The 121,896-nt window shown below is 47.5% G+C and overlaps 4 protein-coding genes across 10 annotated transcripts; 1 reads left to right on the top strand and 3 right to left on the bottom strand.

Annotated features, from left to right (window-relative positions):
* Positions 1–888: 888 nt before the first annotated feature.
* Positions 889–8,052, bottom strand: BLOC1S2 (biogenesis of lysosomal organelles complex 1 subunit 2). 5 transcript variants are annotated; one of them, XR_008467043.1, is made up of 7 exons: positions 7,930–8,049; positions 6,963–7,079; positions 6,000–6,119; positions 5,407–5,511; positions 4,763–4,870; positions 3,164–4,256; positions 889–974 (listed from the first exon to the last, which is right to left on the bottom strand). XR_008467043.1 is itself a non-coding variant. In XM_054205841.1 (5 exons), the coding sequence occupies exons 1-5, from the start codon at positions 7,979–7,981 to the stop codon at positions 4,839–4,841; spliced, it is 426 nt and encodes a 141-aa protein (XP_054061816.1). In that variant the 5' UTR covers positions 7,982–8,052; the 3' UTR covers positions 4,323–4,838. The 5 variants fall into 5 exon arrangements, 3 of the variants coding, with proteins under 3 accessions (XP_054061816.1, XP_054061817.1, XP_054061818.1); XR_008467042.1 differs by lacking the exon at positions 3,164–4,256; XM_054205841.1 differs by lacking the exons at positions 889–974; positions 3,164–4,256 and having other exon boundaries at positions 4,323–4,870; positions 7,930–8,052.
* Positions 8,053–8,317: 265 nt separating this feature from the next.
* On the bottom strand, positions 8,318–28,664 carry LOC128911643 (broad substrate specificity ATP-binding cassette transporter ABCG2-like). Of its 3 annotated transcripts, XM_054206858.1 has the most exons (17): positions 28,183–28,664; positions 26,439–26,476; positions 25,613–25,896; positions 24,994–25,053; positions 23,587–23,701; positions 21,133–21,285; positions 20,210–20,367; positions 18,954–19,105; positions 17,412–17,528; positions 16,395–16,660; positions 15,776–15,858; positions 15,306–15,395; positions 13,862–13,986; positions 13,345–13,499; positions 11,876–11,965; positions 10,543–10,655; positions 8,318–9,628 (listed from the first exon to the last, which is right to left on the bottom strand). In XM_054206858.1, exons 2-17 carry the CDS (start codon positions 26,439–26,441, stop codon positions 9,481–9,483), a joined length of 2,112 nt encoding a protein of 703 aa, XP_054062833.1. In that variant the 5' UTR covers positions 26,442–26,476; positions 28,183–28,664; the 3' UTR covers positions 8,318–9,480. The 3 variants fall into 3 exon arrangements, with proteins under 3 accessions (XP_054062833.1, XP_054062834.1, XP_054062835.1); XM_054206859.1 differs by lacking the exon at positions 26,439–26,476 and having other exon boundaries at positions 28,183–28,663; XM_054206860.1 differs by lacking the exons at positions 26,439–26,476; positions 28,183–28,664 and having other exon boundaries at positions 24,994–25,133; positions 25,613–25,749.
* Positions 28,665–40,189: 11,525 nt separating this feature from the next.
* PKD2L1 (polycystin 2 like 1, transient receptor potential cation channel) lies at positions 40,190–62,038 on the bottom strand. Its single transcript, XM_054206197.1, is given in 17 exon segments — positions 40,190–40,405; positions 41,428–41,575; positions 42,364–42,500; positions 42,749–42,866; positions 43,194–43,315; positions 44,097–44,195; positions 44,881–45,001; positions 47,213–47,394; positions 48,074–48,244; positions 48,611–48,839; positions 49,206–49,430; positions 50,323–50,579; positions 51,742–51,869; positions 53,337–53,450; positions 57,293–57,455; positions 61,989–62,017; positions 62,020–62,038. Coding segments are annotated over 17 exon segments (2,478 nt in total).
* Positions 62,039–80,563: 18,525 nt separating this feature from the next.
* SCD (stearoyl-CoA desaturase) lies at positions 80,564–102,652 on the top strand. Its single transcript, XM_054207146.1, has 6 exons — positions 80,564–80,865; positions 84,654–84,939; positions 92,528–92,658; positions 96,096–96,301; positions 97,589–97,821; positions 99,040–102,652. The coding sequence occupies exons 1-6, from the start codon at positions 80,839–80,841 to the stop codon at positions 99,237–99,239; spliced, it is 1,083 nt and encodes a 360-aa protein (XP_054063121.1). The 5' UTR covers positions 80,564–80,838; the 3' UTR covers positions 99,240–102,652.
* Positions 102,653–121,896: the final 19,244 nt, after the last annotated feature.

The raw sequence follows: 121,896 nt of genomic DNA, 5'->3' as shown, positions 1-121,896 counted from the left end.
CTGAGCACCTGTCTTGAGGTGCTGGGGAAAAAAATACTCCTCTGGAACTGAATTCTTCTGTTTCTGGTTAAAGAGCTGTACTTGCTAGGCTGATTCACTCCCTGATTTATTTCAGCCCAAGTCCTCAAGAACTGCTTCAACTCTGAAGCAGCTGCATAGACTGCTTTGATGAGGTACTTTGCCCCTTGACGCTCATCTGTCAGCCCACCCTTTCCTCTGTTCTGTTCCACGTTCTTCCCTGCAAGCACCCGTTACTTTCTTATTATCTTTTCCACCAGGAGATGCTGCAGAAGAGAAGAGATAGAGATTTAGTCTCCCCCCTGTACCTCCTCTGACACTTCTCATTCCAGGAGAAATGTTTGAGCAGCAACCAAGTTGTGCCTCCATTGTTGGACTACACATTTCCCTGGTACAATGCTGTTCACACACACCTAGCTATGTCTCTTCTGTGGTGCTGCTCTCTAAGGACCTGCCATCCTTGCTGTGATTTGGATTCTACCAGTCACACAGAGGGCCCTCAGGTGGAGAAGGGAATGGTTATTCAGAGACAGAACTGAGAAAACAGCTGTCAGCTCTTGGCCTAATTGGGATGCCACCATCGCTCAATCATCCATCCATCCAGGTAATCAGTCTCTAAAATTCCTTCCAATAAAGAGTCACTTATGGGACAAGCTCCTTTTCCCATTTCTGCTTCCTGGAGGTGGGATATTCAAGAATTTATGAAAGAATTTGCTATTTCTTAGCTTTCTTACCAGAAAACACCAAGCACTTGCTGGCAATGCATGGCTAGATAGATTTCCATCTTCAGAGTTCCTGGAGGTTTTAATCTTTGTAGTTTTAAAATAGCATTGTATTTTCTTTATGTAGGAAAGCATTTTTTTCAACAAGAACAAGATCTGGCCACTTTGCCTTTACTTCATCTTGTGGAAGTTTTCTCTGCTGACACATCGCCCTCTCGTGGCCCTCCTGAAATCCTGTCAAGGAAAGACAATGAGCAGAGAAATGCCATATTTTTCTTTGAAATTTTCTATGCGTCGATCACAAAGATTCCTAAACCTTCCAACAGCATGCTGGGTTGCATGTGGTGAGTAGATCTCTTCATCAAGACAACTATCAAATGCACCACTGTTCTACAAAACTGAATCCAAATAGGAGCATCACTGGAGTATATTTAAACCTGTTCTTGAGCCTGCTCTTTGCCTTGCTGTAAAGATACAAACAAGAAGACACCAGGCCTCGGACTATGAAGAGGTGGGATGGGGCAGGCCAGGAAGCTCCATGAAGACTGAGCCTTCCCCAGATGAGGTAAGTAGAAGGAACATGATACAACAGTTTTATTTGCGTGTGACCGTATTTACCCATCCACTGTCACTCAGGCCCCTTGATCCCCTTCACCTTGAGTGGTGAGGAGCAATACCTGTTAACACCAGCTGCACGGATGCTGTCTTAGAGAGCACCATTCCAGTTTTAGTCCTGACACTGACAGCATCCTCTGCTTTCAGACACGTCTTTGCAGATCTGAGAAGTGCTGACTAGGGCTTACAGCTAGTATGTGTGTACTGCAGAGTGGTTTTTTTTACAGTCACAAACTGCTTAATCACAAATTTCCAGTTCTCTGCTGAGCAGAAGACAAACTCTAGCCCTCGTACTACTAAGACTTTGTTCTTGCTTAGCTAGCACTGGCCTATTCTTGAATGCAACCCTTTCTGCCCAAACACTCTGACAATCCTTATATCTAACTCCTGTGTTAACTTCCTTCTGGGGTGCCATCACGTCCATAGCTGCCTTTGGCAACACAGCATGCTTCAGGCACACATGATGGAGGGAAAATCTTGCTGCTCAGGATGAACTCGGTACCTTAACCCACCCTTAAGAAGGGTTAGGTACCTAACTGTCTCCTCTTTTCTATTAAGACGAGCAGCCCTGAAACATCCTCACTATTGTGTGCCTCCCCATGGCCTCAAGGTGAAAAGCTGCCCTACTGTGTCCAAGGCAGCCCCCTCTGGAGGTGCTAGAGCATGTAAACACAGAGAGGAGCGCCATGCCGCTGTTCTTGGCCACTTCAGGAACTTACTCAGCAAGGCTGCTGTTATGATCCCTGTGACAGTGAATCCTTCTTAGTACAGAACTATGAGTTTTGGCATCCCAACTGGAAGGTGGACAGTATCTATTAAGGCAGATGGTGACTGGGATGCATCCTTAAGACAGAGCAGGATTGTCATGCATACAGTTCCACACCTAGTTTGGATCTGTGGACTCTGTCTCCCCTTGAGGGTCTGAGCATACAGTCCATGTCCAATAACTTGCAACTACATTGACAGTGTGCTACCATTAGAGCACGGAGCATGTCCGGGCCATGCTCCATTCTATGTTCAATACTTGATCTGCAGGCTATCTGCCATGAGGAGAACTTATTTGGCTTGCTGCCATGCAATAGGACAAGTCACTGGCACTCAGGGCTTAATATTGTCCTTATCACATGGAGATGATCACAAGTCTCTAGACAGCAGATGGCCAGCATCTCCTTAAGGTGCAACTCTGTCACCCCTTCATCTTGGCCTCTGCACCTAGCTGAAGTGCAGAGTCAGCTGCATCCCTGCAGTGGAGAAACAGCACCCGCTCTTGTGCCTCTAGCACCATCTTCCCAGAAAAAGCTGGGAATTAGAGACCACTAGTACAGGAAGGGAACTGGTCTTGTTTCAATCCTGAAACAACCAGTCCTGGTAAGCATTTCAGTGGCTGTTCAGCTCTAGGTGATGTTCACGTATCCAGAACCATTTCCAACCTGATACAACTGAATAACTTTTCTGTTCTTAGGCATGGGTAGAGGCCAGGCAGGGGGCTTACAGGGGATTAGGGAGTAAGCTCCCAGCCACATGCAAGTGCTATATGGAATCACAGAATGGTTTCAGTTAGAAGGGACCTTAAAGATTATCTAGTTCCAAGCCCCCTGCCATGGTTGTAATGAAAATCTGCATTCTTCCAGGGAACAGAGGAGCTCTGAGCAGCACCCTCAAGCTTTTACATTTGCAGCCAAATACCTGTGATTCTCTTCCATAATGGCAAAGAGAAAGGATGGTACTATGAAAACCACTGGTGAGTCTGGCTGAATCATATCTAGCATGAAGCACTAGAGAAGCAGGACTTTTAGATTGTCTACAACCTTGTCTTTTTGCTCTTGATGTACTACACTTCCCATCATCAGAGGTCACCAAGCAGGCCACCGTCCAGGCTGTCATTCAAATGCCAGTCTCTAGGCATGAAGATTTTAGATCTGGCTGGCTAGATTCTCTTATCCAGCAGAACTGCAAACACACCACGAATCCTGAGATGATGATGATCTGTCAGATTTTAAAACAGGCTGCTGTTCTACATCGTGTAATTTCCTGCAACACAAAAATGGTAACTCATCTGTCGGTACCTCTTCCTGTTGGGTTGCAGCATGTTGCTTCGGTAACGATACTAAATGTCTGATTTGCTTTCACAGATGTAAAAGTCATCAGCAATTAACTATAGATAAAAGTAATACAGATGCAAATGGCTGGATACCTCTGAGTGACTTAACCCTGTTCTTTGGAGATGCTCATTCCAAAAAGGCCTTTCTTCATAGTGAACTCAACTCTCCCTCTTAAATCCTACACCAAGGCCATATAATACAGTATTTTTCATTTTAAACAGAGGATTTTTAAAGCGATGTTGAAGGCTCTCTAAGGTCAACTGCTTCACTGCTTTTAAATAGCACCAGGGAATTGTGTCAATCTAGACTATTTACAGTGGCTGTACCCTGACTGACAGCACTACCACCTTTACCACATTGACACCTGACTAGACATTCTTCTAAACAGCCTGTAGGAAGTTTGAACTACTTCTTTCCTACATCAGCACTTGTACTATCCTCAACTGCAGCTCACTCAAAATCCAGCTTGAACTAGTCAGGGTCAACAGGTACAGGGAAAAAAAACCAAACTTGGAATAGAAGTACCTGTTCAGTGAGAAGGCCTCTGCTAAATTAGCAATTTGGAACACTGTTAATCTAGTAAAGAAGCAGCTTTTTGCGCTGGGCATGCCTCTTCAAAAACTACTAGGATCAAAATGTGTTGGTAAAGTAGAGAAAGAATCTGCTAAGTTAACTGAGCGTGTGATAAAGCAATACATCTTGCAGTTTCACCTGAGGTCCAGATAGTCAAAGAATATAATTGCATGTTCTCTTCTATGATCTCCAGTAGTAGGAATGACTTTGTCTTTATTAACAGACCCTTCGAAAAAATAAAGACAACTTATACAATCTTTCCAACAGGAATTTGAGATTCCAGAAAGACAAATGCAGCAACTTGTTTTATTGTAAATTTGTAATGACTAGTCTCTCTATTTCAAACAGATGAAGACAGATACCAAACTGAAGTGTTTTCAGTACCATGGTCATAACTCCAAAGGTCTGGGTATCTTCTCAATGCAGAGCTCCATGAAGGAAAAAATGATGTTTAGGTCCTGCTGCTACTAAGCTAAGACATCCTTACAGGTTACGGAGGGCTTTTCCTAGAGTATTTCATGTGGGACATAGGACTAACACACAGATAGTCAGTATCAACGTATGGGTTAGGGACAAGTTTCAACCTTTCATTGCAGAACAACTGAGGCAACAGAACCATTTGAGAAGAGGAAAGTATCATTCAGTCTTAAAGCCTGAATACAGCCTACTGTATTCAATAGATAGAAGTTACCAGTCTTGATGTTAGCTGTAACCAAAGCCTTGTCAACATACAGAATATCTGTTGTGCAACTGAAGCAGAGATCAGTCTGACTCATAGCCCAACTTCAACTTAAAGACTGTTGTAATTTCATCGTTTTTCCAGTTTTTTGTACTTGGCTTCTGCAGAAGGAAAAATAACAATATTTTAGGACTGGATAGGTAAAAACTTTGAATCCTGTAAGCTGCTATACATCTTAAAACTCATGTTAATTTAGAGGATGATTATTTTTTTCTAAAGTATTTAGGCAAATATAACTGTACAATAATATTTTTAAGAACCACTAATATTACTTTAAGTCAGGGGGAGTTAGGTGTCTGGTGGAACTTTGTGAATCCCTCTATTTGCAGGATTAAACATCTGTCTTTAAAATTTGGGTCAGTGCACATTGTAAAAGAGAAATCAAGCCTCACTAATAATCTGTAGTTCAGTAATACCTGGTACTAGTCCATCTCCCTATAACTTGATAAATTTATCTTTTCCCAACACTTGCCGCTTCACATAAAATGTTTGTTGTTCAAAAGCAGGGCAACACTATTCTGCATAGGCAACTCTGCAGCTCAGACTTCTTAAATAAAGGAGTTGTTTACTTCACCTTTTTAAATCCCCTTGCAAGGGACTATGCTTCTAGGTAGTAACAGTAGAGGATAATAGTTACCAAGTTTTTTGGAATATGCATCCAATTTATAAGCTGCCTGCTCGAGAGCTGCAACTTGCTCCTCAATTAGGTTGATTTGTTCCAGATATGGCTGAAGAGCAGCATCTTAAAAAAGCAGAAAAATCGTATCTGTCAGTTCTTAGTAATTCACTTCCAAGAAACAGTTCACATTTGAAACAAGAATTTCTCATTACATTCTTCAGATAAAACACTTTAAAAGCTCATTCCTTCCCCTGCTCCAAAACCAAGCATTGATGCTGATACTCATGTTCCAGAAAAGTATGAATACAGGCTAAACTCAACACAAGTAACAATACAACGTGAATCAAAACAAGTCCTATTTCATTCCTATCAGATCCAAAATTTGGGGTAAAACAACACATAAACTCAGATGTGTTTTCTCTTATGCTAGTCTATGTAGTCTATAGCTGTAAAGAAATATACAAGATTGGCATTGTATAGCAGCACGTATATTTCAGTGAGTTTTCTTTCCTTCAGCACCTAATGGAGTGTGAAACATCCAACTCTTAAGTGCTTCATTTCCCAAACAAGTGTACCATTCATTATGCCCCTACCCAATTTGATTTACTTACATTTTTGATTTAAATCCTTCAGATTTCTACTGATGTTTATAGCAATATCTTTCATTTCTAGGTACTTCAAGCTAGTCAGCTTATTCATGTTTTCCAAGAGTTTGTAGTCTTCACTGGTGGCTTAAAAAGAATAGAGTTTATTTTAATTAACGGGTGATGTGGTTTGAATTGGATGCACACAAGAGGACAAGCGATTTCAAACCAATAGGCAAAAAATGTAACAAGAATAGTTTAGATGGCAATTCAGGTATTAGTATAGTGCTCTACAAAAAGAGATGATGTTTTTTGAACTGTAAAAATCAACCAGACTGATGAATACTTATTCACTTGCAATTTTTTTGAGAGAAAAAATGACTAATTCCTCATATTTCTACTCTTACTCTGTCAGTTAACCACTTCTGTTTACAAAATTGATAGCACAAATCCTGACAGCAATCTGTACCATACGCCCTTCAAGCCCGTGCAAATCAGTAGTGCTGTGGGGTGTTTTCAAAATTAGAGCCTATGGTATCCACTAACTTGTTGAGGAGCTTACTTTGCTCCAGTTAATGTTGCACAGCAGTTTATTGTAAAGCACAAACATTGGAAAACATGTGTATGATCATTGCTCTCACTCAGAAACAAAACAGCTGCACATGTTCCACTCTCAGTTGTGCTTCTCTTCCAGGCCTTCTTAACCTAGACCCCTTTGTTTGTTTGTTTTTCCATGTGCAAGCTTCTGCAAGACTAAAAAGATATTTTTTTTAAGTTGCTGATATCAGACTGAATTCTTTTGGAATGTATTTGTGCTCATCTGGGACTTCATTAACATGACTGTGTTGCTAGTAGTCAAACAACAAGTCAGACTTGAACTGCCAGTCTTGCTAGATATGCTCTAAATAGGTATAGTTTAGACAAGCTACACAACAGATTTCTTTAGAAGAAACAAAAAGTTACTTGCAGGTCAGTATTGCGGTGTCTTACCTGTCAGTTCACCCGTTAAATAAATGGCCATTTTGTTGAACATGTCTTTACAGAGTTCATTGATGTCTGCCTCTGCTGGTTCTTTAGCTTCCTCCGCTGTTTCAACAGCAGGCTCCTCTGATCAGGGTACAGACATTACAGGGTTAGGGGGAAGTTGGCAGGTACAGAAACACACCACAAAAATGTAATGGTCCCATTTTTTTCAAATCGACTGCAAAATTTCCATATAACTTGCCTACTTTACACTAAGGGCTAACAAACTTAGGCAGTTGCCTTAAAGCGGCATCAAGATTATTTCAAAATAATGCTTTAGGGAACCTTTAAGGGACAGACACCTGGCCTGACCACACTTGCAAACACCAGCCCCCTCCTGTGCTTAGAAAAGAGAAGAGGAATTCGAGCAGAAATTTTGAGTGACTTTGTGCACAACGCTCCTGATGTTTATTTCTAGTCACTGATTCAGAATAGAACAGTTCCCCCAGCCATTTCACGAGGGGCTACAACAGATTTCCACCTGTGGAAAGCGATAATCACAGCTTTTCTCCTCCAAACCCGTTTCTACGACAACCTGCCCTCGCTCTGCTCCCCGCAGCAGCAGTTCAGCACCTCATCCTCTGCTCCTCTGCCCGACAGGCTGTTTTTCGCTCTGTCGGCACCATTTGCCGGCTCGAACTCAAAGGCCGGGCCGAGGCCCGCAGCTCCTACCGGCGAAGCGGCGGCGCAGCGGGGGTGACAGGCACGCGGGGGTAAGCCCCGGGGAGCCGCCGGCCGGCCGGCAAACATGGAGGCCCGGGCCCGCCCCGCAGCCGGCCTCCACCCCACCGCCAGAGCCCTTCCCGCCGTGGGGCGGCGGCTGCCCCGCCGGGAGCAGGCCCCGGCCACCGCCACGCCGCCAAGGGGGGCGAACCCGGAGCGGGCGAACCCGGAGACAACCCCCGCGGCCCCGGCCCCGGCCGCGGCCCCTTACGCTTGGCGGGCTGCGCGCCGGCCTCGGGCAGCCCCTCCGCCGCGGTCGCCATGGCGACAGGCCCCCTCCCGCGGCGCCCGCTTCCGCCTGCGACCCTACGCAAGGCCGTGGCCCTGCCCCTCGCCGTCGCGGCGCATGCGCGGCTGCCGGCGGGCCGGGGAGGGTGGCGGCGGGGCCGGGGTAGGGGCAGGCCGGGGTCCGCTGGGCTGGGCCCGCGGCCGGCGGGGTTGGCAGCGCCCTGGCAGCCCCGGGGGTCTGTCCCCCCGCGTCGTGAGGGGCGGCCTCCCCTGCCGCGTCGAGCAGGTGGCTGATGGGCGGCAGCTTCGGCTGGGGGAAGAAGCAAGAGCAAACAGCCTCCCTCAGGGCAGAGGGAGAAAGACAAACACCGTAGATGTAAAACGTGGCACGAGTTTACTTGTCAGCAGCTGTAAAAGGCAGCGGAGCGGCACAGAAAGAGCAGATCATTTCCCCTCTTTCTAACACCACGACTGAACCATTTATTGCAAGAGCACCGGAAGCCCTTTCACGCTGCAGGCGGCTGCTGCCAGGCCGGCCCTCAGAAACAATCTCCCTTGTGTTTGATGATGTTTTCCTGTGGCTGAGCTGCACCAGCTTAAAAGCAACTCTGCTTTTGCTAATGATGTGGTGAGGAGATAACTGCTAGCACGCTGCCTTCTGCCCTGTGGTGACTGCAGTAAGCGTTGCTATAGTTTCCACAGCAGTATCTCCACGGTCTTTTTCAGTCCATGGTGTAGTGGTGCAGCTAAGCATTAAGTCTGTCAAAAAGATCTATTACTGAGTATACAAACTTTTATTTAAAAAAAAAAAAAGGAATTTCTTCCCTTCTCTTAAGTAGTAAATGTATTCTTTGCAGTTGGTGGGCGTGGATTTTTTTTGTTTGGGTTTTTTTTTTTACAGTACAACAGCCTCTATTTCTCACTCTTCTTAGATGAGATGTCTTACACCACTACTGTTTAGGTTTTAATCATCAAAAGTTGTTTCTGCAAGTATCTTCCACTGAGAAACTACTAGAAGTATAACTGCTCTTTTTCGGTAAGGAGTACTCGGTCCCTGTACTTAACTCCAACTCAAATGCATCTCCAACATGCTGTGAATGGTCTCTGTCTCTCCTCAGATGTGACGAGCACTAACAAGGGGCAACATATTGATGCATAAATGCCATCATCACCTTATACCATTTGTGATGGAGAAGTTTACATGTTCAAAGGAAAAGGTTTCCCTATGGACATTTACTGTATAAGTTGGCCAAAGAAGAATAATGCTTGCCAAGACATAGTTTGATATGTACCTAAAGAATTACAAAAATTATATTCTTACAAAAAATGATGTATGCAATGTACATTAATGCATTTCTTCTTAAAAACCAAAATCATACAATCACATGGAGATCATGCCCCAGAAACAAGGGGACAGAGTTCCCATCTGAAGTCCAGTAAAGTGAGTTGAAATCTTTTGGCAAACTCCAGGAGGCCCTAGCAAGCTTTGCAGTTTTAAGACCGGAGAAGCTGCAGAGCAAGGCAACGCAGGAGTCTATGTGAACTTTCTCATAAACCGAAGTTTTGCGTAGGCAATGATAAGGAAGATAACAGTCATGCAGAAGAGAGCCACTATGTTTTCCCACATTGCCCAGTCAGTAGGTGCGATTCCTTGGCTGCACAGATATGCTTCACCAGAACACCTGCAGAAAAGCATGGGGGAGAAGTTTGCATTACTATGTGGTGCAAGTCTTCAGGTTGTTACTTTTATTCCTGCTCCACAAAGATTCTTCTACCCTCAACTCTGCAAAACAGGTGATGAAAATAGAGTAACTTCATAACCTATCACTAAAAAAGCTTAAGGGACAAATCTAGAGCTCTAATTCTCATCTTTTTTCAGTACTATCCTAACTGTTATTTATAGATAACTGACAATTTATGAGTAAACCTGAGAACCACATTAAACCGTGGTGAGTGCAAAAGCATTAGTTTCACACAGCAATCATTGGAGGTCCATAGCAGGGGTTTGGGGTCCAAAAGCTGCAGAAACAATGCTCTAGCACGGTTCCCTGCAATGACCTCAGTTTGCCAGCCCTTTAGCACATGTCATGAAATACTTGCATTGCTACAACCTAAGGTATCAGTAGTCAAGATTTTAGATAGGGCAGTAGCACTGGCAGATAGCTACCTTGGCACTCTGCTCTATCTGCAGGGAGCTTAATATTTACAAACAAGCTCTGAAGGGCAGGTGTGTTTCTGATCGTGGGTCTGCTGCATCCCAACAACTTTGTAGCTGTCCACACATTGCATTTCCATTGCTAAGTGACCCTGGGTTTTTTTTAAGAAAACTGATAAGCCAGGGCTAGGTTACCCAAAACAAAATTTAATTTAGCTCCTCTGCCTATTTTTAGGAGTAAAGTTCCATCCCTATTTCACTCTTGGATAATTGTGAAGTTTTACTATATAATCCTAAAATACGTTATTTTGGGATATATTATTGAGACTGGCCTGTGGGGGGTTATTCTGTGAATAATACACAGATTTGAAACAGTCAGACTTCTCTTTAAGCAACCCACTACAATTCAGGCCCAAGAACCACCATGAGTTAGAGACTTACATTTCTCCTGAAGTATCGGGGGGACAACTGCCTGCATCTCCCACAGATGCTGTAACATTTGGATTCATCTCACCACAGAAGTAGAGATCTCTGTACTCATTCACTTGAAGAGCCTAGGGAAAGAGGCAGACACCAGATTTTTACAGAGTTAGCGATTTGGGGTGCTTAAAGGAACTTGATTATTAGAATACACATATCAATATTCTTGGAATCGTTATGTTCAAGAGCTTTTTCTTTTGAAGCTCTTAAATCACTGCCTTTCTGAGGAACCGCTACAAGTTCTACATGCAGGATGGTTTGGTGTCTGAGTCTTTAGTTTCAAAGTTCGTTTCAATGATTCAGGCATGGGTTTCTGGCTTGCCAGCTACAAGTTCCTGTTCATCCACTGTCATCTGGGTCAGTCTACTGAGCCAGAAACCACGTGGCTGCATGCAGATACCCCAGCACCAGCACACGAAGGCAGCTGGCACAGTCAGCTAAGGCAAGAAGGGAAGGGTTCCCTTGCACTCGCAACTCAGGGGTCACCTCCACGTTCAGCAACACTGATAAAATATCTCAGTGATACCCAAACAGGGGAGGTCTCACATCTCCCCCTCCCTGATCCTACCTTTCTCTTCCACTGCCGGTCAACATGGTCCTGCCCACACTATCCTTCATCAGCTCCAGCATTCATTTCACTCATTTTTACTCAAAAGGTAGGAAACTGTTCCTCCCAAATAGGCTTGGCCAGGATGAAGACAGGAGATGGAAGCACAACTCCCACCTTCGACGAGTGGGTGACCTGCTATGTCGAATTACTGTGTTTCAAGCAGCTGCACCCTTAGCTTTCTGGTATCCCAGCTTCTTATTATTCATAAATGGCAGTAAGTCATACTTCACTTCAGAGGAAGCCACACTGAAGACTGAGACCATCAGGCATTACGGTAAATCCTTTAACCAGTTGGACAGTCATTAACCTCAGACCGGTCACCCAAACAGCAGCCTCTGGAGAGGCCATGCAATATTTGACTTTATCCTAAACAATAGGGGTCAGCTATTCAGGCTAGGAATTAGTGCCTCACTGGACAGCTTGCTCCACTGCTGTCCAAGCAGCACTAATTTTGTGGCACAAAGGATTTGTTCAGTCTCTGAGACTTCTATCTCTCACACAGAGATTAACTTTTGCTTCCTTTTTGGGGTCGGCTGGTTTGTTCTTCTTTTACCATGTTCGCACAAGAAAAGAAAAAAAACACAATATGACTTTTAAGAGAACTTAATTTATACTCAAAACCTCTCCAGGGAGCAGCGGTGTGGCTACATTACTCACAGGAGAGCAACGCTACTTTCTACTCACAGTGAGGCCGTATCTGGGGATGCTGAAGTACTTGAGCCAGTTGAGCCAGCCCATTACGGAAGGGAGGTTTACTAAGAGGCCTGAAAAGATCTGAAATAAAACAGAATAGATTAATGAGTCACAGACTGTTTACTGCAAACAGTGCCATTCCTGCACAGATATCGGAGTTGCCCAGCAGAGGTGCACTGGGATAGACTGACCTCCTGCTGCTGTTATGCCTGTGCCTACAGGCATGAGATTCAAACCTTGCAGCAGTCCCAGGCAGCTGGCCCAACAGCACACCCAAATATTCTAGTAGATAAAAAGCTACATCCACATGTGAGCTAAGAAGCATGCGTGCTAACAACCTCTCACTCTGGAGGACTGTCCTATGGTGGAGCTAGCCGGAGGCTAAAGAAGGATGACTGGGAGTTGAGGAAGTAGAGAAACAAGAAGGAAACCATGGGGAGCCTTAAGGGCTGTTATTGTTTTGGCTCTCTCCTCTGACCTACATCTTTTAACTATGCTCACTCCTGCCTGGAACAAGGTTTGCTCTTTTACTCCTTAGAACAACTGGACTTCATAGCTAACCATGATGCTTCAGGCTGTGCTTCATCACAAGTTTTTATGTGCTTATCCTGCTGTTTTTCAGGATGTGCACGTGCTGTTCCTTACACACTGTGACTTACATCAACATACATCAGCTGGCCATCATTACGCATGCCCACTTCTCACCCACAGCAAGCACTTGAAGCGATACACTCTCTTAGCTTATTGCAAATTGAAGCGTTAGGGATGTGCAGTGGGCTCAGAATATGTACGCAGACAGATACACCTGACAGAAGGTACTTTTTACTCTAAGGTAACCTGATAGGTCTCACAGTCAAGAAGTTTCATCACTAACATTATCTCTTTGAAAAAGAATTCACATCCTTCATCTATGAGTAGTCAAAATTCCTTTCTCTCTCACTTGCTATCTTCCCTAGAAGTCCTTGAAGAACAGTATGGAAGTAATTTCTGGAACCCAAAGGCAATAATAAATTGAAATAAAGAAAGAGTATGCTCCTACTAATCCCACTGGGCAATAAAATCAATTGATACAGGTTTATTTCAAGATCTTTTTCCTTTTAAATGATCTAGTTGATCACTTAGATTTCTATTACTGGAAATGCGAGATTTTTTTTTAAATCAATTTTTGTGAGGACAATTTACAAAAAACCACCCCACTTTTTTGGGGCACACTGTTTGCAAAGCTCTGGTGGCATCACACCTACTGAATCGCACCTGAGCAATGATCTGACCCTTAGATTACAAGTTGACAGAAGTATATCATTGACTATAGTGACAATAAAATCACAGGCTTGGGGCTGACATGCTACTGGACTGTGGCTTCTCAGCCTGCTTAGGGCTGGCTCAAGCCAGTCCTCTCAGCTTGTCTCAGCTGCTTCCTCACCTCCACCAAAGGAGCCCACACATCCTGCTATACTTACAAGCATCAGGACAAAACAAATAGTGATGAGCAGATTGGCTACAGCCACCACATCCATCCCAGCACTGATAGCTAGAGACATGGCCGTGGCAGTGTAGGACACCAGTACTAGGGTCAGCATGAAGAAGAAGAATCGGCCTGCAACAGCTTGGTACCCTGTCAAAAAACAGGAAGGAAAGAGTCTAGTAAGCAACCACATTATGAATCCCAGAGAGGTACCCTTGGACTCCTATACAAGACAGGGAAAGCAGGAAGAAAGACCAAGTTTGGAGTGGGCAGGAACTATGCATGCTCCAAAGGCCCAAAGAGCCCACTGAAAGATATGCTCAAGCAGGTCCCTGTCTTTGCTGGTGTCTCTGCCCCTGCCCCAGAGTCCTCCTAAGTCATGATGCCAAGCACTTAAATCAGTCGAAGGTTCAACTAGCTTCATGTTATAGGTATAGGAATTAAACTGAGGCTAAGTCAGAAATCAAATGTGTTGGAAGATGACAGGTTCAATGAAAGCATCAATTCTTTACCAATCATCCAGTAACTGATGCATGAGAATATGATGGCTGGAGCAGTTCTCATGGGCAGCAGATCTCCTATCATCAAGGCCAGGAAGTAGGCAGACACACGGTAATATCCACTGGTGTACTGATGGCTGTGAGGACAGGAAGGAGGGGAGTTGTACAGGTTTAGAGGTTATCTAGGAAGCAGGCTCAGCTTCTGTGTCTGGTTTATCCTGATTCGGTTTCTGTTCTCTCTACCACTGACTCCTTCTCTATATGCAAGTTGCTTATTTTCCTCTGTGTTATCACTTCCCACTCTGTAAAGTAAGGGCTGATCTATCTCACAGGCCCTGCAGTCATACTGAGAGCCCTTTGAGGAAAGTTGAGTGAAAGGCTACATGACTGCCAAGTAACATATTGGAAAAGAGCTCCTAAATCTCTTTTCAAAGAGAACGATCCTTAACACAAGAGCAGACTGCTGTTAACCGGAGGAACACTTCATCCACAGCTAACTCATGCAGCTGCTTCCGGGGAGGAGGAATGATACCCAACAATGGGAAAACACCTTTAGGACATCAACTCATCTCCAGTTCAGAGGGCAATTAACTGTCATTACAATTGTTTTGCTGCTTAATGGAGCCCATGAAAAGATGCTTTAATTGGTGAGGTGCCAGAAGGCCCATCGACACAGCTAGTGAGCAGAGCAGACTGGCAAGAAGTGTCAGTGTTAGGGAAATTCATTCCTGAGCAGCTGTTAGGGGCAATATTAAGCTGCTCTGAACAACCCGTGGGTGGACATGTGCAGTCCAGGTACAAATCTTCAGTTTCTTCTTTACTGCACAGGATCTGTCTTCTTGCCCTTTCACCCCCATGAGCTGGAGGCTATTCCAAACCACATTTTCAACATATATGTATATATACATGCGTGTATATAATATATACACACACATTTACATACATATGCACACATACAAACACATATACATATAGACAGAGAGATGCGCTTGATTATTAGGGAGCTCTTTTAAGCCAGCCAGCAGGCCTCTTCATCTGAGTATCCCATGCGAAGCTTTTCCAAGAACTCTCCCTTCATCTTTGCACAGTCTTACCACTTTAGGACCATTGCAAGACGGTGTTTCAACCCTGTCAGCAAGAGGGCAGGCAGGGTTCAGTTTGTGCAGGATTCACATGCAGACTTCAAAAACAGCTTTTACCAAAAGTAGGTAGGAAAAGCACTTCGCAATAAACTGTGTCACAGCAAGCAAGTAAAAGCATTTTATTTCTCCCCTCCTTCTGCCACCTCTTAGCATTACAGCTCCCTGCTCTACAGACCAATTTAGCATTACTATTACAATCTGATGTTGCAAGGGAGCAATCAAGTCTTTGTTGGAAAACATTTTGTTTAGCCTCTAAGATACTCCCACCACCTCACTCCAGGGTATGAGACACCATTAAGTGCCTCACTACTTACACAAATAGTTTCTTGTCTCTGATGAACAGCTCAATTGCAGAGACGCTGGAAAAACACTGATTTGTGGTGACAAAAAACAAGGATCCAACCCTAGAAGGCAAAATAGAACAGTCAAAAAGAACGAAAAGGGAAAACAGCCTAGATCAACACTGGCAGCCTCAGACATCATCATACCATCAAGTCAGTGATTTTCTATCTCTGTCCACAGAATGGAAGTATTTAATTGTGCTATTGTAATCTTAGCTGTAAAATCAGGTTTATTGCTTTATCTTCCCTTTCACATCTCCTTTGCACATATGTGCAAGCCCGACAGAACTTAAAAGAACTCCAGCAACACCATGCTGCAGCGCACTGAGGCTTCTGAACCCAACCCTCCTTTGTGGCCCAAGTGGATCCCAAGGCCTTCCCTGTAGCTGAAACCTGTCTGCTACAGACAGAAAAATAAGCAAAGCTGTGGCTTTCCAACTTACCGATTCTGAATGCCACTTCGATCCAATTTTACACCAAAAAAGATAGCGCCCACAACCAAGGCTAGAATTATGGTCACTGCAATCTAGAATTGGAAAGAAGAAAGGGAAAAGGGAGTCCTTCAAATAAGTAAATAGAGACAAACTTCATATTAAGGCATATGCGGGGTTTAAGACTTACACCTGCCTAAAACTCTGCTTTGTGAGCCAAAGTATACCTATGACACACACAATTAAAAGCCTTATGGCAAATATTCCAGGTTTATCCTGTTCACTTTTCTCCTTCCTCTGATCTTCTTTGGCTGAGGAAGGTTAGTAGAGACACAGTCAAAGAATAACCCAGCTTAAAATTTCAAGTGAAGGTCACCCTAGAAGCTCCCCATGTCAGCCACAGAATGAAGCATTTTTCTCCCCACTCTCCAAGTGTAGTAGTCCTTGTGCTACGAAGGAGACTTTTTTCAAAGGCAAGAAAGTTAGCTGGGCATCTCACTCCACGTAAGTGGTAGTGGCACAGGACTTCTATTTCCTGAGCTGCCTTTGAAAACAGAAGTCTGTCCTACAAACTGCAGATTCTGGAACTGAGAGCAGAGGGAGTCTGAGACTTTTAGGAATTGTTACCTACTTGTGCAATGGAGGCTTGTGGGCTCCTGATGAGGTTTTTGAGGGAACGCTTGGACACCCAGTACAGCTGTGTGAGGAATCCATTTGCGTAGGTAATCTCATGCCCCTGCTTGGATAGTCTCTGCCTGCTTCCCCGTCCAAGCTCCACTTTCCGCAGTGCTTCCTTTGTGCTCTGATACAGGCTGGAGTTAAGATATTTCTGGTGCAGCACATCTACCACGCTGCTGTCCATGTTATCTTCTGTCACTCCATTTTCACTGCTCACCTCTGAGTAAGAAAGACAATATATGGCTTGTAATTTCCCATGAACCTTACCTTCAGACATGACCCATAAACATGCTCAGCCACTTTGGAGGCTGAAAAAAAATAAACAAAACAAAAATGCCAGGAGAATTTGAATTGTTCAAGCCTTGGCTCTGAGCTTAAGAGGCTAGCTTGAGTGAGTGGGTTTCCTCACAGTTTCCTAGCTAATCTGCCTGTTCTCTGTGGCACAAAAATGGCCAAATTCTTAGTCATCAATGTTGAGGGAAATCAATGTCTGCTCTGATCCACTTCCCCATCTCCAAAAAGCACCATTCCCTTATAATCCTTGTTAGAGAGTTTGTTATCTTATCTAGTTCCAGTCTTTCTCACTGCCCTGTAAATCCATTACTTCTTAGCCTATCTACCCTGTCTTCTCTGCAGCAGACTCTTATGTGACTGAAAACTTCTGTCTTCTGTCAGCTGTCTCTTGAGACTAAGCAAGTCTAGTTTTTCAGTCTTTCCCACATAGGTTTTGTAAATTACTGACATTTATCACTGCTCTTCTGTATTACTGAAGGAAGAAAAAAAATCCCTTTTACAAGTTTTCCGAGCTCTCTAAAGAAGCCCAAAGCAAAGTGTATCTATTAGTAGGAAAAATAAAAAGATAATGAAGTGCCCTTAGACTGAAGGAAACTCAGAGAACAACAGCTTGCCATCACCACATACAACTTCCCTTCTACACCAGCCAACGGTGGATTTCTCCTTCACAAATTACCTTTTCCTGTGTCCACAGGTCTGTGATCTTCCTTGCTTGCTGCCACAGCAGTTGAATCACCATTTATGATATCAAGGAAGAAGTCAGCTGGATTATTGAAGGGTTCACATTCATATCCTAAAAAAAAGAAAACCACACACCAAAAAAAACCAAAAACCACACATGCAACATGTTTGTACTGCACAGAGCACAGCTTGGAAGGTCACTCACTCTCCTACAACCCTATTATAAAAAAAAACTTCACCGCTTTCCATGAGCATTAGTTTACAGCAGTAGAATGGCACAAACTTGAACATAGAAATTCCATCTAAATAAGGAGGAACTTCTTTACTTTGAGGGTGGCAGAGCACTGGAACAGGCTGCCCAGAGAGGTGGTGGAGTCTCCATCTCTGGAGACATTCAAAACCCACCTGGATGCATTCCTGTGCAACCTGCTCTAGGTGACCCTGCTCTGGGAGGAGAGGTTGGACTAGATGATCTCCAGAGGTCCCTTCCAACCCCGACCATTCTATGATTTTGTGTAATAGACAGGATTTAGGAGACAGTGAATCTGAGGTATCTATACAGAGCTTCAAAGTTGCTTATTCTCTGTTGATTTCAGGTGAGGAGAAATCCTTAATTCGCTTTTACACAGCTCAGCATGGACAACTCTGGCCTCCTCAGTACTGTTTAACCACATCCCACTCTGAAAGACACACAGTTCCTCAACAGGGGTTGCTGGATGTCCGCCCTACAGCCTCAGATGCTTGCTCTAGAAGCACAGGTCTTGCTTGTGTTTCCTGGGTCACCAGGAAGAGGAAGGGCTGTCCAAGAGCAGCTTCTTATAATATGGTCCTAGCTATGGGATGAGGAGGCCAAAAATAAAAAAAATTTTAAAAATGCTTATTCTATAGCATTCCTGCGAGAAAGGAAGTGAGGTGGGATACTAGGAGGAGGAGGAGGAGTGAGATTGGTTAAAGCATCTCCCTTAAAGCCAGGGAAAGCTTACAATCCAACATGTCCACAGCTGCATCTAGACTAGACTGGGAATTCACTCCGCATTCTCTGTCCATTATAGCCATAAACCCTCACCCTGCTTTCTTGGAGCAGGGGCAGCCACCCAAGAGTGCAATTATTAACCCATCTTAAGACACACCATGATTTTGTCCTCTCAGTCACCCACCTGCTTTCAGACTACAGCAGGATTCTTCGATTGGCCCCTACGGATGGCTGCCAGTCTGCAGGCTGTGGTTCAAAACCCACTGGGTCTGCCACCTAGGCCTGGTAGAACTACAAGCATCATCTTGTCTATTGCACATCATGCTGCTAGATATCCAAGCAGTTTTTGTCCTGATGCAAGGCAAAACAAAGGCAGCAGAGCGCCATACCCTGTGTTGTCTGAAAAACTTCATTTTTATCATTTTGATTTTTTTCCTGTTCTAACATGACACTGTTCAGACTGTTTGCGTACAGCCTCTAGTAGTCTAGAGATAAAACAGCCCAGGACTGTTATCCAGTGCTAGGGTAAACTCATTAGCCAGACTCTTGGCACAGAAGACTTACCAATAGAACTAAAGTATTCCAGGGCCTGCTTTGCAGGACCATGGTACAGGACTTTTCCCAAAGCTAGTAATGTCAGACTGTCAAACAGCTTGAATATGGAATAGCGGGGCTGATGGATGGAAAATATGATGGTTCGCCCTCTTCTTGAGAGCCTGAAATAGAAACAAACATCTCTCAAATACACAGCACTTCGCATTTCAGAAAGGTCATGTTAACCCAAGCAAAAAATAAATATCCAAATCGAAGACAATTACTTGTTAACTTCTCAGGGTCTCAACCCAGAAAAACTTTCGTTCCCTCTTCCCTATCACTGTCAGATCCTGGCTGCAAGATCTTCAAGACAGCACCCATCATTACAAGAGACCATCACTGCAGTCTGGCCAGACAAAGTATGATGTTGCCTGTAGCTAGCAAAGGTTGAGGCCACAGCTGTGTATAAGCCTTCCTTACATGTTTTCTATGCCAGGCTCCAACTTGACTAACTGGAATGGTCCCACTGCACTCAATGGCAGTCCCAGGCCTTACATAGCAGGCTGTGGAAGCCTGGCCAGCTAAGATTTCTCTCAGCTCTTCTGCTGAAGATTTACTCTCTAGAAAAGTCAAAACTAGTTTTCCTTCAGGTTTGTCAGATACCATTTCAAGTACTTTAGCGCTGATGCCCAACAAGAATCCTTGCCGATCAAAGGCCTCTATCCACAAACAGCAGAGCACAATGTGCCCCCAAGCAGAACCAGACAACATGCTACAAACCCAGGAGGAGGGTTAGGAACTCATTCTCATTAAACAAGCTTTCTTTGGTCCTCTTTGTACCAGAAGACAGTTCATCTCCAAAATACAGAAGATGAATGTAAACACTGAGGGTAAACCTGCAGGTGAAGTCTGATCTGAGTTCAAGGCTGTTGCCAGAGCAGAGGAAAAGACTTTGTAATAGACTCAGCTGGAAGGCCAAGAAATTATGATTACAGGCCTGACCTCCCAGTCCACCACTCTCTGTGGCAAAGGGAAACTGTCCAAGCTACATCTGCTTTTTGGGCTCCAATCCAATGCTTGCTGTGGAAGGACTCCCATCAACTTCAAAAAGCTTTGGACAAGGCCCAGAGAAATAATTTCAGTACCACTTCTGAGTCTATTTGTCTAGACTTTTTTTTAATTTTATTTTCCAGAGCACTGTAGCTACTCAGTTATAACAGCATTCCTTTTTTTACTAATGAGCTGACCACAAAATTGCAGCAGAGCCCTGAAGAACTGACTCTTACTTCTTCAAGAGGATGAGGACCGCATTGGCTGTGCTGGCGTCAAGGCCAGTTGTTGGCTCATCCAGAAAAAGGACTGGTGGCTCTGTGATGAGCTCCATCCCAATGTTGGTTCTCTTCCGTTCCCCTCCAGACACTCCCCGGATCAATTCGGTTCCTACCTACAAGCAGAAGAAATCAGGTATTTGCAACAAGACCTAGTCAGTGCATGCTCTGGAGTTCAGGGCTCTCCACACCCAGCAGCCCTTTTCATTTTCAGAGTCACATTAGCGAACCCCAGGGCCAGCAGCAGATGATGGGTCTGACTCGGTGAAAGGGACTACGTAGCAGTAAGCAGAGCCTGATTTTCAGAGGTACCAGGCACCTTATGACTTCAGGGAACAAGGATGACACTGACAAGGAAGAGCCAGAATGAGGCCATAGCAGCCAGAGGTGGCACTGGCATTCATGGATGTCTTGTTGGTCAGCTCGCCTGCTGCTCAAGTAAGAGTGGGGTAAGTAAAGTAAAAGTAGAGTAAAAATGCTGCTGAGAGGAACAAGCTCTGCACAGAATTTCTCCATCACAGCCCAGCTTTCTACCCCTCACAGCTTTCAGCACTCTAAAAACAATTTCCCTGTCTTGTCCCACAAAGCCAGGAAGCAACTGAACAGCTTTCCAAGGTGCAATGGCTAGGCGACTTTTTCCCCTCTGAACTTACACAACATGCTGGACATGGTCCAAAATCTTCCCCTTTTAATATCAAATACACATACCTCTTTACAAGCTATCTCCTGAGCTGGAGACTGATTTCTTGTGTGCAGTATGGTTAACTCAGGTTCCCGCTTAGCTTAGCATAGCTGCTCTACATACGCCATACTGCCCAGAGCTGAGCAGTTCAGTTTCCAGAGGTGGTATGATTTCTGAGAAAGGCGTTCTCACTGCTCACCTTAGCATCAGCCACTTTGTTTAATCCCAGCTCGCTGATTATCTGGGTGACTCGCTCTTCCTTCTCTTGAACGCTGATGGAGCTGGGCAGTCGCAGGGCAGCAGAGAAGTGCAGGTTCTCCCTCACCGTCATTGTGCCCATGACAACATCATCCTGAAAGGAGTACAAACGGACAGTTGGAAAGCCTCCTTCTCAGCTACCTGGCCAAGCACCAGAGTCCCTGTAGTGGCAGTTTTGATAAGCTATTTGTGGACTATCGGGGAAACTGGACTGAGGGACAACCTCTTCTTCAAGACTTACAGGACATGAAGTTCAAGGTCACTCAGTAGCAGTCAAGGGGAGAATGCAGCTCTGCAGGCTCCCAGCTTACACCAAGCATCACCTCAGCCTGCTTTCAGGCTCAGGAGTCGAAGTGCAGACGGTAGCGTTCCGTACTGCACATGCACTTTCCTTACCAGCCAAAGGGAGGCAGAGCAGGAGGCTGGTTTTGTAAACTTCTGCCAGTCCACCTGAAGCCAAGGGACATTGCTAGTACTCAGTGTTCAAGATAGAGACACTCAGGGAGTCAGCAGCTGGCAGCAGCTGCTCAGAGAAACAAGAGTATTGCACCAAGATGCTCCTGATTTTTTCCATATTTCAACTATCTATAACTCTTGGGCACAAAACCTTATTCTAAGGGCTACCCCTTTAGAAAAGCTTCAACAGTTACGTGCATTTTGAGTAAGAATCAAATCTATCCAGTTGACAAACATCTGGGCAGCCTACACCAACCTGTAACAACCATGAGCCAAACAGAGTTGAGGCCGGGTCCATCCAGAGCTCCATGCCTCTCCAGCACCCCTGCTTTGATATTCAAGCCAATTTTGCATCCTACCATATGACAACAGAAGGGCTGCAATACTGGGCAGCTGCTGGGGAACATGGATGTTAATCAGGCATCTTACAAATCTAGTGCCCTTTTAGAAGAAGACACAGCCCCTAAGCTGCCGGGCAGCAGATTCTTGCCTGCTCTGGGACTCCTTCCACATCAGAGGTAGTTGATCAGCAGGACAAAGGATGTGCCAGCCAACCGTGTTTGGCACTGGAAGTAACAGAGGAAGACTGAACATGCTGCTGTGCTAGAACTGTGTGACAGATTACTCAGGGTGTAGTGTTATGATAAACTGGCTTTGCTGCCAAAGCTGGTTTAGGAATTTCCTGCCATCACTTCCCTCCCCACACACCCTCAGTCTCTCACGCTAGCCTCCCATTGCCCATCCTCAGATCCACCAATACAACTGTTGGGTCACCACATTGGAAGCTAAACTGTGAATTTAAGCTACTTTAATACCAAACGTAGCAAGTGAGGGTGTCATGCCACAATTTGTAAGGCATGAGTGGAGAGACCAGTAGCAGCTTTACAAGAATAACACATGACTTAGCAAGTCTGTATGCTCATCTGCAAAAAATTGACCCTATAAGTATGTATGTATTTATGTATTTAGACCTTGAGTGTTGTTTGTAGTCTTTCAGACATCTTTATTGATCTAGGGAGTACTGCACAGGGGTGAGAGGGCAAAAAGTCCATTTAATGTCTCGCCTAGTTGCCTATCATTTTGAGGTTTTGTTGCTTTGGACACTTGAGATACAAATGTCTCAAACCAGGACCACCTGCAAGAAACTTCCTGGCCATTCATGAAACACTGAGTATTTGGGGATCTTTGACCTGCAGGATCAAGACTCAGCATCAGTCTCGTCACATGCATCCTCCCAGAGCCCCCCAGCTGGCAGCTTTCAGAAGAGCTGCCTATTTCACATCTGCCTGCAGTCAGAAGCCTGGATGGTTTCCAGATTTGGCTGCTCATATGGCTGCCAGGAATCCCCTTCTCCTCAGCTCCCCCAGGGCTTTGAGGGTCTATTATTGGTCCGGGCCTCCACCCACTTCCGCAGATTCAGCTGGCTTTTCCTGTCTCTGAGTGGAACGAAGCTCTGTCCCAGCCAGCCAGAATCAGAGGAAGAACAGCAGGGATCTATTTACTTCCTAGAATTATTGTCTGATAGTTTGAAGGTACTTCTGCCAGCTAGAACTGCTTTTGAGTTTTACAACAAGAGATTTTGGGTGTTGTGGGTTTTTTCCTCACCTTTTTTTTTTTTTTTTTTAAACTCTTGCTAGTACTTCAGGGCAGAGCCCAAAGAACAAGCCACAGTAGCTCTGTGGTTTGGGCATCCGTGTGGCTTTGGGAAGACAAACACCTCCGTGCTTGTCTTGGTTGGAGTAATAGTTTGATCCTCTTGTCTTCCATATCCCAGAAAAATACTAAATACTGTAACATCTGAGTTATCACATTATATTGTTATCACTCTGTAGCCATCATTGAAGATTACCTAACTTAGTAGTTTGTGCTTTGCTCATTTTATGCAGTTTTCCCTCCCAAGGGCTCCCAGGCTTCCAGGCTCATGAAGGCAGTTACTCACCTGCACAACATATCCTGAGATGCACTTGAAATTCGGAGGTTGTGGGATGCCGTCTATAAGCACTTCTCCAGACAGGCCTGCTGGGTCCTTTCTGGCAGCCAGCACATCTAGGAGACTTCAGACAAACACCAGGCATTAGGTTTTGCCATAACAGCTGCTTTTACCTTTAACTGGGGCAGTGCCACCAGTCAGGACTGCAGTCACAGCCTGCTCACGGCATGCTGCAAACCAAAGGGCACAGAAAGGGGCAGCCTCTACTCTGGGAGCTTTGTACAGAAAGCCTGGTGTAAATAGAGGATTTTCCAGCAGCAGGTGTGCCCCAGGAGTATGGTAGTATACAGACCCCCACAATTCACCGCAGTCAACCCCCTGCAGACATAAACTCAGTCTCCGTATTAACGGCTAACCTCCAATGCACATAGACAAAAGCACCCTGCCGAGTAGCTGCAGTCTGCTCTCCAGCCAGGGGAGCGCAGAAGTAACTACTTTGATCTCAAGGAAATTAATCCAAATGGGCATAAACAAGACTAGAGTTAAGGTTAATTTTATAAAGTAATTTTGTTTTAACATATCACTGGATTCTCCTTGCTGCCAAAGCAGAGGCCAGCCTGTCTGCTAGGTAAGTAAACACCACCCTGATGAAGTGCTGCTCTTGAAAACATCCTGATTAGCCAAGAGTCTCCTTAGAGAGGAATACCAAGCGTCACCACAAAGATACACCTGTGTGAACTCTGGCCACACTTGCCCAGTCTCTGACATTCTCAAAGGCAGAGAGTGACAAAGAGCTCTCTTACCATGGTTATACGGGAGAGAAAACAGCATCAGTACTGGCTGGAGATAGTCTGCATGGTATTTTTCTGTGTTTTCATCCAAAGAACTCAAGCACATGTGCACACCCACCACCAGGCCACAGCCAAGTTGGGGTAAGGATCCAGAACATCCTACAGACTGACGTTACACCGTGTTCCTGTCAGTTGTTAGAGTGGGGTTTGGCCTAGCATATTCAAGGAAGTCTCGCTGCAGTGACTTCACAGGGGATGACATCTCTTCTGCCCCGAAGGAGCTTACACCCCCTCCCTAACCCATTACAGGTCTAGGACGGAGCCTACATCTGAGCTCCAGTCACCCCAGTTCAGCCTGGTATCTTAACTCAGGCCACCGCCAAAGGTGACTGCAGTAATATGGACCATCAGCTGGAGCAGATGAGGGGTGTGACACTGCTGCAGGGCAAGAACTCCAGCAAAGCCAACAGCAGCAGGCCACGAGGTCAGACTGCATCACCAGATTTCTCATGGGTGTGAAAAGGTCTGAGCCTGCATATCCCTCACATCTCCCCCAACCCTCAGAACCCCAAATCCTCTTTGACCAGCTGACTGTCCATTCAAAGGAGCAGAAAAAAGTACTCACGAAGATTTACCGCTCCCTGTTGGCCCCAGGATAGCATTCAAGCCTGGCTTCATAATGCCACTGGAAGAAGGAAAGAGTTATTTCCAAATGGAGGACTGTTCACATGCAGCTCATAGTAGAGGTAAGGTGTGAACAAAATGCTGTTGAAAGGAAAACTTGGAGATTATTAAAAACTCCTCCTTAAATCTGAAATCAATAAGCATTTTTCCTTTCTTGTCCCAGACTGCCAGAACTGGACATAAAAAGCAATCTACAAAAGACAAAAATTGTCTTCCCTGCTGAGCTGAGTCTTGAAAAGAAGACACAACTGCTCTCTGCTGCTCATTTCCTCTGACTACAGCTTGAACCATAGTTAAGGGAACCCTCAGATCTTCTGGCAGAAGAGTTCATGCAAGTGTAGTCCTAATTTGCTCAGATCAATAACTGAAGCTGCTCCAGCTACATCCCGGTTATTTTGCCTAAAAGCAAATTAGAAAGTGCTCACATGAACTGTGGACTGGCAGGAGGGTAGTCATTTCTTTACCAGCACAGCTGGATCTGGAAGGTGACACTGAGGTCACTGATTCACAGCAGCAGATTAATTCCTACCCTCCGTTATTTTATTTAAGCAAGAACTTACTAGACATTATGAAGGATCTTCTTTTCCACAGTTTTCCGTTTACATAGGAATCCACTGGACTGCTTAACGGAGTACTGGATGTTATGGAAACTCACAACAGAACCCCGAGGAGATCGGAGAGACTCTCGTGTTGGAAGAGAACGTTGGAAATTGCCCACTCCTTCCTCTTCTCCAACAGAAATAATGCTGTGATCAAATGTGTCTGCCATCATGTCCTTGTTACACAAGTCAAGCTCCACTGCATGGAGTATTTTGAGGTCACTGTTGTTTTGAGCGGTTCCCATCTGTTGAGACAAAGAACACAAAAACATGCAGGGAAGGAGACACGTGAGCAACAATTTCTGCAGAAAGTGTCTTGGAAAAGCAAGTTCATGCACACCACACCAATCCTTACACATGCCAAGTTTCCAAAAGGATGGACATCCGCACTGGAAGACATCCAGTAGTCCCCAAAGGCATGGAAACCCACAGATGTAGAACAATACACATCGCCTTTAGGAACGAGACATGTATGTTCTTGAAGTGATGCTAGCTCAAAGAGCATCTAATGACATACAAACCAAGCCCATCTGTGATGGGGGACTACAAATGCAAGCTGCTACCACTTAAGCTAAAGAGACTCAAGCTCCCCTCCTTCAGGCGTAACATGCTAACCCCCACAAAGCCAGCAGAGAAAACCTATTAATGAATCTGTATGAAGAACCACAGGAAGAAAAATGGTTGTGCTGATGAAAATGAAAGCCAGTCACATGCATCTTGTTCACTGGCACAAGTTTGTTTCAGAGACACCAATGTGATTAAAATGACAGTTACACATGTTGCTTACCATGTTTCAGTCACACCAGTTATCAAGATGCTTCACAACTACAAATAGGAAGAGAGAAATGTCTGTAGGCACCATTTACGCTGAAGAACAGCAAGAGATCCCCCTCCCATAGGGAGGAATCTTGGGACATGCCACACTAAGAAAAACATGGTATAAACTGGTACATAAGGAAAATTAAATATGGTATCTATTTGTAATCCCAAAGTTATAAAGCATTCTGGTTCAAGCAGACAGGCTGCCTCTGTAGCTCAGGATGGGAGCACCTGAAAGGGAAGACACGCCAACAGCAAAGGGAAGGAACTGTTCTCCCTGCCCATGCATCAGAGCCTACATCACAGGAAATATATCGATATGGGTATAACCATTAATATTGATTCACTTATTAATCACAGCAGCAGAGCTCATTTGTCAAGAGGCTGCTTTGCTTTCTGTTGCTGTAAGTGATGGAGACCAAGTTTGGATCCCTTCGCCCACTTAAAAAAAAAAAAAAAGGAAAAAGTTTAAAGTTCCTGCCTTGATGTTACATGTGAAGAACTTGGAAACCCTGCAGTCCCCAAGTTCTGCAGCCTATGCAAGGCCTGGGCTGTACCCTGCCTTTTAGCCTGGTGCCCTCACAGCTGTAAACCTTCCCATCCCCTTTCCAGGTAACTCCAACAAGGAAGAGAGGAATTACTACATGCCCCTTCCAGAAATCAAACATGACAGGTTAGACTAACACAAGTTAGTCTAATCATTTACTTTCCTTCTAGCTGCTGGCATGAATGTGTTTGTTGGGAAGCTAAAAATTTACTGTGATGTTGCAGAAAGCCAAGGCGGTCACCAGGCTAACCAAGAGAGCAAGGAGAGAGAACTGCCCACAAAGACATCCACAGCTGGTTACTCAGGTTTTGTGAGAAGGCAGATATATCCCACCATCATCTTTTAGCCCACTCTCTGCACTTTTTTCCTCCCAGGACTGATAACCAGTAGGACCAACAACATCCATCACTGCAGTAGAAGTGGATTTCTCAGCGAGAGAGACAATCGTCCTTTTAAGAAACTGGAACTACAAGAGACCAATTTAAAGAAACAAGAATTACCCTTTCCTCTCCACTTAAAGCTCAAGAAGTTGCAGTAGTTGTTTCCTGTATAAGTAAAATAAAAGTGGGGAGTGGGAAGGGTTGTTTAGCTTGGACACATCCTGAACTCTAAGGCTAGTCACCCCTGGGAAAACCTTGCTATGGGAAACAAAAAAGGATATGCTGGTTACATCAGCAAGAGAAGGCTTATATGCTTGAAAGGTTGCACAACAGATCAGAAGAAAAAAAAAAACGTCAGGATGACAGTGACACCGGGGGCAAAGACCCGGTTAGACTTTTGAACACTGAGCTGTCTTGTATACCTCACATCTGTTCTGGGTGGGTTCTGTAGTTTATTACACCAAAAACGCTGTTATACCGGTTTTTGCAAAGTTACTAATTAGCACGGCAAGCTAAACCGCTGCTGCGGGTATGTGCAAGGATGACAGGAGGATGAGAAAAGCTTAGCAGAGGCTACAGGTGGGACTAGGCGGCAGCAGCACCTCCCAGGCGGTGTCCCCTACCCTCGCCCCCACGGGCCGGTTCCGCTACTGAGCCGCGAACCGACCCGGCCCAACCGAGCCCCGCGTTCCCCCCCCGAGCCCGAGCCCCCGCCCGCAGCGGGGCAGCCCCGCGCCCCGCCCGACGAAGGGCTCCGCTACCGGCTCCGCTCCCCGCGCCGTTACCTCCGGGCTGCCGCGGCGCTCCAGGCGGCGGCGACGATGCTCTAGCGGCGGCTCTGCCTTGGCGGGCGTTTTATAACCGGGTCCGGGCGACGGGTTACATAAACCGGCGGCGGGGAGTGCCCGGCGCTGTCACGCAAACCCCGCCGGGACGCGGGCAGGGGCAGCGGGGATGGAGCCCCGCTTCCCCGGGCACTGCGGCCCGGCCCGGCCCGCGGCTGCGAGACCCCCGGGGCGGGGCCGCCCCCGAAGTTGAGCAGCCCTCTGCTGCGTGGGCTGTGACAGGGGCGCCGGTCGCGATAGGGGCGCCTGTTCCGCCGGCCGGCGGCGTGGCGGAGCCCCCCGTGCCCCGGGATGGCGAGGGCAGCCCCACGCCGTCAGCCCGCCCTCCCGGGGCGGGGAGAGGAGGAGGAGGAGTACGGGGGAGAAGCAACGTGGTTCTCTCGTTGGAAACCACCGAAGAGCGGGGAACGGGCCGTCGGACATGCCCGGTGAATTTTCCGCCGCTCCCGCGCATTCCCGGTACGGCTCGGGGGTGGGAAGCAGCACCCGCTCTCTTCTCCTGTCCTCCCACCTTCGGGGAAGGTCATCGCGCCCAGGGGATGGTTCCAGTCCACCTGGGTCACCTGAGGCCACAGGCGGGCCTGGGAGCCCCTCCAAGGGTGGCACTGCCCCACCGATCTCAGGCCGTCAGAGGCAGTGTGCTTCTCTTGCCCCTGCTGGGCCCAAGGCGCTCACAGCAGCCCACTGGGGTCACCCGTTGTCCCGTTGGACAGCCTCTCTGTGCTGCCATGTGTTCCCAGCTAGGAGAATGTGTGAAAGCAGGAAGATCAGATTTCCTTCCATTTGTTGTCAAGGCTTCTCGTCGGCCTCCTGTTCCCAAGCACTGTCGTCTTTATAAATAAACTCACTCTCCCCAGACTCCTTGGTGTTGTGAACGCAGGAAAAGCCCGCTTTTATGGTTTATAAGTATGATTTATAGCAGAGCTGTCAAGTCACCATGTTAATTGCCTCCGGCTTGACTACCCTCTGCAGTTCCATACAGCATTGTTTTTTTTCCCTAACACCAGCTCTCGCTATATCAATTTAAGGCTCAGCTAAGCCAAAGCATACCTCCAGCTACCCAATCAATACCAATAATAAAAACTCCAAAGGTTCACCTACGTGCTTTCCAATGCCTGCTTCCCTCCAGGCATGTTGATGCACTCAATGCCGTTGATGCACTCAATGCCGTTGATGCAGTAGGCAGAAGACTCTCACATCTTAGGCGGATGTATTGCTCTATGGGGCTAACAGGGGTCCAGAGCAGGTGGCATTATGGCAGTATTGAAATAGCCTTGGAGATCTGTCAGGAGAGCAAGTTTTGCCAGAGGTACAGCCAAGGATCAGACTTGCTGAATAAGAATGTTATCTTCAGTCACTCTACGGGTCAGAAGCGGACTTGAGTTCATGTTTCCTTTGTGATTTAACTTCCTCTTTCGAGGAAAATCTGCCTACATTGAAGACTTTTACCCTAGTGTTTGACCAAGCACACACACGTCTCTGTCTCCAAGCATATTTCAACCCTAAATGCTCACTTGCCCTCAATGTGCTGCACTGACAATCCTCTTGTCATGTGCCTGGGACAGTGAGAAAAATAATCCTGTGTGCTTGGGAGCAGCGGGGAGCAATTTCTGAGTCATGAACTTGCTGCTCCACATAGCGCCTGCACAGTGGTGCAGGAGAACCACTCGCTGAAGGAGCACAATTAAAGGTTCAGACTACTCTTGACAGTTTCAGTTGCTCAGCTGCTCCTCAGACAGAGGTGATGGATGCCTTCATGCTGGCAATTTCAGGGAGCAGCATTGCTCCTCCCACACTTCATGGAACGGAAAAAACACTTCTGCCCCCTGCGCCCCCTGTGCACATGCCTATGGCATAGAAATAGACAGAGACCCAAGGTATGGGGAGGAATCAGATCTGCCAAATACAGCATCTGGCTGGAGGCTCTGGCTTTCCTCCAGCCCATTCTTCAAGCAACAGTCTTCTGGGCTTCTTCAAGGGCATTTTTATCCTCAGTCTGTTCCATCTCCCACCTGACCTGGAAGTATTTTTCAACTGTATCATTTTACTGATCCGGTTGACCTAGCTCATACGGTTGCTGAGGAAGGTTTCTGCCAGTACGAAGGTAGAAAACAGTGGCCTAGGGTGTGGTTTTTTAACCTGAATACTCATAACAAGCCTGAGGAGAGCCTGATGTTACGCACGGTATTTTTCTCTCACTGCACCACTCTGTAGGTCAGTGGGTGCCATCACTGCTTTCTGCTGCTCATCCGCAGAGAGGGACATCGGCCTTGTAAACTGTCACCCTTTGCTTCTGATTAAAGGATGTGGCCTTTACAGAAAGACAACAAAGGCATTAGCCCAAGCTCTAGCAAGCACCAAGCTACAAAGCCCTGTTGCCTTTACTGACTGACGTTAAACAAATAATGCTCCAGACCTTGCCTTGATACACTGTGATAGCAAGGCAAGGGCATCCTGGGTCATGTTTCAGATCTCATGCAGGTTTTAGCACAGGTTTGGGATCTTTGCTCTTGCTGCTTAACCCCTGCTGCCTTGAGCCTCTGATCTGTCTGCCACTACAGACAGTCCCTTCATCCCGTCTTCCTACAGCCTGAGCCACAGCATCACAAAAACACCTGTTTGAAGGGGGCACTGAGGGTTCCCTCTAGTCAGTCTTTCCACATGGGCCAAGACTTGCCACCACTTTATCAAGTCAGACATGGCTTTGTCTAGCGGAATCGCCAGACACCGAATTTTCAGATCTGTTTCTCCACTGCTTTCTTTAGGATGCTGCTTTCATTGCCCTAAGATTCAGGTTGTTTTTTAATCCTGCCTAATGCTGAATTTCATAAAGCTCGTAAAATATTTCAGGGACTTGAGCCAGCAAGAGAGTGCATGAGAAAAATGGGCAGTAGGAACTGTGTGCTGGTAAATAATATTGCCTTCTCTACCAAATGCAGCAAAAAGCAGATCAGATCCCAGTGCTCTCTGTACAAAAGCAGTTCTGAGATCAGTGCAGAAGACAGCAATATCAGACATGGTGCGTAAGGGATAGAGATTTCCTAGCTCTTCTTTTTCCAAAAGCTTCAGTAAACCATTCTAAAAGACACACCCTGTACAGATGTGTGTACACGTGCTGAATCTGCTACATCTACAAATTCACCACCACCCTAGGCACAAAAAAATCTCGTCTTGCCTTTTCCACCCTGATTGCTCATCATGTCAAAGCTAGTGCTGACTGGCCTCCCTTACTTGGCTAAAGTGCTGCTTGCCTTGGGGAAGCTGGCTTTTGCAAGACTTGCAGATTATGTAGAAGAAATCCTTGTCAAGTTTTGTTAATCATTTAGTCCATTATCTGAATTCATAGTAGCACTAAATCCTTAATTGTTTGAAGATAAGAAAGGATTCAAGCAAATCTAAGAGTAAAGGAAATCAATATTTAACTAATGTGCTATACTGAGGTATCATGGGCTTGACTGACAGAAAACACGAATAGCTAAACTATAGGATCAATAGAACTACACATGGGTGTTATCTGGGTAAAGCAAGTAATCAGACGAGGATATAATACCAGTATCATGAAGTATTGTGCACATCTAAACCACCATTGCAGTTTTTCAGTAGTTAAAAAGCTAACATCATAAATGTGCTCAGATATTTACAGCTCCAACTCGCTGTTCTTAGTAACATTACAGAGAACCTAGGACTACCATAAGATGTGCAATAAAAATACAGTGAGACACTCCCTCACAGCCTAGATAGATGAAAAGAGAGATAACACGGGCAGAGGGAGCAGAAATGGTGAGGTGTGATGAGAAAGCTGGGAATAAGAGACCTAGACCAGGGATACATCTTAGCCACTGTAACAGCATCTTAGCTACTGTACAGCATCTTAGCCACTGTACAGCAGCTACTAGGGAGACAAGCTTTGGGAGCCTGCTAAGAAGAAAGGAAGCTCCCATGTCCTCTCCAAGAAACCAGCTCTGGAGAGACAACAGTCATGACTGCCCCGTGTTCTTACATCTTTAGGACAAAGCCTGGGGCTGCAGCCAAAGAAGTGTCGCCAAGCTAAGCTGTGGCAGCAGCACAAGTTCCCCAGTGCAAGATTCTGCCTCTCAGCCCAAGCTGCTGGGGCAGGACTCCCTCCAGTCCAGTTTGCATTGCTATTTGCAAGTCAGGAATTGGCACTCCATCCTTCTGCTTCCCTTTCAAGGGCCTCAGTGCCCGCAGGAGGTTAACAGGATTAAAGTGTGTTTTATCTATCCTAACTCAGCTCTCCAGAGGTCAGCTCCCTCCCTAGACATGAATGTTGACATACACAATGTTACGTAGATATTTCACCTCCTTCCTCAGGATCAAAGTCCAGGCTGCCCCACCAGCCATTCCTAAAAACTGTTTAACTTTTATCTGCTCCCAAGGCCTGAGCTGCTGCCATTCGCATTTGTTGTAGCAGCCCCCAACAGATGCAGACTTGTTTGCAGTAAGCACTGTATACCCAGAGTCGCAGAGCGTCCTTCCCCAAAGGGACACTGCACAGAACATGACGTAGTGTGACAGTAAACAGCTTGTATTCTGGAGACAGAGAGATAAGAGACTAGCTTTGTCTCGTCCATAACTTCCACCTTCCTTTGTGCCTTCCCAGATGCCTAACAGTGCTATGTGGCCTTGACAGAGAACTACCGTGCCACATCCTTCCGATACAGGGCAGACCATCAAGTTAGGTGAAAGAAAAAGGCAAAGCGCAAAGGCCCGTAAATCTCAGCTGTCCCCTACTTTGATGCAGACTGTAGGAAAATCACATTCACCAATAGGGAAACAGAGGCAAAAAGGACTGGTAATCACCGGGTGGCAAGTGTTATCAAAGAGAACCCAAAGCAGTAGGCCAGACTAGATGTTTGACTTAGGGATGAAGGCAGTAACTTAGATGAAGGGGAGAACAAAAACAAGCAAGAACTTGGGTGCACATCTCACCCAGTAATACCACAGGAAGAAGCTCCACACTCCTAAGCTACTTATGCCAGAGCTCTTTGTACTCACCTTCCTATATGGAACTGGTTGTGTTCCACAGGTCTCAGGTGCATCTCAACACTTAGCTATTTCTTTCAGTAGAGCCGCTGCCTGGTTTGTCTTGGTCAGGGGGTCTCAAGGTTTTTGACAGTGCTGATCTGCTCCTCCCCAGACCTAATTTTTCTCTCCCAGTCTGAAAACTGCTGTGTAAGTGGAGGTGACTAGTTCATGCAAAAGGGGCAGAGGTTGTCCAGAGCCACAGAGGAACCACTAAAGGGCAGCTGGGTGTCCTAGGGCAGGAGACAGTTGGCAGTAATTTGGGAGAGGCAGGGGGAGTAGAAGAATCATAATAGAAAAGCTAAGATAAGTCTGAATGGAGAGTAAATGAAAGCCTGGGTGTGGAACACCAGGAGTGGCAGGTGTTGGTGGCACTATGCTTAGCAGCTCACCAGGACATCAACACATTTAGGGGTAGCTCCTCCAGGCGCTCAGACTGGGAAAGAAAGGCAAATAAGTAAATCTTAGTGGCTCACAGATGAAGGACACAATAAGAAACTGAACACTGTCATCTCCTAAAGGGTATGAAAAGGCACATTCAAAAACAAGCCATGGTCACCAGGCTAAGAATGCAGAAGACATGAGAACTCCATAACTGGTGTTCCTTGTTCTGTGTCATCACCAGGACCCCTGACCACAGCACCTAGACACAGACCTTGGTGCCCAAATTCTGAACGGTCCATTTGGACATACCTCTCGGTGCTTATGAGTATGCAGGTACGAGAACAGAAGTGAGTGCAATTGGTTCTGGTTTAAAATGAAGTAACCATTGAGCTTTGCTGCACTTTCTTTTTTCCTGCTCCTGGTGCCTGCATTCTCACCTCTGCACTGATCTCCATCCAATTCAGCCTTCTCTTCTGCTCTACTTTCAGCAACTCCTCAGGAACAGCCTTACCAAGGCCACCTATGCCTCACATCAGAGCTAAAGACCTCGGTAGCCTGGTTCTGTGGCCAGAGCATGGACTACAGACCACTCCCTTCTGTCAAAGTACCAGGGCCCTGCGGGTCTATTCACCTGATTGGGGCATTCCCATTAGAAGGCCTTCCTTCTCCCTAGTGCAAGAAACAGGCAAGCATTCAACTTAGTCCCTGAGGTTTTCCTTCCGGAGAGATCTCCCAGCCCTCTTCCACGAATCCAGCAAAACCTAAGAAGGCTGGTGAAATCAGAGCTGGAAAGGCCTTTAACAAAGCGTGTCCAGCATACAGAGGAGGTGATCAAGGAGGCTTTTTCAGTGCTGTGCTGTGTACTTCCCCTCCACCTTGCTCTTGGAAAGTCTAGACATGGGATGGATGTCACAAGTCTCCTCCACCACTGTTCGCCTCTTTTGAAAGCAAATTCTGTCACACATCTCAACACGATCCATAAGCAGCTCAAGGACCAAACCCTGGTGCTGCAGGACTTCAGATGGTCCACTGCTCTTGTCTCCATACATACATGGTGGAGAACGCAGGCTGGTGGCATGGCCTCTTCTGGGCTTGTACAGGATGAAGCCCTTTGAGGCAGAAGAGCCTGGATTCCTGAAAGGATGCAGAAAGACTAACTCTCATTGCCATAACAGTCGTCTATTCTGTAGGAAACTGAGGAAAAGCTCTGCCCTTTTGTTTGTCCCTGAAATCTTTGTATGTGATTTCAAAGCTTGCTTTGCTTTGTGGACTCCAAATATGTCTGAACAACCTGGGTGGTTTGACACATTACCAATGTGTTAAATGTGTGTGTGTGCATGCATGTATGTGAGGTTTTTGCATGTCTGAGCTAGCCATTTGCTGGTATTTCTGATGCTTTTTGCAGAAGGGGACCCTGTAGGTAGTCACAGTCACCAGAAATGATGGGATGGCTCTTCAGCCCTTTCTCAGGCAACACAAGCACAGCCGCCTTCAAGCTCCTGCCTTGAACGTTGCTCTGATGGGCTGTTTCTTAGGCTGCTGCTGTGCCTTCTGGCACCTAGAGGTGAGTATGCCAGCAGAGAAACGACTGGTATCTCCTGGGGGTGGCAGTGGTCAGGATACCGCACCATCCAGAGCTGGTCTGGGACATGCTGTGCTGTAGAGCCCTGTCGCTTCCAGGAGCAGCGGCTCCCTCGGTAACTTGCTGTGGCATGCCTCAGCGGAGCCTGGCGTGACCTCAGGCTGGAGACCCGTCACCGAACACCCGCATTGTTTTGTCAGCTGAGCATTCGCATTCCTTCTTCAGCTCTCCTGGGTCAGGGCTGGGCCTTAACGGGCCGCACCCCGGGGGCTGGCACCCTTCTGCCACCCGCTTGGGTGCCTGGCATGTGCACAGCATGGCTGACTGGCAATGAGCTACGTCTGACTTTTGCCACCTCTGAAACTGGGCCATGAGCAAGGCTTCTTAGCCAGTTCCTCAAGTGTTGAATTCTGCCACCTCTCTCCAAAACCTGGCATATTCTTTCTAATGTATCCCTCGGCCTTCGAGCTCAGGAAAGGGGCTGGACCTGGCACGCACTGAAATTCCTCCTACTTCTGCTGCTTTCCCAGCACTGGGCTCCTTGCTTTCAGGCTTGGAGGCCCTGAATTAGGGCTTTTGTGACCAGCAAAAGGGTGGCATGGCACTTCATCTGGGTTTGTAATCAGCTGGCTCAGTAGCTGATGCCTTCCCTTCTCCCTAGTTGCTGATAAGCTCTATGAATACTGATAGTTGTTCCCTGATGTTGGTCTTTTCTTTTTAAGAGACTCCTGCTATGTGTTTGTAAAACGGGCAGGGGCAGGGCAGTCTCCAGTCAACAACCTCCTGTGCGAGAGCTGAGCAGTCAGCAGCAGCTGTAGGCTAATACTACCACTTAGTAAGGACTTTTCAAAAGGCTGCAAAAAATGAGCGAAACCTGTACTAACCCTATTTTAAGGTTGGAGAGAGAGCAACTGTAACCTGCCAGAGATGGTCAAAGTGCAGCAAATACTCAGGTGGGAAGGACCTGGTATCACAAAGTGTGCTTTGGAAACCCTAGATTCTGCTTCTATCTCTTTGCCACTGAGAAAGTAATTTTTCTGTGGCTCAGTTTCTCTCAGTAAAACAAATGGGAGATTTGCTACCCAAAAAGGGAAGAAAGAAGGGGTTGTAGGTCCACAGGGCTGTGAGTGGTGCCGACTGACATCTGCTGGTAAACTAAATGCAGTTGATAAGGTAACTCCAGAAGCTGGGTTGTATTTGTGGGGGAGGGTGTCTGGGAATTTATGTGGGAATAGGGAAATATTCCTTTTCAACATGAAAAAAAATTATGAAAAAAAGCACCATGCTCATTGTTGAGACAAATGCATCATGCTCTTGGAGAGACACAAAGAAGAGTTGCTGCCCGGAGATTTCCATGTTCATGGCCACGGCTGGTTGGGGCTGCCCCTTGCCAGATCCCTGAGCCTGCGTTCAGACATCTCTGCTGTGCTTTTCCCTAGGCACATCAGTGAATCCCTCCATGCCTCACTGGTGCTTTGGCACCATGGTTAGGACTCCGCTCTCTTCCCCCTTGGCTGGATCCAAGAGTGCCTTACGGCAGCCTCTCCAGAGCACCCGCAGCACCTACCACAACGCGGCTCAGACCCCAGCCACTGCAGCTGCCAACACAAATAACTGTGGTGGTGGTATCTCTTCAGAGCACCTCGTACTTTTCCAAACCCCCTCCTGAAGATTTTATCTACCTCAAAGCACAGCTGGGACACTGCAGTCCGGAAGGCTACCCTCTGCACCTTGAAACAAAACACAGCCGTGCACCCGCTGTTGAGGAAAAAATACTTTACTTTCCCCATGAGTCGTATATCATCTAAATAATACCAGCTCTTGGTGGGAGGCCTGACAACACACATTTGAAAAGAGGAGCTGTGTGAACTTACCATACAGTGTATTTATGTTAGTTCTCAACCAGCTTGAACACACAATTGACAATTACACACAAGCGATTGCTGGGGACAAGTAATTGCCTTGCCCTACTCTAGGACACATCATATACATGACAGCATGTTGACAAGGAACAGACAAGACACAGTTGCATTGAGATGTGCAAGTAAAAGAGAAGACATTAATGCAGGAACAGGCATATACCAGTGACAGAACTTGTTTTACGCTGGGCAGCGCTGGCACCACAAAAATCACAGCACGGGGTGAAGGGAGTGATCTTTCTGCGAGAAAGGGGGAAAGGAGCTCCCTGACCAGGCTGTTGACGGACCCAGGAGACCACTGCAGCCTTCTGATCTGAAGCAGTTCTTCTCTGATCCCAGCCAGAGCTGGTTCAGGGCTCCTGAACAGGGCAGCCCAAAACAGAACAAACTCTGCAGCACAAACACAACCGTTTTGCTCCTCCTGCTGCCCTAAAGAGTAGCCCACAGTGCCTGAGTCCTGGTTGCCTGAAGCTGATGGTCCCTGTCCTGTGGATCTGAGCCCAGCTGCCACGCCATTTTCCTCTTGCCTCACCTGCCTTCCCCGGCATTTACGGTGGTCTCTGTGCAGAAGGGAGCGGTGAAGGTCGCCTCCTGGTGCGTGGTGACGGTGGGGCTCTTGTGCTGCACTGCAGAGGCTGCAGCATCCCTGCCTCCGTGGGCGAGTTATCCATGGGGCTGGTCCTGCAGGTGTTTGGCACAGCTCGGGAGGGGAACGGAAACACTGGACAGTACAAAGAGGGAGGTCTTGTGCCGCCTTTTCTGTTGAACAGAACAATGAAGCCTAAGGACTTAGAAAGCCAGGCTTCACAGTTAATCACTTTCACCTTCGTTTTCCCAGCAGGACCCTATTTCAGGATCCTGTTGTCCTCGCAGCAGTTGTTGCTATGTTAAGGACCTGAGCCTCAGCCAGCAATGTATCTTCCACTGACTCTACCAGCACAGGATCAACCCCCTGAAGCAGACAGTTGCTGCTTGGATCTATTCCATGGTGCTAAGCTTAGTTCTTCACAGATCAGTATCCCAAGTATGATATTTATGCAGTAATGCAGACTCAGGACCTTGCCCGGTATTCTGAGTCTCTGGAAAAGGCAGGCCGCCCCTTCAGAGATTTCAAAAGAACATATTTCTGATTTTGCAATTAGGCCTCAGCAGCCATAGTCGGCTATTGAGCCAGGATCTAAAACAGGGTCTTGTAAATTAATTGAAGGAAAAGCCTTCGTCTGTGCTTTTCAACACACAGAGCACCCAATTCATTAACCATAAGGAGCTATGTGCACTCTTCAAACCCATTAGAGGGCACGTAGTTCCTCTGTTCAATTAAAATTTAGCATATGGATTTTTTGTTCAATTAAAATTTGCAAATAAAAGGGTTCTCCTGACATAGGCCATTTTCTTCTGAATAAGACAATAGCTTCAATGCTGAGAGGAAGAAATAAGCAACACCATTGTTCCGAGTTCAGCTGGAATAGCTGAAGGCAAGAAGCTCTTGCTCAGTTCTGAATTCAGTGGAACTGAAGGCAATGTCTCACAGATAAGTCTTGCACCCAGTGGCAGGACCAGCTGCTGGGGAGTGAGTTGTGAGACCCTGCAGATCCTGCCTCCACAGCTCCTGGCTGAAATCTAAGCTCCCTGTGGGCCGGGTGACAAGGTCTCACAGCTCCTGCTAGGCTCTCGCAGCTGAAGGACCCTCTGCTTCAGTTTGTCATTGGTATCTTGTAGCTGTGACAGCCCCGGAGCCTGGGCCATCTGGGGACAGAGCTGATCCTGAGGTCCTTCAAGCATTCTCGGGGAGGCTTTCCCACAGAACACAATGACACATCCATCTTAAAAAGGTGGCTATACAAAATGCCACTACGCAACGTCCCCACTAAAGCTATCACTGTATTGCGTAGCTACACTAAACAGTGAAGCATTAATATCTGAGGTGTTAGCAGTGGTCTCGTACAACTCACACTTCCATTGGCTTTAAGCCTAGAGAGCCTATTTGAGGTTAACTGTTGCCAGAATACCAGTGATTAAGATATTTCAAATACCTTCGTGGTGGTCCTGTAATAGCTGCAATAGTCTGCACCAACTACAAGGAAACAGAAGTCTCAGCAAAGTCAAAAAGGCGTGGAAAACAAGTATTTTGCCTGTGGTTGAAAAACTGACATTCATCTCATTTTCACAATATTCTTCAACTGAAATGGTGTCAGCACCCACAACTGCAAGCAAAATTGCTTCCTTGACAAAAAAAGAGAAGTGCCACAACTTTGTAAATATGGTGCTAATTTTGTGAAGTATAAAATGCAATTTAAGGAGTGCGAAAATAGACAATGAGATTTCTTAGTGTCAACAGCTGTGTTAGGAACCGTATAACCAGAAGTCTGTTCCCTAACACTCAGACCTCGGACTCTAACAATAACAACGACTTTTCCAGGAGATATTTCAGATCTCCTCCCAACTACACTGGAAGTCAACTCTCATTTTATTGATCCTGCGCTAGTATCCTCTTTCCACAAAGTCTGAATCTAAGGTACAGAGAGGGTTACCAAAGTGTTCTGGAAACAAACTACAACAGAACAAAACTGCTGGTAACTATCTAGACACAAATAACTAAATTTCTCCTTTCCATCTCACACTAGTGATTGTATTCAGCTTTGTTTACATGATTAACACGTCTTTGTCCTGAAGACAATTGTGTGTGTTGGGAACAAGTTGCAATGTGCCATTCTGGACCCAAGTGTTCAAAGAGTCCTGGGGTCTTTGCATCTTGGGAAAGGATAGATAAAAGACTGCATGGGCCTGTTCAGAGGCAGAAACCTAATACAACACCTAGGCCAGAGGTATGGGCGGCAGAAGTTCTAGCTCTGATATTATGCATCATTATGCTGGAAAAGAGCATCCCTGATTTTTCACATGACCAGTTTCTGGCAACAGTGGTGTCTCCGTCCGGCTGTCCAGATTACTCTAAGAGTGGGGAAACAACTGACAGTGACTTAGTACCCTGGGAGCCAAACTGGGAGCACTGGGGTCTTTGCTAGAAGCACACATCAGACTGTGGCTGGATGTTCTTGGACACCTGAGACGCCGGCACGCTTGACCTGGGCAAGATGGGGCAGACCCCATTTTGGGAAGAGTTGCCACTCAGGTTGTTTCCCCGTACACGTTCCATCCCCCAGCTTTCTGCTTCTTCTTTCCCCAGCTGGTCTAGGCTCTGGGGGAGCAGCAGCTCTTCCTGACTGGGTTCTTCCTCCTGTTAACCAGAAAAGAGAGTGACCTGCGTTGTTAGCAAGCTACCAAGAAGTCTAGCAACACTCTAGGAGAGAGACAAGGTGTGCACGATACCTAAATATTTTCCTGCATTCTTCCAGAAATTAGTACAACCTGCCTGTCTATTAAAGATCCAATATGGTGTTTGCTGCAATGCACCGGTGAATGTACATTCAAGCATTAGACAGATGAGGAGTCATCCCTTTTCGCCCTCTACAAGAACATTCACAGAAATCCTGGGGCAAAGCAAATCTGTGAATGAACACTTGAATAATCTTTCAGGCATGTTTACATGAGAAGTAGGACCTTCCAAACTACTCTTTCAGATGGGAAGGGATCACAAAACTCTGCAAAAGAAAGAGACTCCTTTCTGACTCAGCTAGGTCACTGTGTGCTGTTGGACTACTCTCGTTATGGGAGCCACAAAATCATGAAGTAATGACATGGCTCCCACATGCCTTGCTGCCTTTGACTTTAAAGCTGAAGATACAAAATATGCTGGTTGATTAAATACAGGCAGTCTTTGGCAAAAGTTGCAAGTCTGCATTGAGACGCTATGGGCACACCGCTAACAGCCTTCCACCTCATGTGCGATAAGTAATCCACAGACAAGATGTTAATACCACAGTCCACAACGCTGTCATGAGCTGCTCTTGCTGGGAAGGACAATATGATCTTTTTTGACATCTGCAGATATGCAGGTGCAAAGAAACTGAAGACAAGTGAATTGCATCCACTGCCACAGGAATAAGCTTGTCCTCAGGGGAGCTGGAAGGTGTGTTTAAGGGTACCATGGTTAACCGAGGGGACATGAAAGCAAGGAGCTTTTTGTCACTGTGCTTGAACAGAAGAGGCTTGATCACACAAAATGCTGACCCTGCCCAACCCTTTTGGTCCTATGTCAATGGGGACTGTCAAAGCAAAGATGATATCAGGTCCGTTCACATAACAGGGCTGGTCACCTACCCTGAAGCTGGTTCAAATGCATGGTGGAACGCTACCAACCTTGCTAACATTATCCAGTGGCTTGCCCAACAGGTCCTTCCTCTTCAGATTATTTCTTTCCAGCACATCTAGCTTGTTCACCACTGCATCAATCTTGGAGCCAATGCTGTTTATGGACTGTTCCAGCTGCAGCACACGTTGCAGGAGGCTGGGGGAAACATGGAGAGCATTTGCAAGCTTTTTGTTGTGATGAACTGCAGCATTTGCAGCAGACATCTTATGGACAATGAGACCTCAAACAGGTGTGAATGTTTCACATCAGAGAACTGATTCATACCCACTGAAGACGTAAATCCCTGCTACGCTCTATTTTCACCTGTAATCAGTGATTCTGCTTAGGATGAGTCCCAACGAGTTTGGATCACAGTCCAGCCACAATATAATCCTATTATTAAATATTGCACCTGCCTCTCCTTTCATATGGCCCTATGTGGATTTCTCAGTATTTCTCAGTAGCAGAATCAGGGTCTCCTGATTCTCTGTGCTGTGTTTATCCCATGCTCCTCCTGTGGGAGAAACAGCCAAGTGTTATTCTCAGACCTGGAGGATGAAGGCCAACTAGGCTATAAACCAAGGATATTTATTCCCACAGGACCTTCTGTGAAGGTATCGACTTCCCTTGGCCCAGTTATTTGGGCTACCTTCTGACCTGAAACACGACAGCATGTTGCCTGTGGCCAGCTGACAGCTGCAGAGGTTATTCAAGAGTCAGAAAGCAAAATTTCTTAACCCAATCTTTTACAGGAACAAGCAAACTACAAGAACCATCCCAGTTCTCTCTTGACCTGCTCATTTTCACGTGGGCAAGATAAAAAGGAACAAGATCTTACTGAAACTGCTCAGCACCAGTGTAAACAGTTATATCAGGGAAGGAAGGAGCAGGGAATCAGACCCCTCGTTTGCAGAGGAATTAAACTATTGCCAGCACAAACATACACTTGGAACTCTTCTTTGGAGACCCAGATGGCCTTATTGGCATGGTTATTCTTTGCTTCCACGTAGGTCAGATTCTCATCCAGGTTGTTGTCACTATAGGATTTCCCCAAATTTTCAATCTCTGTATTCAGAGCAACCTAGAAGGTAGATAAAGAAATTCCTGCAAAACTGACTACTAACTCTGTGTCAGTTTCACTGCAAATAACACACAGCTTCACAGGCACTCATATACCCAGCTGCTCTCCAGGCAGATTTGGAGCTGTATTTGAGTTGCCTGCTTAATTTATACCACAAACCCAAAGATTCCTGAGGCCACTTTGGAGTGATCTCTAACAAATGGAGGGCTTCTTTCCTTGACCCCTTTTTATTTTATTTTTTTTTTTACCCTTTTTGCCTCTAGATCATGCTTCATCTGCTGCTGCTCCTCTTCATCCAGGATGTGGTTGCCATCTCTGTCGAACTTGGAGAAGGCTGCTGTGATCTCATGGTCTGCATGGCCCAGTCTGCAAAACAGTAGACAGAGAAAGCTCAAGCCACTGAATTACACTGTTAGGCTCTAACAGAGCAGGAGCACCCCTTTTGAAATCAGTGTATTGTTTCCTCCTGCCAGTGACAAACCTAAACATCCCAAATGGGAAAGAGATAGTAACACAAACCCATTTAGAACAGGAGATTAAACATGCGAGGAAAGGTGATAACTATTTTTTTGCGTCTTACATCGCCCGGATCTGAGCTTACTGCTCTCCTGGTCTTGAAAATCAGATAATTTAAATTACCTGTATGACCAAGAGAAAGGGACAAGTGGGCATCCCTCAAGCTGGCTCACTTACTCCTTCAAGCTGTTCTTGAAGTCTTCAAAGTCCAGTTCTTTCGTTCCATTCTGTAGTGCTTTCTGCACATCGGAAATCCGCTCCTTCTTCAGCTTCAGCCTCATGAGCGTCCGGTTGTAGCTCTGTTACCGAAGGTGCAAACATACACACAGTCATGCGGGCAGAGCAGTGAAAACTAGGGCAGAGTGGACAATGCAATATGGGCAAGCAGATGCTGACTAATACAGGAAGATTTTGAGCTTTCCAGAAGCAAAAATACAACACTGCTGAATGGGCCCAATCTCTAAACTGGGATCACTCCTTCAAAGCGACACCAACATAGTAGCCAGAGTCTCCCTGACAAAGTTTGCCCTCTGCTTTTCTCCTCCCGACTCTCCCTTTATCTGAGGTCCCAGTCATCATCTGCTTAAGATAATGTTTCAAATACCATTCTTTGCAGAATATTGGTCCCACAGCACAGCGAGCTGTGAACTTCCAGGATCTTATCTGGAATTTGACCATTGCAAATCCACATGTAACCCACCAGATTTGCATCACTGTAACACGCTCAGCTCAGCAGAGTCGAACCTGCCGCTTTATTGATCAAAGTACACTATATCAAAGACTGAAAGATCTTTGTCTAGAGACTGTCCTGGAAAGTAAAGTCTCTGAGAAACACTACTAGCATGATCAAGCAACAGGATTCTCCCAACTCCTGCTTTCTCATCTCCCTTCCCAAAGGATCTGTGAGCTTGATCTATCCCAGAAGGAAACTGTGACTCCTGTTGCTACTGTGTGCACGAAGGTGGTGGATCTTGAGTTGGAAACCACTTTTTTTCCTCTAGTGAATTCCACATAAGTCAGGGTCTTCCAGAAGATGTTTCTGGATTTATCTAAAAAGTATCAGCTTTCGCTATTCATCACCTGCTTCAAGATGTCTGAGAGCTGCAGCTCATCCTTCTGGCTTGAAAGTTCTTCCTTGACTTCTGAGTAGGTATCATTGATGATGGCCAGAAACATGTTCTAGAAAAAGGAGAAGAAAATAGATGAATTAGCCTGAGATATCTTGCCTGCTTCAACAGCTGAGGCAGCAAGAGACTGGCATAGATGTGCAGGGTGCAGTTAAAAAAGGAGCTCTTTCCACATGGGGTATCTCCCAGGCAAATGAAAGTGGGTGAAGGGAAAGCCAACTTCAGCCACACAGTGCTTTCCCACCAGGGAGGAGGTCCTTGCAGCTAAAGGTGGATGAAGGTACATTTGTTCCCAGCTCAAACACCATCTCTGGTAGCCTCTCTTGCAAGATCTTTGGTTGGATTTGGATTCCTGGCACTAGGTGTTTAACCTGGTCATTATGCATCCCTCTGCATTCAATGCCTAGCAAGCCAGAGACTGCCCCCTGTGCTCTGTTGCCTGCCTACTACAGAGCAGCTGAACGGACCCCCTTGAATTCAGCTACATCAGTGGTATTCCCAGTCAGTCTTAGTCTTCACCTGAAATGATGCGACTATGGCCCTCAATCGCCCTGATGACCAAATCCGCAATTGCAGTGTATTCTTTGTCTTCTTTGGTCTATTTGCACTGCAAAGCTATTGTAACAGAAACTTCCTATCTCTCTAGGGGTTTGCACTGCACCTGATCCCCATGTTATCAGGAGGGGTCTCTCAAACACTGCTGTCAATATAGAGGCAAGGAAGGCTTTCTTGCTTACCAGGAGCACAAAGAAAACAAAAAACACATAGGTGACGAAGTAAATAGGCCCAAGGACCCTGTTGGCATTGTCAATGGAATTGTAGTCAAAATCACCAAGAATGATCCGAAACTGGGTGAAGCTGGAAGAGAGGAAGAGCACAAGGTCACACAACAGCACATACATTTATCCTACCTCCTCAGACAGTCCTGAGGTGAACCCTGAACCTGCCTGCAGCCCAGATGGTCACAGGCACAAGCCAGAGCAGGGTCTAAGTCACTTAGTCTGACTGGTGAGCTAAATGTATCCATAGTATTCCAGGGGTGAATGGAGCTGATCTGGTTGGAGCAAGAGCTGGCTGGAAAGTAAAACACGGTTTCCACACAAATTTCTGGTTCTAAGTGTGGTTTGGTCTAAACAGGAGTTAAAAACATAAACAAAAGAAAAACTGAATTCTCCCTTATAAAAGCATTTGACTCACTGAAGGCTTCTCTTGCAAGAGTTCATGAGACTGGAGCGGATGTTAGTACTGGCGGGTGCTCTTTAACCTTTTGCAATCCGTAGCCCCGATAATGAAGCAAGTTTAAGTCTATTGATCAGAAGTTTGCTTATCTCAGTTACCTCTTATAGACACCTCGAAGACAGGACCTGGATGCCAGAGGCCTGTGGAACACAGGCTGAAAACCCCTGCTGTAGCAGGTACCTCCCTTAACATCGCGCGTTGCCCGAGCAGGCCTGTGGACTGAAGGATTGTCTGAGATTGGGTATCTTAACTCACTTCCCCAGCACCCCCTTCTGTGGGTGATCATCCACCCACTGGTCATCCCCCATCTCAGGTATCTTGATACATTATCAGTGGGACTTCTCTGGAAATTTAATCCATGAAATGACCCTTGTAAAAAAAAAAAAAATCTTCCAAATAAAAAATGAAAGAAATAAAGGAGAAAAAAACCAAAAACAAACCAGACAGAAAGAGACTGTGAAGCCATGTACAGGGAAAAGGACCTTGAGAGCCCAGAGCCTGAAAATCCTGTCTGAGAAATACAAAGCTCCATTTCAGGTTCTTTACATTTGGAGTATTTAGGGAGCTGGGAATGTTTTCTCGGCCTAAGGAAGAGGGATATGTCATTGCTTCCTCTTCTTTGTTTAAATGGTCCTAATTCAGTGATATTGAAATATCTCCTTCCAGTAAGAAATTATTTTTACCTCATTTGCTTTGAAAATGTCTACTTAATCTTATTTCGACTATTATACAGCATATTTTAGAAAACTTCATGCTGAATTTGTACTAACATATTATATGACTACCAACTTTCAGAAATGAAGTACAGCTGCTATCTTATCAAAATCAGATATATTTATAAAAAATATAAATATCAACTTTCTGCTTTTTCATTTCAGTGTTTAAAGCTATCGTCTTGATAAGACAAACGCATTACTTCTGCTTTTCCCTGTGAAAACCCTGTAGCAGCAAACAGTATTCCTTCCAAATCTTTGTTTGAATTAAAGTGCACTATCTGATGAAAAACAGAAACGTTTTCATGCAGCTGTTGTGCAGACACTGAAATGATGTGATCAGCAAGTGTATTTGAAAGCCAGAGAATTTCAAAACTCCGAAGCTTCAATTATTAAAAAAATTCCTCTTCCTTATTAAAAAAAAAACCAAACCCAACTACCAACACACTCAGCCTACCTCATAACACTTGTCTTGAGCTATTTAGTTCTTACCACCAGAATTACAGCAAAGTTTAACCTAACTAGGCCTAAAGCCATCTGCTGGTGTATGAAAAACACAAATTTGCCAAGGTCTCAGTGACCATCAGACAGCACCATTCTACAACCCTTATAGACCCACAGCAGGTGAGAAGGTAACAGAAGGTCCTGCAGAACAGAAACTGCATTATTGGCTGAGATATGATTCTTTTCTGCAGAAAGGCGTTAAGCCACTCTGCATATTGAGTACCCTTGGTGTGCCTGACAACCTCACAAGCAAAAGATGTCTACACTCCAGCAAACGGAAACTTCTCACTAAATGCTCCCATGAAAGGCTGTGATTTCCATTGAATTGTAGGGCTGCAAGGAGTCTCAAAGTCTGGTAGGATCAGCTATTCACGTCCTTACTGATAAACACTGACAACCAGAAATCTCCCTGTAACCCTCAATTTTCTTACTGCATTCTTTTGTCCATGAAGATGTCACAGCTGGAGCAACTTATTAACCGTTATGGTTTTATTACAATGACATACAACAGGTGTCTGATTGACATTCAGATTTGCAGTTGGGGAGAGATTGGAAAGTAGTTAAAATTCTTTTGATGAAATGATGAAAACATGGTTCTGACTTATACACTTACATGCATTTAACAAAGGTACTGAAGTTTTCCACTTGTGTCCCAAAAAGAAGGTAACCCAGCTGGGCATAGGCAAAGAAGACAATGAAGAACATAATGGCAAAGCCCAGGATATCCTTGGCACAACGTGCCAGTGTGGAGGAGAGCTGGGTCATTGTTTTGTTAAAGCTAATGTACTTGAATATCTGCAAGAAGAAAGAACAGAGACAAAGTTAGGTCAAACCATCAGCTAGGTCAGTCTCTCATATATACGGGTATGCTTACTAAGACAAAAGGTTCACTATAGTACCAAAGCACTGAGAAGACAGCCAGGCTAGGGGAACGGTGGCTTAGCATTGAGGATATTTGTCATAGGTGCCCCACCATCTTCCTGTGGGATCATAAACATCATCATAAGGATGAATTTCTTGAGGCTAATGAGGACCCCCAAGTACAGCATGGCTTTCTGCCATGCCAAGACGCTTTGGTTGAAATGCGAAGGCCATGCCAACAGATGAGTTATTTCCAGTTGCTGGGTGGCCATCAGGAAAGAAAAGCATTGGTTTGCCAGATTATCCTCCAAAACACTAAAATAGTACGGGATGGACAAAGTTACATTGTACTCAGCATTTTCTAAAACCACTTTTACAACACGTCTGAGCTCATCTCCCTGTGTGTTATCTCCAAATAACTGGCCTCAGAATGCAGGGTGAAAAGTTGTCTGGATCTACTGCAAAACAGAGCATACGACTTCGAGGAAAATCCTTCTCTGTTATATAGCTGTTACCCTCATTCACTCAGAGGGATGGAAGAGTCACCCCCGAGCTATCTAGAGGAAGAGGTCTGAGACTGGAGGCCTGGCACCTCCCAGACCTCCTACAATACCTTGATCCAAGCAAAGAATAAGTTGACTGCATTCATATTGTTGTACTGTGTCTGCCAGAATGCCAGGAACTCAAAGTCTGCGTAGGTGTCGGGGTGTTTCAGCAACTCTCCCAACAGTCTGTTCACCTCAATGGTGCGAAAGATGTGAAACCCAATAGCGACGATGGAGAGCTGTGAAGAGGAAGAGTCTGATGTGACCGCTGTGCCTATGCTTTCCACAGATATTTAAGTGTCACAGTTCCTTGGTATCACGCTTCACTACTGCAGTCTACTGGTGGGGGATGGAAATAAGGTCTTAATGCACTGAACCATGCCCTGACTTCACAGTCTCTCAGGCATCTCTAAGAAAAGAAATTTCTCCTAACAGCTGATGAAAGACCATGTGTCCATTTACTCTGCTAGTTCACTTTTCTATTGTAGCAAAAGGCGTGCCAGCTCTTGCCTTATGTAGACCAGTTTCCCCATTCCTCCATTTATTTTTGTTCTTATACCTCTCTGCCATTGCTCCCTCAAAAAAAAGAGTGCAAGGATCCTCACCAGGATGACAACCACATCCAAGATGTTCCAGATGCTGGTGAAGTACTGAAGCTTGTGGATACGCAGCTCCAAAATCTCCTCCACCACATAGTAGAAAATGAAGACACAGAAGACAATTTCACAGGCAACAATGAAGAAGTCCCATGTGCTAACATATCGTATAAGCTTGACTGTCCGGATTTGCCAGGAGGGAATGGCACCACCAGTGGCTGGAAACTCAACCACTAACCTTGAAGAGGACAAGAAAACTCTGATAATTACAAATAAGGGGATTAACTCTTAGATAATTTTGAGAGGCATCAAACCTGAGCATGAGCTACACACCGAACCATAAGTGGAAGAGGTGTGTGTGTGTTTATTTACACAGCTTTATCTCTGCTGCTTCATTGCCCACAACAGGAAAGGGTGAAAGGTGAAGAGCAGTGCGATTGGTTATATCAAGAAGACCAAGTCTTCTTACTCATCTATGTAACGTCTACTGACACCACTCAGTCTTAACCCCCTGGTGGGCCATATTAAAATATTATATTTTAAGAAACTGTGGCATTGAGGAAGAAGCAAGAGGCAGAAGAACTTTCAGTGGGACTTCGCTTACCTCAGGACACAGAACAGATTGATATTTGCATTATACACAGAGAAATCAATGAAGACAACTCGTGTCCCCCGATCCAGCCACAACTTCTCCTTCAAGACTTGCAGGGCTTCAGCACTCTCTTCTCTGGTCAAATTGAGGTCTATGAAGTATCCTCCCCCACTGTAACTGGTTAGCCTTCCCCAGTGAGATGAGCCACCCAGCTCCTCCTCAGAATGGTACCTCCACCTGAAACGGACAGGCCACAAGCAAAGGCATCACCATCCCAGACTTAGATATGACCTTGTAGCCAGGAGAAATTAGACTAGATCTTCAAGGGACAGAGCAGTTTTTAATTAAAGAGTTAGCACTTAGTTCCTATTCCAGATCTGAGCCTTCATTATTGACAGATTTCTGATCAGACAGAGTTCTTCATTATTGACAGATTTCTGATCCGGTGCTTCCCAGCAGTGACACAGCATGACCTGCAAGACTGTGGAGGGAAAATTCTGCAGGTTCATTGGCTATGCCACAGTCTTGTTTGTGTGGAGGTTACTGCCAGGATCTGCTGGATTGCCTTCTACCACGTTGCACAAAACCCTCTGCTTGGAAAACACTTGCACTTATATTTCCTTATGAACAATAGCTTCTCATTGACAGACCAAGACTCGTGCGACAAGCAAAGAGTTATTAAACTGCAGCTGTCTCACATTATTGTAGAGAAATATGTTTTCAAGATGAAAGAGATGCACTCCCTTCTCACTGGCTCCTCAAATCCAGGAGGGAAGCAGATAGCATCCTCCATTAGATAGATCTGGTCCCAGAGGTCTCTATTTATCCTCACTCTCTTACAAATAAACAACAATCTCTACCTAATTTCCCACTCATTTCTCATAGCTTTCCCAACAGGTCCCACTCTGCCACTCATTCTGTTGTGCTTTTCCTCGAAGAGACACTTGGCCTTATTGAGAGACAAAAGGACTTGCTGCTGGTGACTGCATGGGGAATTCCAGCCTTATGTGAAAAACTCAATCCTGGCATCCTGTGTCTCAGCAGATTTTATTTTAACTAGAAGAGCGCAATTAAAAAAAAAAAAAAAATCACAGATTTTCTAATCCTGAACAGCAAAAGATATACTTACGCCGTTCCATTGATGAGTCCAAAGGATACCTTTTCCTCCTTGTCTTCTGAGTATACATCATAGCAGCCTGAGATTTCCTCCTTGAAATCATCATGGACCACACAGGAATTGTTCTTCACCTTCAGCTGTCGCATGCGTGGGACACCCAGCAGCAGGTTCTCATAATAGATGTATGACTGGGTGCCGTGTGCTGCTAGGGAATCATTGTTGTACCACTTTGTCCAGTAAAGATTATCCAGAAGGGGGCCTTGTGCATACTGCAAGAGAGGGAGAGCAGAACAATTTCTTTATAGCCCACACCTCAGAGGAATTCTCTTAACCTGGGCTTGAGATAGTAAGACCTGACCCACCCCTCTCTACTCCCCAAGATGGAAATCAGTAGAGGCTTGTGTTGGATATATGCTAAGGACAGGAAAGACCTGGGCTGGTGGAGCCACACAGTGGAATAGGGATGCTGGGCAGCAGGGGGTTCTTGGCTCCTCACAGGTCTGTAATACGGTTGCTGCACCCCGTTGTGCTAATGAAGAGACAAGGGCTCTGCAAGCCTCTTTGCCCCTTCTGCTTCAGTGAACACAAGTCTCAAGGAATTGTCCTGGCTTGAGGTGTGAATTATGAAAAGGGGGTGTGCCCGTGGCCTGGAAACAGTGGGGGAAAAACAATAGTGCCATAGTTCATTTTACTTTTTTAATACGGCAGCAAAAGACAAAGCTAACTGACGGACAATTTCTGGCTGACTGTCAGAGATAAGCGGTAGCAATATCTCAACAACGTTCACCGTGGCTCATATTACTCCTTCACCAGTTCTTTGACAGAAATGTGTTAGACCCTAGACATCTTTTCCTCTCTTTGTTCTCTTTGATAAAAGTCAGTGCAAATTTTCATCCAGCTTCTTCATGAAGAATCTATAGATCAGCCCAGCGCAGGCATGAATTACAGGCAGGTTAAGTATGCTGTTCCCGCAACTGCCTGTGAAAATGGACGTAAGCTTATTACCAACACACCAGCATGAAGACATTGGACTGTAGGATTCAAAGCCATTTCTACCATCAGGAAACCTGTAGTAAGTCACTTGGCTGGTATTTCCTATCTATGCACTGAGCATCAATATCATAGCAATTTCTTTTTGTTATGTCCTGCCTGTCTAGCTGGCAAGTTTCTGGGGCATGGACTCTTCTGGGCAGACACACCATTTAGCCTTGCCAGTATTCTGGCCACAATGCTCAGAGGGAAAAATTACATCTTAAATCTGTGGATATTTCACACGCAAGCGATATTGTAACTATTGCTAGTAGCTGGCGAAAGCCTGTGGCAGCAAAATGCCTTGCTGAAAGCACTAGGTAACACATTCAGAGGGAACTTAATATCCCAGTCTAGATGAGATTTCCAGGGCTCCCCATGCCAGGCCAGACTTGTACTCACCACCCAGAAGTCAGCCATGCTGCCGATGGACTGGAAGGAGACACGGCCGTCCGAAGAGGTTTGCAGGAAGAGCTCAGACATCACTTTGGTGTAGTAATAGGCATTGGAACTTGTCATTCCGTATGTCACTAAGAGAAGAGACAAGAGGAGGATCCTGCCTTATAACTGAATATTGGAGACTGATATAAATATACATACATATATATATTTAAAAAATATATATTATATATAATATATATAAATAAATATACATATTTTATATAATATATAAATATATATATTTTATATATATATAAAAAAATATATTTTTTTTCATTTTCTGTGTAGTTTATACTATCACAGATAAGCTGAGCAAAGCACAAGACAAGAAACCTTGGGAATTCTAATCATATTACTTTCTGCTTTCTTAGGGATTTACAAACTTATCTGTCGCATGTTCCAGAATTTCAACTGTCAGACTGACAGACTATACAAGTTTAAAAGCCAGAGAAGACCGTTGGATGATGCAACTGAACATCCTAAGTAACAATTATTTCCTCACACAAAATTTCTGAAAGAAGTTTTCTTTCTCAGAATGAAGTCCATGATCTGTATTTTGAAGTTCTGATTCAAATCCATAAAGGTATAGAGACCACCCCATTTTCCCAAGTGGAAAGCTCCAGTTAAGTTCCCATTTATCAATAAACTCAAACAGGAGCAGGCTCTAACTTCCCTGAACATGTTGTTTCAACTTCCCAGTGCTCCTTCCTGCAGAAAAGCATCCATCATGGTGATCACTGAGAACACGTCCTGCTGTTGAAAGGGTACCATGAAAATAAAGCAGCTGACATTCAAGACACCCCACCACCACCACTTCTGGATGAGTCAGTGTGTGACCACACGTACGTCTGTGTGCGTGTCTTGGTTCTTTAGGAACAGTGGCTGAAGTGCTGTCTCCCTGGGCCAGTGTGATAGTACCTCAGGTTGGTATTGTCTGTCTATCTCTCCTGCCATAGGATCCATGAAATATAATCCTCTTCACTGTCCCATGCCACAGGTGCTCATTTGTGATAATGAATGAACCTTCCCAAAAAACAAACAGCCATTGTTCTACCCACACAAAGTCCATTAGCATTCAGCACAGGGACGCATTAAATCCACCCAAGAACAACAGTGTGAGCTGCCATCTGCTTTATCACCTCAGCCACCCCTCCAGTCCCCGAGGGGAAAAATCTCTCTGAATCCTTTGTCTTTGATCCCAGGAAGTTTCTAGAGCTGCTCTCTGGGTCTTGAATATTTGCTGTGAAACCAAGAAAAGGCCCTCAGCAGATTCATGCAGGACTGTGGAATCAATGTTGAGAATTGATAACGTGGATCAAAAAATACCACTTAAACCTAACGAATATAAATTAGGTCTAGAGCAATAGTTAGTTATTTTATTTCTGTGTGCAGCAGCTGTTCTGTATGTTAATGACACACCTGGCTTGCTGCAGTGAGTGCACATACAATAAATTTAACATCTACAAAAGAGTGAGAAAGTCTAATAATAAAACTTCACATTATTCCTCTGATGCTGCACACAGAAAAGACACCTGAGACATACGACAGCCACTTACGTAGACAGATGTCCACCAAGAACACAATATAGACTAGCAGCTCTCGCAGTGTGGTCTTCACATAAAGCTCTCTGTTCTCAGCTGTGTTCTCAGTCAGTGTAGTGCCCCACAGACCTGTTGGGTGTAGAGAAGAAATTGGAGAGTTTTGATGGCCATTCTCAAAGGCCATGTGAGGAGTTGAAATCCCATTCCCAAAGAACACTGTTGGGAGTTGGATTTTTGCCATTTTTCAAAGCAAAACCACTTTTCAATTCAAAACTTGACTAAGAGTTGTAAAAATGTGTTAAATAACCCCTAAAAAGAACCACTCCCGCATGTACAAAAGATTTGGGGCTGACCAAAACTGAAATATGCTGGCTTTCTTATTTCGCTAAATCACTTCGTTTTCTGTTTGAGTTCAGTATGGACTGATCTTTTCCTGTCTGTTTTTCAGCTTACTCTTGACAGAAATTCAGTCTTTGTCAAAAGTACTTTCGAAACCACAAAATTTCATCTCAGTCATCCGTGTGCCAGCAGCTGACCTTCTGATAGGACTTCTGTAGCAGAACTGCATCTGATGTTAGCTTTACAACTATTCGTTCTTTAGTGTAGGTTGAACCACCAGGCCCCAAATATTTGTCCCTTGCTTACCTAAAAACTCTTGCAGATTTCTTGTAGATCACGAGACTCAATCAAATAACCCAACTCAATATTTTCAGCGTAAAATTTAGAGCCACATTATCTTCAAGATGTCTATCAATGGAGCTCTGCTGACTTCAATACAGTTATGCCAATCGCACCAGCTAGTGATCTGATTTCTTCACGCAGTGAAAGCAACTCATTAAGCATCACCAGGTTTGATCAAAAAGAGAGAAACACTTCCTTTTAAAGCAGCCTTGATATTTTGGGTTTGATGAACCGCCTGATACCATTAATGTATTTATTTGTTCTTTTTGTAATGGCTTTCTGCTGTGATTTCCGAAATGCTCCTGAAGTTGAAAGGCATAAGTACTTCCACTTGAAAGCCTAGTGATGGAAGCCATGTCAATAATACCCATAGTCTTGCTACTTTCTGCAGCTCCTACGGAGCTCAGTCCTGATGCCCATCCCAGTAATACACAACAATCATCTTCCTGCGAGCCAGGATCAAAGCTGATCAAAGGCCACACATTTGAAGTCATCTCTGGCAGAGGACAAAGCACTTTTTTCGTTGGAGCAAGCAAAAGTGGTATAGTGGTCTGTGCACGTTTACTCCTGTCCTTTCGATAGCTCTTTGGCATCTCAACAGATTAGAGAGCTTTCTGCACCATAGTGACTGTTGCAGCATCCACCCTCACTCCTGGACAGACAAACCAGTAGCCTGTTTTGGATATGCCAGACCAGCAATAGAAATGAGAGCCTGGAAAAGTTCTGGCATGTGGTCTATACAGGAATCTCCACAGTGGAGAAAAACAAGGGGAAACAACCCAACCATCTGTTCAGGTCACTTTTAAATTACCCCCTTCATCTCTAGATATGACTACATCACAATCTTTTAAGAGGTTTATTTGTTTTTCCACAAGGCAGGGAGTCCCTAATATCCACATGTTGGGAACAGAAGCACAGACTTTCTTTGCTTTGGAATAGAAGTGCACTTAGGAACATCTAAATTCAGGGACACTCAAATACCCTTGAAAACTTGGTTTGGAGACTTGCCCAAAATTATACCTGAAGGACCATGAGGCTAGTTCAGTACCCTTTCAGATTGCATCCAGTAATTGTAAAACTATATCAGTTGAAGTTTGGTTTCAGCTGTTTCCTTAGGAAACATGCCATGTAAATATACCACTTCATACATGAAGCATGTCCCCATCTGTGTCTCCTTTGGCACCACCTACCCCCTTGAGGATGGAGATGTTTTGGACATGACATTTGGAGTAGAAGGATACTCAAGACTAGAAGCCATACAGGCTTCCATATGGCATCTTGCTACTCACAAGGCAGAGCAAAGAAAAAAATCTCAGAATCTAGAAAACAGGCAATCAATGCAATTCACTTGTAATTCTTACCTTCCTGCTAGTAACAAGTTCCTGGTAAGAATTAATGGCAACATCTACATTATCTTCCAAGGCTGCTTTTAAACCAGACTTGTGACCCCGGTGAGTGACTAGCTCACGGTCTCAGCTACAGCTGCAGATCCTCTTCCAAAGCTGAGTGTCCCTCACTGGCCACCGTGCCACTCAGATACCCAGCAAAGTTTGTCTGTAGGCTGGCCATGAAACAGCTGAGGTGGCAGGAGGCAGGCAGGAACAAGGACACAGAGTTGCTTGGACACAGTTTGGAGAGGACCAGTCCTGAGCAGTGGCACTGGGAGCAGTAGCTACTCACTGGTAGTGCAGCCTGGTGGCTGGTGAGGACAAGAATAGAACTCAATAAGCCAACTTTGACCAATATCCCCGAAGACCTAAGGACATGTAATCCCAAAGAATAGTTTTTAAGAAAAAAATCCCACAAACTCTCCTTGGGTAAGTGGCTTATCTTTATTACCTCCATTTTCCATGTGAGACCCTAAGGTGATTAAACGGAAGGGGAGGGGGAGAACCAGCAATATTTGGAGAGGCAATGAAAAATAATGACCACCTATTAAAGACGCAAAGGAAGGATGCAAATTCTTCAAGGAAAAAGTCCCCACCTCTGTGAGGCTGATAGAGGCCTTTCTTCTGGCTGCACTGGCCTTTGGATATCATCTTCCCAGCTCTGGTCTGTCCTACAGCCCTATTTACCACCCTTGCTGGCAGGACACACTGCTGGAACAGCCATAGAAGAAGGGAATGCTGTAGCATCCTGACAGGCATTTTCATTTGCATCCTCCATTTTCAACCCTGGCATCTCACAAATGGAATTTTGATGTTAAAGTATAGATTTGTTTTTCCTTCTTAAGTTTCAAACAACGTCTAGAAGAAAGGATATCAGAATAAAACAGGTAAATGATACAGTCTGACTGAGCAATCTGCAGTTACCCACCAAGCCCACCCAGCACTGCTCCTTGGCCAGGAGAAACCTCTAATGCCTCAGCTCTGGCTTCCATGCGAATTAATAGTGTTAGACTATTGTCTAACTGCAATGAGAAGTAAGAAAGATTTGATCATAGAGGGGCTGTGCAATTCAGGACCAGGCTATGCTGTTATTCACTCACGCGCACTGTTAGAGGGTACAGCTCAGAAAGATTCTTGCCTTCCAAGTCAGGAAGAAAAGACACACTGGCAAGAAAATAATAATTTCCACAAGAAATACAGTTTCTTGCTTTGTCTTCCCTGTTTTTACAGTATTAGGACTTTATGCCTTCTATAAGAAACTGTTCAACAAATGCTCTTGCCCAGGGCTGTATCATTAGAGGAGACCCCACTTGCTCCCAGGTTTTTGATTGCCTCTGAATAAGCCTACATAATATTTCATTCCCCTTTGCCTTTTAAACTGGAAACTAGCACCTTTTTCTTTCAGTTGTCTCCAAGCAAAGTCTTGTTTGATATATTCCTGTTATCCTCTGCATTTTAGTCCTGACAGAGATAAATTTTCTCTCATGGATATCAGTTCTTAAGTTATGGTAACACAGTGGCCACAAAGGCACACAAAGGCAGAATAGTCTCATCACCAGAGTGGTGGCTACTGTGGACCCAGGACACCTAATCTCTGCCAACAGATTCACTGCATGACCCTGAGAACACCACTAAATCTCCCTGTATGTCCCGCCTTGTGGTGGGACATAGGTAACAGGACAGACCCTGGAGCTACAGCAAGGCACACAGAATGAGGATGCTCCCTCCAGATCAGCCAAAGATGATCTCTGGAGTAATGCTAGTCTATGTTGAGCGGGTTCCTGGACTACACAGATATTACGGGGTTTCTACCTTCTGCATCCCCATCCTCACACCCTCCCAATACCATTGTTCTTTCCCAAGGGCTAGTAAACCCTTTCTAGTGAGATATCAGAGCTTTACCTCGGATGCCTCTGAAGATGTAGAAACAGCACTTGAGGAAAGGACTTGTCTTCCCATCCACAGCTTTGCTGTGCTCTTCCTGGTAGGACAGAGGATCCCCCACCTCTTCAAAGTTCTCATAGGGATTCTCCAGGATGGACTTGGGGTTGTAGATGGCTCGAATCTTCAAGGAAGTAGAGGGAGAGCCATTGTAAACAGGATTATCCCAAGCCTTCTTCCCCACTGCCTTCAGTTCATGCTCCTCTGAGGCTCGAAAGTGGCTCTCGGCTCTGTTGTTTACGTGAGACGAGCTCATGGCTAGCCACTGCCAGCAGAAGTACTTTTAAATTGGAATTGTGAAGATTGCCTGCCCAGGCTGGAGTTGTGAGCTAGCAGAGAGGGAATCGGGCAATGCCAAACAGCTTATCTGCCTCAGCGATGCAGAAGAGGGTGCACCACCAGCTTCCCACAGATAGCGCACATCCTCTCTCTCCTTTATACCAGCTCAGCTGGTGACACCTATCAGAGGGGTGGCACTACCCGTTGTTAGGAGCCACCGTCAGCCCTATTATTCCAGCGGTCCTGGGAACACCGACAAGTCCAGGAGACTTTCTTTGCTTTCTAAGGGAGGTAACAGACCCAGATACCATGGTGGGAAGGGGAGGCTGCTAGGAGACGGCCCCTGAGTTGAGGGGGGAGGCAAGAGGAGGAGGCGGCTGGTGAAGCTGCTTCAGCTCCAGGTGAAGCTCCGGCGGGGCGCAGCCGGGGCTGGGAGCCGTGGCGGGACCCGGGCAAGCGCCGCCGGGGAGCGGGGCCGGACGGGGAGCCTTCGCTCCAGGGGTCGGGGAAGTTTCGAGTTTCAAATAGAAGCAGCGAAGAGCGGAGCCGGCAGCAGCGCAGCACCGGCGTCACCAGGTGGCGCCGGCAGCTCGCCACGGGCGAGTGCCTGCACTCGGGCTCGGAGGCACTGCGATTCCTTAGCCCAGCATTGCGGGTGCTTCAGGAAGAAGCTGGGTTTTGGCCTAAAACGTGATCCCGGTCAGCGTTTCCAGAGCATCCTCTTTGCTGTCTCATTGTTAAAAGCAGGAGCGAAGAACAGGGGTAAACTTCTGGTGTTGGCTTTGGAAACCAGGGGCTGGACTCCTCTGCTTTTGCAGAATTTCCATAAGCCCTGCAGCACCGGCTAGCCCTGAGGCAAACCTGAGAAAACACAGAGTTATACCAGGCAAAACTGGAAATAATAATACCTAGGGGTTGCCAGAATCCCCCCTACTCCCCAGCCAGCAGGAAGAAGTATCCCCAGGCCCCAGAGGTGCTGGAGGCCTGAGTGCACCCCTGGAGAGGAGGATCAGGTGGTGCCTTAGCCCTGGGATAATAGGCTTCTGTCTTGGGGATGAGATGACAAACGAGCGTATAGCCTGAGCCTGGTCCTTGCTCAGGTCTGAATACATAAGTTGGAAGAGATGCTTCTCCACAGGTACTGGTAGCTATTTTTCCTGACATTACCCAGAGATACAACATGACTCTTGCACCTGTAGGACCACAGGGCAAGAGCGGTTTTTCTGGACTATAATGTTCATATAGGTGATGCCAGACACCGAGTAGCTGCTTGAACAGTGAGGCAAGACCTAATACTCATAGGGCATTAAGAAGGCAACAGCTTGCAATTTCAGTAGCAGGCTGGAGATCTGGGCTGGATCCTGGAGTAAATTTGGTATTATTAGTGCATGTCGTTTTTTATTGCTCCCCAGCAAAACGAGAGTGATGGAGGGGAGTCATGGGGTGGATGGACGGAAAGCATTTGCAGAGCTCTCTTGCAGCTGAAACGCAGAGGGATGAGACCTCAGTGAAGGGTCACATGCCAGAGCTGGGCCTCCAGTCACACCCCTGGGGCCGTACAGCAGATATCCCTGCCCATGCACAAGCAGCACGGCTTATGGCGCAGAGCTGCTGCTTTTGGGGAGCATGCGGGTTTTTCCGCAGTGCCTCTCTCACTGCCTGTGGCACAGCACCATGTCACACCACATGGCATCCTTCAGGGCCCAGGTGCATTGCAGACCGGCCTTCTCGTTGGCTCAGCCACAGAGCAGGTGGTGAGAGGGGAGACCTTGACTTTCTGTGTCAAAAGACTTGCCGGGGGAAAAAGGGTGAGACTGGCCAGTTTGTAGTTCCCCGGGTCTTCCTTTTTTCCCCCCTTTTTAAAAATGGGAGTTAAGTTTCCCCTTTTCCAGTCAGTAGGAACTTCACCAGACTGCCACAACTTCTCAGATATGATGGAGAATGGCTTAGCAACTTCACCACCGGTTCCCTAAGGACCTGTGAATATACCTCATTAGTTTCCATGGCACCTTCAGGTTCCTCAGATGGTCTTGAGCCTGGTCTTCTCCTACAGTGGGTGGTTCTTCATTCTCCCCATCCCTCCCTGCCTTTGCCTTCTGCAACTTGGCTGGTGTGGCTAGAGCACTTGCTGGTGAAGACTGAGTTAAAAATATCATTGAGTACCTCAGCCTTCTCCATATCCCGGGTAACTGGGTGTCCCATTTCCTTCCAGAGAGGGCCCATTTTCCTTAGTCTTCCTTTTATCACTGGTGTACCTGTAGAAGCTTTTCTTGTTGCCCTTGTCCTCCCTGGCCAGATTTAATTCTATCTGTGCTTTAGCTTTTCTAACCTGATCCCTGGCTGCTCAGACAATTTCTCTGTGCTCCTCCCAGGCTACCTGTCCTTGCTTACACCCTCTGTAGGCTTCCTTTTTGTGTTTGAGTTTGTCCAGGAGCTTCTTGTTGAAGCATTTGGGTTTTTTTTGTTTTGTTCAAACATGTCTGTGTCACCTGATTTTGAACAGCCTAACACAAGACAGAACAAAGAGCATCCTATAATTAAAGAAATGCACGTAGTGCTTTGCAGGCAGGCTGGGCTGACTCATTCATTTACGCAGGTCTGTTAAGGTCCTTTTCAGCCAATAAACTGGAACCATACTGTTAGTGCCCGCTTCGGTTTCGGAGGGTGCTCTGGGTGGGGCTCGAGTTGTCTATCTGGCTTGCAAAATGGTACAAGGATCTCCTTGCTAGGAGGCAGGATATGTATTTGCATAGGAAGCTGCCTTGTTTTACACTAGATGGTGCAGGGAGAATATGACTCAAGCCTTAGGACCCCATAAATCACCATGCTATGTGTTGCCCTCTGTGGTGTTTGCTGTAAAACCCTGTGGAGCACCAGTATTTGCTGGCTGAGGAGCCACACATGTCTGATGGCACCTTTCAGCACTTACTTCACATACTTATTCCTTCCAGTGCCTTGGGCCTTATTCACAACCTTTCATTCTTGTGAAAACCAGCCAACAGAATTTCTCTTCTCCATTCTCTTCCCCCCCCACCCCCTGCCCCCCCCACGATGAGGTCCGTTTTTCAGCAGGCCTAGAAGAAACCTTTCAGAGATACCCAGGGAGGGCTGGTTCTAAAATCAGAAGCCACCATCACAGTGGGATTCAGCATGTTAGGATAAGACAAAGGAGCGCAGCCCCAGAAGTTTTCCTGTCAAGAAATTCCTTAAAATATGATATGTATCAGAGCGGTTCCCGGACCGATCGCTCATTCACTGCACAGAGAGGTTCCCCAGGGAGAAGGGCTGTCAGCAGAACTGCTCACACACAGCCACAGATGAACAAGAAATAAGCATATGCATTCACGGTACAGGAACTCTGGGGTTGCTGCTCTTTTTTTTTTACTGGCTTCTTTCTAGAAGTCAGTACTGATGCTCTGAGGGAAGCCTGGAAATTTGTCCTGAGGCAGAAGCAAGGACCAGGAAAGAGCACAGTAAGTGTTCTGTGGTATAAAAAGCCACCACGAGGAAGAGATAATTTGTTCATTGTGACCACAGGGAAGGAGATTTAATTTAGACACTGACGGAAGCCACTGAGCAGGTGAGAGGAAGAAAGCTGTGGAAGAGTACACCCAGGGAGAGGATACATTCCCTGCTGCTGCAGAACATTGTTATGAATAGGCTAGGTGAAAGTCTCTTCGATAAGGAGAGAGAGGGGAGGGTGACAGGAAGGAATTTTAAAGTTAATGACAAGATTTCATCTATTGGAAATCATGTGATAAGAGGAGAAAGGGAGAAGAGTTACATTTTAAAAAGCCAACAAGTAACCTTAATCACTGTATATTGTTTGTATAGTATTGTCAGTGCTCTGACTTCATTTAAATTGCTGATTCAAATGGCTAATTGAAACAGTGTTTAACATCAAGAAAAATATCCAATTTATCTTGAGGTACGCACACACACACAAACACCCCCCCTACAATTTTCCATCAAGATCCCCACAAACTAAGAGCTGTAGAGCCACTACTAATGAGCAGCACTAAGTAGGACAAAATATAAAGATACCGTCTACTAAGTAACACTGCTATCACCAAAAAGACAGTCTGTAAGATCAAGGACTACCCTTCATTATACTGCCATAGTTCAGAAACAACAGGCCTGCTTCTGAGTGCATAAACCCTCCTTCAGGCTCCTGGAAATCTTCTGACCAAAAAAATTAAAATAAAAAAAAAAAAGGCTTGCATTTCTAAAAATATGTTTTTCCCCAATGATGTCTTCTCACCTAATAAAATCTATTGCCTTTCCCCACACCCCATGTCTTTTTTATAGCAATAACTCAGCTCACCAATAGCTATAACGACTCCGCTGCTGTAACATGGTTAAATCCAACAGCACTTGCCCATAGTTCAGCAGCAGCTGGGCAGGTGTGCAACTCTGGACGCTCTGCATCCTTCAGAAATAGTTCTCCAATTATCCTGTGCAAAGACCTCCAGAAACAGGACAATGTGGCAGTGGGAGAAGGAACACACGTGCCAGGTATACGCCCAGTGCTCGTGGCTGTTTTAGCAATCGCTATGTGAATTTGCAAACACTCAGCGTGCATTGCCATGAGCCTGTAACCAGTCTCTTCACCTGATCCAAATCTGCCCTTTTTCACCAGCTCGGCACAGGGTTGCGAGCTGATCTGACTGGGGTAACATCGATGTTTCCTCCCAGTGGCATCATAGAGTTTGGCTTACTTATGTTTGCAATTATGGGTATTGCCCCTCAAAGGCTCTCAGGGAAATGGACATCACAGCACTTGAAGGGTAGGCACGCAGGAGCTTTTGCAGGTTTTCTGTGATTTGTTTGTTTGTTTTTAACTGTTCTTCTATATAGCTAATCTATAGTGCTTATATGGTATGAATAAATCTACCCTGCTTCTTCACAGGAGTCACCAATTTTGCTTTACAGTGATTGAATCTCCTATAAAAAAAAAGGGCCAACAACCTTCTGCATAGCAAAGGATAAAAGAAAGCATCTAAATAATCCAAATAACAATTAAAAACATATTAGCAGTAGGTTCCTTCAAATATTCACTATGAAGTTAGTTGTGGCATGACCATTATATTTGTAACTGTTTTACAGGAGAAATATGAGGCACAGCTAATTTTGCCATTAATGCGTAACACGATGATCACACGATACATGGGTGCTGAACTCAGGTAGAAGGCCCTTGTGAAGGAATATGAGGCTGCCTATGCAGAGCCAAAATAAAAATCCTTTTCAAACAATCCAAATTTTTAAAAAAGCTACAAGTACTATAAAGCAGAGAAAAGAGGAGTAAATGTATATATGACACAATTAGACAGTTCTTTAGTTTCATGACATGCTCTTTTCCTAAAAAAAAAAGAAAAAAAGAAAAAATAAACAAACAAAAACCCCAAGTGTCTGATGGAGTAGATATCCTAGATAGCAAGCAAGTTATGCAGCAAGTATGGTCCCTGTTAAGTGTCAACATTAGATTCATCCACTTTAGTGGCAAGTGTAAGGCCTTACTATACATAGTACACTGGGAGGGAATTAATCACAGTAAAACACTCAAAGGCAACAACATGGTAGATTTGATTTAATGTTCATTAAAAGGACACATGCCTGTTGCCTCTCTTCCAGTTTAGCTAGGACAAGCTTGAATACCTCTATTAATTCTAATTAAAATAATGTGATATGAATTAAATGGAGAAAAAAAAACTTTATTTTGACACTGTGCAATACAGTTTAAAACATAATTTAGGAAACAGACAAAGTGGCACATTTAACTCAATCTTCCTGGAGAACTCACCATCCCTGCGTGAGACGTTATTGCCCACCTTGGCACACTTTCTCTGGAATGTGTGGAGGTTCAAGCTTGCCACGGGTCACTCCAGTGGTAACACTGCGGCCGTGCACAGTGACCCTCAGCACAGCCAGGGAGCAGGAAAACATCTACAGCTGCTAGCTGGATCTTGAGTTTTAGGGTCGCTTGCAAAAGCCATTAGCTGTCATTAGCTGTCCGCACCAATCCAACTGCACCACACAGGCAAAGTTAATTCTGCCCTCTACCCTACACCTCACTTGTACCTGTCCAACCAACAGCTTTCCAAGATCTACCTTCAAACCATCCATATTTCACCCTTTCACACTAAATTTCTCTCCTGCTCTCTCTACACCATCTCATAGATAAGCCTTCACAAACTAATCCATTCGTTCTGCAATAATACTCTGACATCAACAAATGCCTACAAGAAGGCTTCCATGATAACACTCCAACGTCAACAAGCTCTAGCATGAGAAATTTTACTTTCTCCTTAAGTTTCTACCTTACACTAACCACTGACAAACACACACTGTCCTCACCAAAGCCAAACGCCGCAACAGCTAGTGCCAAATTAAAATCGCATGTGCAGTGCAATGTTGTAGGTGTGAGTTAATGCAGAGCTGGACTTGGAAGTTGCAGAGCATACACCCTATAGTTTAATACGGCATTTTACTGGGGAATCTGTGTTCTCCCTGGGATTAGTGTATCAGCAGAAGATGTTCAAAGGCAAGACAGGAATGGCTTTCCAGGTCTCTGAAGCTGAGAGCAATAAATTTTACCTGTGTTGTGGCACAGGATCTTCTTGTCCACTTGCTTCTCTATCCAAACAGGTGCTGCAGGAGATAGACAGATAAAAATATTTAGGACAGGATTAACAACATCAACATCCCTGTCCCCAAGCTTGCAGACATCCTAGGATGCCTTCCACACTACCGGTTAAGGTAGTCTAAAGGACAAGATGGTCACAGATGCTGAAATAGTTACAATAGGGAAGACGTGAGATGAAACCTACCACAAATCACGTAACTAGCAAAAAGGGTCCCATTTACTGGTTGCTGTGGCAAGCATACATACCTGGAGACAACATCCCACTCAAATCCTTAGCGTAAGCAGAAGAGAGCACCAAAGAGTTCATGAATTCCCCAAAACAGCAGTATCAAACCGTGAATTAGAACTACAAAGCATTTGGATTTCATGGTTAGAAAATAAAAGTTCAATCAGTTAATAAAGGGCAGACACTTGTTGAGATACTGAAGGCAAATCTATTTGCCAGACCTAAGAGGACAGCCTCTCCAGGAGCTCACCAGCCACTGCTGAAGCACCCCCAAGGGGAAATTTTTTCTCCAATAGAGATGATGCTGGGACACCAGTTACAGACTAACTAACCCTCTGTGCTGAGCAGGACTGGAAGCTCAGCTCTGAAGGTCCTCACTTCCCCACTCCTACACCCTTGCTGGAGCACCAAGACTGAAGTGTTCATCTCTATAACCAGCTCCTATCTGGATTTTGACCATTCCATTTAGTTTTATTCCTGGAGCATAATAATCATCGCAGGGGTTTAAGGTTTCCCAGACGTCTCATTCTTGAGAAGCCTCGTACAACAAAGTTATAGCACTACACAATATATTATAGTCACTCTTTGCTGCAACTGAAACAAAAAATACACAGCCATGGATAAGTAATTCTACTCCAGAGTCCCCATTTTGTTATTTATGGTGCTATGTTCATTCTATTGGTCATAATCCATTTTCAGCAAGCTCCCATGCAGCTTATACACAAGCATTTGGTTCCCATTCCCAGACAACGTGAGCTGAGCTAGAGCTGGTGGTTATCCCCAGGGAGCGCATCAGGGTGAGAGGAGGGGAAAATAGTGGTGGCATTACTAATCAACTGCTAAATATCAGAAGAAAAAAACCTGACTTCCAGGCAGAATACTTTGGTGACAATTAAGCTGTTTATACTACATTTGGAAATTTTTCACAGCACAGTGTATTAACATGTCTTTACTTTTCATTTAAACCAAGTCTTTTTTGACTATCTCCATTTTAGCATCAAATGAGTGGATTTACTCTGTGTTTGAATCACTTGATACCATTTTCATTTTAAGAACACGCAGAAGCTAAGACAGACAACCCTCTCATGAGGGACCTGTTGAAGAACTGACACAAAAGGTGAAAGCTGCCATCTGCCAACCAAGAGGTAGAAACACCCTCGGTCAGTAAGCAGCCTTATGTGTCTCCAATCCATAAAGACAAATCTACCTGAAGAGGAGGAGAAGGTGGAGAAGGATCGGAGTGCATCTTAGACAAGCACAGGTTGAAATTGAGCTTGTTAGAAGAAACTTGCTACTGTATTGTACAACTTAGCAAGAAGTCTCCATAAACGTTTGTATGTGTATAAATATATATTTACTAACACATATTTCCTAACACACTGGAGAGCTCTCTTGCATTCATGTACCCATGCAGTGGCCCTCAATGAGGATTTCACTGGCTGGCTGAAAACTCACAGGGAATGGCATGTGCAACTCCAGCTGAGTGGAAAGAAGCAGGTGTAGGAGGACATTACAAGGTCCTTTCCAAGACAATGGCCATTTTGCCTCTTTTCAGAATATAACAACTAAATGTTCTTGGTCTGTTAGTCTTACTTTGATGATGAATAACCTGTACTACTGCTCTGCAGGGTGTTGTTTTCTTAAACCTCCATTGCAATACATCCAGATGTCCACATGGGTCTGTGTGTGCATGTACACACGCCCACACCCACTACAGACTTTTCTGTTGAGTTCCACATCAGCTAAAAAGCATTAAAGCTTGCACTTCCAATCACCATGCCCTGTCTAAACTTGAGGCCTTGCAGGCACCTTTCCCCCTAGTTTTACCCAGAACATTCAGAATGATGGTCTCAGTATGCTGAATTGAATGGGGTCTAGGAAGGGAGCCCCCACACCCCATGGCTCCCACTGGCTGCTCAGGGCCTTGAGCACTCCTGCACCAGTGACTCTCCAGCAGCCACCCAGCTCTTGTAGCCCCAATTCCAGTAGGGCCAGTCCAGCCTTGGTGAGCCCTGACATGACATGATGTCAGTGAAAGAATAACCAGAAGCTGGCTAACAGCTCTGGTGCAGCATCTCTGTAGCAAGCGTGCTCTGTGCTTGGAGCTGTCTGGGCCAACCTTGTATTGGCATTACCAAGAGGAAAGTCCATCTTTGAAACACTGTGGGCAGGGATGAACGCCCAGGTGGACACCACACCTAAAGAAGCACAAGTGCCCTAAGGGGCCTGGCTTGAAAGCAAAAGATACTTCCTTCTGTGCAATGCCACTGGCTCTGGGGTGGCAACCAAGCAGCAGTTCACTCCCAGAGGTGACCCATGCTTAGAGAGTCAGCAGCTTCCTTCAAGGTCCTCAAAGAGCAGCTTCCAACAGGCTGGGCTGCTGTCAGTGCCAGTGTCTTTGGTTATAGGCTGCTTTAGCACAGCCAGCAGAGAGAAGGACACACACCCCCTGTGTCCCATGGCATATCACAAGCAAACACCTGCCAGTGTTCCCTGAAAAGACAAAGCAGGATTCAGAGATCAAAGATTTCTTCCCCAACCCAGCTATCTGCCAGATGAAGGTCAGTCCCTGCATAATACCCCTGAGAATACAGCAGGCTGCAAGCTCATGTTGAACAAGCATGATGAGAGGAAGGGATGCTGATCACTCATCCTTGATTTGCTCCTGAAAGGGCATAGGCTGGCTTTTAAACACCTGTGTGGAAGGCCTGTTCCTCTGCACCCTTCACCCTTGCCACCGACTCTTCAGGCAGATCACTTGCTGCTTTCCCTCAATATCTCTGTGCACAAGGTGAAGAACCAGCTACTAAGTGGTGTGTTATACAACTAGAGAAAGTCATTATACCATAAAGGCCTTCCCAGTAATCAGGAATCCTCGGGCTCTGCATAGCCTATTCCCTTGGAGAACTTACAGGTTACATGAATAGGAAAGAAAATAAAGGCTGGCACAGATGTGAAGAAACTGGCTGGACCGTTTATGGCAGAGAGAGTTGAGCGAGAAAGACCTCCAGACTCCTGTCCCACCAGGTTCCTGGCAGATGAAGCCTGCCTTTCTATAGCTCAACACCAACAGGGAGAGGTCCACATCCAAGAATTCAGTACCTTGTCTGTTTAGTCCTGAAAAGGCCTTCCCTTTAGCAGTCAGTATGCTTCTATGATAAGGTAACATAAGGAGCAGTTTAAATCTACAGAAGTAGGAAGAGCTAGTTGAAGAGGAGAAGCAACTTATGAGACAGTACAGGCCTAAACTGGTGAAAGCTGCACTACAGAGTAGGCAAATGTACAGGAAAAAAATAACAGGAAGCATCAGAAGGGAAGTCCCAACTCATCCCTCACATCAGCTTTGTTAACAGAAGCAAGAACGATGGAAAACAGCATCACTACATCCACCTTCCTGACGGAGTACCATAATTCGTATAATGGGAGACTAGTAAAAGAAGGTTTCTGTTGTGACATTGTTCCCCTCTTACTGAAATGGTGTCCCTGCTGATGTTTCCACTTTTAGATGCACCAGAACTTTTTTTAAGCATTTCATCTCTGAAGCATAAGAGAGGTCTATGCTCTTTTCAGTTTATTCACGGTAAATCTTGCATCAATATATTCTGTGGTTTCATTAACTATTATTTGTACTTCACTGCTTTTCATCCACTCACCAATTACTTACAAGTAATACTTAGAAGTTAACTTATGAGTTTAATAAAGCTCTGGAACTCATTATTGTGACCACCTAGATTTGCTGGGCAGCTCCCAGGTATTTTACAGCATGTGGCTCTTGGCTACCAACTGGCACAGGGCCGCCCTGTTTGGGAAAGCTCACTGGGAGCATCATTGACCTTTTCTGACTTTCTGGACACTTCCTATGAGGATGGTGTTCAAACCCCTCAGTAATCTGGGTCCAGCCTACCTCAGACGCTTGCTGCCCTGCCTGAGATGCAATTCCTCACCCGAGATCTGTGGGATGCTCGGAGGGCTGCAGCCCTATACTTCCAGTTTTTGCTGGACTTCGGCAACCTTGCAGGAGTCAACAGACCAGATCTCTCTCTCAGCTTCTCCCCTTCCCCCTGTAAACAGCCAAAAACGTAAAATTCTCAGTGAACATGTGACCCGTGGTCCGCGGGGCAGCACAGGACTGCACTGAACGGGAGAGTGGCAGCTTGACGGGAAGGACAAGGGCAACCACCAGAGTGCTCGTCCTCGCCCTCTCCCGTCCCCGCCTGTGGGGCCGGTGGCCCCGCTCTGCGGGAGGGGGAGGCTCCCACCGCTCCCGGCCTCTCTGTGCCGGTACCTCGGAGGTGCCTCCCGGGCCCCGGCCACCGGGTGGCAGCAGCGCTCCGTCCTGCCGCCGCGGCGGGTGGCGCAGCCCTCCCAGCCCCACGCCCGAGGTGCCCGGCTGCGGCAGGGCCCGCGCCCAGAATCCGCTTGTGACCCGTGGGTGTCGTGTGCTCCTCACCCCGGCCGGGTGACGCCATTCTCCCGCCACGACCATCTCTTCAGGTGGTCCTTCCATAGGAGCGGAGGTGGCCCAGACCTCCCACGCACGCACAGCAACGCCCCTGTGTGAGGGCAAGCCTCTACTGCTGTCCCAGGAGCCCTCCAGCAACACGGCTTTGGGGCTGCTGCCTTTTCCACAAGGGCCCCCCCAGCCCCAGGCAGGTTATGGGCGGAGGGGGCCGTGGCCTTCTGGGTGACAGCAAACCATCTCATCCGCTGACTTCCCTAGACACCTGCCCGTGTCAGGCCACAGGATACCAGGGGAGAGTACAGCCTGGACCACTGTCCCAACAGGCTGGGCACGACTTGTGAGCCAGAGTTAGGCCTGATATAAACCTCATTGACTGCAACATAACCCCGTTCAACAACCCTCTTGTTCAACACAGAGAGGAAGCAGATTGCCTTCTTCCAGCCTCATCCTTGCCTCCCTTCGCTTCTCCTGTGGCCACCACCAATCGGCTCCTTCATGCCGAGCGCACACCTTGCATTCCTTCCTATTTTCCTCACTCCCTCCTGAATCGTCCCCAAATTCGCTCCCTCTTTGAGGGCGTGGTGCCCACTGCTGAGCACATTTCTCCAGCTGGTGCCTTCCCAGTGTCGGGATGACTTCACATAGTGACCTCTGCTGCTCCTGCTGCCACAGCCCCAGCTTTGTTAGCTTATATAGCAACCCCCTGGCACTGCTGACTTGGGTTCAGCTGCAGCTCCACAAAGGCCTCCTGGGCCAGGCAGCACAGGATGGCTGCCTGGGCACCCGCTGCCTTGTCCCCTTTGTGCAGCTCATCCTGCTTGCATGGTCCCCTCCTCAGTTGGCTCCTACCGCCTGGGACCACATCCCCCGGCAGCCACGAGCACTGGGAATCCCAGTCCCACCAGCACTCACCTCCCACAGCAGATTGGTGGTGTCCTCTGCCAAATTTAGTCAATTACTGCTGGCTCTGTCACCTTTGTTAATAAAGACAAGATGGGCAGAGCCATTACAGCCCCAACAAGACCCATCCTGTCACTGCCAAGACAGAGCTACAGAGGCCCCTGCCAGCTAGATGAGAAGAAGGACATCTTCTTCAGGGACTAGGTAGAGCACTCAGCTATAAATCCCGTCTGAGTGCAGGTGTTTGGGATGAAGGGAGTGCAATTTATTCCACCTGGGAAAGCTTTTTCTGGCAGGTTGCTGCTTCCCGCACATCACCCACGTGCTGCAGCATAAGGGGCAGACACCTTCCATGGAGGGCAGTATCACAGTCCCCACCAGCAGGCACCTGCCCAAAGTTGCCAGGCTCTTTGCAGTTAAATCACTGCATGTTGAGAGGGGCTGGGTGACAGACCTTGGGAACACTCCCACCTCTCAGGGCCTTCTGGCAGGGGCAGACAATGCAGATATCCCATGCAGATAATTCAGGGAAAGTCCAAGGGGTGGGGCTGGGGGGATAAAACTGGATTAGCAGTTCAAATTTACATTCTCAGCACTGGTTAACTGTCATGTAGCTGATACCTGGCCGGGGGAACTCACCCTGCCTGCTCCTGTCACGCCTGGGGCAAACTTTAGAGATGAGACACAATGAGATCAGGGACCTCCAGAGCAAAACCTGGAGCATCTCTGACACTTGCTGCAGGAGTATCCCTCTCCCTCAGGTGTCAACTGCTGACATTTTGATACTGTTTTTTCCCTTAGTCCCTGGCTGAGACTCACGTTAGCACCCACGTGCTGAAGAGGAGAGACCCTGTCCCCAAGGGTGAAAGAAACATCCGTGATAGATCCAGCAGCACCAGGGGAAGAGCTGGGTCCCTGCACCCGAGGGCCTGGCACATCCTGAAATCCAGCTGTGAGGCCCAGGGAGGAAATGCAGAACAAGGAGTCCTGACATCTTCAGAAACCAAGGCAGGGACCTTCTGGGCACCAAAGAGCTGCCCTAGTCCTACCCCAGCATGTCCTGAGCTCACTCCGTTGATTTTGGGGGGATGGTGCTGGCCAAACCCTGGCTAGAGAGCAGAGGGGCAGATTCCTCAGGAGCTGCTCGTGATTCACCACCCTTCTGCCTTTGTCCACTGGTTTTCCCTAACCAAACTGTTGTTTAGATGAAGATCATTTGTCCGCAGTGCAATTATATCAAGTCGACCTGCACAGCCATATGCTGCACAATACTTGTTTTCCTCTACTCACTCCTAACCGTGTCATTCCAAATAATCCATGACGGTCCCATTTTATAGGTAGGACAACAAGAGAAGAAAGGCACGGGTGGCCATTTGAAAAGCCAGAGGCTGGCATTGGTTTGAGGATTAGATGCTACATGTGCCTGACATTCACGGGTGAGCCAATCACCTGGTTGGGCCAGCTTTTTAAGGATAAACTTGACTGATTGAGAAAGAGGAGGTGAAGGAGGAGTCTGGGACCTACCAGTCACTGGCAAGGTTGCGTGTTTGTGCACCAGTTATCTGTTATCTGTGTTCCAGCACTTTCCAGACTCATTCTACCTCAGCGTCCAGGCGTGTCAGCTCTGGGGGGGTGTCACTGCGGGGTGGTCTCGGCATATTACAGAAGTTGTGATAAGGTGGGGACATCCTTGGAGGGATGACATTGCAGTCCTTTGCTAGTGGTTTGAGAGGTGCCACCCTGACAGGCATCCATCCCGCAGTGCTGCACAGCCCGGTGTCACGCATGCAACCGAAGCTTTGCCGGTGCAGGACAGGGTAAGTTGGCCTGGATTCTCCCTGTGCGTTATTTTTTCTGTTCAGGGAGGCCCTTCAAATTTTAGGGTTGCTAATCTTTATACATAACTCCTTTTGCAGAGTCGTTATTCCCAAGGCACGACACAGAGCCAACGGACTATTTAAAAAGCAGAATGGCACAATGGACAAACAAGGCAAAACCTCAGCGCTAAGGTGTCCCCAGTGCCAAGCAGAATCAGACGGTTTCTCCACGTGTCTTCCCTGTGCTACTATTTCTACATCTATAGTTTGCTCTGCTCGCAGTAGCATGACATTGTGAGCACATGCTCCACTGTTGCCCTCAGACTTTTATCTGCAGAACTGATCTCTCACCAATTTACTCTCCCGACGTAGGTTTGGACAGTTGACTCTTCCCCTCAAACCAGAACTTTGTACTTGTCTAGTGAATTACATCCTATTTATTTCAGTCCATGTTCCCCATTTGCCAAGATCTTATTGGAAATCTAAGCAGGGTGACCTCCAACACATTTTCCACTCTTCCTAGCCTAATGCCGTCTGCAGAAGTAGGAAGCTTGATCTGCCTTCCATCATATATATCAGCAGGGAAATTCAGAGTAGCTGCGCTGCAGGTATGGATCCCAGAGCCCTTCCAGCAACCCTCAGACTGAAAGTGGGTGCTCTCAGCCCAGTTTCCCAAAACCTCCACCACCATCCTCATCTAGGTAAAATCAGGAGGGTAAGAACAGTTGTCATAATGTCATGTAACTCTATACCAAAAGCCACACAGTTCTGCTATTTTGCCCTCACCTCACTTTCTTTTCTCAAAGACTCGGGGATAAAACCACCTGGCATTATCAACTAGAGAAAGCTGAAGTCATTTCTGTGCCAACATGGGTTGTTCTTGAAGTTTATACCTGCAAACATGATGCCCTCAACACACATCTCGGATGAAGCAAAACGCATCCCTTCCAGAACACGCCGACTGCCCGCTGTGTGAATGCGTGAATATATGAATGCATGTGGTGGCCCATCATCTGCTGCAGCTTTCCAGTGCCACGAGGACCAGGCTTTGTAAGAGGCCTTTGTAGATTAACTTTTTGAATGAGACTTCTATGTTAGCACTCTCACAAGACTTAAAAGACAAAACAAGGAAACTTTAAAAAGGTAATCAGAAATAGCTGAGAGCAGATATTGGGCTGCAGGGCCCTTTCAGTGTTACCTGCCCAGGATTTCTTTCACACTCTCCCCCTGTTATCACTCCAAACACAAACACCAGCTTAACATGGGGCATTTTGGCCACCAAAACTAACATGAACCCAGATGTCTGCAGCCCTTCTCTTTAACTATGGAAGTAGATGTGGAGAGGGGAGAGTGTGTTTCCAGCTCCATTCTTTAAAGGAGACAGGGTAGACAGGTTCTTTAAAGACCTGGAAAGGCAGCAAAACCAGGCAGGCAGGTAAGGGCTTCATTCCCAGCAAAGAGACCTAAAAATGTTCCCAGCCAGAAACATAACAGCTTGTAGCACCTCTCTTCTTCAGGACTCTGAATGTCCTTTCCTTGGCCAGCCATACGCACTGCCACAGCCTGTCACACGTCATGGTGGGGAGACAGTCTGCTTAGGTGAGAATCCTGAAGGATTTTCAGTTCTGAATGGACTTGGACAAAGGACACATGCACCACCCCCATTTTACAGACACAAAAAAAGAGATACAGCTCTTCACTGAGACAAGCAAAGAGGGAAAGGAGGAAAAGCAAGGCTGGATTCTGGAGGAATACAAAAGACAACTCTCTGCTCTAGTGCTGTGGCCCAAGAGGAAAGAAAGCATTCACTTTAAAGGAGACTGAGTATGGACGTAGGCAAAGTTGGGGGTGGCAGACAGGGAGAGACACGCCCCATCTTTGAGGTTTTCCTTTGTGTGCCACTGCTAAGCCTGCAGTAGGGAAGGCTGGGAAGAGGGTCCAGCAAGTTTCCCCTTTATCCTTCCTGCTTCTTCTACCAGCAGCAGGTATGCCTTCTCAGGGCAGCCCCACCAGTTTCTCCCTGCCATGCTACGCCCACTTTCCCTAACAGGAGTCTATCAGAAATCTCTCCAGAAGGAGAAGAAATACCTGAGATTCAGCCAGCAGATCGGAAGGGAGATGTTTCCCTGATCTCTAGACCCCAGGTTATTTTAACTTCGGAAACCATGTGTTCCTAAGTGTTGGGCAGCCTCCAAATGCCCAGGCTGCTATTGCAGCAAGGAAACGGTAGAAAGCAATGATGCAGAGCACACACACTAAGAGGATACACACTGGCATGGGACACCATGCTCTCCCCAGCAGGAGGAGCCGCAAACTGACCTTGGATGTGCCCTGATCCTTCCCTGATGCTGCAATTTGCCCCTGTGCTGACCATGTGGCAATCCGTCCCCAGGGCTCACGCGTACAGCCCCGCAGCATCACCTTTCTCCCCACACAGATGGAGATGCGCTCTTAGATGCAGCTGGCATCATAGATGTGTTAGCTGCATCTAAACCTGGGTGGCACCGTGGAGCAGGAGACAGCGTGGCATTGCCCGCGCCACCTCAGCTGGGTCAGAAGATCTGCCACTAGGAGGTGGCATTTCCCCAGGTCCCTGCTTGGCACTTACAGGGTGCTGGCAGCAGGGGATGCTTGAGAGGATGGTCTCGGCCTGAAGAGAAGGGGCAGGAGGTGTGGGCTGTAGGTGTGGGAAGGAAGGCACAGAAGGCCTGGAGAAGGAGAAAGGACAGCTGAGATGATGGAAGCAAACCACATCCCGAAAAAGGGAGGCTGCAGAGGGTGTCGCTGCCCAGCCAAGGCAGTCCGGGCAGGGTGGGGAAGGGCGGTCAGCATGCCGACTCCTTGGCACCTGGCCTGCCATGTCTGATGTGGGTAGAAAGGCACCAGAGAGCACCAGTGCTGAAGAGAGGGTGGCAACACAAAGACCGCTGTGTTCCTCTGCTCCCCATCCCTTTCTCCCCCTCCTCTCCCAATTTATTTACCCGAGTTCAAAAGACAGCCTCACAGTCCCGAGGGGCTGGCTGAAGTGGCCAAGGGGTGGGCTGTGAGGTCATCTTTAATGAGGGCAAAAATCCAGTGTCAACAATGCTGCCCATTGTATGGCCCTGGTTAGACAATACCGGCTGGGTTCTTGCTGCTGGCAGCCCCAGGACGAGGAGCAAAGCCTGTTTGGGGTAACAGGAGGGGAGGAGGATGGGCAGGGGGTCTGGCACTGCGTCAGGCAGCAGGGGATGGGGCAAAGTGCAGAGATAAGCACCCTATTCCAGTCATGGCATGTTATCAGCCTAATTCTCGGTGCTGATAAGATTACTGTACCAATGGCAGAGAATTTAGCCATCCTGGTCACAGCCTGGAGGCATGGCCCGTCACCTCACCCTGGCAATGAGACACCAGCGATTTCTGCTACCTTATCGCCTCCACCCTGGCAATGAGACACCAGCGATTTCTGCTACCTTATCGCCTCCCTCTAACCCCACATTTCCCACTCAGCAGCTGTGGGGTGGCAAAGTGAGCACCAGCTTCTCCTTTCTTCTTTGTGGGAAGGTAGCTGGGGGTTTGGCCACTGCTGGTCTTCTGGGAGCTCCCAACAGCAGCTGTTAACTGAAGAGCCCAGGTAACCCGTACTGAATTTAGGCATGCTTTAAGGGTGCGGATGGAGCAGGGGATCTTCAGGAGTTTGTGGGATCCACTGAATTTATGGAGCGACAGATGACGTTCTAAGGAGGGAGGGAAACATGATAGAAAGCAACTAAGCGAGCAAGATGATGCCAGTTCTTGTAAATATAAATCTCACTTTTGGTAAATGCCATGATATCAGACTCCTCAAGCAACAGTTTCTGGAGCCAGGTGACTACACAAGAGTCTTAGCTTTGCATTTCAAAAAGGAGAGCCATTTGCTACCTCTCCTGGCTGAGGAAGAGTGTGTGAAAACATAACACAGGGTCACTAGATTCCAAAAGAGAGCACGTGGGAGAAAGCAACATTAAACAAGGGGGGGCAACCCCACGAGCTGGCATCTGATCCCCTGGCATCTGAACTCCCGTGACTGACAATCCTGGAAGACCTGCAGCTGCCATCACCTTTCAAGCAGGCATTAACTCCGAACTCCTGTAGTCTGAGCCAGGTCTTCTCCCAACTCATTCTGTAGCCGTGGGCCCCCACCTCATTCCTCTGCAACACATCACTGTGCCCAGAAGTCGACCTGTCAAAACTAGAGGGACCATCAACCTCTGGAACTGCTGGCAGCACTGGTGAACCACACTGGTGTTCATCTGCTCTGCAGAGAGGGTCTGATGCCTTTGAAGAGCAGATTCTTTATGAGGGGAAGGAAGAGAAAGAAAGGAGGATTGGAATGACAGAAAACCACGCCTGCACTTCTCCTTGGATGAAAGGTCCATGGCATGATTCTCCTATCCCTAGAAAAAAGCTCTAAAGCTGGAATTGCTTCATAATTCTTCAGGAAAACAATGCAAGAGATGAAGAAAATAATCCTATGAGAATTTTTGTAAACCTTTATTTTTGGCAGAGGGGAAGGGGTAGGGGTCAGCTCTTTCCCCAGTTTTCAGCTTATTCCCTCTTTATTTGAGTCTCCTTTTTTTTCAACTTCTACTTGTGAAATAGAAGAAAAAGGGGAAAACAGGGAATGCTGTTAAAGAAGACAAACAAACAACACGAAACAAACCTTGCAAAGCTCTTGCGGCAAGATTTTGTGTGTGTGTGGCTTTTTCAACATTTTTGGAGGGGGTAACTGAGGAGATTCACTAAAATTTCCAAGATGTCGACACCAGATGAAATCGCCTTGCAAAACGTACTGCTAAATGGAAAATGGAAATGCAGTACTTGTTCTTTTTTTTTTTTTTTTTTGAGGGGAGAGTAGGAAGGAAAATGTTTTGGTGAAATGTCCTTAGCTTAGCCTGGATGCTGTTCTTCTGCATTCTGTCACTGTGGTAGCAAATCCAGGCTGGTTAGTGCATCCCAGGAGAGGAATGCAACCATTCTTTCTCATATGGGCTCTGCTCACAGACAGTGTCTTGGGATAAACCCCGCTCCTGGTTTGTGCCTCTCTTTTCCCCCACCTTGATAAAAAACTGTGAGACCCTCTGACGAAAAGTGCTCTGCAAGAGCTTTTCATGACCCAGATTCATGACCCAGCACAGGGCCTCAGCGGGGTCATGAATCTGGGGGGGGGACTTCTCCAGAAGGTGGAAATAGCCTTACGTTAGACCATGCATTTCTAAAGAAGCCCCATGCTGAAATTCATGGCCTTTGCTGCCCGTGGCATGGCTCTGCTCATCACTGCCCCGTGCCACGGCCCTGGCATTGCATCAGCTCCTTTATGAAAGACCGCGACCTCAGGCAAGAGTCACCAGATGCAGAAGAACTGAATCAGTTTCCTGAGGACGATGGCTGAAGCCGAATCGTTGGTAAGCAGTGCTGCTGAACTCCACCAGCGTCGTACTTCTGCTGAAGGCTCAGCTGCGCAGCTCTTCCTGGAAGGAGGTAAAAGCCTGTCCAGAGAGAAATGGGGAAAAGCCCATTTGCAGCTGTATTGCTGTGTCTATACTAGGCATTTCTGATTTCCCACCTGGGCTGCCCAGTGATCATAGAATCATAGAATCATAGAATGGTCGAGCCGGAAGGGACCTTAAAGGCCACGTAGTTCCAACCCCCCTGCCCTGGGCAGGGACACCTCCCACCAGACCAGGTTGCTCCAAGCCCCATCCAGCCTGGCCTTGAACACCTCCAGGGATGGGGCATCCACAGCTTCCCTGGGCAACCTGTTCCACTGTCTCACCGCCCTCACAGTAAAGAATTTCTTCCTAATATCTAATCTAAATCTACCCTCTTTCAGTTTAAAACCCTTACCCCTTGTCCTATCATTACACCCCCTGATAGAGAGTCCCTCCCCATCTTTCCTGTAGGCCCCCTTTAGGTACTGGCAGGCTGCTATAAGGTCTCCCCTTGAGACCTTATCTTATCTCAAGCCTTGAGCAGCAGAGCTGAGACAGGGGTGTGCAGCAGAGAGTCAGACAGGCAGGTGGTAGGGGCCAGGGGTGCGCAGGGTGCTGGCCATCGCCCCGGCCAGCAGCTCTCCATGGGAGGGAGCCTGGCTGGCACGGCGTGGCCAAGCTTCCAGCCGGCAAAGGGCCAAAAAGCTTTTTGACAAGCAAGGCTGGAGCTGCCGCAATTTAAACATTGGGAAAGCAAACTACCCTGCGCAGCTTGCCAAGATGTCAATGCCTGAACCTCATGGCTACATTTAGGAGCATTAACCTGTTTCAAAAGTGACCAAAATGCCAGCTGCAGAAGCTGGCCGTGCTGCGAAGGGCCTTCCTCAAGGCTGTCCTTAGCACATAAACCTGGGGATCTTCAGGAGTTTGTGGGATCCGCTGAACTTATGGAGCGACAGATGATGTTCTAAGGAGGGAGGGAAACATGATAGAAAGCAACTAAGTGAGCAAGATGATGCCAGTTCTTGTAAATATAAATCTCACTTTTGGTAAATGCCATGATATCAGACTCCTCAAGCAACAGTTTCTGGAGCCAGGTGACTACACAAGAGTCTTAGCTTTGCATTTCAAAAAGGAGTGCCATTTGCTACCTCTCCTGGCTGAGGAAGAGTGTGTGAAAACATAACACAGGGTCACCAGATTCCAAAAGAGAGCACGTGGGAGAAAGCAACATTAAACAAGGGGGGCAACCCTGCATAAACCTGCCAGGTGAGCAACAGCCCCAACAATGGTCAAGATCGATCTCTCCCTCTGTGCAAGAAAAAAATGTGATGGTCACCTCCCAGGATAACTTGGCAGGGAAATATTCAGAAAACTCGTTCCTGTTGTGTGGGAGCAGCCAGACACGGTGTTAATTCCAGAGAATGACAAAGTCTAACTGCCCTGTACATTCCCTCTTAGCCGCGCTCCACGTCTGAGGAAAGAAACTGGTCAAAAAGGAAAGGGCTCTGGTGGGTCTGAGTATCTGCAGAACTGCAAACCTTGAATCCCCAAAAACTTCATTGTCACCCACCAGTAGCACTTCCAGTTCTCCCCCTGGTTTGTGGCATTGAGATTATTTTCCCCATGTGGCATAAACTGCAGATTATTTTTTAAAAACAAGTACCGCCTTCTTTTTTTATTTACTTCCTTTCTGTTTTTCTTTTGGAAATAGCAGGAGTCAGATTTCCTTAGGGTAGTTTTTAGCACACTTTATAGTTCTTCCAACACTCACATAGAAAGTAGGTAGAATCTTTAATTAAAACATCATTTCTCCCCAGTGTTCAGTAACCCTCATTGTTGTTAACCAAACATTTAAAGGAAAGTCTTAAAAGAGACAGTTAAAAGTCCCTCTCTGACTCATGTCAGCTTTCACCATCTAGGAACATCTTCTGACGTGGGCTCTCTGTTTTAATACTGTGTCTCAGAAAGTAAGCAAGACTTCCATTCCTACTGTAAAATTAAAACACAGGCCACTCTCAGATCTCTTCATCCCTCACAGTGAAATGCAAAAGGAGAGACGTATTTTTCCCCCTTTTGCTGGACACCTCTAAATCCAGAGGACAACTGGGCTACTGTTATTTTCCATTGCCACATTTCCCTCCCAGTGATGACAACGCAGCTCACTTTTGACAGCTGCCACCGAATCAGCCCCACTACATCTGAGCAGGATCAGCCCAGGGACGGACTCTGCAAGATCTCGGTTGTCCGTCTGCACCTCATGCGGTCAGTTCCATTGCTGCGGGACAGCTGCCAGGACAGGATATGCGTGAGGGGATATGGGCACACTTCAAAATGGCTTTTGACATCCCTGTTCCACTCCCAGAATGACTCATGTGTCAGCCGGAGGCTGAGATTGAACCCCGGACACACCAGCAGTAGGAGAAAGAGCTGAAACGGGTCCTGGCCAGGGTGATGGCACTAGGGCACCTCAAGCCTTGGTGCTAAGCAGCTGAGGGTGCCTGGCACAGTGACCACACGGTGGGGATTAGGAGAGCTGCCTCCAGGCTCTGCCACCGGCAAGGTTTTATTTGAGGGCCCCCTTTTTCCACTTTTAATGGTGAAGGTCTCCTTGGGATAGAGCTTGGATTTTCCTGTTGCTGGCATTACTGGCTGGTGAAAAGGTTGTTATGGAAAATAGCTGATAGCAAACCGAGCTGCTGCTTTTTCCTTCCGCCCTCCGCCAAAAGGGAGTGTTTTCTGGTGGAAAATGGCCAGGATTCATTTTAAAACGTTGCAGCCAACATTTTCCAGACTGTTTTTGCCTACGGAGATAAAACACCTATGCAGATATACATGCTTATCCGGATGTACAGTTATGGGCGTGCTTCTCTTTGCGGAGATGCATGATTTATATATACATACATAAATATATAAAGCTCCCCACACAGAGCCCCTATACCGAGCAGATGTTTTACGCTGAAGCCCCTTCTTTCCCCGCCGCCAGCTGGGGAGGGGGCGCGGGGCTCCATCGCTGCTCCCCGACACCCCCTGTTCCACTCGGGACAGCCCCCGCGGCGGAGGTGGGGGGGTGCGGACACCCCCCCCATCCCCCGCCCAGCGCAGGGCCGGCGGCCGTGCGCGCTGCCGGCGGCGTGCGCGGAGCGGAGCGGGGCGCTGCGCGGGGCCGTGCGCGCAGGGTGCGCGCAGGGGTGCGCGCCGCGGGGAGCGAACAGCAGATTGCGGGCAGCCAATGGCGAGGGCAGGCCGAGGTGGCACCAAATTTCCCGCAGCCAATCGGCGGGCGAGGGGGAGGAAGGGGAAAAAAAAAAAAAAAGAAAAAAAGAAAAAAAAAAGAGGAAAGAAAAAAAAAAAAAGGCAGCCAGGCATGATGAGAGAGCCTGGCCCTCGCCATCCTCCTCTTCCTCAGCATCCTTCCTCCCGCCCCCCGCCCCGCCCCGCCCCGCCTCCCCTCCCGGGCACGCCGAGAGCCGGGCCCCCGCCGCGACTCGCCGCCCGCCGCGCTGACCCCGCGCATCCCAACCGCGGGCAGGGGGTCACCGGGAGGCCGGGGCGCCCAGAGCCCGGCCCCGCCAGCCGCCGAGCGAGCAGCCCCGCTTAAATACCTCCGCGCCGCCTCCCCGAGCCGCACAGCTCGCCGGGCGAGGGGCCGACAAGAGCCAGCCGAGCGCCGCCGGAGACCTGCGCGCCCGCGTACCGCCGCCGAGGAGCAGAGAGAGAGGCCGCCCCCATGCCTGCGCACTTGCTCCAGGAGGAGGTAAGCGGGGGGCTGCGCGGGGGTGCGGGCGCTTTGTCTTCCCATCGCCCCTTCCTCCTTCATCCCCGCGGCTCCGGCGGTGCCGCGCTGCCGCTGGCTGGGGTGGGGGGGGGGGGGGGGGGGTGAGTGGTGGAAAAGGTCTGGGCATCCACGCGTGTCCGTGCACACGCACGCACGCACACACACGCATACACACACACACGCACACGTACATGTGTGTCCTGTCGGTGCCGCTTGATGAGGCGAAGTCATTCGGTGCTAACTTAAGGCATCACCCCAAGCCTCGTGGGGCGACGGCGAACGCAGCGGGGATCGCCGCCGCCCGGATTATCCCCCCCCGGAGCCTGTGCCCTCAGATAGACTGAGCATAAAATACAGGTTTATCTTAAAAATGTCCATCTACGTATGTTGGCAAGAGCTGTTCAGGAAGGTCTTTTGTGCCAAGAAGACGTGGGTTTTTTTGGTAGTGCTCAGGCTGCGATTTTTTATTTATTTTCTTAATTATTTTTTTATAAGAAAGGGCTTTTACTTACAGCGTTTTTAAGGCAAATGTTGCAGCAGGGAGCGTCTCTAGGACAGACGCAAGGTGAAAGCAGCCAGCTGCCCAGATGAAGTGAATGACTGTGTCTGCGTTGCCTGAGCCAAGCAAACATACAATGGGGAGACTGCCCATTTTTGGCATAAGAAGGTCTGAATAACAACCCAGCACCAGGAAGATACGTAGAGTTGTTGGATCTTTACAGATCTTTATTTTTGCCCCTCCTGGCAGCCACCCTTCGCCTGAGGGGAGGCAGGGGCTGATTCTGGTATTCCTGCTCTCGCCTTCTCATCTTTCGCCCATCTGCCTGTGCTGAGAAGCACAGATAAATCAGAGCCCCGCTCTCTTGCCTGTCGCCAGCACGCAGGGTCTCGCCCGGTCCTTTTTGTGCAGGTGCCGTGACCTTCCAGGGATGCTGTGATGTAAAGAACTTTACTCCTCTCCCCACCCGAAACGGATGCCAAGGGCAGTGTGCTCAGACCATGCTTCATGGTCTTGGCATGTATTTTTTGGGGCATATCCTGCAGGCTGGAGAGAATCCTGTCCCTGGGTTACGTTGGGCATATTCAAATATACTGGACCCGAGACTGAGTGCCCTGGGGCCCCGGGGCTGAACCCAGCGCAGGATCCTTTGAGCTGCAGTTGGTTGTATAAGCTGGCTGGGTGCCAGGATCACCTATGGCGTGTTCGATGCTGGTGGTGGCAGTGGGGTGGGTGTTGGAGATGGGGGAACACATCTGTTCTGCAGATGAGAGCTGCAAAGTCATTCAGAAATGAGGGAGACCTCATGAAAATGATTTAGTTGGCCTCCTCCCCCTCTGAGCTCTAGACCCCAGATCAATCCCTATTCCATTTTGTTCAGAAAGAGCTGCAGGAGCCGCTGTGGCCATAAGGGGGTAAGAGTCCTCTTCCTTTCCGACTCATTTCCCTGGTCTCCAGCTAAATAGCTGCCCACTCTCCCTCCTTCTTCCCCCTATGCTCCCCCACCAAGTCTGTAATGGTGGAGTTGTGTTTCACAGCTGCTTTGTAGCCCTTTTGGTTTAAGGTTAGTTTACATGTGAGAAATGACCGGTTCGATTACATCAGTGTAATTCCAGCAGCATAGGTCTGCTGGTAAAATTCCTCATGTGGCTACTACGACTCTGGAAGAAGAGGTTTTTTTCTTCTCTGCTGTTTTCTTTGTGCTCCCCCTCCTCCTCTTCTGCCCCCGTGTAACTTTGACAGTGACATAAGCTATCGCCGAGGAGAAAAATGCAACTCCAACCCCACATTCTTACTCTGGAAGCAGCATGTCCATATGGGGAGCGTTACCCGTCTAATTATACCACCAGATCTCTGCTGGGAATTTTTCCTGCATAGACAAGTCTTAGGTCTTTTTGGTAGATTGTCATCCAGCCAAGGAAATAAATTGTGCCTTCCTGCCAAAATGCCAGATGAGAATATCTGACACTTTGAAATGGGCAGGACTTTTCCTTGCCTGATCGCTGGATTAGAAGACGTTTCTCACAGCTCCTTTTGGGGGGGGGATTGCCTCTAAATTTTCCAGCAGCTCAGAGTATCATACCCTCAAAACATTAATTATGAAAGCAGGCAGAGACAGCCTATAGCCAGGATGTGGAGGGAGCCGGTCCCGAGCCCAGCAGCTGCCTGGGTTCAGAGAAAGCAGCAGGATACTTCGTGTCCATTTTTTTTTCCTTTCTAACCTTTGATTCCAGTAGGAAAAACTTAGAGGCCTCCTTCCGTAGAGATCATTTTACTTCCCAAAAGTGGGGAATCTGTCAGCTTTGCCAGCTCCTCCCCGTAGGAAGGTATGTCTGTAGCCCTCTAGTTTCTACCCTTGGGAAAGGGAGGAGTTGGGGTGGCCACGTAAGCTGCCTGGCCTGATTTTAATGCCTCCCTCAGGAAACTAGGCCATGGCAGGATGGTGGTCTTTTAGGAATTCTGGGTGCCTGGGTGGGAATCTGCTGTTAATTCGGGAGAGGTTTCTGTTGGGAAAGGAACTTTCCCGTGGTCCCGTTCCTGCCGGCTGACCTTTACTGCCCCTTTGCACATGGAGGTGGGTGGCAGAGGGACGTGTCCCTTGGGCAGGTTCGCGGGAGGCGAGGGCATGGGGGCGGCGTGCCCTCCCACCACTCACGTCCCACGTGCTTGGCACCCCCGGGGTCCAGCCCCGTCGGGCGCTTGGGCTTCAGGCCTGACAAAGGTCTGCGAGCACCGGCAAGCACGCGGCTGTCATGATGGAGATGGAAATCGGTGATTCAGGGTTCAGTGACCTGTCTCATTAGGGTCAGTCCTGCCTGCTCCTTTCGTCATGCATGCCTGATCGGGCGGGCTGTCACTCAGCCAGGGCAAACAAGCGTGTGCAGAGGCGATGTTGTGTCACGGTTACAGGAGGGAGCTGGGAGCCAGGCTGAGCCAACTTGCTGCTTAAAACTTCCTCTCTGCCTGCTGGTGGCCTTGGCTCAGAGGGTTGTCTTCCCGTGCCTCAGTTTGCCTGTGGGTGGGAAGCGGGAGAGGGATAAAAGGCTTAGCAGCAGCCATGGGATAGGATGTCTAACTGGAAGCACGTCGCTCAACTGCTTCCATCCACTGTCTCCAGGTGTGTTGGTCTTGCCACATCCCAACCTGGAAGGTGAGGAAGGGGGAGATGAGGAGGCACCCCAGAGGAATCCCCCCATGGATCTTCCTGATGTTCCTCCAGTGATCCCTAGTGGGCTGACATAAAGGGGCAGGATATCAGGAGCAGCCCAATGATTTATAATAACACCGTGTTTCAGACCATATTTCTCTCCCACCTCTTTGTTCATTCACAAGATTTCCTTTATTGTTGTCTGCCTATGCACAAGCCCAGACCACAAGCCCACCTAAAAATGCCCACTAATAAAACTGAAGGAAAATGAAAACCCTTGCAGCCTGCAAATGATAGCACCAAAGCCACTGCTGGGAAAAAAGACTGCCTTTCAAGTCTTTTTCTTTACTTTCTGCACCCTGTCCACCATTCACCTCTTCTCCCCAGAAAGATCAGTCTCCATCCCTGTCAGGCCATGACTCCATGGAGCCAGAGCAGGCTCTTCTTGGTGCCAAGGGCTCAGCTGAAAGAATGGAGCCTGCCAGGGCAACTGCAGGCTGCGAGTCTTGGTACTGCCAGCCTAGCTGCTCGTGTTCCTATTCCCTGCATTTGTAACCACCAACTTCTTGTTTTGTTTTCCCTTTTTCCTTTCTTGAAAATATCCGTTGCCGCCTCTCCAAGGAGTTCTCCTCCGCTTCCGCCACAACCACTGTCGGCACCGTCACCTCCCGGGTGACCAGGAATGGGGATGCCGTCATGGAGAAGGACTTAATCAATCACGAGGACTTGGCAGGAGACCGGGGCATGATAGACGATATCTTTGATGAGACCTACCGGGAGAAAGAGGGCCCCAAGCCCCCCATGCGATACGTCTGGAGGAATATCATCCTCATGAGCCTGCTGCATCTAGGGGCCGTATTCGGGTTGACGCTGATACCTTCTGCAAAGATCCAGACGTTGGCATGGGGTAAGCATGTTCCTCCATTTGTTTCTTGGCATTTGCAAACCCCGAATCTGTTGGGTGGTATGTTTTTTTTCCTCCAGGCCCACAGACTCAGGGAGGAGAAAGAAGGAAGTGGAGGTCTTCTGTTAGAAAAAGCTACTCGGCCAGATTTGTGGCAAGCTGCAGGAGGGCTTGCTGGTGTCTTTTGTAAGGTCATGCATGAGAGGGAAGGATTTGGCAAGGGACTGCTTGGCTGCTTTAAGAACAAAGCCGCTTCTGGGGTGAAGCACAGAAAATACTTGATGGAGTACTGTGACAGTCCCAGAAGGTTAGGAAAAAAGATGCTAGCAAGAGCACTTTAGTGGGTGGCTGCAGAGGCAAGGTACAAGGCGTTATTTGGCATGAGGCTGCTGCCCAAAGACAAGAACCATTCCTGTCCTTACCGAGGGAGGGTGAATCCCTCAGAGCCTCCACGCAGAGACAAAATACAGTTGTGCTGAAGGTAAAAGTCAAGAGTTAAGTCTGAAGCTCAGGTCTTTTATCATTCTTACAAAAGCACAGATTAGCCCCCGTCATCCCGGAACTAAGCCTGACAACTTTCAAAAAATAAACAAGCATCTCTCCAGGCAGCGAATTCCAGTGGAAAGCACAACCCAGCAGAAGCTCCCCTTTCTCAGGGACCTTGCCCTGGGTAGGAATCAAACTTCTCCTTTGACTGCTTGAAAGGCAGCTGGGCCCAGGGCCCAAGCTGCAGGGGAGCCTTGCTTTCCATGAGCCTTTGTGTGGACCCCTGGAGGAGTCAAGAAGCCAAACGGCTCCCAGTTGAGAGGTTGCGTCCAGCCCCTGCCTTCCTGTGGAACGGAGCATCCTGAAACGAAAAGCAGCAGTCTAATTTGAGACCTGCTGGCATGGCTTTTGGTTTCAGCGGTGCCCCTGCAAAGGGCTCAGCCGGGAGCAGCTTCCTGGCCAGCCGGGCTGTGGACAGACCCTGCAGTGATCCACCTGGTCTGTCATGCTCTCAAAGTCTGTCTTCCCAATGGCTGTGAGCAACAAGCATCACAGTTGGACTGGGAAAGGCATGGCTCCCTGGACACTCAGACTGACCCTTTTCCTCCTGGACCATCTCAGCTTCTCAGAGGCAGAGGTCTGGGGGATGAGCATCACTGGAGGCCACAGGACTCTGTCAGAGGCTGGCTACAGCATCTGCAAAACCAGAGTCACCACCGTGTTCCCTGTGCAGGCAGCAGGGCCTTTTGGGGGGCTGTTACGAAAGAAGACTTTGCTGGGCCTTTCCCTTGTGAAAACCTGACAGGCTGTGCTTTTCCTGGGGGCTGGCCGGGCTGGGCAGAACATGCAGCCTCAGCACGACCTTGGAGGGGCGTTTCAGGGCTCTCGGCCCTGCTCTGTGTGTCCCATCTCTGGGCTCTTAGCTGGAGGCTAGGCAGGGGCTGCTGGCTTCTCTCACTGACCTGACAGCCTGGGTCCGCCAACCCCAGCCAGATATCCTCAGGGCATTGGGGCAAGGAGGAGGGAAAAGGTGAGACGGGTTTACTGGTTTCATTTCAAGCTGCTGAGATGCACTGTGATCTCCAAATCCATCCAGCCCTTCTCCATTGAGCCTCCCCTGAGATACAGACGTGGCCACGAGCATCTTGATCCAGAAGGTTAATAGTGCTTTGCTTTCTGCTAAGCCCCACCTTACCCCAAAATGGTCTCTGAGGCAGCGTCTTTGCAACTGCGTACCTGTTTGGGACATCTGTATGGCATCCCATGGCATTTCGTGGGAATCTGCCTTGCTTTTTACCTGATGCCCATCCCTACTGCTCCCCTCCCTCAGTCAACTCTGATGTGAAGTGCCAGTTGCTCTCCTGCCACTGTGAGGCACTGTGAGATTCCTTGGTGGCTTCTGGAGTGACAGACGCTCTGGGAATGGGAGGACATGGCGTTTGGGGGAACTGCATTGTTCTGGACTGGCTGAAGATCCGTCCTGCTTTACCAAAGCTGGAGTAGCCTCACAGAGCTCCCTGTCCTGCATCCCTGGCACTTGTTCTGGGAAAGGACCACCCTTCCCTGCACCCTACAGCCAAGTCAGAGCTTTCCCCTACAGTCCATTCTCGCCCAGTGATGACTGGAGCTGGATACTTTGATACTCCACAGGTCTGGCTTGTCAGCAAGTCTCCTAGCTCCTTCTTGCACTGCCCTAGAAAAGGGCAGTTCATACCTTTCTTTAGCACATACAAGGCATCTGTGGTTGTCATCTCACTGAGTTGCTGTTATTTTCCCAGCATCCCCTGGTAGGAAGGAGAGGGCTACGGTTCCCGTTTTGCACAGAGGGATATTGCAGCAGAGGCTTATGTTGCTCCCAGCAATACACCACGGGCTCATGGCACAGCGGCTCTCCCAGTGGTAGTTCTGGAAGAGCTGGGGGTTTTGCTTCTTTCTTTCTTTGTTTTTCAGATCATTCCTTCCTTAGGCTGTGTACATATAATATAAAATTAACATGGCCCCAGACATTCTCTGCTGTGATGCTACAGGCAGCTGTGGTGCCTGGTAGCTGATCTACCTTCTATATTTTATTATCAGGAGCAATCCCCTGCTTATACCCTCTTCATCCAGGCCACCGTCTCCTTGATGTTCCTGTCCCTCTGAAACCAGTTATATTGGTGACTGTGTCCTCTTTTGTTTTCATTTCTCTGTGTGCTAATTCCTCTTTGTCTCTCAAGCTCTCCAGCCCTGCCTTCATCATTGTTTGCTGTTCTGCGTTGCTGTGTGCATTGTATCCCCTGATCTCTTTCTGGTACAGAGCTGCCCAGAACGAGCTGGGGTTGTTGATCAGGTGAGAGCTCACCATAACGAGAGCTCTCCAAGACCTTCCAGCACTATGGCTTTCTAGCCAGCTGCCCTTTTATTTACTGTCTTCTCCACTGCCCTTGATAAAGTCTTGCGCAGTCTTTTCAGGGATCACAGGGCAGATTTCACGGCATTTGCCAAACGGCATAGAGACTGAGTTCTGGAAGGGCAGGATGCAAAGGTGTCTGGCAGCTTCTTCACTAACTGCTCTGAGCCTCCCTGGTAACACGATTTGCAGGTTGTCTTCCTCATCCTTGGGTGCAGCAGACCAATGATATTTGTATTAAACCCTGTTGGCTTGGCCAACAATGTCTATAAAACAGTGACGGTTCCTCTTGACGCGGTGCTCTAACAACACCCCAGCTCCCTGCAATGCCAGTGGTGGCAGAAACATGGGTTAATACTGGTTTTTGTTGCTGCTGCATCATCTTTGGATCAAGGAGCATCTTGCTGGATAATTTAGGCATCTCTGACAGCCTGAAAACCTCGGACAGTACTACCCCCAAGGGTTGTGTCCAGCAAAACACTTAGAGAAGTTTTTTGTCCTTTCCCATCAAGACTACTGCTGGCAACACCACTCTACTTAGTGTCCTCTCCAGGCTTAACTAGCAGGTGGCATGCTTCTCCTCCAAGCATGGAGGGGAAGTTCTGATTTTGCCAGGTAGGGAAGTTAGGCTTTAGCAACAGCAGCTCCTGCCGCTCCTCTTAAACAATGTTCCCCTTATGCAGCCTACATGTTTTCTTGCTCTTGGTATCCTTCTCCTGAGAGTAGCACAACCCACTTGGCTAGCAGGACTGGGAGGCAAGAAGGGAGCAGTCCAGAGCTGTAGTTTTCCCTCGCACTGAGCAGAAGCCCAAGGATGCCTGCTGGCACAAGGACACCTCTTCATGTAAACATCCTTGGTGTTGACTGGAGGTGACAATGCCTATAGCACATTCCTGGCTTCCCATTACAACTTGAGGTCTGAACCTGGGCCCTAAAGAGGTGAGGGATAGTTAGTCATATAGACATGACTGAATCTGGAATGTTTTGGGCTTCATTTTTGGAGCATTGAGTGCATATTACTGCCCGTGGTCATAATTCTTTGTATTCCAGTTGAATGGGTCATTGGGAAAATCACCTGTGAGTTGCCAGTTTTTTGAATCTTGAATACTTCAAAGCATGGTGTGGAAGATGACTTTGAAACCTCAGTTGATGGGGTCCCTAAGTCCTTCAGTTTGGGGCAGCATCACAGGACAACTGTGGAAACCTGTGCTACTTTATTTCACCTTCTCTGTTCTCTTTCCAAGTTCATTCCTAGTGGATGATCTTGGAGGAGCTTCTCTTCTCCCTTGTGAGATGCTGATTCCCTGGCTACGCAATGATCATCATTGTACCTGATTGCAGGGATTAACCTTCTGAATCATTAGGGTGCTGGATTCTTCTGTTTTCCACCAGGCTTTTCAATCTTATTGTCTATATCCTGTCACTGTCACAACAACTCTTAGGTACGGCTGATGGAGCTAATAGTCCCCAAGTAGGGTTTGGGTTTCTGTGGGGCCGGGTATGCATAGACTGAGAATCAGCTCCTTTCCCACAGAAAGTGTCTGCTCCTTAGATAAACTACAGCTGCTAAATACGAGTAAGAGGCAAGACAAGGCAAGGGATTATAGTTAGAGAGTTGTGGCTGTTGTAGTGATCTGGGATGCAGCTCCAAGAGAAGTCAACGCTACCTGCTGAGGTTCATGGGCTTTGGATGAAGGCTGTGACTGTTCTGTGCCAGGGAACCCGAAAGCAGTGGGTACTCTTCCAAATTTTTAACAAAAACTTTCAGGCAAGGCTACCCAAAAGCAAGTACTGGGTTGTTTGGTTTCTGGGTCCGTTGGTGTCCCCACCATGTCTCTTTTGTGATTCCTTGTGCTTGCTGATAAATCTTTTACCAAGGGGGATGTCCACAGGCAAATTCTGAGAATTGCTTGTATAAAAGATGAGCTTCCTTCTTGCAAAGCTTAAACACTACAGTCCTCAGCCAGAGTCATTTTCCTGGAGGTCTCTTTTACCAAAAAATTCCCAATCAGCACGTGAGGATTCACCAGAGAAGGAGGCCTGAGCTCAGGGCTATAAATAGGGCCTGTACTCACCTAACCTGGCATTTATTTCCTAGTGCTATTGAAGATCATGAAAGATTGCACTTCTGTCCCCAGTACACCATTAACTTATGCTTACTTGTCCCACAGTGGAGAGCAAGTTGCCCCACGCCTCCATTGCGAGCTGCTGTAGTTTATCATGGACTCCCTGTTTGGTGTTTTTCATAGAGTCTGTGTAGGTTGGAGGTTAAAACCAGACTCCTGGATGCTGCTTTCAGCTCTGCCATAAACTGCTTGTCGCCCTTGGAAATCTACCTCAGCTACTGAGGTGTGCACCGTTAGTATAAAGTTGCCCAGAGGTTTTATGAAATGCGGTTTGCAGAGTATAGTTTTAGGAGAGAATGGTGGTGAGTCACACTTTGGCCGCTGGTAGGAAGTGTCCGAAACATCCAGGAGCAGGTTTCATTGTTATTGCAGTGTCAGAGGCCAGAGAGGTTCTGCAAATCAGAATCATATGTTAGGTGCTTTTTCAAGGTTTGCTCTTCTGTATGAATCTGTGAAGATAGTGACTGATTTAAAATGAGTCTTAAAATCTAAAACCAATGGCTAACTGGTCATGAGCTGGTTCATAACTTTCAAGTCAGCATCATGGGGCTGCGCGTTACCTTAAGGGTGTCCAGCATAAGTACCTTGCTGTCAGTGAGGCCAAAGGGACACCTGAACCAAACACCATGCTCCAGCATCCTTCTTTCTCCCCTTCCGGGTTTGGCCAGCTTTGTGAGCTTTGCTCAGCTCCATCACCTCTTGCAAAGGCCGGATCCCGCTGCATTTGCGTGCGTTTTCATCCCGCTTCATGCCCTATAAACCAGCTATGACCTATAAATCAGTGACTGCTTGGCTCCTCCAGGAGACCACAGGGGCGCTGGGAGGCGGGAGGCAGAGGTGTGCTGGTCTGAGGCTTGCACTGCATTCGGCAGCAGGCGGGGAAGCCAAGGGAGAAGATGAAGATGGGAAGTCACGGTCAGATCAGCAGACAGGGAAGGTCACTGTTGTACAGTGGGATGGGAGTGAGAAGGGTTCATGCAAGTTTAAGGGGCCAGAAGAGGATGTTAAATCAGCCGAGACTGGCTTTTAGCGGATAAGAGATTAGGTTTGGAATGTAGAAAAACAAAAAGGAGGTGACAGAAGGAAGAGGGAGCAGGAGATGATAGGAAATAAAGCCTGGATTATTTTGAATGAAAGAACAGGGCGACAGTGCCTTGCTCATGTCTCAGATCTCTGATTCCAGGCAAGTTTCTGGCTCAGTATCTATTTTCTGGGTTCAAGATAAGCTTGATCAGAGCCATTTGGCTGGACTGAATGGTATTGTCAAGCATACCAGCGATTCCTATCCACGGATTTATGTGTAAGAATAAGGAGCCATTTTCATGACTGGTCCAACTGACTGAAATCTGTGAATTTATACCAAGGAAAGAGTTTCCCCTGGGGAACTGGGAAGAACGTGTCTCTTGCCCCAGGGACTGAAGGTGGATCAGTTGACCTATGCACAGATGTGCACCCTTCCCTCTCAGTGTCTGAGCTTGCAGGGCAAACCAACTGTTGAATGCCCTCTGTCTTTATGCCAAACTTCCTGACCCTTCTTTCCTAGAGAAAGAGTTAATTTTCAGATCCAATTTTCTTCTTATCCCCAGCTTCCTAAGGTAATGCTGCTATGACCCTGTTGGGGTCCATTTTAGTTCTAGAACCAGATGCTGGAACCCAGGTTAAATTCCAGAGGTCCCAGGAGGACATGTGGGAACACACAGAGCAGGGCACACACAAACTCATGATCCAAAGGGAGAGGGATGAGTTCTTTTTAACTAGCTGCCAAGGAATTCTCTATGACCTGCGTGGAGAGAGAACACATGAAGCAGCCTTGAAGCTCAGTTGGGCTCAGCAATGTCTGTCTCTGCCGTCGGCAGGACTTGCAATGAGTTGTTGGCCTTGGAGTTTCCTTACGTAAATAGTGCAGGAGCTCAGCAGAGGGGAGGATCAAAACGACCCTGAGAACGGGAGCCTCTGGGCATATTTTAAGTCTGTGGTGGAGCTGAAGGTGAAGCCCAGGCTTCAGTAGGGTGGTAGGTTAGATCTTTTTCTAGCCAGCTTCTGCTCAGAAAGGGAGCAGAAGAGAAGCCTAACCCTGAGCTTGGGTTGTCCCCCCGAGGAACTGTAAGATCATCTACCACCTCTAGGTGAAAAGAATGCAAAAGAGATTTAGTGAGGAGTGGTGAGATAGGAAAGAAAGACCCTTGATTATTCGGGGTGGGAGGAAAGGGAGAAGCTGTTTCCTGGGGGACTGCAGAGCTGTTACCACAGGGCTATATGGAAGCAGTCACTTTATACAATTTTTACAATCCTGCATTGTGACAGATGGCACTATGCTGAAGAACCAACCCTTGTGACAAGTCTTGTAAGGGCGAGCCTCCTCCCTTGTCACAGATGAAGAGCTGAAGTGATTTGCCCCATGTTGCTTAGGAAGCCTGTGGTAGCTTGGGCACTCTCACATTGATTTTTATCGTCCCAATCTATGCCCTCCATGGGTTCCCCTCTTGCTTATACAGCTTTGGGGGAAGGCCTGCCTTTGTGTTGCTCTGCCTGAAACTTTGCTGCAGGCTGACTTGCTCTAACTGCTCCATCACTTTCTTTACCTCTCCAGCTCTTCTGTGTTTCCTGGTGAGTGCTCTGGGGATAACAGCTGGATCTCACCGCCTCTGGAGCCATCGGTCCTACAAAGCCACGTTGCCCCTGCGGATCATCTTGGCTATTGCAAACTCCATGGCCTTCCAGGTAAGCACCTCCTCAATGTACCACTGGTCCTCAGAGGAATTGCTCCCCTGAATCCCTGTCTCAGATATGGGGCACAAGCTGATGGAGAGGGTCCTCTATCCTATGACCTCTTATTAGAAAACAGCTTGCCCTTTCCAGCTAACACTGCAGTGCCAGACTCCATCTCACTGTCTTCACCTTGTCTCATCAGAGGGTGACTCTGAGATGACTATTGGCCAAGACCAGGCATAGGAAAGCTCTCCAAAGCAGGAATGTACCCTTCCTTTGAGGTGTGGTGGACTTGCCCCAGGTCCTGTGAAAGACGTGATGAAGTGCTAAGTGCTCTTCTGGTGTTCAGGTTGCCTCACCCTCCTCTTGCTGCACGACTGATAAGGTGGGGGTGGGGGGTAGGGGACAACACACATCTGCACAGCCCAGGGAGCCAGGCTGTGCAGTTTGCTGCTGCAGAAAGACCAAGAACTTGTTGGAATTACGCAGTTAAGGGGGATGCTTCTCTGGTTCAGAAGAGTGCTATTTAGGAATAACCCTGTTACAAGTCACACCACTGGCTTCCAGAGAGTCATCCCAGGTCAGTGATGTTTCAAGGAGAGAAAGGTTGGGCCCATTCAGAGTGGCACAAGTGACTGCAGGCAGCTGATAAGCACCTCAGGATATTGCCTAACCGCTCACGAGAGCAATTCGCAGTCCACAAAGCAAACAAACTGGGAGCTCCTTGGGCAGTGTAGAAAGCAGCAGAGATGTCCCTTTAGAAGAAGTCAGAGTGAAAATCCAGATTGGCATGGCACAGAAAAGTCCTGGTGGTCTCTTGGGTGTGCTGCTGTGAGGCAGCTCTAATGGCACTCCATCCTCCAACTGTACTTGAAGGGACATCCTGCTCGTGTGTAGGAAGTACTCAGGAGTGTGACAGGGTGCAGCATTTTCTGCTAGAAGAAGGTGAAAAGTATCAGTGGTGTGCCCCTAAGTAATTCTCCAGCTGAGGTATGGGGTAAAGCCCAAGTGGACCAGGTGTTTTAGAGACATTATCTTCCTTTCCCCCTTGTGTAGCTGTAGAGGATATCACTTCATTGACACGTAATTGGCACAGGGTGTGGATAGGCTTTTTTAGCCTGGAAAAACTTTCTAAAACACCATTGACCTTCTTATTGTCTGTTAGTACCAAAGCACAGTCTTCATGAGGAGGAGCAAGGACCAAGCTGCTGATTCCAGCTACTGGTCCAGCACTCAGCAAGGGAGCAGGATGGGTTGCTGTGTATTAGCTAGTCCTGTACAAAGACCATCTTTCACAGGGTTATAGGGCAGAGGGGGAAAGAATTTGCTGAGCTATTGCTGTAGGGGATAGGAATAGACAAAGATGAGAGACAGACAGATATTTCAGCTTCAATAGGAACTAATCCAAAGTTTTACTGAAAATTCAGTACCATTCCCCACAGATTATTTTTTTTTTCATAGTTACTTTTAATGAGATCAAGAGAAGGTTTCTTTTCAATTTATCTCTTTTCTGTTAGTGGCAGCAGCTCTAAGACGAGACTGTTCACTTTTAAGGCCAGAGGAAACTATAGATTATCTTATCTGAGGTCCTCCAGAAAATGCCTGTTGGCTGCTCAGAGACCTGTGACTTGTGATTTCAGAGAATTTGGGAATTCTGCCCCTAGTCGACTCCTCAACCTGCAAGACCAGGCAACTGCAGCAGAGCAGAAGCTCTCCGGGTTATAGCCTGTAGCTGGAAACTCCCAAAGAAGGAGTCTTTGCCTGTGGGTCTCAGAAAGCCCTGATTTTCAGACAGGGTTGCAGTTAGAGGTGGTCCCAAAATAAGATCTGTAGAAAAGATAACGTGCTAAAGTTTGGGTCAAGATATGGGCTTTTCAGCTTTTAGACCCCTAATTTGTGTTTGTGCACAGGGTGAGGCGGATGAGTTGATACCACACTCCAGCTGTGGTACACGGTCTCTGGATTTGTGCCTCCTGCCTCCAGGAGAATGATTTCCAGGAGACCCCTGGAAGCCTCCCCAGATGCACAAACCCAAGCTGTCTGTCAGTTTTCAAGCTGGGCTTTCTCATATTATGTGATGCTGTGTAGGGTCTGGAATATGAAGGAGACTTTGGGTCACAAATGAAACATTTTCAGCATGGGTACTGGTTGAGTTTCTCTGCTTACTAGATAGGGAAGGCTGCTGGGCCACCCTCTTCTGGGGGAATGCTGAATGGCCAAGCTCTGGCTAACATCAGTGAGGGCTGGTGATGCTTGGAGGTGCACAGGATTTGGCTGGAAGAAAGGCAGCAGTTCCCAGTATTTGGTAAAAAAATGAGAGTTGAGTCCTGGGCCCGTGCCTATCATTGCTTTATTGCGTGGCCCGCAGGTGAATCATTTTATCTCAGTTGAAGAAGTGGTTACAGCATTTGAGATAGACTTGAGGAGTTGTGTCTCTGCTACAAGCTCCCTGTGCGGATAAGTCAACTTGGTCTTTCCAGGCAAGAAATAGGGATGATTATGCCGCTTCCCTACCTTCAATGTGTTTTGAGGAAAAGTCCTGTGTACTCAGGAGATTAAGGAGCCTCTTGTGTAATAGAGGCAGTAGAGGTGTGCTTGGATCTCTGTTGTAATGAATAGTGTAATACATGGCTTTAAGCACATCAAAATCTTGGTATAAAGGAATGAGCATAGGATCATTAAAATCTATTCTTAACACTAGCCAAAACAATCATTTCTTAATACAAATGATGAAAGCTTTGACATTTTCCGGACTGTATTGATTTTGCAGCTTAAACAGAATGGTTGTGGGGGTGAAGGGGGTATTTTTGAAAACTGTCATTGAAATGATGTGTTTATTCTATTTCTAAAGAGGGGCTTTAATTTTAAGACTGACTGATTTCCAATGAAAAAACAAAAAAAGTTTAAAAATCACTCCCAAGTTAAACAGATCTGATTTGGCAATCCCGGGAAAAGCAAGGCAGGTTGACCCATGGAAAAATGTCAGGGAGAAGGGAAGGGGCAGGTTGATCAATCCCAGCTGGCACCACGTAGGGACAGGGACAAATGCCCAAGAAGCGCTGAGCGTGAGGGAGGAGGCACTGACTGGCCAGTGAGGGCTGGCTATTGCAGGGGTGGGGGAACAGGCTGACCAGTTGGAGCCCGTGATGCTGTAGAGGATGTGCAAACCAAAGCCTAAAGTTAGCCAATTTAAAAAAAAAAAAAAAAGAAAAAAGAAAAAAAGGCAGCCCACAAAAGAAGTGATTTCAAAGAAAATTGAAGTGGTTGAGCAAAGAAGACCCAGCCTTTGTTTTAAAAGCCCAAAACCCCAAACCTTAATGAAAGATAAAATGAGTGATAGGAGTTCAGGTCAATGGGACTTAGGTGTCTAAATGCTCTAGGGCCTTTTGTTGATTTGAAGGGAACATCTCCAGCCCTGGCCCTAAGTCTCCACTCCTGTTGCCTTGCAGAATGACATCTATGAGTGGGCCCGGGACCACCGCGTCCATCACAAGTTCTCCGAGACAGATGCAGACCCACACAATGCCATGCGGGGCTTCTTCTTCTCCCACATCGGCTGGCTGCTGGTGCGCAAGCACCCAGATGTCATAGAGAAGGGCCAGAAGCTGGACCTGAGCGACCTAAAGGCTGACAAAGTGGTGATGTTCCAGCGGAGGTGAGTGGTGGGATGAGCCCCAGCGCAGAGCCATGTGGGATGGAGCAGGGACCCTGCAAATGGGCTGGGGACCCCAAGCGCCTTTGGTGGAGCATGAGGGGATTGAGGGCATCATGTGAGAAATTAGAGTCTTCAGTCTGTCCGAGGCTTTGCTGTGGGATCAACTGTGAGAAGTGAGCTGTGCCTCTCCTATAGGAACTATTTAGGAGCTAGTGCTATCTCCAGCCCTCCCACACCCCTTTCTTGCCCACTTACCCTGTAGCATCTTACCAGCATCGGGCTTAGCTGCCCATCACAAAGCACCTCCACACCTGCCTGCCCACAGCCCAGCTGCTGCTTTGGCTGGACCAGAACCCACACGTGGGTGCCTCTGGGTCATCCTTGGAGGTGTTGTAGTACACCTTCCAGGCTGGGCCTCTGCCCCTCTCCCATCAGTCTCCTGGAAACGGTGTGGTGAAAGAGGAGTTGAAAATGGGGAAGTGAGAGAGGCAGTAACTGGGAAGGACAGTGTTGATTCACTGGTGCCTCTGGGATGGGGTATCTCTCAGCTGTCTGGAGCTATACTGGGACTGATCCCCAGAGGAGGTGAGCCTGTCACCAGGGCTGCAAGGATGGGAGACTGAAGCCATACAGTAACTACCCTCATTCAGGAGATCCCTAGTTCAGTTTCAAATGAACCAAGCAAGGTTTACGGCTTCCCTCCTTTTTGTACCTGGGATTTTTCTAGTGGGTCATCAGAGTGGTTCGGCTTCCTCTACTTCCATCCCTGTAGTGTGAAAGACCCCACGTGCTCATCTGTTTGATGGCACCAGTGTCCCTTGCTTGCACTTGTTGGTGGGGTATATTGGTAGGCTGGGCCAAGTCTGCAAGGAGGAGTTGCAGCACTGGGACAGAGCTGGGGAAGGGACCTTCTATGGGACTCTGCAAGCATGGGGTTGCCTTTATGGTGACCAACATAGCTGAGAAGCAAACGACAGATGAGGCCAAAAGCAGCAGCTGGTGTCTGGACTCATGGTGATGGGGACATTGCTTTGTGCACATGTTAGATTGAGACAGGGAGAGCTGGACTTCAGTTTGAGTCTCCTGCCTGGTGATAAGACTTGGGAGTCTCCAGGCACGGCTTCTGTGCATTCAGGGCAAAAGATACAGGGCTCGCGGGTGAGGTATTTCTGTACTTGATTTTTCCCTGTATAGCTGAGCGTGAATCCTCCAAAGGGAGGACCGAACTAGCCCTTCCTGTCCTGCCTCTGCCACTGAGCTCTTTCCTCCTGGTCCCTTCCTTTCCAGATACTACAAGCCCTCGGTGGTGTTGCTGTGCTTCACGCTGCCCACTGCCGTGCCCTGGTACTTCTGGGATGAATCCCTTGTCATCAGCTTCTTCATTCCAGCCATCCTGCGCTACACTGTGGGGCTCAATGCCACTTGGCTAGTGAACAGTGCTGCTCACATGTTTGGCAACCGGCCATATGATCAGCACATCAACCCACGGGAGAACCCCCTGGTCAGCCTGGGGGCCATAGGTACGTTCAGCATCCGTGTCTTTTGCTGCGGGTAGACTGTAGAGTGGGGACTGCCCCTTGGGGCTGCAGCTTCTTCTGTGAATCCAGATGTCCCCAGTTCCCCCTGCACCTTTTCCATCTGGCCTTTGCATCAGGGGGTGTTTCCCAGGCGGGCCAGTGAGTACATAAGGCAGTGGGGTTATCAGGGCCCACTGGCCTCTCTCCAGGCTGGAAAGGACTCTGCTACACTTAGCACCTCCTTATCTCAATAGCAGTATTTTATTTACCTGGCTTGAAGGTCTCTCTGCCCCGTTCACCAGACTGAAAAACGTGCACTGCAGTCTCTGCTTAGCTGTCTTAGATTTGTCAACTTGAACACTCGCAGATGCACATCTGGACTGTTTTCAGGGCAGCTGGTGATTTTGGGGGTACTCAAGGATGAGACAAGCCAGATCATCTCATTAGTTTTCCTGAAATTTTGGGGACCTAGAAAAGTACACCCCAGGGTCAGCATTTGCCCTGATCTGTTCTCCCAAGCCCAAATCCTCAGCTGGTTTGCACTGCTGTACGTCACTGGGGCTGCACTCATTTCTGACACCGAAGGATTTTCTGCTCCTGGATTTTTAGTAGGGAGGTATTTGAACTGCAGAGACTCGAAAGGGTAGGAGCAGGAGTCCAAGCGATGTCATTGAAGGGGTGAGCACTGAAGCCAGCATTGACAGTGTCCAGAGCAGAGGGTGGCTGACTCGGGTAGACTGCTTAGTAGAAGTCTGTCTGCATTATTGCCATCTGGAAATGCCCTTGGGATTAGGACTGCCGGTGTTGTAGGAGTATTGATTGGCCTGGTTTGTTGAGGACTTGCTGCAGGTCTACCTGGTAGCTCAACCAACACTAGAAGGTTTCTCATGGTGGCAGCGGAAAAGCCATTAGGATTCCCCTGGTGTTTTGGTGCAGTCAGTGAGTCAGGGCCTTTCTCAGTTCCTCACCACATGCTTGTTTTCCGCTAAAGCACCATAGGTCCTCTATGACTGCCATTGCCTCATTTGGGCCAGCCTGGGCATGCTAGACCATACCCAAATAAGATGGGGTAGATTGTAGAGAGGTGAAATTGAGCCAAGAGGAGAGAGAGGAGCTTGGAGTGAATCCAGACCCTGTTTCAGGAATGTGGTGCTTTGGGCCAAGATAAAGGGGACATCACCTAGAGCTCTGCAACATCCTCTCCCTGGTTGTGTTTTGCAGGAGAAGGCTTCCACAACTACCACCACACCTTCCCCTATGACTACTCCACCAGTGAGTTTGGCTGGCGCTTCAACTTGACCACAGCCTTCATCGACCTCATGTGCCTCCTGGGGCTGGCCAGCGATCGCAAGAAGGTCTCCAAGGAGGTCATCCTGGCTCGGAAAATGCGGACTGGAGATGGGAGTCACAAGAGTGGCTGAGTTCCTGCTGTCCTTCACACATACATCCACACCTCTCCTTTCTCCTTTTTTCTCCCTTCTTCCCTTCCTGACCCCTCCAAACACGCTGGACAAAGGTTTAATGTTCTGTTTACTAACTACTGAATAATGCTACCAGTTTGCTTAAGATAATGATAATGAGTTTTAACACACACATCCCCCCACGCTGTATTTTACGTGATGCATTTAAGATCTAGGATTCTGCCGTTGTAATGCAAGGCCACCCCTTTCCCTCTTCTCCTTTTCCTTTCTGTTCTTTCTCTCATGCTCCTCTACCCCGTCTCCCGCTTTACATCATCCCGGTCTCTCCCTGGCAGAGGAGCTGGTAGGAAGCAGCCAAGGGAAGCCTGTACCAGCCAGCTGAAGAGTTGAGCCAAAGTCAGTGACCCTCTCCCCACCACCTTCCCCCCAAAATTGCTTCCTCTGTCCCTCCTCCTTTCTCAAGGGCTGCTGATAGACGTGGCATGGCTAAACTGCTCTCCCTGGGAAAAGCAGCCACATCCCCTTCCCTTGCTATCGGAAAGAGAGTTGTCTCTTTCCAAGATGTCTCTTGGGAAGTGTTCTCCCTGGCTGTCCACCACACAGCCTCTCTGGCTGGGAAGAGGAGAGCCCCCAGACTCTCTCAGAGCTCCAGCCAGGTCCACCGGTGGCTGGGGGGGTCTGGTGGCTCCAGCGGGCACTGGTGGGGGAACCTTGGTGGCCTTATTACCTCCTCCCTCTGGTGTCACAGCCTCCCTCCCTGCAATGCCCGCTGTGCCCCATGCCACCAGGGACTGAAGGCTCCGGGCTCCGCAGCCCCTGTGGAGAGCCACAGCGAGGAGGGGGACAGATGGGGTGTGCCACTGGCTGCTGTGGGGCAGCACCAGCCTGGGGTGGTTTTGTTTGCTGCCGCTGCCGAGATTTTTGCCAGCAAATGGGACTTTGCCAAAATGTAGAGGGGGAGAAGGATGTAAACCAAAGCTCCACCGCTGAGTTAAGTTGCTTTACATGCTGGAGAAACAGGGTCCCCGCTGGGTGGCAGGCAGATGTCCTGGTGTCTGTGCCTGCCCTGCAGATCTGCAACCTCTGCTGAGCGCAGGGATGGAGCAAGGGAGCGTCTGCAGGCTTAGAGAGGGATGAGGGTGTCAGGGGCTCCGCTCGGTCGATTAACAAGTGCCTGAGAAACACCGACACAGGGCCAGGCAGCATGAGGAGCTCAAGGAAGTCGAGACCTCAGAGGCGAGACGCTCCTGCCAGCGTGGGCCACCTTGGGGCTTTCCTGCCCAGGGTCCACCGGGGTGATTTGCCATTCCCCGCTCCTCTGAGGGAGCGGGAAGGGGAGGCGAAAGCAGCTCCTCTTTAGTCCCTTAGCTGGCCCCTCGGTGAGGCATCTCACCACCTCGCTCCGTCGCCGGCGAAGCAGGCAGCGAGGGTGGCTGAGCCTGCAGAAAGGTCAGTTATATCACCGAGCCGATGCAGGCACGCAGCTGGAGGGTGTGCTGGGGGAAAAAAAAAGTCCCTGTGGGTGTTGTTTCCTGCAAGTTACAGAGACCACAGCTTGAGTTCAGGCGATGGGTTAGGTTCTGGGCATCATGGCCTCGAGCCCCTCACTGGGCTGAACGTGCTTTTTTGTTTCCCCCTTAACTCTCCCCATTATGATTAATTTTTTTTTATTATTATTAGTTGTAGCAATAGTATTGGTTTTGTTGCTTAAATGCATCAAATGGAGCTGGAGGAAAGCACAAGAGGTGGCCAAAACAAGGTGAAACATCACCTCGAGTGATGTTTGAGTGGGGTTTGCAGCATCTCCCGTATTCAGGCAGGCCAGGGAGGGCAGAGAGGGAGCGGATGCCAACTTCCTCACTTCGGCTCTGCCACGTGGCAGGCAGGCAAGGTTCACGGAAGCGAGTCTCTGCAGCTTTGCTTTCTCCTGCTGCTGTGAAACTCGCCAGGAGCCAGGACAGCTCAGTGATGCTCTTCTTAACAAGAGCACGCTTGTTACTCAGAAAAGAAGTCCTTCTCCTCGCCTTTCCCCTTCCTGCCACCACCACGGCCTTGTTATTGCTCAGCAATGGGACCCTTCGAGGTTTTGAGCCGTCAGGAGCGATGTGGTCTCCAGCCGAAAGGTACAACAGGGATGAATGGAACAGGGAGCCCTTCAGCTCCCGGTGTCAGGAGACAGCATCCTTACTGCTCCAAGACTCATGACTGCCTGGGGGCCGGCTGGGGAAAAGGGGGAGAAGGCGAGGAGAAGGATTTCCTTGCTCCTGGTGCCCTTAGCGTGTTGTGTGACATACCCTACAGTAGAGAAGTGTGCCGTGACATACTGCAATATTTCACACCCTCTCAGCAGAGAAGCAGGGTTTGACATCCAGGGTTCCTTTAAAATTTCAAGTGCTGATTTGGGTCCAGAATCTGGAATTATGGTGGAAGCTGAGGAGCAGTAACCAAACAGTCCTGGTGTTTGCCCAGTCACTTTAAAGGTAGATTGGCAAATATCTCTGGGTGCCTTAAATCTTTCTTTAATATACATAGGAGTATTGACAGCTATTTGCCGTATTTTTTTTCTTTTGGTTTTTTTTTTTGCTCAATTATGAACATTTGAGGGGTTTCTTAATTATTTAATTGCCTACACTGAACTGTGGGTGCAGGTGATTTTGAATGTATTTGAGTTAGAATTTTTGTTAGATTAAGAAACAGTTACAACACTTTAAGTAGAACTTTGTTTGAGAGAGATATATATATATACCTATAAATATATATATATATTTTTGGTGGCATGTTTGTATCTTGGACGCGTTGTCTGTATGTCTAGCTTAAACGAGTCTGTGAGAGGTGGAAGCAGAGAAGGCAGCAGTGGGACCTCGTGGCTGGAGCAGCCATTCTCCTGGGACCTGTTCCCGGCTTAGCTACTCACTCACTGCGTGATTTGGGACAAAGTCACTTAAAAAAAAAAAAAAACCACAAAAAAACCTCTCTGTGCCTCAGTTTCCCTACCTGTAACAGGGGTTACGCCCTGCCTCCCAGGGGTGTGCTGAGGCTTGCTGCCGAGCGCTGAGGAGGGAGGCGTCCATACCACACGCACACCGCTGCTGGCAGAAGCATGGACTGGTTTGTTTTCCAAAACCATTCCCAGCCCCGCTGGTATTGTGAAGAGCAGATGTCCAAGTGTTGGGTGTTCAGGGAAGGACTGGAAAGTTGAATCTGCACATTGTCTAAGCTCTGTCACTGTTGAAATGTGAGTAGGATACGATTTTTCACAGCTTAGGGATTTCTGCATAGTAGTATCTCTGTTTTGTGTACTGGAAAAGAAAAAAAAAAACCTTTTTGAAATAATTTCTACTAATATGGAAACAGACATCTGGTTATGCTGATCTGAAATTTTATTTGTTCATAATAAAAATGTTACTTTAAAACTTGTTGGACTGATGACATGGCGGGCCGGGCTCAGTACAGCACACGATGCCCCATCAGGATGGAGAACACTATGCGCTACCATTCCCAAACCCTCTTTCCCTTCCAGAAGAACCAAGGGGGGGGAAAAAAAAAAATATCAAAAAAACTTCTGGCTCTTTAAGCGCTGTGAATGAGCGGATTATAATGGCTTTCATACTCCAGCGCAGCCAGGGCGGCACACCCCAGCAAGGCTGCCCTTGCGCTGCGGGGTTACTGCAGGTTAATTCCAGCCGGGGCCTCTCGCCAGAGCCTTGTGGTGAGGGATATACATGCAGCATAACACGTAATACCGGCAGCCCGTCTCCCCAGCCGGGGAACGGCCACCACCGCGTCAGGCGGGTTCATTAACCTCAGCGAGGGGGAATTTTCCTCCTGCAAGAGCCAGTGTCCCAGCTCTCCCCACCCCTTTCGCAGCTGGAAGGAAGTGAAAGGAGAAGGGGGAAATCCCGCACCGAATCTCACTTTAATTGATGTTAGCTTCGTTAGCTTCCCCACTCCTCCACCCTTTCAAACATCCGATCAGAACGGCGAATAAGGCCATCTCTGCATGGCACCAGCTCGCTCCACATGGGAGTAGGCAGAGGGGATGGCCTTGTTTGCAGCAACTTTACCACCTGCAGCACCCGGGGACAGCCGAGCCAGCCCGCCTTCCCTGGCATAGCCAGTTCCTTGCAGCCAGCATGCTGAATTCCTCAGCAAAGTTGGCCCACGCTTTGGTTTCCAGCTGCAGCTTCTGCTGCCGGAAAGCCCTTTGGGTGGGAAGGCCAGAGCCAGCACGCTGCAAACCGGAGTGTGGGGGAGAGCATGGGAACATGTGCCGGCGGGAGAGAGAGGAGGGTTATTTGGAAGGAAGGTCTGGGCTCTTCCGCAGCTGCATTCTCCCACCTGGAGGAGCACGGCTGGCCCAGTCAATGTGACGTGTGGCTGCCCTGAGCTGTGGGAATGCTCTGGTTACAGAAGTACATCCCTGGCAGTGACAGAGAGGTGCTGCTTCCAACAATCCGTTGTGCTTTTGATCCCAGCCGTGCCAGCACAGCCCCTCCTAAAACGAGTGAAACAGAAAAGGCAAATCTTCAAACCTTCTGATTATTCAGCCAAGCCTAAAAATAATGATCCCTCTGTCTGAATTTTATGAGTGCAACTCAGATCTCAGCCTCTCCCTCTTTGTTAAAGGTTGTTATTAAATCCCCTGCCCAGAATATGTTTTCCTATACTATATCAAGCTCTTCAGCAGCGCCTGCTCAGCATTTTGAGCTCATTGCCTGTTTCACGCATGATTATTATTCCCAGTTTCCTATGTAATCTGTGAATTTGGGTTGCAATTCCAATGCACCCCAACTTTGCTTCTCTGAAGATCTCCCACCCGCCTGGGAAGGGGAGGGAAGGGTTAACACGCCAACCAGCTCTGCTGGGTAGGAGAGGACAGGCGAACAAGTGCCTGCTTGTTCAGACACAGCCGAGGGAGCACAGGGAGGGTTCTCGTTCTGGACACAACATGCAGGAGAGGCCAGTGCGGTCTCTGGGGGCAAGGGACCAGGTTCCAGTTGCAACCCCCTCCCCAGAGCCAGGACCACAGCTGTGAGGAGCCCAGCGTAGCCAGCCCAGGACCCTGTGAATAGGAGCAGGGAGGGTGCCCCAGCAAGGGCAAGGGGTCCCACGGGGAGCTGCCCAGCAGCAGGGCTGGGTGCCAGCTCTGCACCCAGACATGGGCTCCCACCACAGCGAGAAACCAGCAGCTCCTGCTGACCCTCCAAGAGGGGCCAGGACTCCAGGAAGGGTGCAGGGACCTCCTGGGGAGCGGGGGTGGGGAGGAGGGGGGAGGCCATAGGAGCATAGGAGGGAAGCTGGAGGAGTGAACAAAGTCCCAGGAGAGCACGTGGAGGAGATGGCAGCCCTGCACGCCAGATAGATGGAGTGGGTGGCATTTGCTTAATGCCCAGCCAAGTAGCCTCAGCCCTGCCCCAGAGAGACCTCTTCATCTGGGGAGCCTGGCAGTCACCCTACCCCGGCGGGCAGCGCTCCGCCATAGCCAGCGGCAGGACTGTGGCATGTACCCCAAGACGGCGGGGTGCCCACAGCCACGATGCCCGACCTGCCACAAACTCCCACCCGCCGCGGTGCTGGGTTACACGTGGGAGCCGAGCCCCATCTGCATGGGCTCAGAAGAGGCTTTTGCTTGGTTGCCGAGGGCGCGCGGCGACTTGCCACGCACTTTCCCCCCCGCCCCCGCAGCCCTCGGCTGGGCCGCCCGCCACGGCAGAGCCGCGAGCGGCTGACGGTGCACAAAAGAGAAAGGGTGGTGGGGGGGAAATCCGCAACAACCAAACAAGTAGGCTGAGTTTCCCTGAGGGTTACTGCCGGTCACCCCACGGCCCCCGGCGGCGTGCCGGCCGTGTGTTTACAGCAGCCCACAGCTCCTGACCCAGCCCGGGCCAATCCCCGCCTCGCCGCCCTTGGCTGATGCCGCCCGGCCCAATCCGCCCCGCCGGCGGGGCCGCCGCACCGCCCTCCCGCCGCACCGGCCCGCTGCGGGGCTCGCCGGGACGCCACCACCCCCGCACCCTCGGGAAAACTCCGCCCGAAGTCGCCCCCTTGCCCGCCCCGCCGAGCTCCGCGGCGGCCGGAGGGGTTTTATCCACCCGGCGGGGTCTGCGGGCAGCGGCCGCCCCTGACGGGCTGCGAGGGGGAAAGGGGGAGCAGGAGGGCAGGGAAGCAGCTCGTCTCCTTCCCGAGGGAGCAGCCCTGTGCCGGGGGTGCCCCCGGCGAGCGTCGCCCCCCCCGCATCCAGCAGCGTCGCCGCCAGCGCCTGCCCGGGTTAGTGCTTCTCTTAAAGCATCGGGTGCGGAGTCGTGGGAAATGCGGCCTCCTCAGCTTCCATTTAAAAACGAGCTCCGGGTTTTTACCTTTAAAAAGAAAGCAGACAAAAAAATTGGAATCCAGTGTGCACGTGGACACACACAGTCACACTCAAACGTGTATACATACACGTATATGAACGCATGCACAAGTATCAATCATAAAGCAGGAGACTTAGATTCGTGAGAGGCTTATAAAAAACCCCAAACTGTGATTTTCATACACATAAATGTTAGTTATGTTACGAATCTGGTCATTTTGTAACTGTATTGAAAGTTGGCATTACATGAAAACAACAAAATCCTCCCTTACTTGTAATTCTTAACTAAAAAAAGCCACCTGTAAACTATGTCTTTCATTTCTTTTTAAACTGCATAGGAAGATAGAGCACTTTGCAGAACAAACAGTATTTCATAATGGAGAATGTAGTGACGACAGCTGTTACACGCCAGTTTGGCTTTGTAACAAACACATCTGCTTGTTTTACATTTTTTTCAGTTCTCCTACAATAGCTTTTTACAAAACCCTGCTCTTTAGCACTCAAACAGAAGAAATGTCTGTCCCTTTTCAAAGCGCCTGTGACCTTCAGTCACTTTATAAGCTGACTAAGCAAAACTGACATTTTGACCAAATGATCGTAAATACATGTCCATTTACAGAGAGGCTTCACATTCCATCACATTGACACAGATATATAAAATTAATGGTTTCTACACTAATCCCCCAGTTCTGGTGACACCTGCCATGTGATTTTAACACTCAGAAACAGGAGGAGACCTGTACAGTCACAATATTGCACTTCTTGTCTCTTTGAGCTGCCTAATTAAATCATGGTGATCCAAATATCCTGCGTTTAACTGCCATTTTATCACCTAAAATAGATTTGGCCTGACCTTGAATACATTGTTCTTGGGTCACCACTGGGAAGTGCATCATTAGAAAACCAGGATAATTAATTTAAAAGCCCTGAAAGACTACGGCTGTGACTGAGGTTAGGATGTTTTCCCACCTCAAGCAGGTGAGGAAGCATCAGGCTACCCTGCACTCACCCACCCACTATTCCCCCTCAGCCAAAATTCTTCCAAGATGACTTAGAGTGTAGGTATCTCTTTTCACAGGGCAAAAATGGTGGGGGCAGGTTTCAACTAACTTCAGCAATTTTAACCTTATGTATGAAATCCACTCTGGTTAAATAAGCGTCCTCTAGAGTCAAGAGAGACAGGGAGGCGGTTCCCGCAGTGAGTCACAGCAGCAATCTGAGATACCTGTTTTAGAAAAGGGTGAATCATCCGCTGGTGGTGCATCTGTAACTTCTATATACGGATACCTGGATTAGTTGTTGGATGCCTGTCTTTTAGATGATGAGTTTGGTGCAATGAGTTCCACACCTGGATTTTAATTGAGGAGAGCCCTTAACTCTCCAGCAGTGGCCCACACAAGTGCAGGCTCTGAGTGCTCAGAATGAGAAACGTGTCGTCTGAGGCATCTCGGTGGCTTTGGTCTCTGACTCAGCTTCCTTGTTTGGAGCTAAGGATGTTCAAAATGCCCCAAGAATTACTGGAAACTTGAAACTGGAAAATTTTAGATGCGCTTGACAGATAAGAGTACTTTTGTTTTTTTACACGGGAGGTGATAAACTTCTGGAAATTGTTGCAGTAGGATGTTGTGGCGTCAGACAGCATCAACAGGTTCGCAAAGGGTTTGGAGAGACTCACAGTAAACAAGGTCCATAACCAGATGGTAAAAGCAGAGATGTGCCCTCTAACAGACACAAACACAAAAGGCTTGTGGACACAGGTCCGGGTGGAGCAGACCTCAAACAACCCCTAGGCTTGAGGGCTCTTCTTAAACAGCCTCTCCAGTTGGCACTGATGGAGAACATGACATGGGGCAGGATGGACCATCAGTATGAAGCCTTCCTCTGGAAGGCAGGATGAGGAATAGTTGCCAGTAGTTACCCTGCTCTAAATTCTGCTCTCATGATGGCCCCTGTCACAGTGTGGGGACACAGAGGGCTGGAATCACAGTCCCAGGATTGCACCTGGCTTTGGAGACAGTCCTTCTATTCCTCCATGTCATTCCTTCCAGTTCACTTCCCCCAGGCTTTGTTTTTAGTACTCCAAGCTTCTGAGAAGTCCAGCCATCAAATTATCAAGATGTTTGATGGCACACAATAAATATTGAATCTTTGGGAATGAAGCTCATAACTCAGTTTGCCACTCCTGACTAACGAGCCATCTCAAACTCATAAATGAGTAAGTATGTTCTTTGGACTAATGACCACATAACATGCTGGGATTGATGTTGTGGAAGATATTGCAGACACATGGGAGTTTTCAGGAAATATCAAGGCTCTTTAGAACCGCTACTAACAATGCACTAGCTTTGTTTAGTATCTGTGTGGGATGTATTTTCTGTGTTTATGAGATTTTTCTTTGTCTCTGGTCTCTCCAATTCCAATTAAGCTGAGTCATGTGCAGGCGGAGCATAAGGGGTTGTATTAGAGGAGCATCAAAAATGGAATTTTTATTTTTTATTTTTTTTTCACAGATATTACCCATATCACTACTATCATTTGGATTCAGGACAAACCTGAAAGGTGAAAAATCAAAGGAAAAACTTCCCAGTCTTTTCCAATTTATCTGAAAACAGACAAAAAACCAGGATCCCCCAGCGGTCTTGTCTGATTGGTTGGTTGTGAGGTTTCAGTCTCAACAGTGCTTTCCTTTCTTTCTTTTATATTGTGACTCCTTCTATCATAATACGCATAATTAGCACCTTTGCACTCAAATATAGCTGAAAAGTATTTTCCAAGCAAAAGCTAGAAGCATTTAATTTTGAAAATACTCAAACCAAAACATTTCAAAATGGACAGAACATTTGTTTCCCTTTTTTTCTCCTCTAAGATGATATTTCTGGTTTCAGGCAGTGTTTCAGTTATGACGACCACATTTTCTGCTGGCAAGAGGTCCCATCAGTGGAATTTAGCTGGTCAGAAGGATGATGCAGTCTTATACCCCTTGGGCTGGGCCAGCTTGGAGTCTGAGTCACTACTAATGCATTTATTGGGTTCCTACTCCGCTATTGGCTTCTTACATGATACTGGGCAGGTCTCCTAATCCTCCAGGAACTGGCGCAGATGCTGCTTTCCTCCTTCCCAGATTTTCTGCCGTGCTCTCTGGAGGAGAGACTTCACGTTCCACATCTAGCATAGGGAAGCCAGAGTGTGGTTAGGGATGTTATAATCCAAATGGCTGTGGTGGAAACCTTCTGTCTTATCTGCTCTGTTTAGAGTTCAGCCGTTCCTGTTTCTGGAAGGTTCACAAGGCAGGTCCCCGGGCCATCCCTCAGCCTTTGAGGAAAACCAGAGCAGAATAGCATCCTGTCCTTTGCTGCGGCAGAAACCCTTGCTAGAACCAAATGCCTGTGCAATGAGAGACACTGAAGCACTGGAACTAAAGCAACCTCTCCCAAGAGGTGCATGCACAGGTTTTTCTCTCAAGAGATTCAAATCAGTTCCAACTGCACATTTAAATACTTAATGCTTTTGAATGATTGATGGGTTGAGGTACAGCTCTCCTAATATCTGTTTTGTTCTGTGCCTGCATCCTCATCTGGATGTCTTGAGCTAACAGAACAGCACAGCCTGGTAATAAATGCTTTTGCCATGGGAACTGGACACATTAGCAGCATGTTTACTGTCAGCTCCTTCTTCTACCTGAGCAGGTACAGGACATACTGCAAGGATCACTAATTGCCTGACACGTCTTTGTCAGTAACCAGCTCAGCTGAGTTTTCCCTGCCCTGCTGAGCTACTTTCGTTCTGCCCCAGTATCATGTTGTGCTGTAACAGATTTCCGTTCGGCTGGAGAAACCGTTCTCCGCCTCCTGCCCAGCCCTGCTCTACCACCCAGCAGCGCAGTCGCTGAGCTGAGGGCACAGCTCAGGGAACGCTAAGGACAATCTCTTTGTCCTTTATTTGCACAATGAAGATACACCTCCCTTCTGTATGGCCAACACATACAGATATTTCTAACCAAAACGTTTGCCTGGGCATAGTGTATGGCGTGAGTGCCAATGGCCTCCGACCTCCTCTCGTCTCCAAGAGGTAAGGCAGGTAGCTTTCTTGGCCTCACGGCACCGGCTCTAACACAAAAGGTAGTACCACACACAGAATTATAAATGTGCTTGCTGTTCACTACCATGCTTAAATGTATAGGACTGCTCAAGGCATATAAAATAGTAAATATTTATAAGGTCAGGCTGAGATCAGGCACTGCCTCTTTCATGCAAACCCCACTTCAGAGCGCATTAGCCTATTAAATGCACTCACCTCCCTTCTGTAAAAGGCTACTAGGGAGAAAAGAATCCATTCCTGGTCATGAGGGGGCCCCAGTGCAGCAGTAAAAGAGAGCAGCGCTCACTTAGAAAGTGAGTTAGCATAAAGATAATCCACCCCCTTAAAGATAATTCTCGCCATCCTCAGTGAAAAATACTGAGATGCTGTAGATCAGCTGGCATAGATAATGTGCCTCCCACTAAAAGCTCAGATTTACAGCTACTGAAAAAGTGCCTCCTTCCTCCTGTATTTGGAAATAGCTTTTCCATGGCTGAAAGGACAGGGTTAGGCAGCTCTTCCTGTTGGGGGAGATGGGGACACTGATACAAAAATGTTCTTACTGCAAAATAGCGCTGAGAGTGCTGTCGCTGAGATACAGGCAGCAGAGGCTGACAAATAACCTGGCTGCTGAAGAGCTGTTTGACTGAGCCAGCAGCGAAATGGGGGTGGGAGCTAATTCCGGTTACGGTCATGACAGATAAAAAATGGCACAGTTGCCATGGCTGGCAGGGTGTCTACCACAGTGACATAAACAAATAATAAAAGAGAAGGCGTTTGGCATCACAAACCCCCAGCAAAGTCCATGCAGAGCACGGTCTGTCAGTAAGGGCTGCACGTGCCTCTGATTTCCCAAATGACAGCTTTGTAATAAGCTGTGTAAGAAACTTGGCTTTGTGAAACAACCTGTAGCATTTCACTTAGCACTTAATTCCACAGCTAGTGAATCTTCTTTACTGACATATCGTGGCCTTTTCACACTTTTCTGCTGATTTATACTTTCTATCATATGAACCACAAACCACCGCCTGTTTTTAATTTCTAATTCTGTGTGGGACTTCTGAGAGCTTTTGAAACCTAACAGAAAATGCCAGCGATGTAAAGACATGCAGTGTGTGCTAACCTGCATACCTGCCAACCTCACCTCCACCATCACAGGCAATAGCTACAGAGGTAGCTGTCAAGCACGGCATCACAACTCTCTCAGTTTTCCCCACCAAAAATTAAGGTATTCATTCAGAGTGTTTCTCCTTTCTGGTTCCTTCTAAAAAGCCGACTCCTCCTGTTCTCTTGGTTACACTAGTCAGATCCCCTCTGTGCCTCCTGGCTCCCGTGCAGCTGACCCTGACGCGGGTCAGAGCAGCCATCAGACCGACTGGGTGCTCTCTCCCAGCTGGTTTCTCATCACACCAAAAGCCAGCCAGCTCCTGGCAAGATGGGGAATGACACCTGAGGGATCCTGCAGTAGGGAAGGGCCTGTGGTAATGGTGATCAGGAGTCCACAGAATTCTCTATTACAGTGTCCCTTTACCCAACCCTTATTCCCAGCCACGTTGGCTGCTCAGGACAGGAGCCTCTTGGAGGATCAGACTCCATGGAGGGGAAAAGGCAGGGCTGGAGTTAGGAAGAGTTTCAGAGCACTCACCCTTTTCTTCCACTGTGGACACCCAAGAGGATAAACACTCCTTTCTTCAGGCTTGCTGGCTGGCATTAAATTCAGGCTTGCCATCTACACACCAACTACAGACCAGACTTCTTTGGAGACCCTTACTGTGCAGCCAGCAAAGGTGTTTCCTCCTTCAGCAGCAGGAGACTGAGACTCGTCTGGGCGAAACCAGGGAAAGCCAACCAAGACCATTGGCGAAGCTGCCAGACTGAGCCAGTGCTGCTCACAAAGGAGCCAGACTAATTGAGACCTGCTGAAGGAGCAGACTATCTCATTAACCACATGTATAGGGAAGCCCTAAGCGAACCTATTCACAGGTAACCAGCACGGCACGCCATATGGCTAAGATCCCAGAGAGCTCTCTTATGGTTTGAAAGCTTGGGCCATCCTGCTCTGCTACGTTCCCATATACAGCAGAGATGTAATTTGCTGGCTGCTGGGTGCCGCACACCTACAGTGCTCCTCTTAACCCTTCTCGAGTCTGCAAGGGACTCTGTTCTTCACCAGTAGTCAGGCTGGGCAGCTGTTCATTACAGTGCAGCTCCAGGAGGAGGGTATTGCTCTACATATGGGACAGCTGGGTCACCAGGAAAAACCTCTGCATGTCCAGATTCAAATCCATAAAGTGTTAGAAGGAGTGTCCTGAAGACAGAAATGCTGGCACAGGACAAAAGTTCATGGATACTATTAAAAATCAGGAACCTGAATTGGTCTATCTGAACTTGTTTTGTGTTTATACACCTCTAAAGGGTATAACTGAATAGTTTTGGTCAAAAGGGGAGATGGGAAGATTGGTCATAGTTAGTCACAAGCGCAGTCACAGGCTTTAAAATGGGAAGGGAATTACATCTCCATGGATGGAGAGATCCAGGGAAGAGCAAAGGAGAGGGGGACCTCAAGCATTCTGCAAAACACAAATGAGAACTGTGGCAGGGAGCTTTTTCTTTGAGTCAGGAAGTGTCATGTATAGACTCTGGGACTAGTTAGAGCAGATAAATGTCAACTCTGTCCATGTGAAGATGATGGCGTCAGCGTGCCCAAGTACTGATCCATCCACCTGTTGATCCAGCTCATTCCTCATGAATTTGAGCCCACCTCTTGCCACAACGTAACATACTCTGCCAAAGACATGTATCTTCCACCACTCCAGTAAGGCACTACCTCCTGGTATCATAAAAGCTCCCTTTTTACAAGTTTGTGTGCTTAAGTTCTCTATGTTTCTATGGATTTGGATGGAGAAATAGTTACCAGAAAACATCACAGGCCAAAGACAGGAAAGATAAATGCTAAGAAGATACTATGTGAAAGTTTCCCAAGGACTGATAAGTTTTGGAGAGAAGTAATCCTCATGAATTTGCAAGAACTGATAAACTTAGACCACCAGAGTCTAATACTGCGCAAGGCTGCCAGCACACATTAGCATCTACAACAGGTTGTATAACTTGGATCACACCCAGGAGGGCGGTGGCTGCTATACGCAGATGAAGACTACAGAGTTATGTATACAGCTGGTGAAACAAAGTGCCCGCTGAAGGAATTTCTAAAGACCTGCCTAAAAGCCACTGGTGCGTCAGGATGACCTTCTGCTTCTGAGTGTGCATGTTGGGGTTGGCCTCCCAACGGTTGCTCCAGCTAATAAGTGAACATGAATGAGCGTGTTATATGAATAGTTACCTGCTATTACTAAAACACCTTGATTCTAGTAACAACAGCAGCTAATGAATAAAAGATATTTCAAGAAATAGCGGTTGTAATCTGTGTTTTCCCATAACACTATCCCCTATCAAGGAAAAAGGAATTTACACCACCTGTTTGGGAGAAGCATGCTAAAGACAGTGGGGCACTCATACCTCTTCATGGTGGGACCTGCAGACCTAGCTTGGACAGACAGTGTTAGCACAGCTTCTTTGACCAAACAAGCCACTAGCCATGACATGGTTTGTTGAAATCCCAGTGAAATCCTTGCTACTGCCTGACAGAGGGAATTGGTGGCTGTGGGAAATATGTTCCTCCTCCTGAACTATCCTATAGGAAATTCAGTCAAATCCAGCCCTGTGGAGGGACTTGACAGGAACCACGTGAGCGTTTGCATGGGCAAGATTTGTTCAAAGGGAGGAGGTCCCACGTAAGAGCCAGCTAACCGCTGTCGGCTCCATCACCCACACATTGTCTTCTCTGCATGCTTCAGTGCATGTCTGGGGACCATGAACTGTCAGACCCAACTCTGCCACTTACTCACTCTACAGACATGGGTTGTCACTTGAGTCTGCTATTTTTCAAAAGCATCTCCGTAGGTGATGCTTCATGGCTGCTACTGATGTCCACAGAAACTATGCAGACTCAGCACTTCTAATGTGGAAAAACAACATGCGTTGCAAGTCACGCTGCAGCAAAAACATGAGACCCACAACATTTTATCTTGTAAGCCTCCCCCTCAATCTGCCTCCAGGTAACCTGCATTCCTCTCTCTCCAGGGCTGTCAAGTCTGTACCTCCACTTAAGGAACAGACAGATTTCTCTATCTATAAAAAGAACGTGAGGTTGTTTGAATGATGATTGCAACAAAACTAGCTTTATTGAGTCAGACCAAAAGTACCCTCTGACTAACCACAGCCAGCAGCAGATGCTTAGAGGCCTATAGAAGAACGATCAGATTATATCCGGACCTTTATTTTTAATAACTACCAATAGCCTCATCTTCCGTGAAGCACTCCTTCCATGTAAGTGCTGAAAGGCTTGAACCAGATCGCACGGTCTTGCACGTAAAAGCAGCTCCTACCCTAGAGAGAGTTTATAACCTAAGAGGCCAAACCCCCATATACAGATGCAGGCACAAAGCATTCATGGCAAAGCTGAGTCAAATGGAGTCTCTTGACACCAGGTTATATTTTCAAAACCATCTGTCCAAACATGATGGAAATTATTAAACTAAAGAAACAAAGGCTTCGACAGGTGAAACTTCCTTCCAGATTTTCTGGCAGTGTTCCAGCCTTGATCATTGAAATTTCACGTGCACACCCGACCTCTGTGAGCGCATGAGCACGCTGCTAACACACGCCTAGCTGAAACGCCATTCAAGCAAAACTTTTTGCTTGGTGAGCGTATTTCCTGTTGTCTCTGGTAACTCCTTCAATCCCAGCACACTGATCTCAGCAACCTCATGATTTATTAAGACACGGAGCAATGTTTTTCCAGTGGGTTTTTCCCCCCCACGCCATTGTCATCACTGCTGAGGTCCTGGCATTGAGAGCTTTCCAGGTTCGGGCAGCCGGAGCGGGCACTCCGGGTGAGCTGCGGTCAGCAAACATTTGCAGTCAGCAGCTGACTTCACGCTGGTACCGGCCAGCTCGGGCAGACAACGAAGCCCTTCGCTTTTGTGCCCAGCACCTCACTCTGAGGGCAAAAGAAGATCCCTCAGCCCATGGGACTTCCCAAGCCCATGTGTTGCCTACAGCCGTTGGATTCGTTTAATGCCCATGTAAAAGAAGTTGAGTTGGGTGTGATCGAAGAACAGGGGAAAAGTGAGCTGGCTCAGCTCTGCTTTAATAATATTAGTCATGAATTTTTACTCACTCAGAGTTCCTAAAGCTTGCTTTCCTTTTTTCCCCTCTTATCTCTTTAATCTGTGTGGAACACAGGTGATGTCAATCCTGCTGAGACAATCCTGAAAACTTTGCTTAGCTTTAACACTTGCACCTCTACCTCAGACTTCAAGGAGAGCCTGTGGGATGTCAACAGCTGTACAGCTAAAGGGACTCCTTTCCAATCCTCTCTACCAGTGCCAAAACATTGTCAAATCCCCACGCATCGAGCAGAAGCCTTCCTACCTCAGAAAGCAACGTGCCTTTCCCTCTACTTCCCCCTGTGCCTCAGCAAGAAGGGTAGCTGATGGCATGGCTCCAGTGCTCTCCAAAGCTTCCAAACTGCTGCTGCCAGCAACCCAGGCAGATGCCACCTTTGTCTGGCAGGGTAGCATTAAAAAAGCCACAGGGTATCAAGTGAGAGTTCTCCAAGGCTGTATCACCAGAGTTGCTAGAGAGGAGCCAGCAGGAACCTTAAGATTAAGTCCCATCACTTCAGTAGTTAAATTAATTAAAGTGCAGATGGAGTGGGCGAGGGAACCCGTATGAAGTAATTAAGCAAAACACCTACTCAAGTTAAACCCCAGTGACATCCACTCCTTCCACTCAGAGAAGTGTCTCTGGTCTGGGCCTACATGCAACAAGGTGAACATACCTTCGCCAAGGGGGTAGAAATTCCCGACTCCTCTTTCCCTCCCTCATTCTCATGAGGATAGAAAATTTAAAAAAAAAAAAAAAAAAAAAAAAAAAAAAATCTGATGCATGAAACATGACCTGGACCGGGGCTCAAGAAGTTTGGATGCTCATTCCCGCTCTGCCACTGACCGGACGAGCGACCTTGGCCATACTTTCTCGTTCCTTTTTCAGGAGAAGGAATGATCCCCACCTCGCTGAGCCTTATGCAACACACCCTGCTGCAGCTTACGTGATACTGCTGCACCCATTAAAGGAATAATTGGACCTGTCCTAGATGGCCAGAGGCTTGGCAAATCGGTTTGTTCTGAACCATCCCAATGCCTACCTTTTTGGTTGTTTGGCCTAAGATCTTTTTGCAGATGGAGAAAAAAAAAAAGTCAATTTCAGAACAAAATGTTTTAAAAAATTTGACATAGTTAAGTAATATAAGGGTTTGCATCTGGTTTATTTGCTTAGTGATGAAACACCAGAGAATATAGACACTGGAAACCTTTCAGCTAAGATATCTACACTTCAGCTATCAGAGGAGCTATGATAGCTGTTCAGATCTAGTAACATTCCCTGTGGACACTGTTTGAAGATCAAACATCTGTAATTTTCCCTCAGACAGGACATCCTGCCAACCACCGCAGGGACATGGTCACACTAAGAAAAGTGCCAGATTTTCTGTTTGTCTGCAAGCACCAGAGAGTTGCTGAATTTTTGGCTGACCACAGAAACCCAAGAACAGTAAACTTCATGGGTGATAAGACTGATGCCAGCCAACAAGGAAACCAGCTGATTAATGCACACCCCACAGTCTCTGACATGGGAGGAGCAAGGGGTTACTTAAGTGAAATTACGTGATCAGGCACTGCCAGCACACAAACGCTCACTATGCATCTGAAATCACCCAACCAAGGTTTCAGCTCAGCGACAGCCCTCATTGAAGGGTGGCCTCAGCCTCCAGCACCTTGGATTACACTTCCCGAGCTCTGTCCCTTCAGCCCAGTATCTGTGAGGCCATCAGCTGAGAAATATTCCTGGTTTGGCCAAAAAGACCCCATAGCAGACCTGCTCTTATGTAGGGAAGAGCCTGCAGATCAACTGTTAAGTTGTTCAGAGACTTGAGAAGCAAAGCTCTCCTAGGCCCCTGAGAGCGGGCACAAAGGCACTTAAAATAGCAGCTCTATCCCCAGAACTAATTCATAAGCTTTTAGACCCTAATGATATCCCAGCAACAAGCAGAGAAATGCCACATAGGAGGTCAGACTGCTGCATCATCATCAGAAGAGAGACTTTCCGAAGCCTTCATTGTGTGTAAGGCCAGGGACACAAAGGCACTGCTTTCCCCAAGGACAGGGAACTCTAGATTTTCAGAAACACTTACAGGCTCTGGAGCCTCATGATTGCTTCAAGTTCCTAATATCAGATCCTAAAAGCTTCTTTTTCACACTACACAGAGCATTCCTAATCCCAGAAAAGAGATGGAAACAAGGGAGAACTGCAACAGGTAACTTCCTACTCAACAAAACATGCTTTCTGTGCTGAGAGCAAGCTATGCATTGCTTTGCTCCCCTTCCCATAGACGGTACTCGTTGTAATAGGTAGTTTCCAAATACATCTGCTTCCCCTTTTCTCTAGCAGCTGCTTTACTAGCCTTAAACAACTGCCTAAACCGCAACCAGAATTTCTGAAGCTTAATCTCTAACTTGCACCCAGAGTTTTGCTGCAGCCCATCATTTCCCTAGCACATAGTATCAGCAACATCCTACATACTCTCATCCCTCATGTAACCTTCTAGAAGCTCCTGTCCCAGCAGGCTCCTTTTATAGGAAAGCCCAGGGCTCAGCTGCCCCATCAGTCCCCTCCACCTGGGAGGGGGGGAGCAGTTACAGCTGAGGCTCAGCCTGGCTCCTTGTAAGGGGTCAGTCCACCTTTCCTCAGCAGAGAAGTTACAAGCTTGTGCTAATTTCAGTACAAGCTCTCCAAAATACATTGGCTGAGCCTCTAACTATGCCAGAAAGAAACGTATTAACGTATTTGGGTGAGCATAAGAGAATGATCCACCTCTTAGGCTTGCACAGAGGACATCCAGCCCAAGGTTTACATATGCAGGTGATTTTTGAAATCCTGCTAAAGATACTGTGAAGTGCTCAGTTTTTAGAGGGCAGGGGCTCTATTTTTTTTCTGGGAATCAGGATTAGAAAGGGTTTTATGATTGGGCATTTTTTTCCTTAGATGTTTCTGAGTTCTGCTTTTGGAAACTCACTAGTAATCACTAGTTCCTTGGGAATTCTGGCTTTCATCCTCTCAAAATAATCCATGAAATGGAGAGGGAGAAGAGCTCCAAATTACCATTTAGCTGATGCTACAAACAACATATTTGAGGCAAACTTCTCCCTGTTTTTATAGGGCTTATCGCATTTTAAATGTGCGTGCATTGACTCAGCTCAGACGAAGCCCCAGCAATGTCTGCTGGTGGTCCAAACAGAAGAGTCAGCTCTGCATGAGAGAGAGCACATGAAAGACACGTCGGGCCTGAGGTTATGAGAGGACATGGCAGTGGGCACCATTCCCATTTGTTGGGACACAGAGGGCAGAAATCTGAGAGGACTGAGTGATTTTATTGGACGTCCTAAAACCTTCCTTGTGACACATAGGATGCTTGCTCCTTCTGTGCATGGGGAAGATGGTGGGCATGGTAGGACGCTGCTGAACTCTCCTCTACTATATCATTAATGCAGTTGCTTTGGGAGAGGAGGAGGAGAGACGCCCAGTTTGTTGGAAATGCTGACAGCGTCCTGATATCCAGATCCTTCTTCTGAAAGGGGACTTTGCTATTGGAGAGGAGTATTTGCTATTGGACTCAGCAAACAAGATGCTGTTTCATTAGTCAGTTGTTTTCTGGGCTGGTATGGCCAGAAATGATTGCAACTGCCTTTGGCCGGACATTTGATAGAGTGCCACATTATATATTTATTGAGTGAAGAAATCCTAACCGGATAAAAATAGCAAGGCTGGGATTAGAAACTGGCTGGCAGATGAAGAACAGAGGTTCACTGTTGCTTCAAGATGCCTAGTGTCGCCAGAAAGATCCTGCACGGTGTTGATGTGGGTCTGCTAAGCTGGGGCAGGGGAGACACAGGAGACACAAGACTGGCCTGAGGAAGCACAGTGAATAACTCCACCAGGTCTTTTGGATGACTGAGTGATGTCTTCTTGATCAAGAGAGGTAGTACACCAATGAATTAGCTCTCTCTAGTAGACACTGCACACAGATCCGCTCCTTGCAGCCCAGCAAAACTGGAAGACATACCATTCGAGGTGAGGTGCATAGTGGGGTCCACTCTTCTGCCATGCAAGATAGGAAGTTCACTCTCTTAATGATAGGTGGAGCAATATTAGTGGTCCTCACATTATTTATGGAAAAAGGACAAAAAATTCTGTTTAAAATGTCCTTTGTCAGTCTTCTTTTAGTCAAAAGGGATTTTCCCTTATGAACTGATACTTCCTACCTCCTGTGGTGTTCCTAGTGGGTGGTTTAAATGGTAAAGGGACTGGAGGGTCCAGTCTCTTCAAAGCTTTGTTTTTTGCTCCCTCTTCCGGCGGGTCAAGTGTATCCATTGTAATGGAGGTACCAGGTCATTCTCTGGAGCTAGTGTGCTATTAGGCCTGCTCTCTAAGGAGTTCCTGTCTTCAGGGAATCACCACAATTGCTACAAAATCGCACTTTGGGATCCAAGACCAGGAGTTGACTTCTTTTTCCCACGCAGAAGAAAGCTTCTAGCAGGCAGTGGAGATGGCTTACACATCATGTCCGAGGTGCAGTGCTGCCCCTTGGAGGGCAGTCACCTCCACCCACAATCCAGATGTCACACCTTCAGTCACTCCAAACCCAGAAAGTGGTTTTATATACACACACTTTCCTCTGTCACTTCTTACCACATGTGTGATCTGGAGCCAATGTGGCCAAGGGATTGTTGAGATAAATTAATTCATTCAAAGACTTTGATGATTCTATTAAGATAATGAGTGAAGGCTGCCATCAAGATCAAGGTCTCCATTGTGCTGGGTGCTGTACAAACCCATCTGGGAGATAATACCCACTGTCGCCAAAAGCTTACAATCTAAGTAGACACTTGAATGGGGAGGGAGACTGAGGCATGAGAAAGAGGAATAATTTATTCATGGTCAAAGGCTGAGCTGGAATTAGAAGCCCCCATGTTCTGAGTGGGATCTGCTATCTCCTCTTGGCATCACCATCTACCAATGATTGATGCAGTCATAAATACTCACAATAAAAAGCCTCCCAGAAACAAGCCACACTTAATTCTTGAGGACATTTTGTTCTTTTCTCTGGTTACAAACCATGGGCGGGTAAGGGTTGTTCCGGCAGCTGCACGCAAGGCTTCGGACATAGCAACAGCAGGCAGACCGTGGCTGCAAGAATGACTCCTGTCATATGCAGTCATCTATCAGCACACCCTGTGGTGCTCATAAAAAAAGCCCTTCACAGAGTGCACAGTGTGCATTATTGGACGAATAGGATCTGAGGCAGCATCGCCATCCCTGAGTTGGAGAGGGAACTGTAGGGGAAACACATCCGAAGTTGGTGCCTTCAGTACCATTGTGTGTTACGTATTCCTCTCCGCTCACCCTGATGGCGTGAGGTCTGAATCATGTTGCCATATTTCTGAAAACCGAGGTGAGGAAGGGTGGGACTCTGCCTCCAAACAGGTACTGCAATGAAATCTGACAGCAGAAAGCCTAGGAGTTAGCACACCTTTCTCAGTGGCAATGGGTAAGGACACAACTGCCTAAAGTACATCATTCCAGAAAGTACCACACAATGATAGATTAATATGAACGTTAGTTTCTTCTAATGTTGGGGCAGTTGAGGTTTTTGCCTTCTTCTCTGTTGATGTGGCAATGAGCGCTTTGTCCTCTAAACATAGGACTCATTCCTACTTTGCGTGTGTTAATGTAAAACCAGTGCAAACATTGCTGTCGATTCTCATTCCCAGACCAGATGCAGGTCACCGTATAAACTCAATGTTCAGGAAGAGCTGCCATTATACAGGAACCTCATTTGCTCCTGATGTGATGCCGTCCCAGTGTACTGGGGTGTCAGCCCCCAGTAACCGCCAGGAGAAGCCAGGATGTTCTTGCATCTTCTTTGGTAGGGCACTCCCTTTCTCAGCATGGACATGTCGTAGGGGTACCCTCCACCCCCTCTTCCTCTCCCTAGTAGCAGGGTATGCTCTGATCTGTTTTCAGCTCAGACGCATCATACGATACACCATCTCGCCGCCCGAGTCTGGGCAAATCATTATCTGTGCCATGCCTCAGTTACCAGTGTCAGTGAACAGCTGACACCCTGTAAGCGTACCGAGGTTGCAGTAGACCATGTCCTGGGATGCTGCAGTGGTGGAAGTCAGATAAGGACGACTTTGTAAAACATTCATACAAAGCAAGCTTGACTGTTAGCAGTTGTGAAAAATGAACGTGACCGGCCAGAACAAAGTTCACTGTCATGCACTGACACCCCTCAGCAGCACCTGACCAGCATGAAGCTCTCTCCTAGCTGTGCTTCAAGAGTGGCACTCAGAAAAGGGTTTCTAGCCACGTTTCTCTTTCCTTCACTCTCTGTGTCTCTGTTTTTTAGGGCTCAGTGGAAAATCTTGATCAGGCCACAGACCATGCTCTTAAGGCTGTAAGCAAAATGTCTGGTCCCCTTAGACAGGAAAAGGAAACACCTCCTTCAGAGAGGGTTATGCTTCAATAAAGCACCTCTTTGTGGTGGCCCTCATCAGCAGTGAAACTTCGTCCAGGCTGACAGTATGAAAGCCAAGGGGCTTGTCCCCAACAGGCCAACAAAAGCGCTGCTTTACTATTTATGCAACAGCCTGTTTCTCGGGACATTTATAAAAGAGGTCAGGGTTGTCCAACAGCAGAGTATCCGCAACATTTTTCCAACAACCACCAATAAAAGTGCCTCATGCTTAAGAGTTTGACAGTAAGCTGGCTTCTGGCTCTGTCAGCAATGGCATTTGCAAAGGATTGGTGATAGATTTCATGCTGCTGCCAGTTTACCCTGACCATCTTGAAGCTGTTTCTTCATCTTGACTGTCTGATTCAGCCTCCAAGCTCCTCATCACCACCATTTATTGCGACTGACTGACTATTTTGGCAGAAAAGATAGTCCCAGTCAGTGCAGATGACACTGGGGAACGTTGGAGCCGGAGGCAGATCCTGAGCCCTGGGTTTTATTGGGAAATGATTCAGCTTTCCTTATAGCTCACTGGG

This window comes from Rissa tridactyla, chromosome 6, assembly GCF_028500815.1.
Source record: "Rissa tridactyla isolate bRisTri1 chromosome 6, bRisTri1.patW.cur.20221130, whole genome shotgun sequence".
Lineage (NCBI taxonomy): Eukaryota > Metazoa > Chordata > Aves > Charadriiformes > Laridae > Rissa > Rissa tridactyla.
Note: the sequence above shows the minus strand (reverse complement) of the source record. Positions and strands in the feature narration are given on the sequence as shown.

Excerpts from the sequence above, each read along its gene's own strand:
- SCD (XM_054207146.1), top strand. The coding sequence starts at position 80,839 with ATGCCTGCGCACTTGCTCCAGGAGGAG. Across the intron at positions 80,866-84,653 it reads CGCACTTGCTCCAGGAGGAG|GAGTTCTCCTCCGCTTCCGC; the intron begins GTAAGCGGGGGG and ends CGCCTCTCCAAG. Across the intron at positions 97,822-99,039 it reads GGTCAGCCTGGGGGCCATAG|GAGAAGGCTTCCACAACTAC; the intron begins GTACGTTCAGCA and ends TGTGTTTTGCAG.
- BLOC1S2 (XM_054205841.1), bottom strand. The coding sequence starts at position 7,981 with ATGGCGACCGCGGCGGAGGGGCTGCCCGAGGCCGGCGCGCAGCCCGCC. Across the intron at positions 7,080-7,929 it reads CGGCGCGCAGCCCGCCAAGC|AGGAGCCTGCTGTTGAAACA; the intron begins GTAAGGGGCCGC and ends TACCCTGATCAG. Across the intron at positions 6,120-6,962 it reads TTTAACGGGTGAACTGACAG|CCACCAGTGAAGACTACAAA; the intron begins GTAAGACACCGC and ends ATTCTTTTTAAG.
- LOC128911643 (XM_054206858.1), bottom strand. Across the intron at positions 15,396-15,775 it reads CGAAGTGGCATTCAGAATCG|GGTTGGATCCTTGTTTTTTG; the intron begins GTAAGTTGGAAA and ends TTTGCCTTCTAG. Across the intron at positions 13,500-13,861 it reads CATCAGTTACTGGATGATTG|GGTACCAAGCTGTTGCAGGC; the intron begins GTAAAGAATTGA and ends GTTTTTTGACAG.